This window comes from Dermacentor variabilis, chromosome 2 (assembly GCF_050947875.1).
Source record: "Dermacentor variabilis isolate Ectoservices chromosome 2, ASM5094787v1, whole genome shotgun sequence".
In the NCBI taxonomy this organism is placed as follows: domain Eukaryota; kingdom Metazoa; phylum Arthropoda; class Arachnida; order Ixodida; family Ixodidae; genus Dermacentor; species Dermacentor variabilis.
This window is the reverse complement of record NC_134569.1, coordinates 58,798,169-58,923,709: the sequence shown is the minus strand read 5'-3', so window position 1 is coordinate 58,923,709 and position 125,541 is coordinate 58,798,169. Positions and strand designations below refer to the sequence as shown.

The 125,541-nt window shown below is 45.4% G+C and overlaps 4 protein-coding genes across 8 annotated transcripts; 3 read left to right on the top strand and 1 right to left on the bottom strand.

Annotated features, from left to right (window-relative positions):
• The first annotated feature begins 15,568 nt into the window (after positions 1-15,568).
• On the top strand, positions 15,569-43,506 carry LOC142571932 (cytochrome P450 2B15-like). Its single transcript, XM_075680660.1, has 10 exons — positions 15,569-15,677; positions 28,755-28,974; positions 30,346-30,522; positions 32,044-32,137; positions 32,735-32,890; positions 36,723-36,931; positions 37,481-37,606; positions 41,068-41,172; positions 41,595-41,726; positions 43,110-43,506. The coding sequence occupies exons 2-10, from the start codon at positions 28,809-28,811 to the stop codon at positions 43,460-43,462; spliced, it is 1,518 nt and encodes a 505-aa protein (XP_075536775.1). The 5' UTR covers positions 15,569-15,677; positions 28,755-28,808; the 3' UTR covers positions 43,463-43,506.
• A 500-nt stretch (positions 43,507-44,006) lies between these two features.
• On the top strand, positions 44,007-72,867 carry LOC142571933 (cytochrome P450 1A1-like). 5 transcript variants are annotated; one of them, XM_075680663.1, is made up of 10 exons: positions 44,007-45,123; positions 49,108-49,320; positions 56,275-56,451; positions 57,988-58,081; positions 62,485-62,640; positions 65,916-66,124; positions 67,899-68,024; positions 69,600-69,704; positions 70,130-70,261; positions 72,492-72,867. In XM_075680663.1, the coding sequence occupies exons 2-10, from the start codon at positions 49,155-49,157 to the stop codon at positions 72,842-72,844; spliced, it is 1,518 nt and encodes a 505-aa protein (XP_075536778.1). In that variant the 5' UTR covers positions 44,007-45,123; positions 49,108-49,154; the 3' UTR covers positions 72,845-72,867. The 5 variants fall into 5 exon arrangements, with proteins under 5 accessions (XP_075536778.1, XP_075536779.1, XP_075536776.1 ...); XM_075680664.1 differs by lacking the exon at positions 44,007-45,123 and adding an exon at positions 45,130-45,331; XM_075680661.1 differs by lacking the exon at positions 44,007-45,123 and adding an exon at positions 45,130-46,366.
• A 22,604-nt stretch (positions 72,868-95,471) lies between these two features.
• Positions 95,472-98,353, top strand: LOC142570324 (steroid 17-alpha-hydroxylase/17,20 lyase-like). The gene is made up of 2 exons (XM_075678715.1): positions 95,472-95,616; positions 97,071-98,353. Exons 1-2 carry the CDS (start codon positions 95,472-95,474, stop codon positions 97,529-97,531), a joined length of 606 nt encoding a protein of 201 aa, XP_075534830.1. The 3' UTR covers positions 97,532-98,353.
• Positions 98,354-103,556: 5,203 nt separating this feature from the next.
• On the bottom strand, positions 103,557-120,197 carry LOC142570858 (vasopressin V1a receptor-like). The gene is made up of 2 exons (XM_075679168.1): positions 119,223-120,197; positions 103,557-103,988 (listed from the first exon to the last, which is right to left on the bottom strand). Exons 1-2 carry the CDS (start codon positions 120,015-120,017, stop codon positions 103,608-103,610), a joined length of 1,176 nt encoding a protein of 391 aa, XP_075535283.1. The 5' UTR covers positions 120,018-120,197; the 3' UTR covers positions 103,557-103,607.
• Between the last annotated feature and the right edge of the window lie 5,344 nt (positions 120,198-125,541).

Genomic DNA, 125,541 nt, shown 5'->3' with positions numbered 1-125,541 from the left:
ATGTGCCCTAGCTTGTTATGTGATTTTATGTGACTTAGACATGGCAGACGAACGAAACGGGAGAAAAGCAAATGTCGTACGTTGTTCGCTCATCACGATTAATATTTGTCGGTTTTCGAAAAATGCCGCCAGAATAACAGGTGCCGACGCTGCCTGTCGCCTCACGGAAGAAATGGGAGCTCCAAGGAGTCCTATTTTCTCTTCCGAGAGTGCGCTATACGCAGTATTTCAATGTATTCTGCCGGCCGAAGCAAAGTCAAATTATTACGCCTCTCTCCACAGTGGTGCCAAATATAGGTACAGCTTGTGGCCTTTGGGACATTTTAAACACTACTTTTTTGAAGCATTATTGACTGTAATAAACGTTTCCGGTCGTGTATAACATTATTCTTTAGAGAAGTCATAGAAAAAGATGCATAACATTGCAAAATGTATCCATTTCGCATCCAACGGCATCCAACCCTGTCTCTGGCCCGCTGGTGCAACGTGCCGCTGAAGCAACCGGGGAGATGTGGGGAGGGTTGGAGTGGCAGGGCACTTTAGGAACGTCCACCTAGCTGACATGTCGACATCGTCAGCTGCTGAAGCGCTATTTGGCTGGGGGCGGATGTCGCCTCCTGAGTGTTACGCAGCCCAGCCAATCAGAACTTCAGCAGCAGACGAAATGACCATGTCCACTATGTGAACACTTCATTTATGTGAACTACTTTAGTTATTAGGGTCGCGCAAGACAGCTTCAGAGCGGTACTACGAGAATAAATGAGTCTGGAAGAGTTCATAAAGCTTCGGTACCACCGTTTAAGCTCCTGTGCGTATGCTGGCAAAAAATAAAAGCACTTAATTTTAAAGTGCTGCTGGAAATCATTGAAACCACCAGGCAAACATGCTCTCGATGTTAATTAAGAATGGACAACTATGGACATGATATTAACTTTTGAAGGGACGTAGAAGAAATGCACTGGTTTTTATGACTTCTATTAACTAGTCATATAAAACACTATGAGCCCCCTTAAGCGGTGCTTGTAAATTATTTCGGAGCTTTTGTTACGGGTCGCATCATAGAAATTTGACCTGTAAAATCATAGAAAGATTACAAAACGACTGTCAGACAATCGCTTCTTTTCAAAACGGGTAATCCAGACGGTGGGTGCAACAGCTAAATGCCAAATGTCAAAGCAACCAGTTGCCTTATGATACGCCCCTGCTCATCGTGAATTTAAGAGGACGATTTACCATTGGCGCTGCTATCAAGATGCATAGCAACAACAAAATCGGGTTTGCCGGTGCACCCGCTCTACCTAGCTTTATTAAAAGGGACTAACAACCAATTTTCATGGTAGCCACTTTTTTTTAGCACAGTAGGAAGCTTACCTGTCAGAATGTCTAATCAAGAAATGGTAACGGGCAAAGCACCATGGAACATTTTTTTATTTGAAGCTTTTGATTTGCAGTGATGATGATGATGAATCAACATTTATTGGGCCCGAAGTAAATCGGTGGTGCACGCATGCACCAGACGGGGTGGTTCCCTAGTTACGGGACCCATATGTTTCCAGCAGCTCCTGGCCCCTGTCCGTCAGTGCGAGCTGAATAGGTAGGGCGGGGCTCGATAATAAGGTCTCCCATCGCTCAAGAGGTTGGGGATTGGGGGTGTTGGTGGGAAGGGGAGGAGAGGGGGCCTTGAGTTGTGTGCACTCTGCCAAGACGTGCGGCAGGGTGCCCTTTTCTCTTTTGCAAAAAGCCTGGGTAGGGGAGCCTGGGGTGGGGAGCGGAAGAGGGGGCCATGCTTGCATGACATGACTGACATAGCATGACATGACATTCACGACATGACATAAGTGTCATGATCATACGCCGGTCGTGATGTCATCAGGGTCGTTTCTTTAACTAGATATACATCAGGATAGGTATGACATATGAATGACATGGCACGACCTGAATGGTATGATATGTATATCACATGACGTGCATGGCATGACATATCATTACATTCCTATAATTAAATGTCGTGAAGAGACATGAATGATATGACATGATTGACATGGCATGATGTCGTTGTCTTTCTTCTGCCGCAGCAAGGAGGCTCGTGCAACATACACAATTGCTTACAGTGTAGAAACATGTTCGCCCATCCCACGACTTCTTGAAGAGCCGTAAACGATGCCACACAGCCAGTCGCCTGCAGAATGCTTCGCATAACATTGATTCCCACACTATATGGAATTTACTTATGTTTCTTTTCTTGTAGTTATTTACTGCCTGTACACCTTCAATTTTGACAACGATCGTGATGCGCCCATTAATACATGTTCATTTAACCACAAACAAATATGAATAACCTACTTGAAAAAACAACAACAAAAAAACACGGATGGTAAAACTTCCTCAAACATACAAGTTAATCTAATATGGTAAGCCAGTGTGGCGGCTCAGGTTGCATTTTGTAGGCCTCACGGATGTATGCAACGCTTCCGATATAGGTTTCTCTGGAAGAACGTGCATTGGAGACATGCAAGTGCATCATGCCACTAATCTACTGCGGCAAGTGAAACCGAAAAGGTGGACCAAGTTGCAGGTAGTGAGAAATCGTAGCATTTACATAACGCTACTCTAAGGCTTTTAATGCTGTTTTATATCATTATTCGGCTAGTGTACGAGAGGTAACGAAAAGGGTAGTTCCGAGAAAACAGTGTACCACTACACCATGTCCTTTATGTGAGAACACCTGAACCTTCTGCCTCTATATGAAAATAGAATCTGCTCTTCCGCCGCTGAATAGTTCAGGTGTCCGCAATGAGTGAGTCAGTTATGGCCTCCGGAGCAGAAGATTAGGAAATGCCATCCCTGTTACTGTCACTACACAGAACATTTGCTTTTCCAAATTGAAATGAGTTCAGCGTGAAAAGTTGGTGGCGCATATACGGCAGCTGGTCATAGTCTATTCAGTTACATAAGTACAAAAGACATGGATGACGGGTAAGCTTGGAAGACTAAATCCGAATCACCCAAGAATCCTTAAGCTGCTATACCGACCGTACTTAAAGAAGGTCCTCATACTTCATAGTAACCGAGAGTAGAGAAATGCAGTATCCGAATCTCACATACTGTGAGAATAATATACACGGAGGTTCTGTGAGGTAAGTGCTTGTGCGAATGGTAAATGTTTTGACGCTATGTGATAATACAACAATTTATATACTAGCGTACGTTAAGTACATGACATTTTTACGTTATTTAGATGATCTGCGGTTGTCACGCATATGATAATATTGGTTGTTCTGAAGCCATATTACAAAGTGCCAAGAAAAGTGCTCATGACCGCGTTCGAAAAACTGGACAATCGCCCTTTTACAGAGCAAAAATCTCTAGGACACTGGTCCAGACGGGCTTCGGCACTCAAGGCCTTAAGGGCTTTGCTGAAGTTTTTAAAGCCATGCGAATTGTGCAACCGTCTCTGTTGCAGCGCGTAGTATCACGTTACTGTCTGAATTTTCCGGTTTCCTTTTTTTCCGCTTCTTCTTCTTTCTCCTTTTAGTCCCGTCACCCCTTTCCTAAGCACAGGGTAGCCAGCAGGTACTTACACTGGTTAACTTCCCTGTCTTTCCTCCACTTTGCTTCCCCCCCCCCCCTTGAAACCATACATGAAACTCGGGGCGCTATAACGTAAAACTATTCCAAACTTTTCTATTCCAATTCTGCTATCAGCCCTCCACGATTGGTCAAAAACTTTTTTCGACCACCCCCACTTCACCTGTCTGTCACGCGACGTCACGAAAACCGCGATACCTCCCCATCTGATATGATGTGTACACACTGATTATGCATGATTTGACAGAAAAAAAGTTAAACAGTTATTTCTGATTCGACCCCTTTTCGCCATTAGCCCTCGGCTATTGGTAAAAAGTTTTCGGGCTGCATCCACTTCACCTGCCTGTTACGCGACGTCACAAAACCGCGAGAACTCTTCGCGTCAAAGTGACGTGTACGCGATAAAGATGCATTAATATGCCGAACAAAACTGAATTTTCTTCGGAATAGCCGCAGGCTGCCCCGTTCCGAAAGGAATAGAAGATGGCTGCCGCCGATCGCTCAGACGCTGGCTACTCGCATCTGCCGGACAGCATGGGTGTATTTGAGTATAATAAAGCTTCTTGCGTGGCCGTGCAGCGTTTTCGAGCACTTTCGGCATGTTTACCCCCTCATTCTGCCAACCCTTCTTTGCTGAGGGTCCGTTTTAGCGTCATTCTTGAGCTTCCGTTGCATGCCGGCGCGATTTTCTACCAGCCACCGCAAGCTAAGTAAGGGAAAGCCGACCAATCGTAGACGCCGGCACCACCCTCTTCATCCGGTTATCGACTTTCACTGCAGTGGCTCGGTCCCATCGAATCCCTCTCCACTTGAGCGTTCTCCTCGCCTCTTGTCAGCCAATTAGATACGACAAGCCGCTCAGTGTAGGCAATGTTATTCGTTTTTCAAGCAAACAAAAGTGACCTCCTATGAACGAGGAGAGCGCTTGATTTGTCTGTTCAGACAACCCTGTGGGTGACCGCCTGGTGCTTGCGTTGGTGGTTACGCAAATTTGACGTCAGGAGATTGGAATAGAAACATATTGGAATAGTTTTACGTTATAGGGCCCTCGATTACGTATCCTTCTTTATTCCTTGATTCCTTGATCTACTTATTTTAACAAAGGCGAATTTCGTTTTGCATACTAATGTCCTTCTGAGCTTTCAGAATTTAAATGTTTGCTGCTTTGTTGAAGTTCAACTGTGTTATTTCTAGGCTGTCTGTATCTCTATTCCTAACTTGATTTTCTTATGCCGTCATATTTATTGAAAATCAGTTGATCATGTATTGCGTGTATTTGATTGTTATTTGGTTTTTTGTCTGTTTCTAATTTACCACTCCGTTTCTGGCCACCTTGTATCTTGGTGTTCTTAGTGTACTTTCTAACAGTAAGTCCCTCAGACGGTGTGATTCTGTGACCTGGTTTTGTAATAATATATGCGACACCTGCAATTCAAGATAAATAAATAAATAAATAAATAAATAAATAAATAAATAAATAAATAAATAAATAAATAACGAAAGAAAGAAAGAAAGACAGAAAGAAAACTTTCATAAACCTGAACAACGTAAATGATCGTTGTTTCCCATTCGATGGTTAATCGATACGTTCATAAGCGAGACGTTCCTAAATCTCCGCTTAGCGCGGCACTAAATTATACAAATGCTATTTCTGACATATAAGCTTAGCTCCAGTCAGTGGCGTAGCCAGAAATTTCGTTCGGGGGGGGGGGGGGGGGGGGGACTCACATTCCAGCTCGGTCTGCTCCTTAAGAGGCAGCTTTAGCTCGGGTGCCCGTATCTAAATACATGTAGACGAAGAATTCGTTTTTCTCGGCAACCAATGCACCAAGTTTGCCGAGGTTTGTTGCATTTAAAAGAAAAACTTAAATTCTAGTGACTGTTGGTTTAGAAATGTTCATTTACGTTGTCAATCCTTTATTAAAAATTGACCAAAATTGCAAATTTTCAGAAAACGAGACAAACTATCAAGTTCAAACCTATGTAACTCAGCAATAAAACATGATATCAAAATTCTGTGAATTGCACCTAATAGTACATCTATGGCGGACAAAATTGCTATGTTACACATGAATCTCAAGAAATTTTGCATTATGGAAATACGGCTTTCGCAGAATCCTTGTACGCATCGTAACCAATTCACGTAAGATACGAATTGACACACCACCAAATTTGTCCGCTTTGACTGTTATATAGATGCCGCTTACTGAACAGCGACATATGTGCTTGATGCAGAGCTATTAGTTTGTAAACGTCGTGCTTCTATATTTTCTTCTAAATTTCGAATTTTTCAAGATATTTTAAACAATGTTCAGGTCCTAAATCGAAATTCCGCTTCCAAAAGACAGCAGAATTTAGCTTTCGCTCTCAAAGTCAACACATTTCATTAAAAGCGATCCGGGGGTAATCCCAGAAAGGCGTTTCTGCGTTTTACATGTATTTGAATAGGCCGCGTTGGAGTTGGGTGCGAGCTAAAGCTTCCTCTTAAACAATTTGTATGGGGATCAAATACATGAATAATAACTGCATTGCCATTGCTAAAGATGCTGCAAACGAATCCTTGAACACTACGCACTGTCAAAACAAGTAAAATATGTATTTTTCATAGAAGAATATACTTGTATGTGCCAAAAATTGTGCCTAAAATAACTGGTATCTATGCTTCTATGTTTTTTTCGCTATTTAGTAAGTAAAGAAAATATCACACGAACTTTAGAACTATCTCAGTTCGAAACCAGCAAAGCAGTGCATGCCGCTGATGTGAAAAATGTAAAGGCCATGAAATTAACAAGCTAAGGACAAATATTGTAATGAAACTTTGCCGTTCAAGAACCTTAATTGTTTAGATTCTTGTACATATGCAACGGCCAGTGAAAAATCTCAATGATGCTGTCATTTCTTCCAATATATTACGCAGGAGCAGCTGTGACCGGTCGTGTATCGTGAACAATTGCACCGCAATTAGTGCCGCAACAGAGAGCACGTGCAAAAAGCAGGAGTTCTGCAGAGTATACGAGGGCGAGTAAAATGAAAGTCAGCTAATGCAAATATATGACGAACGCGGTACTTTATTTAAAAGTAGTCTCCATGATAATTTAGACATTTGTCCCGTTGTCTAACGAGTCGCGTGATTCCCGTCTCATTAAACTCCTTGGGTTGCTGTTTCAAAAAGTCTGCAACTGACTCTTTCACGTCATCGTCCGACACGAATCTGGTTCCCTGGAGCTGTCTTTTTCGGTTGCCCCAAAATGTGGATGTCACAAGGCGACAGATTGGGGCTGTGTGGCGGATGTTGCAGCGTTTTCCACTTGTACGTTGCCAGTTTTGTATTAAATACATCAGCGACGTGGGGACGGCATTGTCGTGGAACAACATGACCCCATTCGTCAATTTACCACGTAGTTTGTTCTTGATTGTGACACGCAAACGATCTGGCGTTTCACAATAACGAAAAAAATTTATAGCCTCTCAAGGTTTAGCAAATTCTATGAGGAATGGTCCCTGACAATCGAAAACAAAAGTCAACAACACCTTTCCGGCGGAAATGACGGACTTTCCTTTCTTGGGGGTGGTGAATTCGAATGTTTCCACTGTAAGCTTTGCCGTCGTGTTTTAGGCTCGTAGAAGTGGCACCATGATTCGGCTCCGATCACAATTGGAGACAGGAAGTCGTCACCTTTGTTATGATACCGGATCAGATGAGTCAAGACAGCGCTGAACTTCTCCGTCTTCTGGCAGTAGTTCAAAATCTTGGGCAACCATTGGGCACACAAGAGCCAATAACTGAGATGTTCATGAATTATGGTGTGAACCAAACTGCGACTGATGTTCACACGCTCTGCCAGTTCATCGATACTTATCCTCCGTTCTTGTCTCATCAGCTCATCAAGCTTTGCGCTTTTGTTAGGGGTGATTGCACGATCGCTTTGGCCCGGCCTTGCCGGACAGGCCGCCATTGGAATCTGAACCTGGCAACGTTTAACGTTAGAACGCTATCTAGCGAGGCGAGTCTAGCAGTGTTATTGGAGGAATTAGAGGGTAGTAAATGGGATATAATAGGGCTCAGTGAGGTTAGGAGGATAAAAGAAGCATATACAGTGCTAAAAAGCGGACATGTACTGTGTTACCGGGGCTTAGCTGAGAGACGAGAACTAGGAGTCGGATTCCTGATTAATAAGGAAATAGCTGGTAACATACAGGAATTCTATAGCATTAACGAGAGGGTGGCAGGTCTTGTTGTGAAGCTTAATAAGAGGTGCAAATTGAAGGTGGTACAAGTCTATGCCCCTACATGCAGTCATGATGACCAGGAAGTCGAAAGCTTTTATGAAGACGTGGAATCGGCGATGGGTAAAGTCAAAACAAAATACACTATACTGATGGGCGACTTCAATGCCAGGGTAGGCAAGAAGCAGGCTGGAGACAAGTCAGTGGGGGAATATGGCATAGGCTCTAGGAATAGCAGAGGAGAATTATTAGTAGAGTTTGCAGAACAGAATAATATGCGGATAATGAACACCTTTTTCCGCAAGCGGGTTAGTCGAAAGTGGACGTGGAGGAGCCCGAATGGTGAGACTAGAAATGAAATCGACTTCATACTCTGCCCGAACCCTGGCATCATACAAGATGTAGACGTGCTCGGCAAGGTACGCTGCAGTGACCATAGAATGGTAAGAACTTGAATTAGCCTAGACTTGAGGAGGGAACGGAAGAAATTGGTACACAAGAAGCCAATCAATGAGTTAGCGGTACGAGGGAAACTAGAGGAATTCCGGATCAAGCTACAGAACAGGTACTCGGCTTTAACTCAGGAAGAGGACCTTAGTGTTGCAGCAATGAACGACAATCTCATGGGCATCATTAAGGAGTGCGCAATAGAAGTCGGTGGTAACGCCGTTACACAGGAAACCAGTAAGCTATCGCAGGAGACGAAAGATCTGATCAAGAAACGCCAATGTATGAAAGCCTCTAACCCTACAGCTAGAATAGAACTGGCAGAACTTTCTAAGTTAATCAACAAGCGTAAGACAGCGGACATCAGAAACTATAATATGGATAGAATTGAACAGGCTCTCAGGAACGGAGGAAGCCTAAAAACAGTGAAGAAGAAACTAGGAATAGGCAAGAATCAGACGTGTGCGTTAAGAGACAAAGCCGGCAATATCGTTACTAATATGGATGAGATAGTTCAAGTGGCTGAGGAGTTCTATAGAGATTTATACAGTACCAGTGGTACCCACGACGACAGTGGAAGAGAGAATAGCCTAGAGGAATTCGAAATCCCACAGGTAACGCCAGAAGAAGTAAAGAAAGCCTTAGGAGCTATGCAAAGGGGGAAGGCAGCTGGGGAGGATCAGGTAACAGCAGATTTGTTGAAGGATGGTGGTCAGATTGTTCTAGAGAAACTGGCCACCCTGTATACGCAATGCCTCATAACCTCGAGCGTACCGGAATCTTGGAAGAACGCTAACATAATCCTAATCCATAAGAAAGGGGACGCCAAAGACTTGAAAAATTATAGACCGATCAGCTTACTGTCCGTTGCCTACAAAGTATTTACTAAGGTAATCGCAAATAGAATCAGGAACACCTTAGACTTCTGTCAACCAAAGGACCAGGCAGGATTCCGTAAAGGCTACTCAACAATAGACCATATTCACACTGTCAATCAAGTGATAGAGAAATGTGCAGAATATAACCAACCCTTATATATAGCTTTCATTGATTACGAGAAAGCGTTTGATTCAGTCGAAACCTCAGCAGTCATGGAGGCATTACGGAATCAGGGTGTAGATGAGCCATATGTAAAAATACTGGAAGATATCTATAGCGGCTCCACAGCCACCGTAGTCCTCCACAAAGAAAGTAACAAAATCCCTATAAAGAAAGGCGTCAGACAGGGAGATACGATATCTCCAATGCTATTCACAGCATGTTTACAGGAGGTATTCAGAGGCCTGGAGTGGGAAGAATTGGGGATAAAAGTTGATGGAGAATACCTTAGCAGCTTGCGATTCGCTGATGATATTGCCTTGCTTAGTAACTCAGGAGACCAATTGCAATGCATGCTCACTCTCCTGGAGAGGCAAAGCAGAAGGGTGGGTCTGAAAATTAATTTGCAGAAAACTAAAGTATTGTTTAACAGTCTCGGAAGAGAACAGCAGTTTACGATAGGTAGCGAAGCACTGGAAGTGGTAAGGGAATACATCTACTTAGGGCAGGTAGTGACCACGGATCCGGATCATGAGACTGAAATAACCAGAAGAATAAGAATGGGCTGGGGTGCGTTTGGCAGGCATTCTCAAATCATGAACAGCAGGTTGCCACTATCCCTCAAAAGGAAAGTGTATAACAGCTGTGTGTTACCAGTACTCACATATGGGGCAGAAACCTGGAGGCTTACGAAAAGGGTTCTGCTGAAATTGAGGACGACGCAACGAGCTATGGAAAGAAGAATGATGGGTGTAACGTTAAGGAATAAGAAAAGAGCAGATTGAGTGAGGCAACAAACGCGGGTAAACGACATCTTAGTTGAAATCAAGAAAAAGAAATGGGCATGGGCAGGACATGTAATGAGGAGGGAAGATAACCGATGGTCATTAAGGGTTACGGACTGGATTCCAAGGGAAAGGAAGCGTAGCAGGGGGCGGCAGAAAGTTGGGTGGGCGGATGAAATTAAGACGTTTGCAGGGACAACATGGCCACAATTAGTACATGACCGGGGTAGTTGGAGAAGTATGGGAGAGGCCTTTGCCCTGCAGTGGGCGTAACTAGGCTGATGATGATGATGATGATGATGATGATGGATCGTCTTTGCAACTTTCACGTCCTTCTTTGAACCGTTTGCTCGAATGCTTCACAGTGGCCAATGAAATGCAATGTTCAACGTGCACGACAGCCATACGGCGACTAATTTCTTTTTGGGAAATACCTTCAGCTGTCAGAAACCTCAAGGCACCACGCTGCTCAACTTCTGGAGCGTCCATTACATCACGCAACCATGTTCAACCCAGTGTATGAGAGCATTAAAAAATTATCCTCACACCTTCGTGTCCCTTATGTAAATGAGAGGTTACACGAACGAACCATTATTGCGCGGGGCTGGTTGGATCACTTTCATCTGACTGCCCTCGTACGTTAGAAATGTGAAAATGCAATGGAATATACAAATGCGAAGATACAGCTTGATAAAAGGTAAAAAAGTGTCACTGGAAACAAAGTTCACTGCACGTATACACAAAACCTCGCCACAAGATATTTAAATATATGTATAAGTCTCCAATAAATATACGTATCTAAAAAAAGGCACTATATATATTACGCGTCGAACAAAGCAAATGAATATGTTGCGCAATCAGAGGTTCACAGAATCCTAGACCCCGCCCCCATTCCATCCACTCCCCCCGATGTATCGCGCGCGAGGGAAGGCGGTGCGCTTGCTCCCAGATTTTCAATTTTGCGTGCCCAAGACTGATCCACCATCGTTGGCTCACCCATTCCAGCCCCCCCCCCCCTTCCCTACGCTTTCACTCGCACATACAGTATTGGGCGCGCGGTTATTGTGTTTTCGCCCTTGGACTTTATACGAAACATGAGGGCGACGGCGACGGCAGGAATGGGCCTGGAGTGTCCATATAATTGCTATCGCAATACTATATAATAAGAGTATCCGGCAAATGAAGCGTCCCGTGGCCCATTATTGTCCGCAAAAGAAGAAGTAGGAAAATCGAACTTTCACCATGCGACAATTCGCTGCGCCACAACAATGTCTTTTCTTTTTTCTTTTGTGAGGCCGGGGCACCGAAATAAAAAATCGCAAAGTATGTTGGCCACAATCGAATGCCTACTTTGGGCACCTAATGTGGCTACCGAAGGAATGTCAAAGAAAACGTGAGACGCTTGGTCCACCGAGGACCATATGCATACTGCTCGGTATCCTACACTGGCGAGACCAGACTTTCCCGAGAGGTTGCGTTCAAGCGAACGCGATGCCATTCGTCGAGTCCCTACAGTGACGGCGGCGAGCGACGATAGTCTCTTTTTCTCGTCTGCTAGCCAGAAAGCGCCCAAAACTCTTCCTGGCGAAAATTCACTCGGCCAGAGAAAAGCGAACGCGAAGTGCGCCGTGCGGTGGTTGGAGCAACACGAGAAAAAAGCATGCGCTCTGGCTGCCTCTGGCAGCCCGCGGGTAGAGTAGCGAGGAAAAGAAGATAAATAAAAAAAATAATAAAAAAATGAAGAGGCTCAATGTGTCCTCACGAATAAAAGCCGAAGTAGAAAAATAAATAAGAACGTAGTTACCTTGGCTGGCTTTAGTGTCTTGACATGGATGCTTTGGCGTAGGTGAAAAAAAAATGTTGGTATTTTTTTGTGTCATGACGGCACAAATGAACCACCACAACGTTTCATCTCATCGGACCTCGCTCCTGGCTTTGTCAACTTGTCTGATAGTGTGTTGATTTGGCTTGTATCGTTGTATGGTCCGTTGTAAGACTTGGGGAAAAGTCAATGCACCTTTGGCGTCCAATATTTATAGGAAAATTAAACCCACAAAGTTCCGCAATTCAAAATCTAGAGAACAACCTTGGAAATGTCAATGCACCTTTTGGATCAAAAGTTTATGAAAACTTTAAACCCGTAAATTTCGGAATTGACATCCATGCGCTCAGTAGATTTCGCGGCCTCCGCGAAATGCCGCGGTGAGCCTGTTCGCCATCAAAACGCCCTTGAAACTTTGTGCTTGGATGGGGCTATAATGGGGCTGCTTGCGTTATGTGACTCCCGGTGCATGGGCGTTGCGAAATCCAGCCTGAGTTCGCATCGCAATGTTCGCGGTGAAATGTATTTTCGAGCGTGAAAAAGAAATTCTAGACAAAATTCAGAATGATTTGCGGCACCGGGACTTGCTTTGGTGGGCGGTGCATGGACAGCACGAAAGAATTTCCGGGGGGGGGGGGTCTGCAGCCCCATAAGCCCCCCCCCCCCCCCCCTGGCTACGCCCATTGCTACGCCCCTGGCTCCAATACGTAAGTAGTTGCTCTTAACGTTAACGCCCCAGCTAGTTTTTGCGCTTTTCTTTTCCGCACCTCAGCCCCACAGTGTGAGACCCCTCTTCTTCACCCATATGCCTACAGCGGTAAACACCGACGCCAAACCCGGAAAAAAAGGTACATGCTGGTAGATGCTGTACCAGAGTGACATTATAACGCGATGTTGTTATCGAGATCAGTCCGACGGATTTGATCGCATACCTTCGGGATTGGCCGGCGTTACAAACCAAAATAAAGGTCTTGCGATCGCACATATCGTGTACTGCATGTGTCAGGATCGGCCCACCAAGTCAGCCTTTTTGATTACGTAGTCTTCAGGATCCACAAAGTTTTGATTTCATCATCTCCGGGATCGACGCAGTCTTACTGTTCGGAGCACAGGAGACGCCAAACCTCGGGGAAATAGGCAAAGAAAGCTTCACTTTTCGAACAGAATGCCTTTTGTCTATTTAAGAACACTGCCACCATGAACAATCTCACTCTTTGACAGCTAACACCACCTCGTCAGAGCAAGAAATATTCGGACAGGGGTCACAACAAACATGTGCGCTAAAGGCAGCGACAGCGCTAGTTCGCTTCCTGAGCTTTACGGGCTTGTGAGATAGCAACTGTTATAGTGACGTGTGCCGCTTTAGTTTTGCGCACACATCCCAGTTTATATACTCGTCTGTCTCCCTTCCTGTCTATCCGAAAGGCCACGCACCAAGCCCCATAAGAAATTGTAGTACTACAAGATAATTTCTAAAACACTGTCTACGGAACGTTCTACCGAAATAATATTTCAAATCGGCTTACTATTAGAGGAGATAAAAGAAATTGAACGCACTGTAACCGTGCCGTCAGGAGGCGAGCACGAGAACCAACAAAGTTCCTGGATCTTATGAAAACTAGCGATGACTACCGGCTTCTCCTCGTGGTTTACGCCGAGAGAAACAGATTCAAATTGTGTGTGCCTGATGCACAGCGTTACATTAGGTGGGCGGTTTACATGATGAGAAAAATCCGCTAGCTCGTCGTCTCTTTGAAAGTTGTTCACTCGTAACTTTTCTTTTTTTCCTAACGCTTTGGTGAACAAGTGGAGAAGATCCGGTAACTGAAAAAGGACGGGTCGCCACACACCGATCTGTGTATCTTTGCGTTTGTGGCAGCTGTGTAAGGACGTTTGCTGATTGGTCGCGAATGGAGAACAATTGCGTACATGGCCCGCAAGGTGCTCCTTGCTCCCACCAGGGAGCGCGCTGACGTTAGCGTCGCATCGCGTAGCCAGGCGGCTTGATGAAAGCCTTTCCCTACTTTTCGACGATCCAGAGGCTTTACCTAATTCTTTACCAACAGACACGCTCTCTTTCTCTGCCTCGAGTAGCATCCGCAAGCGACGTTCCTTCTCGACCTTCTCCAATACCGAAGCCGAGGGAACTCGTCAATTCACGGGACGAGCCCCACCTCCTTTTCAAATGCGTAAGCATTTCTATACGTACCCAACGGAGAAACCCGTCCGTCCGTCCGTCCCGTAAGATGATAGCTTTCAAGGCAGGGCCCGCAGCAGCGAGCGAATTCACCTTCGTGCCGCCTTTCGCTTCAACGCGAACTAAGCGGCGAGAACACAGCGCACACGAAGCTATCAGCAATCGGTACGCTCTGTCCCCATCGCAAATCGCTTTCAAGATAGGGCTCACGCAGGAGCGTCATACGCAACCGCCGCCGGAGTATGATTCATCACGGTCGGTAACGGTTCGACATGGACGAATAAGGCTCTAAAGAGCGATAACGGCTTATAATGATCGGAACATCATCAGCGCACCTGGCGCTCCTACCTGCATTAGTTTGCTGGCGTCATGAATTTACCTAGCGTAGCCGTTCGCAGCAGCTCGTGTCGCCGCAGCGTTGGAGTTTAACTGGTCGGATCAAGTTTCATAACATTGATAATGACACCGGGCTGCGTAGAGACGAGAAAGTGGCATAATGTTTACGCATTTATAGACAACTCCTAGAGGAGTTTCTGCGTGAATTCTTTCTTCTTTCTGTTTTCTGCGCGGCGCATTCACCAGAGGCGGCGATGGGCGTTCTGCATTGGATAACTTACCGAAGCCATGTGTCATGGTGAGTGACGTTGCTATGTACTGCCTTTTACGTCACAGCTTTTGTGCGTGTTACTCTGATTCTGGCTGGGAGCCGTCTCCCTCGAGAGGGAAGGCGCACGGCGTTTGGTTTAAAATTTCAGCTGTTTTCGCGGGGGCGCGCGCAGTGCTTTAATACATTGCAGACACTATGGTCAGCCCGTAAAGTATACGCAGCGCTTGCCTGTTTGAAATGCCGAAACGGGGGAGGGCCCCTTCAGACCTCTTTTTTCTTTCTCATGAGCAGGCTAGCAAACCGGGTGTTTTCTCGTTAACGTCCCTGCCTTTAATTTGATTCCCCATCTCTCTCTCTCTATCTCTGTAACCTTGCCCTACAAAAAGCACTGGTCTTGCTGTGGAAGCGAGTACGTCCAAAGGTTTCACAACAATGCCTACCAAGCTGCTTTGAGACGATACGATAACGATTATTTGCTCGTAATTGTTTTGCACCTTTCGCACTAACGCTATCTCGTCGCGACAGTTACTTATCTCATATGTGGTCGCTGTCCGCTTCGGTAACAAGCCCACAATTGAGGCAGCGTTGGTGGCTCTTAGCACTCAAGGGCTCTTTGATATCAACTGGGGAAGCACACGTGCCGTGTCTCTCGCCTGTTCAGCCTGCACCGTAAATGGCGACGAGAATGGGGCCGTGAGCAGGGAGAGAAACAGTACGGCACTAAACGAGAAGGTTGCGGAGAGGGTGAGACGGAGTGAAGGAAAAGCAAGCGTCGCTGCTGTCAGCGCGTGGCCCCAAGGACGCGCGCAGACGCAACTGCCGCGTTTGTGGCAGCGTGGTTTCGGGTTTTGACTTAAGATGCGCCAGTGACACTTGAGGCTTGCTGTCACAGCGTCCCTCTACACTATACGTCGGATCCTACCGGGGGCTCTTTCTTTTTTTTTTCATTGGAGCAACGTTACTGCGGTAAGTACAACATAAGCTTGTCACATCGGCTGAGCAGAAGGGACAATGAGCATGGCTTTTTTTTATCTAGTTTTGTTTTCTTTCTTTTTTGTTTGCCAGAGTTTTCTTTAAGCCTGTGAATTCACGCGTCACTCTTCTCGCCTTGCAGCAATTTGGGTTTATGAGTTGCGAAGTGAGATTTAAATTTCAAGTAGTATTGGTGCAATGCCTACTGTCCGCTTATTGGGTCGCTTAACGGTGTGGAATGAAGAAATGAATATCTCGCCTCAGAACGACAAAATAACCATTTTGAAAGCGACCGAACGATGGGCTGCATACCTGCGATGACATTTTGCTCATTGAAACACAATGTCGGCTTGCAAGGTACGCAGAGTACACTCTTGGTCGCTTCTGTGTCTGCATTGCTTTTCGGCTTTGCTAACGCACAACGTCATCATCTCAGTAGAGAGTGCATGGGGTGTTGTAGTGCTTCCTTGCTTTTGACGAACTATACGACGAACATAGCCTTCCTAAAAACGATCCACAAAAGAATCAGATGAAAGGAATCGAAATAAATTTTGAAATGAAACAGACCTATAATATATGGTCGCTCCGTGAAAAAAATAGTGTCGGCTTTCATTTGTTTTGTTGTTTTTTATCGCTTACCATGAAATGGTTACATGCATACTGCCCCTTCTGCCCCTGAAATATGTAGCTATAGGATAAATTCTTTGGATGCCTATTAAAACTAGAACAACTTGAAATCGTGATTTTACGGCAACTGTGCATCGTTATCCAAGAAACGCCGCTGAGCGTATTGGACTTATATTACAAGACGTACACTTAAAAATACCACGTAAATATTTGGGGCACGTTACTTAATCCCTGGATTCGCAGAAGCAAACGCCACCTGCAAGGTTTATGTTCACTGATGCACACAATGGAGAGAGAGAGAGAGAAATAACTTTATTTATATAGCCGGCAAATTGGGGGGGGGGGGGGGGGGGCGGAGGAGCAACCCCGCCTAGATGGCGGCCAGAAGCCCTTGAGCTCTAGCGGCATCCTCGGCCTGCTGGACAGGCAAAAGTTGGTCTTCGGGGGCCGAGCTGAGCAACACAGTCTCCCACTGCTTCCGATCCTGAATTTTTTGGCCTTGTCGGGGCGCCTGAGGGCAGGCCCACATAATGTGATCCAGGTCCGCTCTTTCATGACAAAATTTACAATTGGCACAATTGGAACTAAATTTTTTGGCTTTTCAGGCCAAAATATCGATCGCACGCCGTAGTGCGGGACTCCGGAATAATTTTAACCACTTGGGATTTTTTAACGTGTACCCAATGCCGGCACACGAGCGTTTTTTGCATTCTGCCCCCATTGGAACGTGGCCGCCGCGTCCGGTATCGAACCCGCCACCTCGAGCTCAGCCACCCAACGCCCTAGCAACCGAACGGCGGATGAACGCACAAATTCGCAGTGACCCCAATTGTAGACCGCAAGATATACGCGGTAGTTATAAATATAAGTACCACGTATATATTGGCTGGAGTTTTCTAGCAGCTAAAACAGTGCGCAACTGTGCCTGACACAACAAGTATTTAGGTGAATGTATAAGCATAGTTTCAGTATATATAGATGTTATCACCCGCAATTGCAGTTGCTGCGTGAATTGCATTCAAGGTTACACAGGAGGGGTGAATAAGGCATCTTGCCTCAACGATACTTAAATTACCTCAGAGCTTTCAAAAATCAGTTACGTAGGTTGATGGAAGCAATGTCTTGTTACTTTTGTAGTTGTTGTTTGGAGGATGGGAGGGGAGATTTCCGGAGGTTCTCGAAAGATCTTTCAGCGCGTTCTCGCGGTTTTCTAACCTGCAAAGCATATCTAAAACTTTAATACAAGAATAAGTTTGTCTATTAGCGTCAATTAGGCTTCATTATTGCTATTTGAGGCCAGCTAAGCATGCTCGCTATGAAACTTTGTGGCTGTCTTACGCGGCCTCTGAAGCGCTGTTGGAACACTGTTAAACAACCAGGGGTGCTATAACGTAAAATTATTCCAAACTTTTCTATTCCAACTCTGCTATCAGCCCTACACGATTGGTCAAAAACTTTTTTCGACCACGCCCACTTCCCCTGTCTGTCACGCGACGTCACGAAAACCGCGATACTTCCCCATCTGATATGATGCGTACACACTGATTATGCATGATTTGACAGAAAAAAAGAAAACAGTTATTTCTAATTCGACCCCTTTTCGCCATTAGCCCTCGGCTATTGGTAAAAAGTTTTCGGGCTGCACCCACTTCACCTGCCTTTCACGCGACGTCACAAAAGCGCACAAGCTCACCGCGTCAAAGTGACGTGTACGCGATAAAGATGCATTAATATGCCGAACAAAACTGAATTTTCTTCGGAATAGCCGCAGGCTGCCCCGTTCCGAAAGGAATAAAAGATGGCTGCCGCCGATCGCTGAGACACGGGCTACTCGCACCTGCCCGCAGAGCATGGGCGTATTTGAGTCTAATAAATCTTCTTGCGTGGACATGTAACGTTTTCGAGCCCTTTCGGCACGTTTACCACCTCAATCTGCCAACTCTTATTTGCTGAGGGTCAGCTTTAGCGTCATTCTTAAGCTTCCGTTGCATGCCGCCGTGATTTTCGACCAGCCACCACAAGCTAAGTAAGGGAAAGCCGACCAATCGCAGACGCCGGCACCACCCTTTTCATCCGGTTATCGATTTTCAGTGCACTGGCTCTGCCCCAGAGAATCCCTCTCCACTTGAGCGTTCTCCTCGCCTCTTATCAGCCAATTAGATACGACAAGCCGCTCAGTGTAGGCAATGTTATTCGTTTTTCAAGCAAACCAAAGTGACCTCCTATGAACGAGGAGAACGTATTATTGGTCTGTTCAGACAACCCTGCGGGTGACCGCCCGGTGCTTGCGTCGGTGGTTACGCAAATTTGACGTCAGGAGATTGGAATAGAAACATATTGGAATAGTTTTACGTTATAGGGCCCCAGTTCAATATGCAAATGTTAGCACAGGCAATCGAATGTTTGTTATGAGTTTTAAAATGACGTGCAAATTCACTCAAAGGCATTGCAAATAAACCAGCCCCAAGCGCTTCAGGGGTGCTTCGAGCATTCATTACAGCTTGCATCTGAAAAATTCGCGATCAGGGGCGCTATAACGTAAAACTATTCCAATATGTTTTTTTTCCAATCTCCTGACGTCAAATTTGCGTAACCACCGACGCAAGCACCGGGCGGTCACCCGCAGGGTTGTCTGAACAGACCAATCAAACGATCTCCTCGTTCATAGGAGGTCACTTTTGTTTGCTTGAAAAACGAATAACATTGCCTACACTGAGCGGCTTGTCTTATGTAATTGGCTGACAAGAGGCGAGGAGAACTCTCAAGTGGAGAGGGATTCTCTGGGGCAGAGCCAGTGCACTGAAGATCGATAACCGGATGAAGAGGGTGGTGCCGGCGTCTGCGATAGGTCGGCTTTCCCTTACTTAGATTGTGGTGGCTGGTCGAAAATTACGGCAGCATGCAACGGAAGCTTAAGAATGACGCTAAAAGAGACACTCAGCAAAAAAGAGTTGGCAGAATGAGGCGGTAAACGTGCCGAAAGTGCTCGAAATGTTATACGGCCACGCAAGAAGTTTTATTATACGCAAATACACTTGTGCTCTCCGGCAGGTGCGAGTAGCCAGTGTCTCAGCGATCGGCGGCAGCCATCTTTTATTCCTTTCGGAACGGGGCAGCCTGCGGCTATTCCGAAGAAAATTCAGTTTTGTTCGGCATATTAATGCATCTTTATCGCGTACACATCATTTTGACGCGGTGAGTTCGTGCGGTTTTTTGACGTCGCGTGACAGGCAGGTGAAGTGGGTGCGGCCCGAAAACTTTTTACCAATAGCCGAGGGCTAATGGCGAAAAGGGGTAGAATCAGAAATAACTGTTTTTCTTTTTTCTGTCAAATCATGCATAATCAGTGCTTACAAATCATGTCAGATGGGGAGGTATCACGGTTTTCCTGACGTAGCGTGACAGACAGATGAAGTGGGCGTGGTCGACAAATGTTTTTGACCAATCGTGGAGGGCTGATAGCAGAATTGGAATAGAAAAGCTTGGAATAGTTTTACGTTATAGCGCCCCAGTATTACTATTAAATCGTTATTCAATAGTTTGTATCTTGACCCTACTCTCCTTTCGGCAATTTAAATCCATGTTAACGAAGTACCCTATACATTTCTACAGTATGTATTATTAACGTATAACTGGATGGCTGAACATTTGCAGTTATGCGTACTGTTGGCCTATCAGAGCAGAAGCAGCTTTTAGTCGAAGTGACCCGTCGTCATGATGCAGCCTTCACTTTCGCAGCTACGGGCTCACGGCGTCGACTACCGTTTGCAGTGGGTATACATTCTTATAATGGCACAGAGACGTTTAAAATCCAGGTGGTCGCAATTATCTTGAATCTTTCGTTACAGACACTGTTATTCTACCTGGAAACTGCAGTGGTGACGTAGTAGCTATGGCGTTAAGCCGCTAAGCCCGAGGGCGCGGGATCAAATCCCGGCCGCGACGACCGTGTTTCGACGGGGGCAAAATGCAAGAACGCTCTTGTGCGGAGCACTGGATGCAGCCTAAGAGACCCCCATGTGGTCGAAATGAATCCGGAGTCCCTTATTATGGCACGCCTCATAATTATAGGGTGGTTTTTGCATTTAAAACCCGAAAACATTTTTTTTCTACCTGGGATGTTTTTTCTTAGACGTGAGCAATCAAGAGGTGAAAGACCACTTGTTCGTATACGTTGTCAGTTTCACTGCGCAGTAGTAACTTCCAATTTCCCATAGGCATCGTTATTTCTCCCGTTCCTGCGCTGCATATTAGGCGCAGATGTCACTGTTTTAAGAACAAAGTTGAAGTGCAACAACTTGTGAGCGGGCGCGCGCATCATGCGTACTCTATACTAGACCGCGCACTGCGACACAACGACACAACGTCATATGTCCTCATCGTTTAAGCCTGCCTCGCGAATAGACGCGCCCAACGGACTCGCGAAGGCCACGCCAAATGGTGGCGGATGCTGGCGGCGACCTCGAAGCAAGAAGTAATGAAAACAAAACGAGAAACAAGGGCACGTGCATGCGTATTTGGCAACCACCGATTGCTCGATTCCGACAGACGCGTGGATGGGCTGTGAGGTTGGGTGAGGGGATCAGGTGAGGGGCGCCCGAAAGAGCATGCGCACTGGGAGCCTATACATACGCGTGCAAAGAGGCGGTATCGTCTCTTCGAGCGCGTATGCCCGCACAGCCACCCCTGGCGCTTCCTCGCGCAAAAGCAAACGGTCCGATACACGCTGCCGAGAAGCTACCGCTCTAGGGATCGGAAACATGTGCTACAACATCCACCCATCGTTCAGTTGAGGAAATCACGATCCGTCGTATCCACTTTTTCAAACTCCTTAAAAGCGAAACCTACTTTGCTCGCCAAGCCGTACTATAGTCGATTTGCCGTAGTCAAGGAGGAAGGAAAACTGAGGAGGGGGCCCTGATGTCCACTCTCTGTGAAGCTAAGTGAAGCCGGAAGTTGGCGTTGCTCCGTTATTATATCGGACCAGTTCTCCTCTCTTGTTTACATTTCTCGCGAAACCACACCGCGCAGCCCGCAGCCGGGCTGCTCGGGCGCGCGCGCTCCGCAGCAATAGTAAAGAAAACGATATAATTGCGATGTCTTATATCATTACCGTTGCCGAAATCACGTTGCAAATAGCTCATAATGAACTTTGCAAATTGGGCTGTGTGGTCGAATCCACTGCTTTTAACGGGTTTTATGAAAATAAAGATGCTTTATATGGCCAGCCAATTGAACTATTCTTATCAATCGTAGGTAGCAGCCGCTGTGCAGTTCTTGCGTGTTCTCTTTTAAAAAAAGGTCGCTTTTTATAGCTGCCTTCTACTTGCTTTTCTCTGCTTGGCCTTTCTGGGGCTTTAAGATGGACTTGCGAGCTAGACGTCTGGCGATACAAAAAGAATTTACGCATTCTCACTGCACTGTAAGAATGCACTGAAAACACGTACGACACACCGACACATTTGCGATGCATCTGGAGTTTATGAGCACAAACACGCATTCTCGCTGTGGCTTGAGAAATCGGCGTGCTTTATTGATCAGTTTTCGGGTGGCCGCGCATCACTGCGACAGTACGTCGGCGAGGAGGCAGAACGTCATTTCTGACTACGCGTTTACATTTGTTGAATGCGGCCTGAGGTGCCTCCTTCCCACAGTAAGTGAAGGTTCACGGAACCAAACTTTTGCGATCGCCGCCGCACGGTGCAGAACACTATATATATACGCGCGTAGAACCGGCCTACGTGCAACCACGGAACAGCCGTTTGGTGCGTTCGTAGGCGTACTGCATTGTGTGGAGCCTTGCTCACCCTTGCAGCGCATCCGCTAAGCATCCCTTCCCTGCGCTTCTCGCGCGCACAGATAAGATACGCCTGCGGTAGGGAGGATTCGTTCCTTAAGTCAAAGCAGCCGCGTCTTTCCCCTCTTACCGGATGAAGCGTCGACTGGCCGGCGCACGGTTCTGAGGGCAGCAAAATGCGCATATTCTGCGTAACGCTCTATCAGCACGTGTACCGTGGTACACCTGTGCAGGTGTGCATGAACTTCAAACGTGCTCTGCTTAAAAGACTACGTGCAGTCGCGAGTACTGCGAGAAACAAGCAACAGTTAAGCAACATGTGTTTTAATATGCACAAACACAAGTTGTTACTGAACACAAATGTTCTAAAACAAAGAATATGCATTCTTGCATAACGTACGTTCTACGTGCCGCAAATGCACCATGCGCTGTCAGTAGCAGGAATCACTGACCTCTGTTTGGATCTGACTGCTTGTACGATCTGTTGGGAACTCGGCGCTGACGCCCGTGGTTGTACCTGGGTCGCAAGCCCCAAGGGTAGCGTTGGCCTGGCGGCCTGGGGTACAACTGGAAGCATCCGAAGGTCCCGGCAAAGCATGAGTCGACTGGTAACAACAAAACAACTTGTTTATTTTAACATCGCAAAGAGTTGGCGGTCAGGTTTGACCGTAGTAGAGAGACGGGAGAGCACTTCACTCAACAGAAGAAATCGGAGCCCTCTTTTTGGCGTCCGGGGGCAGCTGTTTTTATACTCTCGCAGTTGAGGGCAAGAAGGAACCCCTCAAAAGACGAGCACGTGAATGTACAATGGGCTAATGGTGACGCACACTGTCGTAGCGCTGCCGTAGCACCATGTTGAGCACGATCTCGTAGCACCCTGTCGTGGCGCTGCCGGTCGGACACAATAACTGTAATGAGAGGCTGGTCCCTGCTTTGGCATCGCCTGTTTCGGGCATAATGACTGGAACGAGATCCCTGCTTTGGCATCGCCTGTTTCGGGCCCAATAACTGGAATGAGATCCCTGCTTTGGCATCGCCTGTTTCGGGCACAATGACTGGAACGAGATCCCTGCTTTGGCATCGCCTGTTTCGGGCCCAATAACTGGAATGAGATCCCTGCTTTGGCATCGCCTGTTTCGGGCACAATGACTGGAATGCGAGGATGATCCCTAGGCGGTCGCACCGCCGCAGTCGCGCCTGGAAACACCTGGCGATGAGTGTTGCGGCGACGACGATCGGGCCAAAATGTCTGCCGCCCCGCCGCAGTCGCGCCGGCAAAACCACGTGTCGCAGGCGAAACGCAACAGACCGCCCCGCCGGGGGAAGGAGATCCCGATGGACAGGGGACTGCATCCGCTGTCCGGAGGGATGTCGCTCGATGATGCTCATAACCGAAGTCGGGCGTCCCTCGACGTTTCTTGAGCGCAGCGCACAGAGAAGGCCTTGTTCTCTTGTTCAGGTTCGCACGGGACACTGCAAAGTGACTTCGGGAGAGTTCACATTTTTGTTCTCGTTCCCGGCAAGCGTTAGAACTACGCTGAAACTCAACCGCTCAGTCAGCAAGCACGGCACAACCCTCACTAAGCCCTGCCAGGCTCTTTCCCCTTTTTATACCACTGCCTAGTTCCTTACAGTAGTCTAGCATCACTCAGAACGCGTCCACAAATTGAAAAATTGCACTAGAAAGCATATCATCACTTTGAAACACTAAACAAAAGCAATATGTTAAAAAAAATCCTGCCTCAGGAAGAAAACATCAGTAACAAACAATTTTGAGGCTGATTCCTACGTTAGGGGCTTCGACTTAAGCCATCGGCGTTACCGTTGAGACTCCCCTTTTTGTAACGCACCTCAAAGGAATATTGTTGTAAAGCGAGGCTCCAGCGCAGGAGGCGGCCATTTTTGGGAGAGATGGTCTGCAGCTATTGGAGAGGGCAGTGATCCGTCTCAATGATAAACCTCGAGCCGGCTAGATAGCATGACAATTTCTGAACAATTCGTGCTGGGCCCTCCCACTGCACGTCTAGTTTGTTGTTTAGCGATGTGCGTAATATCATGACCTCATCGCCAACCTCAAAACGACGGGCCCTGGCTGTCCGATCATAATAAACCTTGGCCCTCTGCTGGGCCTTTGTCATTGCTTCACCTGACAACTCCTGTGCCCTTCTTAAGCGTTCGAGGAGCTTAAGTACGTACTCCACCACGACTGGGTCGTCGCCCCTACCTTCCCATGATTCTCGAAGCATGCGAAGCGGAGATCGAAGCGAGCGACCGTACACCAGTTCAGCTGGCGAAAACCCCGTAGCCGCATGCGGCGCGGTCCTTAAAGCAAACATCACCCCAGGCAGACACAGCTCCCAGTCAGTTCGATGTTCAAAACACAACGCTCTCAACACGCGCTTCATGACGGAGTGGAGCTTCTCAACGGAATTCGACTGTGGGTGGTACACTGAGCTGTGTAACAGCTTTACCCCACCTTTCGAGAAAAGTTGTCGTCAAAGCGCTAGTAAACACTGTGCCCTGATCTGATTGGATTTCCGCAGGGAAACCAACTCGCGCAAATATGGACAGTAGTGCATTAACTATCTCAACTGAGCTGAGTTCTTTAAGCGGCACTGCTTCAGGGAACTTTGTCGCTGGGCAGATCACAGTCAAAATGTGTCTGTACCCCGTGGCTGTTACCGGCAGAGGTCCCACAGTATCAATAACGAGCCGTCTAAAAGGCTCCGTAATGATAGGTACCAATTTCAACGGCGCCCTCGATTTGTCCCCTGGTTTGCCCACCCGCTGACAAGTGTCACATGTCCTCACGAAATGGTCTGCGTCCCGAAAACACCCTGGCCAATAGTACTCTTGCAAGAGACGGTCCTTAGTTTTCTTAACTCCTAGGTGTCCGGACCACGAACCCCCGTGTGACAAGCGCAACAGATCCTGACGATAGCATTGAGGCACGACCAGCTGATCGAACTCCACTCCTCTGCGGTCTAGATACTTCCGGTACAGGACTCCACCCCTTTCCACAAAACGCGCAGTTTTCCTGGCGATACCTTCTTTGACATTGCAGCGCACGTTTTCCAGGCTACCATCCTTCTTTTGCTCGGCTATCAAAGCCGACCGGCTGACTTTTAGCAACCTATCAAGTCCGTCTGACGTAGGCGCGATGAGCAAATCAGTAGATAGCTCTTCTAACTTTCCCGAATCGGGATTTTCCTCTCCAGTATCTGGCGCCTTCAACGCTACAGACTCAATTTTATTCAGTTCGGGCGTGCTCTGAATATCAGCTTGCTGCGCCTCTGACCCTTTTTCGTTGTTTGATAACGTCGGCCCCGCAACTACCGCCTTTGCAGCGAGCTCCCGAACCTTCGATCTGGTTAAGGCCTGAACACTAGCTTCACCAAACAAAAGCCCCTTCTCGCGCAGGAGGTGATCGGACCTGTTTGAAAATAGGTACGGGTACTGGGGTGGCAGCATAGATGACACTGCCGCCTCCGTCTCAAGCGCTCCGAAAGGTCCTTCAATAAGCACCTTTGCTACCGGCAGACACACGCTATGAGCTTCCACGGCTTGCTTGATCCATGCGCACTCGCCCGTGAACATATGGGGTTCTACATAAGACGGGTGAACTACATCCATCGTAGCTGCGGAATCGCGAAGCACTCGGCACTCTTTCCCGTTCACGAGGAGGTCTCGCATGTAAGGCTCGAGAAGCTTCATGTTCTCGTCAGTGCTGCCTAATGAAAAAAACACAACTTTTGGTGTTGTTTCCGGACACTGCGCCGAAAAGTGACCCGGCTTCTGGCACGTATAACAAACGCGCGCTCGCCTCATCTCGAACCGCTTTCTGCGTTTGGCTGCCGCCGTCTCTTTACGTCTGGTCGGACTGCTTTCACTCGCATCCGCACTACGCGTGTCCCCCTTTAATCTCATGGGCGTGAACTTCGGCCTCTCAAACTTCGAGCCAAATTCACCCTTTTGACCGTCCTTAGCTCCGCGAGCTCGACGCGTCACAAACTCCTCGGCTAGCTCAGCGGCTCTAGCCACCGTACTCACGTCTGGCCTATCCAAGACCCAGTATCGCACGTTCTCCGGTAACCGACTATAAAACTGTTCTAGCCCGAAGCACTGCAGAACTTTATCGTGGTCACCAAACGCTTTCTCTTCTTTGAGCCACTCCTGCATGTTCGACATAAGCCTATACGCAAACTCTGTATATGACTCACTTCTGCCTTTCTCATTTTCCCGAAACTTCCGACGGAACGCCTCCGCAGACAGCCGGTACTTTTTTAGCAGACTCGATTTTACTTTGTCGAAATCCTCTGCTTCCTCTCTATCCAAGCGAGCGACTACGTCGGCCGCCTCGCCGGGTAACAAAGTGAGCAAGCGCTGTGGCCACGTTTCCCGAGAGAACCCCTGCTTCTCGCACGTTCGCTCAAAGTTAACCAGGAACAAACCAATGTCCTCTCCAAGCTTAAACGGCCGCATTAGGTCAGTCATTTTGAACAATACGCGTTCTCCTGCACCGTGTGCCTGACTTCCATTACGAGCGCGTTCCATCTCTATCTCGAGACGCTTCATTTCCAAAGCGTGTTGATGGTCACGCTCTTCTTTTTCTTTCTCTTTTTGTTCTTTAAGTTCGCGCTCCTGTCTTTTTGCAGTCTCCCTCTCTTCAATAGTCTCAAGGCATTCCGACAGCTCGTCATCCTCAGCCTCTAACTCAAGAATAGCCTTTATCAGTTCCGGTTTTCTTAGTTTGTCTGAGACATCCAGACCCAACTCTCTTGCAAGCTCCAACAATTTCGGTTTGCGCAACGACTTCAAATCCATGGCTGCTCTGAATGCTGCTTTCTCTACTGCCTATTATTGTCTTGCCGCAACTAACCCGGCAGCAACGACAACCACAATTACCAGCTCTGTTTCTAACACTAACAAAAAGCCTGGCAAAGCTCAGAAGAAGAAAGTCCCGCACTCACCAAACCTCGCAGGCAGGAATTCCGCGCAGTCGTTCCGCTGCAGGCAACCAGTCGTCACACAGGGCTCGTTGCACTGCTCCCGGATCGTCGTTGAGCTGCTCAGCATACAGTCAACTGCATCTCTTCGCTGCTGGCCTCCGTTGTCGCGATCTCACCGCTGGCAGACAGTTGTTTGAAGTCGTAGGCGATCTCACCGCTGCCAACCAGATGTTTGGACCTGACTGCTTGTACGATCTGTTGGGAACTCGGCGCTGACGCCCGTGGTTGTACCTGGGTCGCAAGCCCCAAGGGTAGCGTTGGCCTGGCGGCCTGGGGTACAACTGGAAGCATCCGAAGGTCCCGGCAAAGCATGAGTCGACTGGTAACAACAAAACAACTTGTTTATTTTAACATCGCAAAGAGTTGGCGGTCAGGTTTGACCGTAGTAGAGAGACGGGAGAGCACTTCACTCAACAGAAGAAATCGGAGCCCTCTTTTTGGCGTCCGGGGGCAGCTGTTTTTATACTCTCGCAGTTGAGGGCAAGAAGGAACCCCTCAAAAGACGAGCACGTGAATGTACAATGGGCTAATGGTGACGCACACTGTCGTAGCGCTGCCGTAGCACCATGTTGAGCACGATCTCGTAGCACCCTGTCGTGGCGCTGCCGGTCGGACACAATAACTGTAATGAGAGGCTGGTCCCTGCTTTGGCATCGCCTGTTTCGGGCATAATGACTGGAACGAGATCCCTGCTTTGGCATCGCCTGTTTCGGGCCCAATAACTGGAATGAGATCCCTGCTTTGGCATCGCCTGTTTCGGGCACAATGACTGGAACGAGATCCCTGCTTTGGCATCGCCTGTTTCGGGCCCAATAACTGGAATGAGATCCCTGCTTTGGCATCGCCTGTTTCGGGCACAATGACTGGAATGCGAGGATGATCCCTAGGCGGTCGCACCGCCGCAGTCGCGCCTGGAAACACCTGGCGATGAGTGTTGCGGCGACGACGATCGGGCCAAAATGTCTGCCGCCCCGCCGCAGTCGCGCCGGCAAAACCACGTGTCGCAGGCGAAACGCAACACCTCAAAGGCGTTCATTGCACAGATTCCGAAACGCATCGGTTTCAGCATGCGATGGCACGTTAGCATGTTTCCGCCGAAGAGCGGAAAATTTTCCGCGGATATTCTTTCTTTCACTGCCATTGCCGTGCCGCGGTACATTGCGTACAGCGTTGCATGCGCATTCATTCCACGAGCTTTAGTTCCTCCTGTCCCACCTCAACATCCGGGATAGCACGGTCCAGATAACACAGCGCAACAAAAGACGGAGACTAACGCAAACCTGCCCACACGGTGCCTTTGCCACGGTATGAAACCTACGGAGCAACACGTGTGAGTGCACATACCCATAACAAACCCGACATTGTGGCCCGAAAGCCTGGCCGCCACAGCAAAGGAAATAAAAACAAATGCAGCAAAAAAAAGGATCCCACTTCGTCATTTCCTCCACCTTTTTCTCCTAGTGCGCGGAGGTTGTATGGCCTCTACTCAGTTTTCCTTACTCTTGGCCGCAGTAGTCAGGCGCGACAATGGGGGTCGAAGTCGCGCCTCTGGTCCCCATTAAGCGCGTTGTAGCAGTGCCCGCAATGACGTAATGTCTGCTCGAATGCTGCAGCGTACACACTCTCTCTCTTTCTTAGTGCTGACCTGCGAACTGCCCACAGCTTGACACGGGACAGCGGAGCTAGCCAGTCATGAGCGCTCTTCTAGCGGGGCTCGCCCTTCCATCCCTCTGGGACTGGCGGTGGATCACCACTGCGCTCGTCTTCGCAGTATCCTACTTCGTCGGCCGCTTCTACTACCGGGTGTCCAAGTATCCGAGGGGGCCGTTTCCTTTACCGCTGGTCGGAAACCTTCTCAGTAAGTGACGCAAAACACCGCTTTTATAGAAGTGGTGGGAGTTAGGATCAGGGAAGGTAGAGCCAGTTTGTGTATCTGCCACTATACGATGCCTTCTTCGATCACACCGCTCGTGCATTACCAACGCCCCACCACCAACTTGTCGCATCTTTCAGTCATTCTGAACGTTTCTTTCGTAATGCGTTTGGAGTTTTCCAAGTCATTTACTGTTTATGACATTTTTCTGTTTTATTATGAAAGGAAAACATAGTTGCGTGTATTCACGCCTTAGATCCATTAGCTTAACTTCAAATTTTTCTCTGTGGCATTAATTTAGTGTACTTTGTAAGGTTCAGGTACATTGCTTTAGTCTAACGTAGGAAGGTAAGTTCCTGCATTTCTAAGTGTGTCAATTGAATGTAGTAGATTTCACTCTTCCATCATTCACGGAAAAATTGATTGCGAACGCGTCAGTTTTCACATTCTATCGTTAACTCCTTGTTAAGGTGCCTCTCCGGTCTTCACAGTCACGCTTTCAAGTGGTAGAGGGTTCGGTGTCACTCTGCTATTTTTAAAGTGCAGTCTCAATATTTTCTGACCTTAAGCGAAAATCTGGATTCTGTTCTCGCTCAGTAGAAAAGTGGGGGAGTCTGTAGAATGACAGAACCATTGAGTCTGTCCATTGCCCCTTATACATTCGCGAGCTCATTAAATTATTTTCTTCTGTTTTAGCGTTCGCGAGGGATAACTGCGTATTCTAATTTTAGCTCAACGATAGTCACGTATGCTATAAGTTTAGTTGCTGTCAACGTGTTCATTAATTTATGTCGCTGTCCTGTGATACAGTGACCCCTTTGCCTCTGCACACCACCATTAGGGTATCAGCCACTCGAGCAGGGCAGTTATGGTGCAGCTGGCAGTAATTTTCTTTTTTTTTTTTGCCATTACATGCACATGTTAAAAAGAAACCTACTAAATACAGCTATTAGATACATGCAAATTCCAGCTAAGAGCCTTAGTTATTGCGGCTTGACTTAGCGGCCGACGAAGAAATTTCTACGGGAACGACAGAAAGTTTCCGTTCCTGATTATTTTCATATAAACAACTTTATCATCAGTAACACTTCGCAGTTTGTCTAACATCTTCCATGTATTCGTCTAAAGCAGTTCTGGCATCATTAAATACGTAATTTGACTTTATCAGGTTACAGGCCTGAGTGATTATTTCATTTTCTTGGTCACGTTTTTCCAGTCACAGACGAAACAAACAAGGTCGTCACTCACCTCGTGCGTTCTCACAGCACTGTGGAACACCAGCCAGCGTTTACATACGTGTCGTATGGACTAACATGATCAGAAGAGAGGTGTACATTGTTTCCATGGCCTTCGCAGGCCTTCGCAACGTCAACTTGCCCAACAAGGCGATCGAATGGTCCAAGGTGTACGGAGACGTCTTCACCCTGTGGATGTCTCACAGGCCCATGGTTTTTCTCAACAGCTACGACACCATCCGTGAGGCGTCCCTTGATCGCCGGCACGAGTTTGCCGGACGCTTTTCAACCAAGATGGGTGAGCCTTCATGCAAATGAGTTCGCTTGCAACGTTTTATTTTACGTCTAGTCGCTACACGCTTCCCCGGTCATTTACTTCAATTTCACCAGCTTCATGCTTATCTTTATTTATTTTTTCATGCTCATATTTTAATCGTACAAGCGGTACGCGGTTACGTTTAAAATTCGATCTTCTGCTCGCTGTATTCACTGCTCGCCTAATAACATTCGTCGGCGATACACGAACAACCCCACCGTCAGGAGCGCCGGTTGTAATGTTTAAGGACAGCTCCGCTGATATTGTGATCCCCCAACTATAAGCAACCACAAATTTCATGTTCACCCACTATAGCGTGTTGCACTGGAAGTGAATATCTTTGTTTTTGTTTAGATATCAGAAAGAAGCCCGCAAACACACTCGAAAGGGGCCGCGCGACAAGTCTCTCGGTACTTTTTTAGTATCGCGGACGTTATTTAAAAAAAAGAAGAGAAACAGCTATAAAGCACGTATTGAGCAACAGAAACATGTATCGGGAGTGTTCTTTATGACGCTCTACAATTTCCTTTTTGACACTCTTGTTCTTTAAGAAGTTAATTAAATAATAATAATTAATTATTTAATTTGCCCAAATGCAAAAAAAAAGATACGTTGACTTGCTCCAAACGACGGCAAGAACAATTACCTTGGTTCTTTCCAGCTACGGAACACCCGCATATTTTTAAATTTTGACAGAAGCTGCTTAGGGAATCTTGTATGTAGTATAACACACATACGCGTGCAACCACACACGCACACTTGTATACACACAGGCGCAAAACACATACACATATAGACAAACAAACGTGCGCGTGCGCACGCACACACAAAAGTGCTCACAACAGCGCGCACGCAGAAAAAAAAAAGAAACCACGCAAGTGTGTCTTATGCTACTACCAAGTTTGCCGCAAATTAATGCAACCTGCCGTGGTTGCTCAGCGGATATGGTGTTCGGCTGCTGAGCACGAGATCGCGGGATCGAATCCGGGCCACGGCGGCCGCATTTCAATGGAGGCGCAATGCGAAAACACCCGTGTACTTAGACTTAGCTGCACGTTAAAGAAGCCCAGGTAGTCAAAATTTTCGGAGTCCTCCCTTACGGCGTGTCTCATAATCAGAAAGTGGTTTTGACATGTAAAACCCCCATACTGAAAAAATATATATATAAATGCAGTGCTTCAGGGTTGGTCCATCATCAGCGTTGATGCCGCTAACCAGGAGCTGATGTAACTTTGCTATTGCAATCATAGAAGCCAGTGTCGTAAAAACAGAGACCAATGTTTTCCTCCAATGCCTGGCGCAGAACGACTTCCAAATTTCGCTGACAAGCGGGATATAGGGGTCACCATTATACGAGAAAGGTGAATGTTGTACTATGTGCTTTCGCGACATCACGTCTTGAGTAATAGGCGAGCTGCCAATACGGGCCTCACACCCTGCTCAGTCTCGACATGTACAAGCTTAGATTTCTTTCTTTTTTTTATTTTTTGTTTTGAATTCCAGGTACCCTACAAACCCAGGGAAATCACGATATTATGTTCGAGGATTACAACCCGCGTTGGAAAGCACTTCGAAAGGTGGCCCTCCTTGCTGTTAGGTTTGTAGTCCTTATTCACAGCGGACGCTTCTGTGACAGCTACTCGGCATGTACGGAATTCATATTATTACAGAAGGGAAGCTGATCGACGCTTTGAAATTGTCGAAGTCTTCACTTGTTTTATACATTGAACTTTATCAACATGCGATCAACCCTCGAATACAATAAATTTACGTAAAGATACCTGGAGATAGAAACTCTAATGTGCTAAACAATTGCACATTTTTCGTTCAGGATTTAGACACGCTGTCCGAAGGCGTTGAATCATGAGTAAGACATACGTTATTAAATTCGATGTGCTGTGCATACAAGCAACGGGGAAGTAGGCACTTCGGATGAGCGCTCTTTTCTTTTTTTAACCGGACACATTCGTAGCAAGTTAACCGACTATGACGGAGCCGGCACAAGTATCCAGCTCTTGAATCCTTTTCTTCTTCCTGTGAAAGCAGCACGCTCTTCCTCTGCGAGCGGCGTTAATCTGTGACACTAAAAAATGTCACACGCTTCACGCTTCTCCGTCACGATCGCAAAGTTCGAACTGTGCTTACAACCGAGCACAACGATTTTCCGTTTTACCTGTTATTTGTTCAATCGCAGGAAGTACGCCGTCAGCGAGTCCCTCGAGAAGCTCTGCACGGATGTTGTCGACTCTTACGTGGACTCCCTGAAAGAGGGCCCGCAGGTTGTCGAATCGAGAGAGCCGTTTCTGCACATCCTGTTCACCCTCGTTGGAGTTTCGGTCTACGGTACAACGTACGGACCATTCTTTGTCATCGCGTTTTGCCTAAAGCTTGAAGCGCCCTGGCTTTTGTTCGGGGTGTCGGCGCAGTACTGCGCCAGCCGCGAGCACCAAACAACGAAGGAACATTTGGCGAATTAACTTCGAAATCAGATGAACTTGGAATAACGTCAGGATAAGAGCTCCAACGGAAGCGACTCGCCTTCACCATGGCATGGCACACGGTTCGCGCTTGCTGCGCTGCAGGCTCGCCAGTCTTCTCGCTTATTGCTGTCGTCGCTGCAATATGAATGCATCGCTGCGCATGCGCGATGGTGCGCGAACTCTTGGATGTGAGAACGACCGTGCTCGAAACTGTGTCACAATCACGCGGTCGAAGCCGTCGGCACGTGCAGTCCGTTACATGCTGACGTGCTATCGGGGATCCCAACAAACCATTCAGCCAGCTGCAATTTGGCAACATGACGAATGTACCCTCCTAAATTGAAATTTCATGCCCAGGTGAGAAAAGGCTGTATTTTGATATCATTGGATTTGCTAGCCCAGCTGATAGCTAGAAGGCAGTGAATTTAAGTGGCTGCTCGTGATTCTGATTTAGTTCTTACAAAGACAATTTAGACACAGAGGCAAGTGTTGCTGCCGCGTCTGTCCTTGCGTGTGGAATTCAGACATATTTCCCCATTGTCTTGCCACCGAATGGGTAGATTCCTCCGTGTGACTATTGCCACTGACGATACTACAGTGTGCCGGCAGCCACTGATAAAGCATATCGCATTCAAAAGGCACAGTGCGATAAGGGGACGCTACAAAGGCGATAGCAGCATGCGGACACTCGAGGCGCGTTTGGGCCGTCGGGGGCGTCGTTGTTGCTGCCGCCGCCGAGCGATCACGTTGTCGATGGCGAATCCCACACGTGTAAAGGCTTAGAAGGTCGCCGAGAAGCGCAGTGGCCTTGGTCGCAAATGCGACGAAGCCAAGTGGACTCCCGGTCACGTTCCACTTTATCGGCTCGCCTCCCGCTGCTGGTATGAGCACTGCGCGCGCATGCGTAGCTATTGCCGCTGAGTAGCCATGTTCGTACCACACAACTGTACATGCGTTGGTCTTAGCGGAACGGACAGTTAATGTGAAGCTATAGCTATTTAATCCTTTCGTTGGGCACTGATAAACGTCGAAGGGTTTCCATCAGTCTCATCTCGTGATCCAAGGCGATGTGCGTAACGCCGACGCTCCTAATTACGCCAGCTGTTTCGAGATACCTAGTCCCCGTTAAGGGGCTGTTTCTGATACCGAGCAACCGTTACTCGCATTACTCGCATGCTGCATCACGCTAACGTGAAGCCTCCACCTATTGTTATATGTGTTATATAGAGCACCATGCGAGGATCTCAAGCGCAACACTACACCTTGCTATCGGTTTCAATATTTCCCTTGGCGGAACGAACAACTTTCGTTTCGCATTGCAAGTGTTGTCCGCCTTTCATAAGTCGGCAGAGAAATTCATCCTAGAGCATCGAATTGTCTGACGAAAGGGACAATATGCTACATTGCTTTACCGTTATAAGGTGTAATGTATGCTTTAGTTGAAGCTTTCCTAACAGGAGTCGCAATATTTCTTTGTAGCTCGAGTGGCATAGGCCAATCAAGTACGATATTTTATTTATTGAGTTCGTTTTCATGCATACATATTGAGCCAGCGGGAAAAAAAAAAGAGCCGATGAATAGATTGACGAGTCCTTACCCCACAGAAATCAAGAAAAAAGCGAGTGACAAAACTGGAAGTCGATTACACATGAAAATTTAAATAAGTTTTTGCTAATGATATACTAAACCTTCAAATTCACTTTTAAGCTTCTCTTTTGGTAATTTTTAAGTGGGCCGTCCCCTGGTGAAGAATCGAGCCGTGTGTTGCGAATAAATTGCTTGCACACAAGCGTTTGAGCTATCTCACACGACGTCATCAACAACAGCAGAGCTTCTTGCAAAATTGTCTTTGCCACGCTACATAAATTGAATGCCAAAAGGGGAACAATGGGTCATCCTTTGTGTCTCGGAGGCAGCTTTGTCTTCCCTCCATAGTGACATTAGGAATTCGCAAAACATGCCATTAGTTAACTAGATACTAAAGGAACTCACAAAAGTAAGTGAAGAAAATCGCACGGTAATGTTCCAATAGATACCTGCCCACTGCAACATATCTGGGAATGTTGCAGCAGGTAAGGCACATGGACAAGCGCATGTTATTAACGCCACACGTGGTCTGCCTCTAACACAAGGCTAATTGCGCCGCATACTAAGGCAGATCCCAGCCCGTGGCTTCAACGCGACATGGTTTCATCGCAACTCGATATCTTCATATTTATTTCACATGGACCCATTGTTGAATTTAAAATCCCGTCCACATTATATGCAACCAGCGTCCTTGAAACGCTCATTCACCATCCGCGGTTGGGTACCGCGTGCACAAAACACTTTCTACAAAAAATTTCAACAGCTGATAGTGCGGAATGCACTTGTGACCACGATTATGATGTACAGCTTCTTCTGCTGGAATTTCCGCGATACGACACACACAGTCAACGCTTAGCACTTGATTTAGTGGCATTATATCGCAGGCCCTTCAGCCTCGGGGGAAAAGATCCTGGGCCAACATACTCATTGCAAAGATGAGCGTTAGTGGCCCTTCAAAGATTTCTAGAAGCGAGCAATCTTCTCTGAAAGTATTGAATATAGTGTTTAAATGTGATAGCATATTCTATGTTTTTATATTACCCGACTTTGGCCAATCCAACGCCTGGTCCTTATTTTGGTAACTTCACAAGAATTTAATCCATGATTTCTTATGTGTCCTTACTTTAGTCTAGCTATGTGACCGGACTTTGTGTTTACTTTAGTGCACATATGTGACTGGACTTATTGTTGCTGTGTTTATGAGTTTACTTTCAGTTTTAGTGGGACATTAGTGTACTTACGTGACTGGACTTTGTGTTTTATGATGCTTATGTTACCGGGATTGGTGTTTTTACAATTTCAATATTTTTGTTGTGACTTATTACATTTTTTCGAAAATCTCCATGTGAAAAGGAGTAGCCGGCGCCAATTGAAGGCGACAACATCTCCTAAACACCATAGATTTAAAAAAAAAACGCACTTGAATCTAGGGAGCCGTGTGTTTAGGCACTGTTACTGTGCGAGACACTGATTTATAATTGAAAAAGAAGAAGAAAAAGAAAGCAAGGAAACCTCAAACAGAACGTGTTAAAAGATCGTGCCTAAACAGTACCAGTGCAGCTCACATGGTGGATCTGTGCTTGGATCTGGTTTTCTCGTAGTCCAGCGGGATGAGTGCTGCAGTAAATATATTTTAATAGCCGCCAAGCTAGAATGACCCATTACGTGGAATTCGATGCAAAGCGAAGCAAAACTTACCTATTATTTTTGCAAGCGGTCAGATATTATTGATCGCATTTCTCTGGCATTCACCGCTAAATCGCCATTGAATGTTTTTAAAGAATGTCTCCTTTTCGCTTTTAGAATTCAGTCTTATCGATGAAGTCGGTGACTGCCACACTGCCTATAAGCCTAAACAGTGCTCTGAACAATTATTGGGCTTGATGCAATGTAACACTGAACTGAACTAAATGTCTCTGCATGCTTTTGTAGGTTAGATAAAGGAGAAAGTAAGTTAGGCGCTTTGGCATTCTAGCGGTCATCTAATCTGAACAGAGCAAACCTTGGCTTTTGCGTACCATCTTCAACTAGGAGGCTACATTCAACGCGCAGGTCACGGCAGTCACCAAGCGTTGCGCAAGAGTAACACATGACGGAGCTGGCTTCTCTGCGCAGGGTGGACGAGGCCCAAAAGGATATCAATCTAATGAAAGAGCTCGACCGCAAGTTCTATGAGATTGCCCCTAACGGGCTGCCAAGCGACATCGCGCCCTGGCTGGGAATATTGTACCGGCACAGAGAAAAGGAGATAGAAGATCTCTTTCGAGATTTCACTGCAACTTTTGACAGGCTGTTCAGCGCGGCTGAAGCCACTTACGCACCAGGTACGTATAGAAGCATACGCGTTACGTTAACTTTCGAGCCACTTTTATGCTGTCTTTAGCGAAGAACCTACGCGAATAATAACGTAATCTGGCTTTATACCTGCGCCGACGACAGTGCTTGCTTCGGTTTGTCAGGATGATGCTGGTATCCCCACGTTGGTCGATAAGACTGCGCGTCTCGAAATAACAAACAAATCAAACACACTATTTTTGCCCCTTTAAAGTGAAACTTTAAAGGGGCATTAGGTCTCAAAAATCAATAATATTTATTTCACCTGTGTTATGCTTAGCGTATTCAGTATATAACTGCCTCATTTTATGAATTTTTATATTATTCTTTTGATTCATTGATGAAAAGAATGTTTACTTGGGAAGTTCCGTTTCCTCAGGCTTTTCTTTTATAAATGCAGTTTATTACTACTTTTGCGGCAAACGTGTTCTTTATAACAAAAAAATGCAGAGGTACGATCCCTACGTGTTGGTTATATTATTTTTTATGTCGAAATTCCCTATCATCACAGCGTGATCTGAGGTTCTGTTTTCTTTCAGGCAAGAAGGAGAACTTCACTCATGCCATGCTGTCCGCTCGTGAAGAAGCTATACGTGAAGAAAAGGGTGACGCCGAATATCTGACCAAGGGCAACATGGTTCAGGTTGTTTTAAACATATTTGGAGGTTGGTACGTCGCGGGGTGTTCGTCCGCTTGTTTCCCCTCTTAGATCACGTCCCACAATAAGAGTCAGCGTGGCCGTGGTGTGTATTACAAAAGCAATGCCCGAGTTATCTTAACATCTTCACAAGGGCTAGTAAATGGGCTTCTTGTTCAAGTGAATGACTTTCTTATTTCGTGGCTTCATGCCGCTTACTACAGTAAAGAAGTCTTATCGAATGTAGCACAACAAGAAATGACAATGGTATCTTTTTTTCGAAACGTCAGCCAGAAACACCTGAGAGGTTTCTGACGCAACATTGTTCTCAAGTGCTGCATTTCTTTTTCATTTGGAAATTGCGCAGTATATACGCCCGAATTTCGTGTTATTATCCAGTTTAAAGAATCAAATAAGGACGTGCCTTCTTGGTATTTTGCACAATTAGCGATGCTAACGGTAGAGGGACAGCTGTATTACCGACATACTGAAACGTGTTCTTTATCCGGTGGCCACTTTTAACCGGCTAACAAATGTTAAACGGTATCGCTCGGCGTAGGACGCGCCTGCATCTATCAAACGTTTCTCGCGTGTTATCGATAGTTATATCCGTTGGCTGTTGTGACAAAGCCTTTTGTAATCTGAATGTATACGCGACGCGAATTGTCCAGTACTTTCTGCAAGACATGCGGGCACCAGCGATTGCGCTAGAACCTTCGACGACTCATATATAAAAGCCGACGTGTTTGACCAACTGATAAGATTGTCAACTTCCACCGACCCTGCATGCATGCAGCTACCGTTGTGCTTGAGTATAACTTGTTTTGCTTGGCACAAGTACGCCCAGTAAAGAGTTAAATTCCTTACTCACAGTTTTGACAATGTGTCGATCTTCACCATCACTACCTAGAGTCACTGGAAAAAAATTCAGAGTACCGCAAAGGTCGAGATTTGACTGGGAACACTGAGCGGCCACCGCCATTTACCTTCCAAGCCCACTGCGTCGCGGGAAGGCTGCCATGTTGGAAGAGCTTGATATTCGGTGACACATTGGGTTGCGTGTTTACTGAAGTACAAATACTTTGTGCTCGAAGATAATGGTTGCTAAGAATGAAAAGAAAATCTTATTTTGTTCGAAGTAATACAGCCGCTGGTTGTTTTGCACGCCGATGATGTTTACTGCTGGAACTGTGCTACGATTGTGGGCAGCAGCTTAGCGCTGCTATCGGGAACTTATGTACGCGTTTTTTTCCCTTCCGCGGAGCGAGCTACGAATGAAACATTTCGTCATTTCGAGCCGCAATGAGGCAAGCTTGTGCTTTTGGGCATGAACATCGTGGACCACCGCCGTGTTCTATTGAATGTTTCCAAGCAGGACGAAAGTAACACCTGACAGTGTCACATGTACGTACGTTCACTGTATAATTTCACAAGCTAAATCGGATACATTGAATTTAGTTCGTAATCGGATACCGCGCGTTCTCTGCCGGGCGACTTCGTCCGCCGTATACGCACGACACACTGCGACTGCCGTGTGCGCACCGTTGTTTGGCCCTGATCGTAAGACGATCTGTGCACAGCAGGTATAAAAACTAACTTCGATGACCATTTTGCGCACTAAATATTGTGGAAGGCCAATATGAGCCATTTGCGTGATTACAGCAACGTATATGTACTTCTGTACACTGATCATGAGCGAGAGTTTGCTACATTGCTATTTATGAACGGGGATGTATAGTGCATTCATGAGCGGCTACTCTTCTCACCTTCTTTATGAGTGTTTTCTTAGACTGCCAAGATTTGCCGCCTGTGTAAAAAAAGAAAGGCAGGAACGCCCGCTGGTGACGCAGCACTTTTTTCTTCTAAGTTACATGGGCGATGTATAAAATTCTTGTGCTTTTAGAGCGGTTTATGTAACATGCATAGTGACAGAGTGAAACTAAAGCTAATGGGTGTTCTGTTGTTTTGTATTACTTATTATGCATCAAGCACAACATTATTTGGGTATGCACCGTAGCATTTCAACATAAAACATATGTATGTTGACTTCAGTTCATTGCATGTGTACGGCTTACAAGCTCAAAATTTGAAGCATGCGTTGTGAATATCACCTGTCCGTTGGTTTCAACCTCAAAATGCGTATGTAAAAATGAGCGAAGGATAAATGGAATGCCCATCCACTCTAGGCTTCTCAAAGTCTTCAGCACAAATATGGTCCAGCAAATGTTTGTTGTATGGATAGAAGTGTGATGCTGGTCACCCTAACGCTGGGCTGCCCAAGGAGGCTCCCAGGGCTTTTTTGAATGAAATTCCGTTTCAGAAATGTGAAACAAGAAAAACATGAAAGACAGCTGTAATAATAAGTTGAAAGACCCAACTAAAGAGACGAAGAATACGTTATAAAGGTTTAGAAGTTTACGCAGTGGGACAACGAAAATGGCTCCATTGAGGTGTAAACACGCATGTGGCCGCAAACACGCAGCTTCAAGGATAGCTGACATTTAACCCATTTCTATTTTTCTACCAGTGCCAACACAACTGCACAGAAAGTGGCCGTTATGTGGACGCACGACATGCACTGACCATGTTTTTATTGACTGCGATCATCACGGTCTGCGAAAAACAAGTGCCATATGGACCAAGTGACTCGAGGCGACAGCGCGCTCACGTGTGCGGAGAAATAATGCGAGTACTTGGTGCATGTAAGGACGCGGAATTCTCGCGCGACAAGTGTGCCTTCGCGTGCCACGACCCCGGAATAATCGCGTGTGTTTAGCAACAAATGCGTACACGTGTACCCGCGTCAAGCGTGCAAGACGCGAACGATCCCTGCTAGGAACTCCCATTTTCGTAGCATCGCTAACACGGCGTGCACTTCGCTTAAATATATTCTAAAACAGTGCCGAAAAGCACAAGCAAGGTGTACTTATACCTCGCACACGCGGGTGTTTTTTGTAGGGTTGAAGATCTCCCGGCCGATTCTGTGTAACCACGCAGAACGACGCTCTCGGTCATTTTTCCCGGTCGAAATCGAATAAAAAGTCTTTCCAGACTCGATTCAGTTGCTACATCCAAAGGCGCAGCAGCCAGGCATGATTTCCTTGCAGTCAAACGCGAGCGCGACAATAGGAACACACTCACAAAAAAAAAAAGAAACGTAGGAAACCCGCGCTGCCTGCGCTCTAACTCAGCCGGCCCACGCGGCGCTTGGAAGGTATATGGCACCCCAAAGTCACGTGGTACGGTTGGGCCAATGAACGCGTCGGTGGCGCGGGAAAGACGAATGCGGTACTCTGAATTTTTTCCCAGTGACTCTATCACTACCCTGTGGCAATATTCTTGAAGCTCAATCGCGGTTTTGATGTGCTATTTATTACCCCTTAGAAACCCTCAGTGTCCTGCGTGTACTGCTCTACGTTCTAGGCAAATTCTGCTGACCATACTGTAATTATATTATTTGTACTAAAAGATAACCTGATGTTGCTGCAGCCGCTACGGACACTTCAGCCGGAGAACTACAATGCCTTTTTCTGATGATGGCGAAAGAGCCGTGGATTCAAACAAAGATTCAAAAAGAAATTGAGGCCACAATCGGTGAGGACCTATACTAATCACGAAGTTTCTGGTTTTTTTTGTTCTGTGCAGCAATGTTAGTTATAATGCCTTTCACACATATTCAACGCTTTAGCAGTGTTGTTAACACTCCAGGAGATCGCTTACACTGCAAGATGATTTCAAAAAATCGACATTGTATTTCTAGTTTCTGTTTAATAGATCGTCATTGGTTAATTATCAGAGGGCAGGCAGTTTACTGCACATTGTTTATTTTTATTATTATTTGTTTCTTTAAGAGTAAGCATTTTGTTCGCCACTAACAGCTGAGTTTTGCAAGCTTATTAAGCAATAGTCTTTGTATATTTGCGGCTAATAAATTATTTCCAGTCGTGCTGCATAACGAATATCAAGAAGAAATGTCGTACGCTTACATGGGTGTGCCACTTTAACAACTTTCCCAGGAAACACGCCGCCTCTCTACAAGGACAGGGAAAAGATGCCTTTCACTGTTGCCTGCTTGATGGAGACCCTTCGGCGCTTCCCTGTAGCTCCCGTCGGATTACCGCACAACACCACTACGGACACTAAAGTCGGTGAGGGCATGCATTAGGTTGGTCACGGTCACGGTAGTGCTCCGGCCTAAATAATGAGCTTAACTGTCTCAATGACAGAACTTTTTCTCGTATATTGGGACACATAGCTGTCGTCATCACATTAATGTTATCTCGTTGGTATGCCGTCCTGTCGGCGTTGCGGATGCAGTTCCATCTTAGCGACGCCAGTTGCAGTTGCGACGCCAGTTGTTAAAACATTTTTTGAAAGCCACTGTCGGTACTCAACAATAAAGTTATGGTTACGTGGAGAAACAGAATAGCTTATGAGATAAATTGCATTGTGGCACATTCCCTATATCTTTCTTTAACTGGGATGTTCAAGAGGGATCGGCGACGGGAAAGTGTGCCCATCGCAATGCGTGGATCAATCGGCAAGCACTGCTTGTATATTTTGCAAACTGACCCCGTATATCCATACAAGACCCCAACTTAGAGTTATATCTGATAACATTCGTGAGCCAATAAAGACAGTGAACATGATAATGAAGTCGAACAGCAACGACAAACGCCGTTATAAATAAAACATTTGATAATCAGGTCCATGGGCCTAAGAAACAACTGTCGGACATTGTGTATTCTTAAGAATCACCGCAGAAAAATCACCATAGTGTTTTACCTTAATGGCTGTGGCATTGTGCTGCTAAACTTGAGTGAGTACGTTTGGTTCTCGGCCGCGGCGGCAGCATTCGAATGGTGTGGAATGCAAATCTGCTTGTGCACCTGGGTTTGGGTGCACATTCAAAAACCCCCATGTGGTCAAAAGTAATCCGGTGCACTGCACAACGGTGTTCCTAACAGACAAATCTGCAGCTTCGGGACGTTAAACCTAACAATTTAATTTACCACGAGGATATCTAGGATATCTCTATAGCGAAATATAGCATTCTGAAGGCGCCGACCAGTGATCCACAACGCAATAAAACGATGAAGAAGAAAAAGACATCTTGAGTGTGACGCTGGAAGTACAATAGCACCAGGGTATCATAACGCTTGGGCGATTGATCACCACGATGATGATCAACAATGAGAAGCAGCAGCAGCAGCACGTTGCCACTGCCGCCGCCGCCACCTCTAAATTTTTGTGTCATCAGCCAGACACAAAGTAAGAAATAATACAGGCATTGTGAAAGCAGTACGTGCCTCATGAACTACTAAAACTTGCACTTATTCACGCATACTACATGGAAAACTACAGTTGTGGTTAGGGTTTCGAAGACCTCTTCGCGTTTTTCCATGTCTCGGATTGTCTTTACGTGCGGCACGCTCGTTAGATGGCTCTGCAGGCATAAAAAACACCTCTGAAACCAGCACGAAACGCGTCCAGGCTGGAACCTGATTGCAAAACGTGTTCGTTTTATGCAGGAGGTCTGGAGATACCGAAGGACACGGGCATATTCAACAACTTGTATGCTGTCAACCACGATCCTAAGATCTGGGACGAGCCTGAAAAGTTCCGTCCGGAGCGATTCCTGGATCCCGTCACCGGCAAACTTCGCCGAGACCCCTTACCGCTGCTTACGTTCGGCATGGGACCGCGTACGTGTCCCGGAGAGAAGCTGGCTCACGTGGACATGTTCTACATCCTTGTGCGGCTCCTGCAGCGGCTAAGCGTCAGTGCAGGCGAAAAGCCACCAAACGTGGACACTGATGGCCTCGGCACGAACATCTTTCTGCTTCCTGCCGAGCAGAATATCGTGTTCACCAGAAGGAACTGAACACGTCATCGGATTTGTTCCAAAGATGCAGCTATTGTTCTATACGTGTGGACATTTTTGCTGACAATTCGTCGTTGCAATTGCTCCAAATTGTTTCGGGGGTGGCGCTTTGCTCAAAGTGCACACGTCTGTACACATGTTCACACTAGTATGTAATAAATGGAGCCGGAAGATACGGAGAGCCGCCACAGTTAAAGGGACACTAAAGCGAAACAATAAATCAGGTTAGACTAACGAAGCATTGTTTGAGAACCCTGCAGGCAGTCATTTAAAAAATAGTTTGATTATTAGATGAGAAAATGAAGGTCCAAGTATTGGTATTTGAATTTCGTGCCGAAACCCCAGCACCGGTACGTCAGCATGACGTCAGGAATTCCAAAGTATGTTTTCACATTTGGGCCGCGTTGGCTGAATAAAGGTTCCCGAAACTTGCGTTGTTTAATATTTGGTTCCTTTATAACACAATGTAATCAATCTGTACTGCTATATATAATTAGTAGGCCCTAGAAGATGCCATCAAAATCCAAGACGTCGCAGCCCCCAGGTGCGGGAACTTATGTAGGCGTCGCCACCCGTATTTCGTTCTTGCGCTTTATCTGGCTTACCAAACGTCTTATCGTTGTAAGAGTGGTGTCTTTGGTGTTGTAGAACGGTAATTTACTGATGCAGAAGAAATAATTTTTCACTTTAGTGTCCCTTTAAGGCGAGGAACACAACAGTATCGCCTACGCATAAGAATAAAAATCTGGAATGGTACACTATTGCGCAATCGTGGCCGAGGTCTATTTTTATTCTGATTCTCGCCTTAACTGTGGCGGCTCTCCGCATCTATTGGCGCTATTTATTACATACCAGTGTAACCGTGTGTACAGAAAGTCTCGCATGGTACCGAAAGGTCTCGAGTTGGCAGCCTGTACAAAAAATTGATATTATCAAGCTCTGTGCCCACGACTCCTTGAAGAAATGATCGTATCCGTTACCACTGGCTAAATTATGTGGAGTCACTTAAGGACTCCACAAAAGGCTAAGGTACCAGCTTTTTAAATATGCAGTGTTCACAGTTCGGCACCATGACATGTGCATTAGCGTTCCACTCCGAACTTCCACATCAAATTCTTGGCTGCAGTGTTATGTGCCCTAGCTTGTTATGTGATGTTATGTGACCCAGACATGGCCAGACGAACGAAACACAGCAGTTCCGCCATAAGCGGGATAATATCAAAAGTCGTACGTTGTTCGCTCATCACGATCAATATTTCTCGGTTTCCGACAAATGGTGCCGGAATAACAGGCGCCGACGCTGCCTATCGCCTCACGGAAGAAACGAGGGCTCAACGGAGTCCCATTTTCTCTCCCGAGAGGGCGCTATGAGCAGCATTTCAAGGTATTCTGCAGGCCGAGGCAAAGTCAAATTACTGCGCTTCTCTCCACAGTGGTACCAAATTTACGTATACCATGTGGGAAAGTTTAAACACTACTTTATTGAGACATGATTAACTGTAATAAACGTTTGCGGTCGTGTATAACTTTGTTCTTTAGTGAAGTCATAGGAAGATGCATAGATAGAATTGCAAAATGGTATCCATTTCGCATCCAACGGCATCCAACGCTGTCTCTGGCTCGCTGGTGCAACGTGCTGCTGAAGCAACCGGGGAGATGTGGTGAGGGTTGGAGTGGGAGGGTACTTTAGAAACGTCCACCTAGTGGACATGTCTATTTCGTCAGCTGATGAAGTGCTGATTTGGTGGGGGCGCCTGTCGCCTCCTGACCTGTAACCCAGCCCAACCAATCAGAACTTCAGCAGAAGGTGAAATGGACACTTACAGATTACCCCCTCCCCTCCCCATATTGTACTGTTCAGCCTGCTCCGTAAGTTCAAGGGCTCGCCTTATGTGAGGCGGTTACGGCATCCACATATCAGGGGATTATGTAATATATTCTGTTCCGTGTCGCCAAACAAAACGGTGCTTGTTTGAGTGAAAAATGTAATTAATTCTATATGAAGAGAAAGTGAACAGTCTGTAGCGGTTATACAGAAGTTAGCAAAAGGATAGCTTATTTGATACTTATAATTACGAGTAGAGGACGGCTAAGTAGTAAATGCTAAAATAACTCCTCCCAAAATTGCCAGAGGAGCAATGATGGCCGAAGTTGAGGAAGTCGCTGTCCTTGAAGTTCCGAGAGTCCAAGCAGGCCTTCAGGACGCTTTTGTCGGAAAGTTGCCTCCATAATCAAGATCACTATTTTCTAGTTTAGCGGCACCTTAGTAAACAAAGAGTTTCGTGTTAGCGTGGGATAGAGTCCAAAGGTTTTACAACGATGCCTGCCGAGCTGTTTTGAGAAGATACGATAAAGATTGTTTGCTCATCGTTGCTTTTTGACCCTTCGCACTGGTGCTATCTCGTCGCCATAGCTGCGTTGCTTAGCGCATACGTCGCCGTTGTGTGCTCCAGTGCCAAGCTCACTATAGTGTGGCAGCGTTGGTCTTCAGCACTGAGGATCTCTTCAACGTCAGCCAGTGCGACAACAAACACACCGTTTCTTTCGCCTTTCCGGCCAGCATCGTAAACGGCGGCGAGAATGGGGTCGTGCGTCGAGAGTGAAATAGTACGTCACGAAACTAGACGGTTGTGGAGAGAGAGAGAAGAAGAAGTGGAGAAAGAGGGAGCGCTGCAACTGTCAGCACGGTGGCTCAAGGACGCGCGAACACGACGCAACTGCCGAGTGTGTGGCAGCGTGGCTTCTTGTTTTGACTTACGACGGCGTGCGTTTCGGGCTTGTCGTAGCCTGATGCGCCAGTGACGCTTGAGACTCGCCGTCACAGCGTCCCTCTACACAATACGTCGGATCCTATCAGTGACTCCATTTTCATTGGAGAAGCCCAATCCATTTTATTGGATTCAGGTGAGTACAAGCTGGGCTAAGAGGGAGCGTTGCAACTGTCAGCACGGTGGCTCAAGGACGCGCGAACACGACGCAACTGCCGAGTGTGTGGCAGCGTGGCTTCTTGTTTTGACTTACGACGGCGTGCGTTTCGGGCTTGTCGTAGCCTGATGCGCCAGTGACGCTTGAGACTCGCCGTCACAGCGTCCCTCTACACAATACGTCAGATCCTATCAGTGACTCCATTTTCATTGGAGAAGCCCAATCCATTTTACTGGATTCAGGTGAGTACAAGCTGGGCTCACCAGATTGGCTAAGCGCAGGCAGAACTCGACGGGTTTCTCGCCCCGAGTTCCTTTCGAGTTTGTGAAGTCGCACATCGGAGTCGGTTTCGCCTTACAGCCGTTGTAAATTTTGAATAGAAAAATGAATTGCAAAGTCCATGTGCTATTGAGGCAGTGACTTCTTTACGGATTCAGCATGTGCTTATCTTGCGCCTGAAGAAAAAAGACAGGAGAATGAAAGGATCGACTCTGAGACGAAGTGTTATCAAAACGCGAAACTGCCTCTGAACATGCTAGTAGTGGCCGTGAACTATTTCCTCTCAAATTATCGTTAAAACAATCCATGCTTGTATTTGTTTTTGTTTTTTTAACATTGGCGAGCGTTGCTTCGTAAACCGCGCTCATAATATGCCGTTTCATTTTGACGTACCATGTATATTGCAAGTATTTATGGCATGCGAGTTAAACACCACTACATTGGCAATGGAAACACCATTCGTAGTTTTTATTATTTATTAATATTATTATTTTGCTGTCATGGAATCTGTGGATATTCATGGTGGCTACGATTTCATGTGGTCTTTGTGTGTGCGTTTTTTATAATATATTTATTATTTATAATATATTTATTTATATTTATATATTTACATATATTATGGGGGCTAAAATACTGTCGCAGCTGTGCTTGACACAAGAAGCAGGCGAATATTGTAGTACAGTCAATATGTCCAGGATATGCCAGTTTGTCGTTCCAGTTTGTGGGTCGAGTTCATTTTAACTTACGCCTTGTAATAGTGGGATGACTACAATTAGGTTCCAAAGATTTTGCGCTTCTTTAATGAAACTTACTCCTTTGCTAGTTTTAAACAAATTAGAGCTGATTTTTAAAAAAAATATATGCATTTTTAAAAGAATATATCAATGGTTAATTCCGCTAGTCAAATTCGACCACTACGTGAGTTACTAAGGTCGTGCAAGACAGCTTCATAGCGGTACTACGAGAATAAATAGGTATGGAAGAGTTCATAGGGCTTCGGTATCGCCGTTTGAGCTGCTGCGCATATGCTGACCAAATAATGAAGAACTTCATTTTAAAGTGTTACGGTAAATCTTTGAAACCACCAGGCAAACATGCTATCGATGTTAATTAAGAATGGACAACTAAGCACATTATATAAACTTTTGAAAGGAGATAGAAGAAATGCACTGGTTTTGATTACTTCCATTAACTAGCCCAATAAAACAATACGAGCCCCCTTAAGCGGTGCATGTAAATCATTTCGGAGCTTTAGTTGCGGGTCGCATCATATAAATTCGACCCGCAACACCACAGCAAAACTACAAAACGACTGTCAGACATTCGCTGCTTTTCAAATACGGGTAGTCAGGACGGCGGGTGCAACAGCTAAATGCTCAATGTCAAAGCAACCAGTTGCCTTATAACACGCCCCTGCTCATCGTGAATTTAAGAGGACAATTTACCCCTTGCGTTGTTATCAAAATGTACGACAACAGAAAAACCGCGTTGGCCGGCATACCCGCTCTACCTAGCTTCATTAAAAAGGACTGACAACGAATTTTCACTTTTATTTAGCGCAATAAAAGCTTACCTGTCAGGGTGTCTAATCACGAAACGGTAACGCGCAAAACGCCATGAAACATTTTTTTATTTGAATCTTTCGATTTGCAGTGAGGATGTAGCCTTTCGCTGCAGAAGCATGCTGAAAACAGTGAGGTGAACGCGATAGCCACTATACGCGTGCTTTCGGAGGCAGGCGACAAGTGTGGCCGTAGCTGCGAGAAAGTATTATTTCGTTTATGAAGCCAATGTTCCTGCGATTCATGTTTTGTGATGAGTTAAATTATTTCTACGGTAATAGTGTTACGAGCCCCGTCACAATAGCTACTTTCTGTGCCTGCGTGCGCGCGCGTTTGTGTGTGTGTGTGTGTGTGTGTGTGTGTGTGTGTGTGTGCGTGCGTGTGCGTGTGCGTGCGTGTGCGTGCGTGTGCGTGTGCGTGCGTGTGCGTGCGTGTGTGTGCGTGTGCGTGCGTGTGCGTGCGTGTGCGTGCGTGTGTGCGTGCGTGTGCGTGTATGTGTGCGTGCGTGTGCGTGTGCGTGCGTGTGCGTGTGTGTGTGTGTGTGTGTGTGTGTGTGTGTGTGTGTGTGTGTGTGTTTCAGTAACCATCATGTTTTAACATGATTACCTGCCTTCACCAACTAGAACAATTACTCTGCTGCCGATAACATCACAAAACTCGTATCTTACTATTTTATCCCTCTCTCGCTCTCTTTCTGCCCACATTCAACCGCTTTTCTTCCCCTCTGGCGAATAAGCGCTGGCTAATCACTTTTCTTTTTAAATAAACAGCTTTTTTTTTCTCTATCTCTCTTTCTTAAGCGCGCAGCAGGACGCATAATGACCTCATGAATTTCGGAAAACGTGACAACACACTCTGCCCACTATTGCTATTCATCAGACTCGCCGACCGCTGGAGGACTCGGAACGTAGAAGCAAGAGCCAGCCATGAGCGCTCTTCTGGAGAGGCTCGCCCTGTCATCCCTCTGGAACTGGCGGTGGATCACCACTGCACTGGTCTTCGCAGTATCCTACTTTGTCGGCCGTTTCTACCAACGGGTTTCCAAGTACCCCAGGGGGCCATTCCCTTTGCCACTGGTCGGAAACCTTCTTAGTAAGTGATTCACAACGCCTTTTCTATGGGGGGTAGGAGTTACGATAAAGAAAAGCATTAGCAGTAATTGAATAAGAATTCGTACAACTTTTCCGTTTTTGTGTACGTTATCGTCATAATGCACCTGAAGTTTTTTTGGGGGGGATTTATCGTTTCCTTATTTGTGTGTGACTCTAGCGCAATAAAGCGAAATCGTTTTCTCGTGTTTGTTGCCTCAAGCATGTCTTTGCTGTTAGATTAATTTCGCGTGTTTCCTTGCCATACTTTCCTGAGCTGAATGTTTAACTTGGGGTAACCGTCCGTCATAGCTGACATATTAGCATCGCTTGACATGGCAAACAATTGGTAGGCCTAACTTAAACCTTACAGTTATACCATCGTGCGCAAAGAAACGATTGTTGTATCCTCAGCCTTCAGGATTATTATGTGAACTCTGTTCCGCACACTCCAGAATTCTATGTATTTAGGGAGTGCCGCAGGAAGTTGCCCGACGGTGCTAATTAATTAATTATTTAATTGCTCAATGGTATAGCTCAATTTGGGATCCTGGCCAGATAAAACTATCTAACCTTTCAGATTTCGTCCAGAATCTCAGCACTCTGATTATTTCGATCAGATACTTTATGAATAGTTTCTCCATCAGCCACCATACATATCGCCTCACACTGATCATTCACAAAAAGTTTGCGTACCCTTTCGTTGGCACAAAAGTATACTCAGACTCATTTTTACCAAGAAGCTCGGAAGACTGGAACCACCTCCGTGCCTATATCACATAGCAGTCCTGGTTAACCTCCCTACCTTTCATTTATCATTTGCTCTCTTTCTCTTTCTCTCTCTCTCTTAACTACAGGAAATTCAAGACAGCTGATAAAACTCGTGTCTTTTCTTGTACCTCCTCTCTATAAAGCCACGGGCTGACTGAAAGCATGGTAATCGATAATTTACCATACGAATAATTAACTAATAATTAGGTGCCTTGTAAGTACTAATTATGGAATTTAATTGTTAGTTAGTGTTTAAAATGATTTGTTATTGATTATTAATTAGGCAGAACAGTTTACGGAATAGAGACTGTCGCGAACACGTTCGGCGCACAGCGAGTTCTTGTAAGTGAAGTATTCGTTTCATAGAGGAAGCACTAGAATAACAAATATATAGTTAGAACGAATAAACCGAGTGCTGTGATTCAGGACGAATCCTGGAAGGTTAGATAGCTTTACCTGGCCAGGGTCCCAAATTGAGCAGGCATATTCAAGTTGGTGCCTAACCAATATTTTGCAAAAGTGAAGCTACTGGGTGGCGGTGCCGATGAAATGTTTCGACATAGAAAGCCGAGAACTCGACTTGCGCGGTTTATAACACAAATTACATGAAGAATCAACGATAGCTGCTGTGTTATAATGAGCTAGAAATATCGTTAAGAAGCCATGGCTGTTAAGGGTGTGTTATTTAGACTGTAATGGGCAGGATTAGCAGAGTAATGGAACAGCTTTAGTAAAGTGTTCGGCAATAGCTTTCTTAAAGCTCACTGTAGCTTATGCACTCCTTTAGTGTGTGCAGGTACAGTGCTGCCACTAGTTTCTTTATCATAGCCAGAAGCTAATCTTCCCGACTTTGTATATCATTCACAGTTTATGCTTTTGTTTTTGCTTTTAGCAGAATGTACGTTATATTATAAGTTACCACAGAGATGTACTTTACTTAAATTATTTCCCCCCAGAGAAGCAACAGTAGCTGACTCGATAGCACTGTAGCTAGAGAAATGGATTTTAATCGTGGTGGTGGTGGTGGTGGTGGTGAATTGTAGCAACAGGCGGGTTTAGCCTGGCGAACAAGGCCGGCAATTGCTCCGCCCGAGCGTCTCGCACAATACCGCTGAAGGATTTCACCATATGTCCATCAAACCGGTCTCTCTTAAGAAATCGATGAGGAGACGTGGAGTTTCTTTGCGGGCTATAACTGATCCCTCGGGAAATATAAGGTCTTGCAGGCGCGCATGCGGAAGGTCCTTGTTTTGCAGAATTTTCAGGAGAGTGTCTCTTTCATCTTGGAATTGCTGGCAGGACCACAAAAAGTGCTCAATGTCTCCTGTCTCGTTGCATGCCGTACAGTTCGGAGAATTGATTCGCCCCGTTTTAAATAACCAGGCCGGTGTATTAGCAGATCCTGTCCTTATTCGATATAGAAGTGTGGCTTCCTCTCGGTGCAATCTCTTGGTTACGCAGGGCATATGCGGTGGAACCCAAAGCGACGCAAAGTGATTTCGAATGTCAGATTTTTGCACTTGATTACTCTTTGGAGCCTTGATTTTGGGAGGTTGATAGAGTGCTGCGTATGCAAGCGCATCAGCTTTTTCGTTTCCTGAGATGCCAATGTGGGAAGGAATCCACTGAAACTTTACTGTGAAGCCTTTGTTATTGAGTTCTTTCACGATGGCTAGTGATTTGCGTGGGAACTTGAGGGATGGCAAACCACGGTGTATTTGTTGCAATGCGGCCTTCGAGTCCGTAAGGACAACCACATTCTGCGGAGGCAAAGTCTTTAGTTTGCGCAGCGCAGAAGCTATTGCTACGCCTTCCACAACTGTCGACGAGGCTATACAGTCCAGACGGCCAGACCACGTATATCTTAGAGAGGGAATATAGACTGCAGCTGCACAGCGGTCTTCGTCTGCCTTGACAGAGCCATCTGTGTATACTTGTAGGTGATTCGGGTAAATCGTGTTCAGGTGTTCCAGGACTAATGACTTCGCTTCTGCAGATGGAATGCAGCTCTTTGATTGCAATCGTGGTACACTTAAGTTGCATGTGATGTCCTCGAATGTCCAGGGTGGTTCTATCCTTTCCCTCTGTCTCGAGCAGCGCAATCCTAATACGCGAAGCGTGTTCAATGCTGCATAAAAATGTGAGCGCGGCCTGTTACCTATACGTCGTAAGAGGGCTCTACCGGGCGTAGACTCACTCAATCGTAGGAGCTGGATCATCAGAGCCTGGGAAGCCTGGAGTCGTAGAGGGCGTGACTCAGCTTCGTAGAGCACTTTCTTGTTTGACGCTGGCTGAGGGACTCCAAGGCAAAGTCGGATACCTTTTCTGTGGATGGCTTCTAAGCGCTCGTATTGGCTGTCTGAGGGTGACATCAGAGGTAGCTGATACAGGATTCGACTGGTAACCAACGCTGTATGTAGTCCTAGCATCGACGTCGGGTGGTTGCCCCAGCGTATGCCAGCGACTCGCTTGAGCACATGTAGCCTGGGTGACGATGACGCCACAACGTGGTCAACGCCGCGGCGCCAGGGTAGCGTGTGGTCTAAGGTAACGCCCAGAAATCGGACGTTGGTGACTTGTCGAATCTGGTATCCGTCCAAATTCAGCGTCAAGCGTGTAGATTTTCTTTTCACTCCAGGAAATAGTACGAATGATGATTTCTCTGCTGATAGCGATAATCCAATCGTTGCCAAGTGGCCCTGAATGGCTTTTACTGCTCCCTGGGCTATTCGTGCGAGGCGGCGATGCTGGTAGCCGGAGACCCATATGCAGATATCATCGGCATATATAGATATCTTCACTGGTGTTCGATGATTTAGTACTCTTGGGAGGGTACTCATGGCAATGTTAAATAATAAGGGAGATAAAACACTTCCCTGTGGCACACCGCGAAATATACGTATTTCATCGCTCAATGTGTCGCCAAGACGAACTCTGATGCGACGATCATTGAGGAACGTATGTATGAAGTGCAAGAGATGACCCGTGACGCCTATAACTTGCAACTGGCTGATGATGGCTCTTTGAGACACGTAGTCGTAAGCCTTAGAAACATCCATGAAAACAGCAAGTGTAGACAGGCCATCCGCACTGTAATGTTCTATGTGGCTTAGCAGGTCCAGCACATTGTCTTGAGCGCTTAGACGCTGCCGAAACGCAGTCATGCACGATGGTAGTTTTCGACCCTGCTCGACATACCAAGTGAGTCTTGTGCACGCCATCTTCTCCATTAGCTTCGCTGCACATGAGGTCAGTGATACCGGTCTGTATGAGTCCAGAGCTGCAGGGTTCTTTCCAGGCTTCAGAACCGGTACCACCCATGCTACCTTCCATAAATGTGGGATAGCCCCACTGGCCCAGATTTGGTTAAAAAATGCCAGCAAATCACGCCGTCTCTCAACCGGTAGGTTAGTCAGCATCTGATCACTGATAAGGTCAGGTCCCACCGCACAGCGACGTCGGAGGCTGCTCATAGCTAGTTCCAGCTCTCTGATTGTGAAAGGAGCATCCATTAGAGACGACGATAGCGGCGGGGGCTGGTTGGTTGTGCCAGCTGACCTTCCGGAAGAGTATATTTCAGCGAAGGCATTCGCAAGACAAGTGAGTGTCTTGCCTAACTTCAATGCTAGGGCTTCAAATGGCTTGTTTGGTCGAAAGTTTCCAGCAAGGTTATTAACGACCCACCATATCCGTGGAACTGGTGTGAAGACCGATAGGCTTGCACAAAATGATGTCCATTGATCTCTTCTTAGTTTCCTTGTATAACTTCGAATTACTGCGTTAATCCTGTTGAATATAGTCTTCATTGGTGGGTCGCCCTTCGTCCTCATCAGCCTCCGTTCCGCTCTTCTACGGGCAGCGCATAGATTTTTTAGCTTTAGATCCGGAGCGGGGAAGTGGTCGGGTAGCTTCAGCTCAGCGGTAGCCAATCTCTTGCTACGTAGCATGTCCGCGAACAGGTCTCCAGATGATTCGCTTAGGCCGTCCCTGTACGTATCCCAATGCGTCACCGGACAGGATCTTCGGCCGTTGGTTCTATATCCAACAATGTTAACGAAGACAGGAAAATGATCACTGCCCATTCTATCTTTACTAGTCGTTGACGATGCGAGGATGTCCGTTGAGTGTAACGTCAAGTCAATGACACTGTAAGAGGCCGGTGGTCGAAAAAACGTTGGCTGTTTGTCATTTGCCACGCATAGTCCCTCGGTGTTTAAAGCACTAACAATTTGCTTTCCACGTGCATCAGTCGCCTTGTCGCCCCAGAGAGTATGGTGCGCGTTGAAGTCGCCGTATATAATCCTAGGAGCTGGGCAGCGGCTGCAGAGGTCTCTTATAATTTCTCGCATCGTGACCTTCAGGCGAGAGCTCACATACACGGAGGCCACGCTGAGGCTTCGGTTTCCCAGCCGTACTTGTACAGCAGTGACTTCCAAAGCACTGCTGCAAAGGTCTTGCACTGGGAGAACGTAATGTGGGATTTCACGTCTCACATATAGCTTGGCGCTTCCGTTCGGAAATGTCGGAATACTTTGGTTTCCATGTGCGACATAACCAGCACTTGATCTGGAACTTGGAAGACCAGCCTCGGACAGGGCCAATATCGGCACAGGCATGTTACGCAATAAAAGCGACAGTTCAGGTAAATGGCACGCAAGACCCGCACAGTTCCATTGCATAATAAGTGGCACCTGTGGACGAGATGGTGAACATTGTGTCCTGACCGCATCCATATTGACAGGTGCTTTAAAAAGAGGCGGAGCTGAGAATCACTGACTCGAGAGCCAGGACTACTTCGAGCATCTCCTTCATCGAGCTCGCCGGCATCTTCTCTATGTGTGATCGCAAGGCCTTGAAGAGAGCACGTAGCACCTGCTGACAGTCCTCCTGTGGTGTGTTTTCATCGCAACGCGATTGGGGTCGCTGCAGTACAGACACATAACTTCGCTGTTCCGGTTGTTCAGCAGTCTTCTCGTCTACGGGGCCTCTGTTCATTGATTGCACTGTTTTAGCCGGTCCACTGCGCGATGGCACCACTGTGTCCTGGATTCCCGGAGAAGGCTTCAGGCTTGGAAAATCAGTTTCACTCTTTGAGCTCCATCTCATTTCGTGTGAGTCTCTTTGACTCTCTGTCTTTTTCTTCGATCGTCTTTCGGAGCAAAATGTGCCAAGTAGAGGGCAAAGTGCGCGATGTTTTCGCTGTCGCGTCGGCACAGTTGGTCTTCTTGTTCTTTGTCGTGTTCGCTCGCTTCTATCTTGCAAAGAGCTTACCTTCATGGCGTAACCGTCATTCTGCTGGGTCGCAATGTAATGGATGAAACTGCAAGTGTAACAGATTACGAAACTGAATATGTTGGGGGCGGAAAAAGAAACATCCCAAACTTGTTCGGCGTCCGACACATTCAATTCTGACGATTACCAACTCACCCAACGCTACATCATCTCGTCATTACATTCAATCCAGGAAAGTTGATATATCTACGTAGTGGAACGGCGTCACGAAGTATTAAGTGCTGTCATATTCTGCACGTGCTAGTCGATAAGTGATAACTCCGCATGTTGACCCTCGCTTTTAATTGCTCTTTGCGCTTTCTGTAGAAGAATCTTCCACGTAAGCCTAACGTGTACCTTATTCAATTGTGTTATATATTTAAAATATTGATGTTCCTGGATAGACGTTACGAGGAGAGGTGTGAATAACTCGCCGCAGAAAAATTAGTCGAAGCAGGTGCATCTGTACCTAGTACACAATACCAGAGTTACACGGCACATATATATAAAAACAGCAAAAACAACAAAAGAAATCCAGATCGCGGGATCGAATCCCGGCCACGGAGGCCGCATTTCTATGGGGGCGAAATGCGAAAACACCCGTGTACTTAGACTTAGGTGCACGTTAAAGAACCCCAGGTGGTGGAAATTTCTGGAGTCCTCCACTATGGCGTGCCTCATAATCATAAAGTGGTTTTGGCACGTAAAACCCCATAATGAACTAATTAAAACAAATCCAGGAGAAAATAAAAATATAACCGCTGAGTAACCTAGTACAGCTGAGTGCACACTATGATTAAATGCAGGAGTAGCATCATGGCATAAGAACGAAACGCAAATAATAGGTGAGAAATAAATAAAAGGCATAGCTCAGTAGTCACTAAATAGGGCGAACATAACAACCCCCCTTTTCCAGGTCTTCGCAAAGTGAGCTTGCCGACCAAGGCTAGCGAATGGTCCAAGGTGTACGGAGACGTCTTCACCCTGTGGATGTCCCACAGGCCCATGGTTTTTCTAAACAGCTACGATGTCATTCGCGAGGCCTTTCTCGACCACCGGCATGAGTTCGCAGGGCGCTTTCCAACTAAGATGGGTGAGCCTTCAGTAGACTGAGTTGGCATGCAATCTTTCCTCAAGTACCTCATCGCTGTACTCCAGACTTCTTTCAGTGCCGTTTCGTTATACGCTTCTTTATTTTATCTTATTGATTTATGGTTCTACCTTAATCCTACAAGCGCTACGCGACCTTGTAGATGCTGTGTTATGCTGACTGATCTTATACGTGTTCCTACTTTTGTCAGTGATGCACCACAAGTATCAGGAGTGCCGGCTCCAGCATTTCGTTTGAATGTCAACTGCGAGGATACACGGTCCTAATTCCAGATGCAACCAGTAATTAAATGACTCATTGAAAAAGTTAATTGCAGCAGCATGTCACGCTGAAACTTAGTGTCTTCTGGGGATAATCAAACACAAAGTTGTTTTGGTCGTTTTAAATACGAAGCATTCTTTTCCCCGTATGAGGGCCATTGCGGTAGGTTTCCATTTTGACTAGTTTCATGCCTCTTGAGAAAAAAAAAAGCAACAGGTTGGATTGCGGAATTCAAACCAGGGTCCCCCAATGCAAAAGATCGATGTCATCCAATAGGTCACCGATAGGTCACCAAACACAAGTATACTTCCTTCTTTCAACTAGCGCGCTAAAGGACAACTGGCACATGCATCACATCACATCTCAAAAAGTTGCAGAGCCACTTCAGTCTCCTTACGCGTATGGAATGCGGAAGCAGTAACACTCTTCCGCGCGATACCTTTCACTTGGTCATGTGCTTGAATTGGGCAAAGTCAATTTGGGAGTGGGCCACGTCGGTACGTTTCTAACGTGGCTCAATTGTCAAATTTGGCAGTGTCATTTCTTTTGTGTGGGCCACGGCGCCCGTTCAATGCCGTGACTGTACACCGTGGGATTTCGCTGTGCGAACCGCAGCAGGTCCAGCGCCGGGTACGTGACGTCATCACTTGGTCATGTGAATGTCGGTACCATCGGATGTGAACACTGGACGCTCAGCGGATTTCCCGCCTTATGGGGCATATAATGCTTTCGCATTAAACATTTGCTTATAAAATCGCCAGAACTAGCGCCTTCTTTTAACCATCAGTAGTATTGTGCAAATATACACTGTATGTTTAGCGCCACCTGATTATCGATAGAAAAACACAAAACTGGCAATAATATATCTGACGCCTACCTCTTGCAGCACGACAGGACATATTTTGCAAAATAAAAGAACGTGCCTGTACTCTTAGCTTTTTCAGCGACTGGCATTGATAAAGTTGTCGAGAAACTCACACAACATTATTGCATTGATACAAGCCCTTTAATTAAGGGAATGAAACATTATATTCATTTCGATTTCGTTTCGATGCCTGGTTCATGAACACGATAAAATTTGCTGAGAAACATTTATGAAGCAGTATTACACTTATGTAGCAAAACGAATGACACAATGCGTTATGGCGACATCCGAATAATCTGATTAAGAGGTCTGCTTCCAATGCATGATTTAGAGCTTGCTATGTATGGGCATATAAAAGGTTCGCTTTTTTAACATTTTATTTTCAAATTCAGGTGCCCTGCAGAACCAAGGAAATCACGATATCATGTTCGAGGATTACAACCCACGTTGGAAAGCACTTCGAAAGGTGGCCCTTCTAGCTGTAAGGTTTGTAATCATCGACCACAACTGACGCTTCCGTGACATTTATGGACCACCATAGTCACAGGACATTCTTGCCACATGTGCTGGGCATAATTTAACTACCTGCGGGACACGACATATCAGAATCTGTTCAATGTAATCCACTGGTGCGCCCGTTACTTTAATGATCTTATTTTACTTCACGATTGAACCCTCGGGAAGAATAAATTCCCTTTACGCGTGTGTTCTCTTCTAAACTATATTGTGCTGAACGAATCTATGTTAAGGAGAAAGCCTGAAGCAGCTCGTTGCGATGGCTCTTACCCGAAGAAAGCTGCGCCTAGCCCAGTGAAACAAAAATATCTACGTCCGTAAGCAAACAAAGATGGCTGAATATGAATGAACAAACGAAATAAAGAATGAACAAAGGAAAAAAAGAAAGAAGGAACGAAATAACATTTAGGTAGTGTCATTGAGGAGGTCGACCTTCAGCGCCACACGTTTAAGGCACCACACTGTGGCTCCTTATGTCTTGCAAGAGGGCTGACCCCTCCGATCGTAAAACTTAAACGGACTGACAACTGTTGTTTCGCGCGCTGTAGCCTTCCACTATGTTTAACCAACAAGCCCAACTTGTTGCTCCGCTCAACCAATTTTCATGGTACCTATTTCTTTTAATGCAATCGAAAGCTTACCGGTCAGAGTGTCTACTCATGAATTGGTGACGCGGAAAACGCCGCAGAACATTTTTTATAAAAATTTTTCGATCTGCAGTGAAGATGTAGTCGTTCACAGGAAGCATGCTGAAAACGGCGATATAGCGATTATACGCCAGCATTAGTGCGACCGTAATTGTAAAACGGTATTATTTTGCTTATGAAGTCGATCTTCCTGCGATTCATGTGTTCCGTAGTGTTAAAGTATTTATGTAATGGCAGCTGCGTGTTTTCGTGGTTTCCTGTCCAACTGCTTTGGTATTTAACCAGACAAAATGAAACCAAACCAATCGAAAACGAAACAGCGCTTTTACACGGGATTTGCGATTCAGCGTGTTACCGTAGCCACGCGTTTGCTTTTGATTTTCGAAGCATAGAGTTAATTTCCTTTCCCTTTATCATATGGTAGCTTCAACATTAGTTGTCTGTCGAATTCAAAAAAACGCTCATATACGGATGCGGGAACCTTATAAACCATGCAGGTAAACTTTTGTGGAGGACCTTTGACTTAGGAGCGACGTAATCGTCGGGTAAAATTGCGCTGTCGCTCCGCCCCCCGTCGAGCGGCGCGCGCTGCTGCTGGCGCTGACGATGCGAGTGGAGACCGGAAACCGTGGTGTAGTTACGTCAGCACTGGTGCTCCGTTCCTTCGCAGTCTCTGCGACCGTGCCTGGCCGTGCGTGTTTCTGCGTGCGTGCCGTCATAATCTGCTTCGCTCGACGCTGCATTCCTTTGTTTGTGCGTATGTAGAGTGGTAGTTGATGTGCGCAGCATCAATTGAAGTGGGGGGCCGATCATGCCGGCATTCTGTGCAGCCTACGGTTGCACGAACACCAGCGGCCGTGGCGACGTTCCGATGTTCCATTACTTCCCGCAAGACAAGAAGCTTTCAGCTAAGTAGGAGGCTGATGTGAATCGCAAGAATTTCAAGTGCTCAAGAACAACAGTGCACTGCTCTAACCACTTCCGCGACGACGATTACTACCGGAGTTTATCAATAATGCGTAAATGAGTGAGAATACGACTTGCTGCTAGTAGGTTTTCTAAACGCAGCGCGAGAAGGTCAGGGCGACGAACACACAAACACGGGACGGGTGCGGGCGGACGGATGGTAACTGGTCTTGGAAGACCTTATGAATACGCGAACTCGACCAAACCTGGATTTTGATTTAATGCTAGCTCCATCGTGTTAGCACGCTGAACGGAATGAAGGTGCATGTTTATCTGCCACCCTTGACGCAGGTTGCGTCGCAAACGCCATTCATTTTCTATTCGCACGTGTGTTGTGAAACAGCCTACATGCACCTACCATAACGCAGTGCAAGTGTAAAGTTTGCATGTGTTTCAAAGCCGGCGCACGCCAGGACGCTGCGCTCCCCCTTCTCTCCCGCACAGAGAGAAGCCGGCCGTCTCACGTCGCCGACGCAATTCGCCGGAGGACGCGCTGATGAAGGGGCTGCAAGAGATGAAGGTGCTGCAAGAGACGGAAAACTATTCCCGCATGTAAACCGTCTGTGTAGATTGCCGACAGCTTTGGAGCCGCGCACAAATGCCCGCAATCGCATCCCCGCTTACGTTCCACGACGAGGCATGCAGGAACATAATAGTACAGTTGTTTGACCCGAAACGAACTCATTGGATCTATGAATGCAGCTTTGCAAAAACGCACACTCTCCAAAGAACATTTCTACCACGAGGATATGCTGAGACTTCGCTTTCGTTCGCATCCAAAGCACTGCTTGCTACCAGCATCTTTTGCTTCTTCGAGAGGCCGGCTCCTCGCAATCGGCTCGTACATGTAGGGGGCAACGCCGAGAGAAACGCAAGCTTTCGAAATTTACCATCACCGTTACCGTTACTAATTTACCATTACCGTCTCAACAAAAGAACAGCGCCAAACCACCTTGCACCTTGCTTCATGTGTAGCCGCAGCAGTCGGTCTGGACGAACACCATTGCTGAAGTCACAAGACGCCCGACCAATCACAGGTGGAAACGGGGCGCGCGAGCGGCCCCAAGTCTGCTGCTGCAATTTTCGTCGAAATAAAATCTGTTAGTGCTTTCTTTCGCTCAATATTGATGCGATATACGAATTCGGAGGCTTTAAAACCATTACGTACAGCTCTTCACCAATTTTTTTCTAGAAAACCCTCCAGCTTCACTTTAAGGAGGGAAGGTGCTTAAGGTCTGAAGTCGGCACCCGTCGATGACCCGAGTGCACGGTGGCAGCGCGAAGGAAGAGCCGTTCGGCAAAGAAACGCTTTATTCAAACGCCGAGGCGTCTGTTCGAGTTCAAGCCTCAAACTCCGCTCTTACGCGCACAACCAAAAACGATTTTTTAACCCTCAGTTGCACAAAGAGTTACAAATCAGCCAATCACGCATGTGAGTTCACCCCATAGCAACCAATAGCACAACAACCTTCGTGCCGCACACGGCATTGGTGGAAACAGTAGCACACTTTACAACACGCCATGGGATAGGTTTGCTCAAAAGACACGTGTCATCTCTCTCTTCCCTACGTTAGGCTCCGAGTATCCGCCTTGATGTCCTCTCCTTCTCTCCTGCAAGGGGCCGTCATGCAAGCGGCGAGAGTGTTTCCACGAAACCACGGCTCATTGACGCTATGTCTGTGGGACAGTGGGCTGCCCTGCCAGTACTAAGAAAACTCGGTCCCTCATGCAGCTGTGGGCCGGTTCGCTTGAAATCCAAACACCACAATTGGGACCCAATACGGGCCGCACCGAAATGCATCCATCGGTCGTGGCCGGCTAACTGGTCGTAAAGGTGCCGCCGATATCACAAGGCATGGGCATTAGCGGTGGCGGCGACCTCAAGCACTCCCTACCTTTTACCTTCACACTCGTTTCCCCGAACTCTCACCTCATGCTCGGACCGTCTTCCCTTTTGTTCTGAACGCGTGTGCAGATCTGATGCCTCTACGGCGCAACCACTAATACGATTTCTTTCCACGCGTAAGTGTCTCCGGCGTCCCTTCTTCGCGGAACCCACCTGCGTCCTTCGTTTCCAGTTATTGGCCGATACAGCAGCGTGTGAAATCGTCCTGCGCTTTGCTGTAGTCGCATAACACAACACAACACAACACAACACACACACCACACAACAGCAGCAAGACCAGCTTCCTAACAACTCGTAGGATAAAGGGCAAGTGTCTAATAATATAGCAACTGTAATTTTGAGCAATACTTAGGTTGTATATAATCACAACCGACTTACGTACAGTAATCTCATAGACTACATCCGAAGTACCATGATATCGCCGCCAGGCCTCGCCACTTACTGGTTTTTGAGACTTTCTCGGCCTATTTAAACTTATATTTACTACTTAAATCGCGAGCAGCGCGCTAGACTCTATATCACTTTAAATTAAGGTCACTTCATTTCCATAAACGTCTCACAACAAATTTTGGCCAATTGTCAGTCCCTGTAATGTAGTACCGCGTGTGCAGCAGGCTTTCGCCTTCACGTGTTACAGGAGTGTATCATGCTGCCGAACTTTTCTTTGCACTCCAGATCTCGACACAGTGAGCGTAAGCGAAAAAAAATACATTCCTCGTCTGTGTGCATTGTTTGAAATCATCAAAGCAATTCATGAAACACATTTCGCCATGACCGTCGCAGAGTGCGAATTGTGCCTTCCCACGCGCATAAGTATTTTGCACTTTACTTCTTTTTTGTTTGATTATTCACAGGAAGTACGCCGTGAGCGAGCCCCTCGAGAAGCTCTGCATGGACGTGGTCGACTCCTACGTGGACTCCCTGAAAGAGGGCCCGCAACTTGTCGAATCGAGGGAGCCGTTTCTACACATCCTCTTCACCCTCATAACAGTGTCGGTCTACGGAACAACGTACGGAGGCTTCTTGGTCATTGCGTTTTCTTTAACACTTTCTAGAGCCGCCCGGGTAACCCAGTGTCTATGGCGTTCGGCCTCAGAGCTCAAGGTGCCTGCAATCAGTGCCAGCTTCAATCCTGGCTGCGGCGGCTGCATTCTGATGGGGGCAGAATGCACAAACGCTTGTGCATCACACATTAAGTGCACGTTAAAGGATCCCGAGAGGTCAAGATTAATCTGGCGCCGGCCCCCACTATATGGCGTACTCCCCCCCCCCCCCCAATCCCCTTGACTATCATAGCGTAAGAGCTAGAATGTACACCGCTATTCGCCTCGCGCACGCTGTCTGATCACGCAAGGCTCGGCGAAAACATAGCCATACCATAAAACACAAATAGAACCAGTGACAACATCTGAGAAATTTCCGATAAAGAAAGGCGCGTCTTGTGCTAAGCGATAACTTTCAACATTTGTTAGCCGGTGGAAGGTGGTCACCCTATGAAGATAAACAAGTATGCGAGTCGATATTATGCTTACTTTATTGACTTAAGCATGCATTGCAATTGGTCTCCTGAGTTACTAAGCAAGGCAATATCATCAGCGGATCGCAAGTTGCTAAGGTATTTACGAAGTATTTACTAAGGTAATCGCAAATAGAACCAGGAACACCTTAGACTTCTGTCAACCAAAGGACCAGGCAGGAATCCGCAAAGGCTACTCAACAATACACCATATTCACACTATCAATCAGGTGATAGAGAAATGTGCGGAATATAACCAACTCTTATATATAGCTTTCATCTATTACGAAAAAGCGTTTGACTCAGTCCAAACCTCAGCAGTCATGGAGGCATTACGGAATCAGGGTGTAGATGAGCCATATATAAATATACTGAAAGATGTCTATAGCGCCTCCACAGCCACCGTAGTCCTCTATAAAGAAAGCAACAAAATCCCAATAAAGAAAGGCGTTAGACATGGAGATACGATCTCTCCAGCGCTATTCACAGCGTGTTTACAGGAGGTATTCGAGACCTGGAGTGCGAAGAATTGGGGATAAAAGTTGATAGAGAATACCTTACCAACTTGCGATTCGCTGATGATATTGCCTTGCTTAGTAACTCAGGAGACCAATTGCAATGCATGCTCACTGACCTGGAGAGGCAAAGCAGAAGGGTGGGTCTGAAAATTATTCTGCAGAAAACTAAAGTAATGTTTAACAGTCTCGGAAGAGAACAGCAGTTTACGATAGGTAGCGATGCACTGGAAGTGGTAAGGGAATACATCTACTTAGGGCAGGTAGTGACCGCGGATATGGATCATGAGACTGAAATAACCAGAAGAATAAGATTGGGCTGGGGTGCATTTGGCAGGCATTCTCAAATCATGAACAGCAGGTTGCCACTACCCCTCAAGGGAAAAGTGTATAACAGCTGTGTCTTACCAGTACTCACGTATGGGGCGGAAACCTGGAGGCTTACGAAAAGGGTTCTGCTTAAATTGAGGACGACGCAACGAGCTATGGAAAGAAGAATGACGGGTGTAACGTTAAGGGATAAGAAAAGAGCAGATTGGGTGAGGGAACAAATGCGGGTTAATGACATCTTAGCTCAAATCAAGAAAAATAAATGGGCGTGATGGGCAGGACATGTAATGAGGAGGGAAGGTAACCGATGGTCATTAAGGGTTACGGACTGGATTCCAAGGGAAGGGAAGCGTAGCAGAGGGCGGCTGAAAGTTAGGTGGGCGGATGACATTAAGAAGTTTGCAGGGACAACATGGCCATAATTAGTACATGACCGGGGTAGTTGGAGAAGTATGGGAGAGGCCTTTGCCCTGCAGTGGGCGTAACCAGGCTGATGATGATGATGATGATTGAATTAAGCATGCATGATGAGGTAGGGAAGAAAAGACGCGGAAAAGCTTCATGGGGGCCTCTATGCCGCCAAAATTAAGATACAAACATAAATTTAGATTACATAATCAAGTGAACATTAAAGATTCCTAAGTATATCTTAGAGTTTGGTGTTACTCTCAAGTAGGGATGATGCGGAGATCTTTTCTTTTTGCAGTACCGGGATATGTGCTACTAATAACTGGCGTTTGCTCAGCTTCCGAAAGCTGTTGCTTTCAGAAACAATGTTCGATAACTACTAAACGAAAAGCACATCATGCCGACATAAACTTGCGTAAAATTCCTTTTCTATATAACGTCGGCGTCACTGCAACGCAGGCCTGTGCTTGGATCTGGTTTTAGTCCTACGGCGAGAGAGAAGCAGTAAACAACCTTTGATAGCCTCTGCGCTACAAAACTTACTCAACCCGCCGTGGTTGCTCAGTGGCTATGGTGTTGGGCTGCAGAGCACGAGGTCGCGGGATCGAATCCCGGCCACGGCGGCCGCATTTCGATGGTGGCGAAAACACCCGTGTACTTAGATTTAGGTGCACGTTAATGAACCCCAGGTGGTCTAAATCTCCGGAGTCCTCCACTACGGCGTGCCTCATAATCAGGAAGTGGTTTTGGCACGTAAAACTCCACAATTTAGTTTTTTTTACAACTTATTCAGTGGGATTCTGCACAATTCGACTCAAAACTCACTTGACAGCTTGCATTTTGCAAGCGGTCAAGAAATCTTTCTGTTACTTCAGCTGACCGGCTGTCGCGTCATTCAGTAAGTATTATTTATTATTATTTCGGGCGACAACATATACACAGTAGAAAGGGAAGAGAGGAAAGGCAAGGAGCAGGCTGGCAACTGCCATCGGAAGGGGCACAACGCCTTTCTGCTCTTCAGAAAACGGAAGACAGAAACATAATAGTGGAAGAAAGGAAGAAGGAATGGCCATGACGAATCAATCGATAATAATGATTGCGTCATCAGCGCTCCTATTGAATTGAATACTGCCCCATGCATCGCCCTTGCCATCTGCGGTAGCGTGCTAAGCGTATCTCCAGGCAAATGTCCCCAAAATCCATTAAATAATTTTTCCCTTTCTCGTTTAGAATAACATCTTATTGATGGAATTGGTAATAGCCGCGTCGCCTACAGGCCCAAACATTTCCCCAAATAGTTGTGCGGCGCTTTATTGAAATGAATGTACGGTAAAGTTGAGTGTTTATTGAGTTAAGCATTGTGTTAGTCTAGCAATCTGCCAATCTAGAAATTTAGAACCTTGACATCTACGCGCGTTCACCAACTAGTATAGAGTACATTCTATATGTAAATTATAGCAGCGGCGCCTTACGCAGCCAACTGGTGACGCATGACGAAGCTGGATTCTCTGCGCAGGGTGGAGGAAGCAAAAAAGGATGTAAAGCGTATGGAAGAAATCAACCGCAAGTACTTTGAGATCGCTCCTGATGGATTGCCAAGCGATGTCGCGCCCTGGCTAGGACTACTGTACCGGCGCAGAGAAAAAGCCATCGAACGCATCTTTCACGAGTCCTTCGAGTTCTTAAGCAAGTTATTCAGCGCCGCCGAAGCCACTTATGCACCAGGTACGTAAAAGCGCGCGCACTAAATTCCCAGCCGCTTTTCCGCCACCTCTAGACAAGAAGGCACGCAGTAATCAAGGGTCTCTCACTTCACAGGTACACTTACGACAAAGCCTGCTCGCGTTGTCGATATTGTGCCGTACGACGTACTTTTCATGTGCATATACAGAGTAGATTTATTGTGACGCTATTATAGACTTCTCGTGGATTATAAATCCGTGGAGTACAATATTGCTAGAAGGTTTACACTTGACGCACTTAGGAAGGATGGCTTGCCTCAAGGCTACTTGCGAGATAGTAAGTGCTTTGACAGGGTTCCCATTCTACAAATGGGAATGACAGGAAAGGAGGTGGCACAGCAAGGCTTATGTCTAGAAAGTCAAGCGGCGCCAATAAGAATACTTGTTAGTATCCCCCCTATAGTACCTGTGAAACTAGCATGACCGCTCGAACAGTGCTGCTTGCCCTACAAGCACCAGCACAGACACTACAAATGCAGGTATATTACTAACGTACGCACCTGCCGTGACACGAAGCTAAAGTTTGCTCAGAAATGCACTCGAGATATTCGCATGCACTTAAAATAAATCAAGAAGTTCACCAAATCTAATAGCGTGACTCTGGAATACTTTTTTTTTTGACATTACACTCCTTTCTGGCTTTTCTCGTAAACATTTACGCCTGGATAAGCACAGTAATGTGGAAAGTTGGGCGAGCTGTTGGTTAACTATCGAACCATGGAGAAGCAGCGCACTGACCAGGACAAAGCGGAGAGACACAGATGCAGCGAGTGTCGTGTATTCTTGCGTCTCTCCGCCTTCTCCAGGTCAGTGTGCTCCTTCCCCAACACGGTGTGAAAGAGAAGCGCATTTCTGACGCCGAACACTACAGCGGTGACAATCGTATCTTACTTTCAGGGCGAAGAAAAGAAAAGAGAAAGACACATTCACACGTAAAAAAAAACGCGTACACCAATACGTAGCGTGGAGCTGCAAAGCCAATCCATATTTGTCTCACAGAGGGGAAGCTTATCCGTTGAACTGAACACAATCCCGGTCTGAGAATGAAACACGGGAGCATGGCGTGCACTGGCTCAGGAGACAGCGAGGCCCGGAGCGGCTACTCCTCAGTGACGTAGAACCTCGAGCGTTTCGCTTGCTGCATCCGACTGTATTCAATGCGTTTAACATGATAAAAAAAATGAATAAAAAATTGCTCTGCCGACGAGGGGTGTCGGGGTACCTTTAACCGCGTTTGAGAGGTGCGATCAATATGACAATATTTAAGAAAAAAACATCGAGATGAAGCAAACAGCACAAACAGGTTGTCAGGTGGGACGAAACGACAACTAATTCATGCGAGAACGAAAGAAGCTCGGCTACGGATGCAAAACAATGTAACCAGCGACTGCACATCCTATTGTTTAGGTACATGTACAGTGTAATATTTGAAGCAGGCATTCCGCGGCTGCAAAACATGTCTGCTCCGCTTAGCGCATTTAGTGTGAAAGTCCTTATCATGAATCTCTGTCTGATGATGTCGCCTAATGGAAACAGAAATTTTATGCGGGAAGTGCTGCTTCTTCCTGCTTCTTACGACGAGCACGTCTTGCTTAACAGAGAAGTTCCTGGGATACGTTTGCAGGTGCTGGGTATGTAATTATTATTATTATTATTATTATTATTATTATTATTATTATTATTATTATTATTATTATTATTTTGCATCACGATATCTACTCATCACTGTGTAATCAAAGGTACAATATTTTTTGCAGGCAAAACAGAGAACTTCACTCACGCCATGTTGTCCGCTCGTGAAGATGCTATACGGGAAGAAAAGGGTGACGCCGAATATCTTACCAAAGGCAACATGGTCCAGGTACTTGTAGATATATTTGGAGGTTCGTATACTTGTTGTTTTCTCCATCCGCTTGCGTTCTCCCTTAAAGGCCAAATAAAAGAAAATGTGCCTGCGTAAAAAGCGTGGTTTAAGATAATGTAAATATAGGAAGCTTTGCAAAATGCTCGCGAGAATAGCCGTTCGCGGCATGGGAACTGAAAGGAATACCGCCATTACCACTCGCAGAACGTGTCACATGGCCAAAAATGCGCGGCTCCACGGAATTTCCTACAGTTACTAGAGGCAACTCTGGCGCTGCGATCGTTCAGGCACCAGGGAATGATGGGTAGTACATGGATATATCTGATCTTCGTGCTTGAAGCTTAAGACGTTCTTTTGACTTCATTTATTACGCTTTATCTGGGCCTAAACTGGAGTAAATTTCAGATAAATTTATAGCGTTCTTAATGCAGAACGTAATAAGACTCTGCAAGCACGCACAATCGCTTCTGATTGCAGTGGTTCCACTTGTGCATGTGTTCTTGGCGTAGTGGTTTCAACATCGGGCTTCGATGCTGTGTTCGAATTCTGCCATTCGATAATTTTAATAATGTTTGTTTAATTTTCTATAACGCAGCACTTTCTTAAAAATGATCACTTTACGAAGCCACAAGCCATTTAAAGCCAGAAGGATGACGTTTAGGCAAATCCATGTATTTACCCATCACTCCCATGCTGGCTGAACTGCCCGGCTTGCAGTTCCCGTAGACACTAGCGCCCCAGTTCCCTCTGCCCTCTGGCTATTGCATGAAACTCTATGTGCGGCTCCGCGGCATGACCTCGGAGATCAGGTGTTGCCTACAGCTTCCCGTGGCGCGGTGAAAGATCTCGGAGGCGACGTGCTGGGACATACGTCACGGCCTCTCACCACCAAGTGCACGCGTCATCTGCTTAGCTGCTGCTTAGAGGCTGGCAATAAGAATATTTTACAATCGCCAGCCCTGCGCACTTGCCAAGATTGTTTCAATGGTGTGTACAACTCATTTACACATTATAACCAGTATCGCGAAAGTGCTTGTCGCAGTAGGCCGTACATAGCCAGGTTAGCTTAACGCTTGCATAAGGACAAGATTAAATGGGCGAGCTTTCGTTCTAGCGTTAAGCTGGCTTTCTTATTTCGCTGCGTCTTGCAGTTTACTCTTGTGTAGTTGACTTTTAAAATGCAGCGAGACAAGAATGTTGGCTGTCTTTTTTTTGCTAACGTTGGCCAGGCACATTTGGAATGTCTTCGTGATAACTTTGATAACCATTTTTTTTTTCCGGAAATTATTCAAAAGTCGGAGATTGTGCAGTGTAAACAGGTAACATTTGAGTTCTTAGCCAGGTTAAAGAGTTACAGGAGAACCTTGTCTCTACGTAGTTTGACAAAATTTCCTATGCCAAGGTTCAAGAGACAGATATTCGACTGAAATGTTCTTCGGGCACTTTTTTTTTTGCGTTTGCGTTCCGCTGTGAAAGACTCTCTACAAAGGCAAGAGCCTCTTCAGGACTCTCGTGATATACTGTTATAGATTTGAGCAAAATTGTGTTGACCATTTTGTAATGATTCTTTACGAAAAAACATTATCTGCTGCAGCTGCAACCGATACTTCGGCCGGAGAACTTCAGTGGCTATTTCTTATGATGGCTAAAGAGCCGTGGATTCAAGAAAAGATTAAACAAGAAATCGAGGACAACATCGGTAAGAACATTCGCTATACTCACGACGTCTTCTCTTTTTTATTTGTGCAGAGCAATATTAGTTATGTACATCCATGCTTCACTGATTTCAATGCTTTAATAATCTTTTCATGACACCACGAGTATTGTAGAATGATTTGAAAAATTTCAAACAATAGTAGCGCTTTGTTGTCTCTGTTGCTTTGTTCGAGGGAATGTTATCGGTTAATGTACAAAGAGAGAGAAAGATTGCTGCCCATTGCGTGTTTTTAACTGAGAGTTTATTTTTTTTCACTGTCATCGAATTTATAATGGTTACCATGCAACATTCTTCGTAGTCTGAATATTTGTTGCTGAATGAATTATATGCAGTAGCACTGCTTCCAGGAATGTCAGGAAGGAATGCTGCGCGCTAACGTGGGTGTGTCACTTTGGCCACTTTTCCAGGAAACACACCACCTGTCTACAAAGATAGGGAGAAGATGCCTTTCACCGTAGCTTGCTTGATGGAGACGCTTCGATGCTTCCCTGTAGCTCCCTTCGGCATACCGCACAACACCATGACGGACACTAAGATCGGTGAGGGCATGCAGTATAATTTCTTCACAGCAACGTAAACGCCATAGTCGAAATACGGAACAATGAAAATTCATAATGGCAGCATTTTTAAAGTATTATATTTTGCTTACTGTAGTGAGGTCTACCTTGCCGTCGTCGGTTCCTTTGTAGCGGCAGCGATGTCTGACGTCTTGTTTTTTTTTCTTTAGCGATAGCCGTTGGACTCGCTGCTGTAGTGGTTTTGACGTCTTCCCCTTGTCGGTGCAGCATTTCCAACGTACTTTGTGAGAATCGACAAAGCACCAAGGGAGTTCGAACTATATGGACCAACAAATTAGCAGTGGAATGTTTACCTCGCTGCCACTTCGCTTCTTTTTTTTTCTTTTTTTGCATTTCGCCTAACTATTCAGTAGCATACGTGACTATGTGTTTACAATAACCACGACACACACAAACACACACACACACACACACACACACACACACACACACACACACACACACACACACACACACACACACACACACACACACACATGCGCACGCACGCACGCACGCACGCACGCACAGAATAAAGAATGTAGAAGTTTAAAACTTTCTCCCTCGCTTTAGTGTGACGGTTCCGGTTTTTCTTTGTAGGCCTCACGGAGAGAGAGAGAGAGAGAGAGAACTACACTTTTATTTTCTGAAACACGTAATCCGAGTCAGGACCCGGTTCACCCTAGGTGGGAGGATTCCTTACTCCATGAACCCTCACGTAGAGCTGGAGTGTTTGTTTTTTTCTTCCTTTATTTTCTGTCATGATGCATTTCGCACTGACACATAAACAGAACAAATACCGCGATAAAGACAAACTCTAGAAAATTTTGAGCTCTCAGAAGTGTTCAAATAATTTTTCAATCTGTGGAAATTAAGTTCTCCTGAATGGCTGCAATGATTCAAAATTTTCTCAGGCACTTCTTTTCTTTTTTGATACTTAGTACATTGAAGATTGAAATGTAAAAAGGCACAAGCAAAATATAGAAAAAAACACCTACTGAGGAACACAGAATGCCCAACATACCTATCGCATGTATTCAACACCGCCATTAAATGTGGTGGCTGCTCTCAAGTAGCAAAGGCACTTCGTGCATAGGCTGGCAACTCCAGGACAACTGACGTTATAAATGTCGGGCTTTCAGCCCCTATATTACACATCTTACTACGTCAGAGACTATGCAAACTGCGACGTATAATCGACGTATGAAATTGCGACATATTAAATTAGATTAACTTAGATTAACGTATTAACTACTTTTTTTCTTCTCGAAAAGAGATTCTTGTGCGCATCGGCCAATATTTGCTCTAGTCAATACCACACGAAAACGTGAAAGAGATAAGGCATAATATTGTGCCAGCTATCGCGTCGTGGCTTAGCAATATCGGCGAAACTAATATTTCTTTACAGCTGTTGTTATAGCGACTGTAGTTGCTCAACAGTCCAGTTGCTGTTACAAGGACAAGATAAATGTTCTACGGCTGAAATTGCCGCATTTTGGGACACTCTCCGGGATCTTCTTCAGCTCGGATATCATTAATTATTCAGCGCTAGAAGGGCGCATTAAGTACGCGAGGAGCAAGGAACAAGCGCTACATCAATATTTCTGAAAGTGACCCCATTTACCCGCAGCAGATATTTAGCTTTAGACATTCCTAGGGACAGACATTGGTTAACAGGGACAGTGAAGACGTTCGGATAAGGGCTTTGCCTAGGGTAAAGTAGTCTTACGAAGAAAAATATTTTTGAATTTGACTTGTAGGTGCACAAGACTTTCAGCGTACGTACATGATCCCTCTTTAAATAAAGCCACAGAAAACCACCTATGGTTCATGACCCCTGTGTCATATTAACCATTATGTTAGGCTTTAGAAGGCTGCTTCATATTAGCACATTATGATTAGTTTTAAATTTACCGTTCTCGGCCCATCTGTCTATTGCCTGCTCAGATCCTAAAGTAGACCTTCATGTTATTCCTGTCCCCTTTTCTGTCTAGCCTCGTCATCATCTGTCTTGTTCCTCTTTCTTTTCCCCTTCCCCTCTCACCGGCGCAGAGTAGCTACTCAAAGTAATCTATGCCTCAGGCTGACCTCAGTGGCCTACTTATCAAACTTTTATGTTGTTCTTCTTAGTAGGCGGAAGAAACCCTTCAGAAAACAGCAACAAGCGTGTTCGGCTTGAAACCTTATTTTGTCATACATTGGTTACATGCAGGAGAGCTGGAGATACCAAAGGACACGGGCATAATGTTCAATGCGTACGGCGTGAACCACGATCCTAAGCTTTGGAACGAGCCAGAAAAGTTCCTGCCGGAGCGCTTTCTGGACCCCGTCACAGGAAACCTCCGCCGAGACCCCTTGCCTCTCGTTACATTCGGCATGGGACCACGAACGTGTCCTGGGGAGAAGCTGGCGCACGTGGACATGTTCTACATCCTCGTGCGGCTCTTGCAGCGGCTAAGCGTCAGTGCAGGCGAAAAACCACCCAACGTGGACGCTCGTGGCCTCGGCTCTAACATATTTCTGCTGCCTGCCAAACAGACTATCACGCTCACCAGAAGTCATTAAAGGCGCTGTGCATAATATTCCAACGATGCAGCCGTTTTCTTTAATATATATTAGCATATTTTGCTGACCACTTATTGTTGCAAGTGCATTAAACCACGTTGGAGCTGTCACGTTGCCCCGTTGGCCGCAACGGTGGCTCAATAGCTATGGCGTTCTGCTGCTTAGCAGGATGTCGCGGGATGTCGACCACGTTTCGATGAGAATTAACTGTTAAAACACACCTGTTGTTAGATTTAAGTCGCGGTAATGAGCCTCGGATGGTCAAGATTAACCTGGACTTCTCCACGACTGTGGGTTTCTGAGCCCCACTGTTGCTTTGAAACGTGGAATCCGACAATAAAAAAATAATTTGATTCATTGCACAGTATGTAACGGCTGCGTTAGTCGGTCACATGTGCACAACCGTGGCTAAGATCTACTTTAATTTTGATGCGCTTGTGATCTCGTGGCGATCTTCAGCCAGTGAAAGCTGCCTATGGCGACTTTAATCTACTGGCCCAATTTGTTGGGCATCCTTGACAAACTTGTGGAGATGCGAGGTTCCGAATGGCTGGGACGCAGGAAAGGGCAAAGTACGCTATTGCATCACATTAAAAAAGATTTCGTGCGAGTTTTTTGTCCACTAGCAGCCATTGAATTTACAAAATAGCGCTTGTTTTCTTTTGTATGACGATGTGCTATGTGCCAGACTGTAGAGCCAGGCTGACAGAGCCCACCTGCTTTTTCAGAAATGTGCTTTCGGTAAGTGACTCACTTGGCTGCTCCATGCATGTGCCAGATGCTCACATGACCTAGACACGTGCTTTCCTTTTTGAAATTACACTGTTCCAAGCCAGAAATATCCTTGTGGCTGGAAAAGCGCCTAGTTTCATATTGTTCACGTAGTGGGATCTATATCACCTGCGTTCTCAAACCTCCAGTCACATCTGGCTAGAGCTTGTTGATGCCGACAGCGTATTTTGCGCCGGCCTCAACAACGAAAAAAAAATTCACATTAAGAAACATGAAGCGTGAATAGCTGTAGCTAGGCAGACCTAAATGTCGTCCATGTGGATCACTGAGGTGTGTGCACTACCTTTTGGGAATATTAGCGGTGAGCCGGTTTGTCAACATGTCACTCATTTTTACTCCCTGCGTGGAGCAAGATTCGAAAATCTTTACGCGGGCTATGAAAGACTAAACAATGTCTGAGTGTAATTTCATCGACATTTCACTCGATGCGTTCCGTGAAGTTTTCCAGCTTTGGTCTGTGAAACAATCGTTACTCGTGCATGCGCCTAACACTATTTCACTGTGTTTTGATAGAATGGAAATTTTTCAACCATTAGTGAAGCTTGTAGATCACGTTTCACTCAATAATAACTTACAGTGCTAGATCAGTATTGCAGTGCATGTGTCATTTCAAGAACTTTCTTCTACAAAAAATTACTTCTATGCTTACAAGTTCTAGCTAGGTAGTGTTGCTTGTAAACAAAAAAAAAGCAAGGTTGTACAAGCCGTCGAGGCGCTCCTACAGCTCGGAATACAATGCAGACAAGTGCTATGTTAGCGATGTCATACTATGTTTTCGTGTGGCCGGATATAGAATACGGCACCGTTAAATCCTAAAAATTACGAAAGGATGTGTCCATGCCCACGGTGTGCCACCTCTAAATTCTTTCTGATTCTCGTTGCGTTATAAGTGAGCAATTCCTGCTATGATATGAACACATTACAAGAGCACCGGTACTGCCATGAGTTGCCCAAAAAAGGCTGGCTCCGGCAAATCAAGGCTGTTAAAAATTAAATTATGGTGTTTTACGTGCCAAAACCACGATATGATTATGAGGCACACGTAGTGATGGGAGAGAGAGAGAGAGAGAGAGAGAGAGAGAGAGAGAGAGAGAGAGAGAGAATAAAGCCTTTATTTGAAGCAGTAACTTGTCAGTCGAGGTGGGAGGGTCCCTTATTCCAGGATCTAAGCCCGGAGGGCTTAGATCGCCCTCCGGGCCCGGGCGGCGAGTTCGCGCTGGTCGACCAGGTCCGGCTTAGAGATCGCAGCCTCCCAAGTTTCAGCGAGGAGGTTTGGGTCTGCGTCTGCTGCTGCTAGTTGAGTCGCTGTGATGCTTGCTGGAGTGTTCTTGCATTGCAGTGGGAGGTGCGCCAGGGTGTCTGGCCCGTTGCAGTGTGAACAGATGTAGCTGTATAGCGTCGGGTGGAAATGATGCGGTAAGCTATATGGGTAAAGGTATTGCTCTGGAGTCGCATGTAGTCGGTGCGTTCGTTTCTCGTTAGTTTTGGATGTGGTGGAGGGTATACCCTGCGTCCAAGCCGATAGTGCTGCAGTAGTGCTTGATAAGTTAGCGGTATTGTTTCTGTTTCCTCCGCTGATTTGTGTGGGTGGACATGCCTAGAATCTCGCGCGGGGAGGCCCGGTTGACGCTTCCGCGGGACGCGGTGTGTGCCGCTTCATTGCCCTCGAGTCCCTCGTGTTCCGGAACCCACATGATGCAGGTGTAAGGGGGAGGAGTGTCGCCCGGTTTCAGTATGTTGATCGCTTTGATGGAGATCCTGCCCTTCATGTAGTTACGTGCCGCTGTTTGAGAGTCGGTGAAGACCACTGTGGCATCCTCGCTTGTAAGGGTGACGAGTGCTATAACGGCCTCCTCAGCTGTGTCGGCGCATTTGGCGAGAATTGTCGCCAACGCCAGTGTCGTACCCTGTAGTCTGTGACGCCGATGGTGAAGGAATTTCGGCCCGGATACTTGGCTGCGTCCACGTAGCGCGCCGGCAGGTCATTACAGTGCTTGTGTCTGATGGCGTTTACCCTGGCGAGCCGCCTGCCTCGATGATGTTCTGGATGCATGTTCCGAGGTACCTGAAGAACTTGTAGACATTCTCGCAGCTTCGACGTGATCTTTTCCTTACGTTCGCCATCGTGTTCTAGGTTGGTTACGTATCCTGTGCGTCGGAGGACTGCTCTACCTGTGGTTGTGAGATTGAGCCTCTCGATCTGGTTGATGATGTGCGCTTCCACGAGTTCTTCCCAGGAGTTGTGAACTCCCATGCGAAACAATCGGTCAGCGGAGGCGGTTGTCGCCAGTCCTAGGGCGAACTTTGTGGCCTTTCGTATTAGGAGGTTTCGAATCCGGAAATTTGGACCACCTGGGATCATTTAACGTGCACCTAAATCTAAGTAGATCAAGGCTGTGACAACAGCGTAAGAAGAACGTCAATCAAAGAAAGATGCCGAAAAGTACTGGGAAATAAAAATTTCGCGACATAGAAAGCTCAACCCAGTCAGCGCAACAGCACTGATTATTCCTACGTTCGCGCACCTTAGCAACTATACTATCCCAAAGCTTTCCCAGCGTTTACCGCACCATGAATAAACCTACATCGTCAAAAAAGACGTTATATAATTGCGACCAACTACAGTACAACTGTGGTTAGTGGTACATGTACCATCAGCTCATCGATGTACGCATTAGGATTACCTTCGTTTGGAAAGCTGAGCTTGGTTCATGCGGACGAAATTGTTTGCGGACTCGTGACCACAGCGCGGCTTCGCAACATTTGGCGGCAAAAACAGCGCCACAAGTGGCAGAGCTACTCATTCAAGTAGGATAGTCGCTACGAAAGAATAAAGCATCGTCGCAAACTATGGCATACCACTTTCTCTTCAGTCTTCATTGTTCTTCAGTAGCTTCATTGTTTGTACCTGCTCACAAACACTGGAATTCGGCCACACGATAAGTCTGGCTACACGCCTTGTGTGAATCTTTGCGTTTGAATAGTGACTTGGCATGGATTGCTGCAATGGTTAAACTTATGGCTCTCTTACAGCGTGTTCGTAAAATAGCCGGTCATTGTGATGACTCACTGTGCTGCTCGTTGATGTTTTGAGGACGCTAATGCCCTATCCGCAATTTAGCAGCGTCTTCTATGTCTACAGGTATAGGCGGTCATCAATACTATTCTTGGCACATGCACTGTGGTACGCGCTTCGTTTTGAAAGCAAGTGAAGGAAAGGGATCAGATAGGAAAAGGGAAATGTAAGAGAGAAAGAGAACAATAAATATGAAAGATAGAAAATGGTAAGTCAGGTTTTGTCCGCGTGCGAAGTTTTACTCGCACAAAAACAAACGGCCGCTGGAAGGCTTTGTGTTTGAGTTTCAGCTTAACAGAATTATGTTTTCTGGTATATACGAATTACAATCCGATGCTATCATGCCTGCAGGTTGTGTGTAAGTAGTACTTTAAAAATTATATGACGCATTTCACTTTGAGAAGTTTTCATATCTGAGAATTTGAGAAAGAGACGCCGCCAACCTGCGCAGCGACCACCGCGGCATCAAAGCGCTAAGGCGGTCGCGGACGCTATAGTTCGTCTACAGCTTCGCTGTACATCCACTTTTACAGGGTGGAATGGAGGCGGATTTTTTTTTTTTCATGGAAAACGCTTGGCAAACGTGAGCAACATCAGCTATTTAGTTCTCAAAACACCTGTTAACAAGTGTTGCTACGCAGCAACTTCAGTTCATTGATAACTGTTGGCTGTCTTCATCGTGTTTTTGTACTTCCCAAACGAGCGTGACACTAAAATAAACTTTGAAAGATACTGTGCGCTTCTTCTGGCAGTAGTTTTACGGAAACTGAAATGTCTGCTACTTGCGCTTCGAAAAGTGACTCAGCAAATTGGTGGAACTACAGCGTTTACGGGGTCTAACTTACGTGGCTTTCTGCTGGTATCTGCTTCGGGACATATAGACCTCGTGTAGAGCCTGTTAAATTATTAGCGGCTATACCTGACCTGCATTGTAATTTAAGGGAAGTTACAGTTCGATCCTTCTAAGCCTAGAAGCCTGATTCTAATTTAGAAGCATTGTACATTTTCCTATAGAACGAGGTGCGGTGGAAAATGTGCTAAACAATTAAATTTTTGGTTGTAGCAATTATAGCAATTCTATTACAGCGAAGCTGTATATGGCTAGCTGATTGTCCGTCCGTCTGTCGAATGTACGCCGAAAACTCCTCCGAGGCAACCCCTACCCCCTCCCCCCTCCAAAAAAAGAAAATGGGAAAAGAAGCGCGCGATTGCTTGCGCCGGTCGGGACGTCGTTGCTCTCCGTCGCAGCTGAGCGCGCACGCAGCAGCATGCAGCAGTTTCTCTCCGGCTCTAAAATGGGTAGGCCACGCGTCATACGTACTCCTGAGGAGCAGGCAGCTTTAGATCAAAAACGCCGCGAGCAGAACCGGGAACAACCTTCTCCTACGCCGTGCCGATGCAGCAGCCTGGGCACAAGAACAGGCTCGTCAGCCGAGCGCAAGCAGCAATTGCGTACCGAGGATCCGGGAGCCTATCAAGCCGTCGTTTAATGAACCATCGGGGTTAATCCAGCGATAAACGCCGGGGCCGCACGTTTCAGCGTCGCTGGTTAACCCTGTGTACGTAGTGTTCGGGCGGTGATCTTTTGATAGGGAGGATCAGGAAGTATACAAATGCAGTGTACTGTGTGTATGGCTGACAATGTGGACACTGCAGTCACCTTTGGGCCGTCGATCTTTATCGGCGGTACAAGCACGGCTCACACGTTTACGGTTAGGTCTCCAGAGACGCGGGAGACGCGCTGCGCGTTTGCCTGCAAAAAGAAGGACTTGGACACACCCTGGCGCTTCGCTGAATGGGCTCTTCAGCGCATCCAGTTCAGCCTTCGGCTGCTCTTACTAGCATTGTGCGCACAAACTGTATGCGTTCCTGCTGTGTAGCTGTGGTGTTTGTTTGTTTGCTTGTTTATTTGTCCAAAGTGGATTCCGCTCTAAGCAATACTCAGACTTGTCTCCACTGGATGTGCAACTGTGTGCATACCACGCCGTGGTGCCCCCACTGTAGAGCGTGCTGAACGAACGAATCACAGTTCAGCTACAAACGATGACGGTTTTCCTTGTGTCTCTCTCCTACACCATTCTGGTGCGACGCCTGCAACGCCGGTGGCGCCACTATACCCTTCACGCCAGCGTAGGGTGCCTTAATATGCCTAGGGTACCTAGAGCCCGTGGAAAAAGAATTATAGTAACGCCCTTCGTGTCAATGTGCAAAAACCCACTCTCTCGTGCGTTTTGTAGATTGCAAATGAAGTTAGTCGAGGTGCGACGCCCGTCGAGCAGGGCCCTCAGCCAGAAAGTTGGGCTCGTGCAATTACTCCGCTAGGGAACACCAGGGCGGTACGGTTCGTAGCGGTGTAGTGGGAGAGGTTCGAGAGAAGGAAAAAATGCGAAAAGGTAACGCTGAACTCGACAATGGAATGTAAGTAGACGCAAGTGGGTTCCAGAAAGTCAGCGGGTGAATCTGTGGGTTTGTATCTCTTAAATAGCGAAAAATTGATGTGTTTGTGTTTCAGTGTATATTCCTTGAACTTCTTATCTTCCCTTATGCATGTACCAGTGCAAATATTCGCTGCGTCACTTCAATTCGTACGGATTTGCGCATTATTACCTACATTTAATTTCTCCCCACGTTGCCGCATTCTCGTCGCTGGTCTCGATAACGCGCTGGAGGTGGCGGTCAACGCATTGGAGAGGTTTAGATTAGCGGACGCAAGCGGTTTGCGTATGCAGGAATTAGAGGCGATGGTACTGCGCATGCGCTGACACCTACGTCTAGGTCTGCGCATGCGCAGTACCATCGTTCCTAGCTCTTGCGCACGCAAGCCGCTTGCGTCCCCTTATCTAAAACTGTCTAATGTGGTTCTTCGGTTCTCGAAGATACGGTAATAGCGTGAGAGGCAGCTGCTGCTCTTGGCGCAGAATTCACGCATGCGTTTAGTTAATCAATCGAATAACTTCCTTTGCCTATTTCACGCGTTTTCGTGGGTGGCGGTCGTTTGTTGTTGTTGTTGGTTGGCGGTTAATTGTGGGGATCGGACTTTCACCTCGGATAGAAAGACGCCGATGCAAACGGCGCGTGCTCCCGCGCAACCGAGCTGCGGAGGGCGTTCGGTGACGAATGCCATCTGTAGTAGCTTTTAAAGCGAAGCTGTTAGCCTCTCATTGGTCGGGATTTCTCGCGACCGCGTGCGCGGGGCTCACAAAAACACAAAAAAACAGCAACTGGAGGCTTTGTGTTTGTGTTTCCGCGTAACAGAATTATGTTTTCTCGTATATTCGCATTACAGTTCGATGCTATCATGTCTGCAGGTTGTGTGTAAATCATACTTTAGAAATTTTCTGGCGTATTTTACTTTGACAAATTCAATTAGTTCAATAATGCACTTGCGCTAAGCGGAGGGTCTAGAAGAATGAGTGTGTATGCTCCGGTAACGGTAACGCCACGTAGCGGGCGCGCGGCCACTCATACCGACCTCAAACGGTAGCCGTGTGAGTGTTCGTGTCGTCTCTTGCTGAAATAAACTTTTCTAAACAAACACAGCCGTTTCCGCGAAGCCTATTTATGTTTTCTCGTATATTCAAATAACAATCCGAAGCTATTGTGTCTGTAGCATGTAAGCCGTACTTCACGAATATTTGTGACGCTACTTACTTTCAAGCATTCATTTAGTTCAATAATGTCCTTGTACTTGGTGGAGGGCTTAAAAGAATGATAATGCATGCTGCACATGCGCACACGCGTGTGCGCGCGTGACGTACGTTTCTTGTGGTGGTGGTGGTGCTTGCCTAAAACCGGTAACAGCGTCGCTGTACTTCCACTATCACAAGGTGGAATGGAGGCGGATTTTTGATTTTTTTTTTGCGAACGTGGATTCACGTGAGAGAGAGAGATAAACGAAGAAAAGCTTATTCTTCTAAGTGAGAGGAGCCCTTAGTCTTCAGGGCCACTGCGAGCCACGCAATGTCCTGGGCCCGCCATATTATACGGCACTTGGCCCCAAGTCCAAGTTGCGTTGGGGCGTCAGAAGGTTTACAGATCGCCTTCCACGGCAGCTCTCGCGCTGCTGTGGAGGCAGCATACATATGATGAATCGGATTCTATATGCAGCCATCTATATTGCTCCTACATATGTGCTGGTTAACTGTTTACGGAATTACACAATAGAACAACAAACGCTGCGTAAACATCCTCACTCTAACAAATGGGCCCCTTCCGGCGCATAATTCCTTTATTAAAGCGAGTAGTTTTCCTGAAGAATTCGGCTATTTGCTTACATTGACATCATCGTCGATTGATTAGGCACATTTTTTATGCCCCAATTTCTTCTCTTTGGTCAGAGTATAAAAAACCGGAATCACCCACGGTATGCGTATTTATTCTGCCATCAATATATTCTGAGTGTTTTGTTGCCAATCAGGTAAGTTTCCTCACACAAATTTATAAGGGGTTCCTGCGTATGCTGCACCTGCACCTAGTACGGGTTCGATCAAGCTGAGTATGCGCACTAAGCTCTAGAAACTATGTAGTGAATTTGTAGGCAATGAACACGGCAATGTCCGGAATAACATGTTCTACCAGTATATGTAAGCCGTTGCCTTCAAACACATCAATGCTGTGGTGTTCCCAATGAAGCCTATACTAAACGGCCTTTTCGTCAAGTACAGAACTCTTCTTTGGCACAGGGTTCCCTGAACAGCGTCACCAATAATATTTTACTCGACATGCTCGCCTACTCACTGTGGGACTGGCGGTGGACCGCAACGGTGTTGGTCATTGCAGCATCTTACTTTCTGGGGTGCTTCTACTACAACGTTTATAAATACCCGAGAGGACCATTACCATGGTCAGTGGTTGGAAACCTGCTAAGTAAGTAGCGTGACACATCACTTTTATTGAGCTATCTCTAAGGGCCATTTGATTTAGCTTAGCTTTCATAACGTCACTACGAACAATGCACTTGCGGCGAACAGCCGCAGTTCCGCTGTTACTCGTGTGACGCAGGCGAAAACGTTGATTTGGCTGTTCCCTATTGTAGCTCTTCGAAAAGTGAACAATTTGGCTATCAAGGCTGACGAGTGGTCGAAGGTCTATGGCGAAGTCTTCACCCTGTGGATGGCCCACAAGCCTACGGTTGTTCTAAATACGTACAAAGCGATTCGCGAGACACTTCTACACCGCAGGCACGAGTTCTCCGGGCGCATTCCAACCAACCTGGGTAAGTTTGGGATCTCCTCCGCGCAAACTTATGGAAGAAAGGATTTTAACAGAAAACTTTAAGAACTGTTAACTTTCAAGACGAAGTTTAGTTGAATTGTTAGGTGATACTTACAAAATGTGCAAGAAAAATCTGCTATTGTGACTAGGAGCACTAAATGACTCGAATGCTCCTGTGTCAGCGTTTACTTGAGTACGTGCAATAGCGACACCTAAGTGCAAATGCGCAAACGTGCAGAACCGAACGTTGCACCGCGCTGAGAACTGAACACAGATGGAGGAAGGGAGGGGGGGGGGGGGGGTAATTAGGGTGATGTATTGAAAAACTAACAAGGCTGGCCGTGAATTAAGTGAATTTGGGTAAATGATGTCGATTTCGGTGATCCTTTTTCCTGGCCTAGTTATGGGATGTATAGAATTGCCGCGAAATATCTGCTGGGTGTAGTGGGAAGAAACCTTGCATCAACAAAACATATAACTCGAGAACGCGGTGGCCCAATTCGGAAGTTGTTAGACATACCACAGGTATATACTACGAGAACTGTACTAACAGAGGAGCGCCTAGGGCCTTTCTGAGTATATATAAATGCTCGGCTTACGGAAATTGCTGAGTGTATCGGTTTAAAATATATTTTTTTTTTGTACGGATGAAGTGTGCTTGCAAAAACGTGCTTGCTACATATGAAAATCACGCAGTAATTAGTGGAGTGACGAGAAATCGTTAAATTGCGGTAAAAATTGTGAAACTGCCATTTAGAGCAGAGAAATGATTGTGAAATCACCGATGCAAAAGAACGCGTACAGATTTCGAGGTGCAACTTCGCACATGCCTTGATAGGAACAACTGCCTTTTGAAGCGTACGTTGTAAAAACGTTTCTTTTGGAGTTTAGAAATGCATAATCACGCTTATGAAGTCCTTAATTTCTCTTAACTCGAGAGGACATCATCCAAAAGCGCACATAAGTCGCTTGGTTATACCGCGTCGCTGCCCTGCAGCCGGAATGGTACGATTGGCAGGCGGATGGAAGTGTTTGCGACTTGATGGCTCAATAATCGATTAAGAAATCTAACACTAGCTCTGGCATTCGTGGCATCCCCGAGTGCTTGAGGTTACCGCTTCTTTTTTTTTATCTTAAGAGGAAGCTTTAGCTCGGGCCCGACTCCGACGTCGCCGATTCAAATACATGTAAAACGCAAAAAACGCTTTTTTTGAAATAACCCCTGGATCAATTTTAATGAAATTTGTTGCGTTTGAGAGAGAAAGATAACTGCTAGGGAATGGTCGAAGCGGAATTTCGATTTAGCGCCTGAATTTTGTTACAAAAACTTTCAAAAGTGCTAAAGTTTAAAAAAAATAGAAGCACAAAGTTTACAAATTAATAGCTCTGCATCAAGAAAAGATATCGTGTTTCTGTAAACGGCATCCATCATATCGTTGAAAGCAGACAAATTCGATGTGTTTACCACTGAAGTGAATTTGTTACATTGTTTACAAGGGTTCTGCAAAAGCTACATTTCCATATTACTAATTTTCTTTTTTACATTCATGAGTAACATATCAATTTTGTCCGCTTTAGATGCGCTATTAGATGCAATTTACAGAATTGTATTATCAGTTTTTGTTGCTGAGTTACAGAGTTGTAAACTCGATAGTTTTGTTTTCTGAACATTTTCGATTTTTGTCATTTCTTAATAAAAAAAATGAGCACCTAAATCGAAAATTCAAAATCCACAGTCACTAGATTTTAAGTCTGTTTTTTTAAATGCAACAAACCTCGTCAAATTCGGTGCAGTACTTGCGGAGAACAGCGAATTCTCTTTTTACATGTATTTAGATAGGAGCACCCAAGCTAAAGCTTCCCCTCAAATTAACCCCTTTAGTCACGGCGTCCACATTTGTGGACGCAACCTATGTTAAGACATTTCTGTGCAGTGATAGCAAGGAATAGAGCCCAAACATTAAGCTCAGGGTAATTTGAACGTTCTGCTAACCTAGAGTACTTTCATTTTACCACTGAGTGATGCACATCGTTACAGAGTACAGCTTTGCTGTATGCACTATATACCGTGTTTCACGTAACGTTTGACGCGGGGCACCTCTTTCTACTATTTTTTTCTTTCTTGAACTCCTTCACTCCAATAAACAACTTGAGCATGTAATTCATGTAATTCGAGAGGGTGTTCCAATTTCTTTTTTAAGAAACGTAGCATGACTGACTACAATATTCAAATATTTCGTTAGCCTGTAACTATAGGAACTCATCGTAAAATGCACTAAGAGTCATTCTACCACCTTGACTTGCTTTCTGCGGAGTCTTAAGCACCCTGGCATAATATTACACATGTTTCACACATGCATCGACAGTCGATCATAATTCTCACGAATTGAACGCACCATGAAGAGTTAACATTCAGCGCGAGCTGGCCTGATTATTCCTTATCATTGTTAAATTTCTTGAAACGTCAATTTCTTGATTTTCACGTTATTACGCATTTCAGGTAAACTACAAACACATGGTCATCATGATATATTCTTCGAGGATTATAACCCCCGATGGAAAGCGCTTCGCAAGGTGGCGGTGCTGGCTTTAAGGTGTGTAACATTCAATTACGACTGAACGCACCCCTTTACAACCTATCCTATGTGTGCAAGTTTCTGTTTCCTACCATAACCGCTTGGCGGCAGAAACTCCATATAGGTATAGGAGTGTGCTTTTTTCTGGTATACACGCATTAAAATGCGCCACCATGGCGGGGATGTGAACCCTTGAACTTGTGTTCAGCAGCCTAAGATCATTAAAAAACGCAATGACTTTTGCATGTTATGTCACTTCATTATGCCGTCCATCCTAACTCGCCTGATTGTACCACCTAAACAGCGTGCTACTCTGCATAACAATTTACACTGATCATGGTGTGTTCATCTAACCGCAGGAAGTACGCTCTCAGCAAGCCTCTTGAGAAATTGTGCACAGATATCGTCGACGCGTACGTGGAATCTTTGCAAATGGCGTCTCAAATCGTCGACGCGAGAAATTCGTTGATCCACATCCTCTACACCATCGTCGGTGTCTCCGTCTGCGGGGCAAGGTTGTATGAAATCATATGCTATTGTGTCTTCTCATTCATTTGTTGCCCATAACTTACGTGCTCATAAACCAGCTAACCTACCAGCACAGTTTTGTGGTTACGCCCCAAATCTTGGATGAAAAGTATGAGAAAGTAGTTATTCCTATAAGGCATAGATCAGAATCAGAATCATGTTTTACTGAGTTGCTATAATGCATAATACATAACTGAAGATACGGAAGGACGTACCAGAGCACAAGGATGCAAGGGAACTTCTTGTTAGGCAGTAGGTAAAATAACTAACATTATTGCGGAGAATGATGGGAATATTATTAAAAAGAAACAATACATGAAATAGGGAACAACACAAAGTAACATCTTTAATACAGAAATAATAATGCAAAATAATACCACTGTCGCAAACATGATAATACAGAATAGTTCAGAAATGAAGTGGTAATTTAGCGGTAAATGCGAGAGAAGCGTGTAGCATCCCGACGCACTTTTCTGAGATCACGGATTTATGATTTAAACCACGCTCCCCACATTGCGGAGTGTTGTTCAGGAACTCAGCTTACTTGACACACGACCTTCATGGAGCGACGTGCAACTGACGGTGGTCCGAAGCAGCATATATATATATATATATATATATATATATATATATTTATATATATATATATATATATATATATATATATATATGCTCTTCTAAGCTCTGCCGCCTTCTGTCTACCTCTAACACGTGACTCGCTACCCGCAGTTCACACACACACACACACACTTCTTTTTTTCACTTTGACACTCCTAATGCTAAAGCATTGAAGGTGAATAATGAATTTGAGACTACAGAATGGGAGTAAGTCCTAACAGGATGTAATATAGCACAGACAACAATCTTGCAGACACATTTTCTGAGGTGGGATACTGTTGTTTCTGGATATGTGAGAAATAAAAATTAACTATTAAAGAAGAGGATGCTTCCCTTTTACAGATGGCTAGCAAAGATGATTAGTTAATTTAAGTCGGCATATTATTCTGAAACGTAATGCTCTAAAGTTGCACTGTTTGCCGGCATTTGTATTGAGGTTAAAAGCAAAATTAGGGTTTTTAGAGCAAGCATAATCACGTCATTTTTTTAACAAGTGCAGCAACGCGTAGTATATATTACATAGTATAAGGTTATTAAGCGACTTATACAGGATAATTCTGCCATTTAGTTTATACACTTGCCGAATATCCTAATACGTGGTAATCGTGATGTAGCTGAGAGAGAGAGAGAAAGGAAGCACAGAAAGACAGGGAGGTTAAGCAGAGATAGTACCAGTCGGCTACCCGGCATGGGGGGAAGGATTCCCCCCGTGTAGGGGGATAAAAAGAGAAAGATAGTGGAAGGGGAGAGGGATAGAAAAAGAACTCAGCAGAAGCATACAGTGTACACTACAGAGCGGCGTTCTTAAAGTACGTGCGGGTGGCAGATACATGGTCTTCTTATGATCGATACACAATGGCGAAGTCGCGATGTACAGTCAAAATTGCGGAGCTAGGAGAGGAATAATTTGAAGTACACAAAAAGAATGTAAGCTTTGAGTCTTATTTCTGAGTCGGGAAAATTAATCTGTAAGGACATGCTACTGTAGTATAAACACTCGTTATATATAAATATAGCTGTATGACTTCGAATACATTCAAGGGTCGCAGACTGGACAGGAATATGTTTCTTTATTTTCGATCGTACTTTTGTCGAACATGCTAGTGGTTTTACAGAACGTGGTGCGAGTATCAAGAAGCGACGCAAGTAATAAAGAACCCAGTTAGCTTCCTTGCTTACTTCAGTACGAAAATACAACCAGCCTACAAACCTGGATTTCGCCTCTGTCTGCATGAAGCTTCCTTATACAGCACTGCGCGAAATGTGTGACCGGCGGCGGAATCGAACCCCGGCCGTCCTAAACAGCAGGCCGGTGGTCTAACCATTAGGCCACGATTCCAAGCACACCACTTTTGTTCTGAAGCCACCCAGCTCATTGAAACGCTCGGCATGTGCACCCTATGCCATTTCCTCTTTTTATCTTTGTGCAGCTTACGCGTAAAGTCGTGAAGCTTAAGCTTGCTCCCTATAAAATGTGCATGCGTGCCTTGCCGCTTAGTCACGCCTCCCTTACGCCTAGCCTTGCACGAAACGTCGCCCGCAGGCGTATGTGTGAAAAAATAAGTCAATATAAACTATAAAAACAGACGAACGAGGTATCTGATCCCTGCCGGCTGGCGCACAGCTACGAGTGGCGTTTTTGTCAAAGTAGCGCAGTCTTACCAGAGCATCGTTTGCCGCCAGCGTTGGAAACAATCCGCTATGTCCCAGCAGAAGATAATCGTGCTGTGATAACGGCAGGTGACTTGCGAATTCCTTTCCAGCGTTAGTCGAACGCGTCCTGAGCAGCGGCGCGTAATCTAACGCCTGCGCGCCAGTGTAAGGCGCGGGTGGCATCTCTGGCCGCGCTTTGATGCGTTATTATTAACAGTTGTGAGGTATGCCAGGAGACATGAGCACGTCGTCAAAGCCGATACAAACTCGTGCAACGACAGCCTATGCAAACCACCACCGCACGGGCCCATCAACTACGTATATCGGCTTAGTGAGTGGCTAGATGAAGTGACAAGCAAGCACCGGCCGCGATTAGGCGACAAACTTTAAATTCCCAGGGGCCATAGAACAAGCTACACCATTCACTTGCATGACTAGGAAGAATGGTGACAGCTGAACGTCACAGAAGCGCTCGCAGAAGGTCTCGAATATTAACCTGTAGCAAGGAAGCGTGCCATATAGAAAAGCAGGCGCACGGCCGGGTGATGGATCAGTGATTCACAGATGAACACCTTTCTGACACAACAAAGACTGAAAGTTCATTCAAACTTACCGTGGAATCTTTTGTAAGGAGCCGGAAAATCCACAACGCTGCACGGTTGGGCCTTGCAGCAGCGAAAAACGTGGGAATTGATGAAACCCGCGACGAAGCCGCCGATGCTGCAGCACATTCGAAACCGCCACAGAAACGAGGCCTGCGTGCGCCTTTTTCGTGTTCTTCCGCGCGGTGGCGTCGTAGAGCAAGTTCCGAGCAAAAAGTTAGTTCGATTGAAGTTTTATTGCTGCATTAGCGAAGCGGATGTAGGATGGGCTTCCTGGCAATCGCAGACAATAGCGGTACTCCCCTCGTCAGTCGCACTAAACATAACTGTTTGCATGCCATGCTGGTATGTGGGATTTCGCTAAAGGGCACCCGGCGAATGTGCTGTTGATGACGAGCGGCAAGCTTTCTCGTTTTCCTGCGAGGTCTGTACAAGATTTTGCGATCCGGAAACTCGTTAGCTTGTCGTCACTAAGCTTTGAGCTTCGATACAGCCGCAATATCAAATGACGACGGGCCTAGATGCGCTGCCACACCTCTGGCCGAGGTCGAAATAGGAGGCGAGTCTGATCTGAACATTTTAAATACACAATGTACGTGCACCGTGTTATTATTGTATGTCTAGCCTTGAACATATTAGTGTAGCCTTGAACTTTATTAAGGTATCGCTCAGGTGAAAACAATAAGAGGTGTCGTGTGCCATGCGGTGTGCCGCTTCAGCGTACATCCCGATCGAGGTAACTAGCGAAGCTCCGAGAAAAGACGTACTGCTAGCTTTCATGCTCCTAAAATTTTCTCGGTATTATTTTATAAGCATTGTTTACCTAGCCCCCGGGCATCAAGCTTTGCAAAATAAAAAGAACTGCAAGACAACTTGAATGGAAGGGTGTTTAACATGGATAAAACGACCTGATGACAGTGGCCGCGAATATGCCACGATCAACCAGACGCACGCGACACGTTGAAAGAGCACGCGCACTCATGGGTCTCGAGTTGTGCTTGTGCAAGGGCCCCTCGTCGACTCGAGAGAGCTGAAAAACGAACAACTACTTTCTGCAACAGCAACTTCATTTTTTGAATTAATGACAGCTCGCGATGTGCGGCGTCGACCAGACTGCTTGCCGGTAAAATTCAGAAGCGTGGAAGGGACCATGGTGAACTACGGGCGGCCGGCACACGGCAGGCATAGCTTTGGTTACAAAATAAAAAAAGAACACATCTTCGTCTTCGTTGGCACATACTGTTTTCATGATACGTCCCTGGTCAACTTCCACCAAAACTTTGGTTGCCAAGCATAATAATCTTAGAACGCATTCGAACGGAATAACCTTAGTGTTCGTGCATGAAGGAACAGTGGACTTCGCCCATTGGCACTATATAGTTGATCGAATCGAATACGCACCTCTTATTCACATCACAGTTTGGTCACGGTGGCCGAGTTCGTTGACGTGCGCTCGCTGGAAAGAAAATCTGATTACCATACACGCTGCGTAGCTAGGGTCGGGTTTAGCTTGATCCGCATTTTTAAAAACATGCGTGTAATATTTACGACGTGTAACTTCACTTATGGAGGCTTGAGTAAGTATAGGCGTGCGGCCATGCGGCTGCACTGCTGCATGGCTGTAGACAAGCGTTATTTCTCTCTCTCTCTCTATCTCTTTCTCTCTTTTTTTGCAGCTGCATACAGCACAATGGTAGCCCATTGACCTCGAGTCATCTGAAATCACAGCAATCACAGACGGAACGCGTTAGAATCACACTAATTCGCAATAAAATTGCAATCGTTCCAAGCTGCCGCTGGGACAACCGGCCATCCTCACATACCAGGGCGAGGAGAAGAGTGACGCGGTGCGCTGGCTCGGGATTATGTTCCTCCTTGCCGATGAAACGGCCTACGCATAAAGATTCTACAGCTGGGTGATTCCACGAGAGATCGACACGGGTAAAAAATTCATATTTTAGATTGCATTGAATATTTTGTATTTTATGCGCATATCCCTCGGTAGCACTTCCCTCGGTAGCATATCCTTCGGTAGGAAAATAATACCGAAATTCTTCAGTGTGGAGGCGCCTAGTCCATGCACAAGGCATTCTCTCTAATTCACAACAATGTCGAATACAATATATTAGAGCTACTAATATTTTACACTGTTGCTGTTATGTCATATTTTGAATTAACTCTGACTTTTTATTTCATTTAACGATAGTGCAGCAGTATGTTTGGCGTCGTTAGAAATCATAGCGGTAACTTTGAAACATAATTCACATCTCGAAGAAAGAAAGCCTTTCAGACAGTGATGAGTCTTTTTTTTTTAGTCTTATACTTATAGCTACTTATGGTGAATGGTGCTATAGTATCAAATAGCATTGCTTGACAGCCGCATTCGCAAGTGGAATTGAAGGCAAAGTTCTAAATGGGTACAAAAGAATAAATATAGAGTTAGGTTTAAGGGATCAATTAATGGTCCAGGACATCCACACTGTAACTTTTAATGACAACAGTGCAGCCGAATGTTTGAAAATAACATAAATGTAGTAAGCATTGTCGCTGCCAATTTGAAAACACGATATAGGCTCCCGTGGTACCTAATGATCCGTTCTAAATGGTAGATCTTGATCAGCTACTGAAAATGAAAAGGTTATTCATGTTGCATTTCGATGAGACAGAAAATGCAGGTTCCAGAATCTCTCTCTATTTTTATTCTAGTAGTAGTTGTTGTTATGAAGTAATCAATAATGCTACACCTCCCCACACTATTTTGTCAATGCTATTCGTGGGTCTGCGGTGACTTCTCTGAGCGTTCTTCTGAGAGAGCAAGCGCTAGCACCCCATAGACCACGACTTCTAATGTAGACGTGGCAACATGTGACACCTACATTAATTCCCCCTGGTTTGTCACTGGAAGTTTCAGTTGCAGGAGACCAGCGCTCCCCCTTCTGTCGTCATTTTCTCCACAACTACTAAGAGTACATGTTGAGAGTACCTCCGCCCTGCGCCTTATTACTCGGATCGTCCTGATCACGTACATAAAGTTAACGTACGCCGTCATAACACCGTCGCGTGCTCAATTGACTGGAATGAACTTCAATCGACTGGAATAATCTACCTACATATTATGTAGGTAGATTATTATGTAGGTAGTAAGCATCAGTGACCCGACTCTTTTTAAGAAAGCACTAACCAACATAAAATAATGTATGGTGGCAAATGGCATAATCACGTACTTATTCGTGAACATTGTCTGCTTGGTAAAGTGTACTCTTTATATATTTTCATATTACGTAAGTCCCTTTTTTGGTTGTTATGAATACATTACTAGTTTTTTCATATCTCTGTTGTTTCCTGCACTGTGAAATCATAAGAACTAATCCTCTATTTTTTACTCTTGGAATGTATTCTCGTCCCTCCCCTTTGCAATGTACAGCAATGTATAGAGTATCACAAAGAAAATAAAATAAAAAATATCTATTGGCATGAAACTCTTTCTATAATGGTAGTCTAGGCTGCTCAACGTTTGCCCTTTGTTTGCCAAATGTTTGCCCACGACTCAGCGCTTGGCAGCGGCCCTGCAATACACAAATCTAAGCCGTGTAGGCGTGGTCTTGCGTAAGTGTAGCAACTTGAGGGGCCAATGGTCACTGGCACAAAGAAAATCGCGAAGAACTGATACATAAATTTGCTTAAAATCAGCCACACATGCTGTGCGAAACTTTTAATTGTGTCAGCAATTGTCGCGTTCAGTGCTGGACAATGCAAGAACCTTGCGTTGCTCCCAATTCTTCGCAGCATTTTTGGTAGTGCGAAAGGCAAGGTATTACATTTTTCTGCAGGTTGGGCAACAAGAGCCAGGATATTCAGCGCCTGGAATAGTAGGAGACCCCTAATTAACTTTTGACACGTGGAGTTCTGTAAAGCTTTCAAGCACTTTTGCATTCGAATTCATCAGAAGGCGACCACGCCCTGAAAGCGAAACCGAGGCCTATTGCTTAACAGCAGGTCTCGACATTTCCTTGCGCCTTCGTCTACGTCTCTCTCGTGGCGAAACAATTTCACATTGTTGCTTGTAGCTGAGCGTCGCTTCTACAGGTGCCTACTGTTTGCGCATCGGCATGATGACCAGTCCCTCGCGCAACTCTTTTGATTCCGACCAAACTATAGTACATCTTGTTGTCGACCTTTCTTCTTGTAATGAAAAAAAATTGCGTGCTGCTTTGAGCCGACAGAAGGAAACATAGTTAACAGAAGGAAACACGTTGAGACTACGGACCTTGACCGTCACACACAAGGAAAGCCACCCGGGCTTTGGTGCATATTTCAAAGTCGACAAGGCTGTGCGACCGCCTTTGAATGCATGGTGGACTATGTTGCATTTGCGCGCGCCTCATTCTTTATTAAAATGAAGCTTTCTTTGGTAACCCCACACATTCGCCTGACCTCTTGCCCAACATATTTGTTGATATATATACATAAATGTGATATAAAAATACTCACGAAGTGCCTCATATGAACCTTATATGACGGCCATCTATTTACAGCTCCTTTCTCCGTAACAAAACAATACAAAAAATAATTTCCTACATAAATCCTGCGCAATGTTTCCTCACACACATTCATAAAGCATACCGATCTGTTAATGGAATGGCCAATGATGTTTAACGAATTCATTGATTAGCTTAATTTTCTTTTGTTTACTCATTCGGTATGTTCCACTAGCGGAGTGTCCGTTCTTGGCGAATCCTCCGGAATATGACACAAGAGGTACGGAGTCCCTAGATGCTGCTTGATGCGTGCCGTACTTTTTCGTCCATATACGTATCATCCCCAAGTTGTACGCATTGCCGTTAGCTGTTAAAACACTTGAGTAGCCGCGTCGCTTAAGTTTCGATCGCTTCTCATAGATTGAAACGTGTGCGTTGGACCTGCGTGAGTATTATATTTCATTCCGTTTCCCTTTGCTTCTCCTTTCTTTTCGCGATTACCGCTCCCACAGAGTAGGAAAGCGAACCAGATGCAACATGGTTAGCGTATCCTTCCTTTCCCTTTAAGGAGAAGCTTTCATTGCCCCTTCCCCGGGGTTTGATGTGCGTCATCGTTTCCTCGCCGGACATATTTGGGCATATATACAGACAACTTCGGCCCCTAGATTTTAGCTGGCGGCTGTCTGGTCTAGTAGACAACGCGGGTGACTGGGCTCATATCATTTCTTGGCCAATCCCGTTAGATGAACGTGCAACTGTTACACAGGCAGTATGAAGCCTAAAATGAATTTAGATACACTTGGTGCTTCTCTGTGCTCGCAACGCTCATCAACGTCATTCCCTAGCCAAGCATCATGACATGACAGCTAAGAGATACAGGCCACAAGGCTGTGCTAAGGTCGTCCGGTACTCCTGCTACCTTGTTAACTCAACCAAGCATCGCATCGTTTAGATTGCGACACCGCGTTGGGTCTGCGTGGATTTTTCTTGCTCTCTCTTTCTCCATCATCGTTGCTATTAAGCGATCGTGGTAGTTACTTAGTAAGAACTAAGTTGTGCTTTTCTTTTCGGGAAATACAGAAAACTTCGCTCACGCTTTGTTGACTGCTCGAGAAGAAGCTATCCGTGAGGAAAGAGGCGATGCTGAATACTTGACCAAAGACAACTTAGTTCAAGTTGTGCTAAACACGTTTTTAGGTGAGTACTATCAACACGCTTCTAATTGCCAAAACAATGCCATCCTCACGAAAGAAAATTAAATTAAATTATGAGGTTGAACGTGCCAAAACTATGTGGTTTTACGTGCCAAAGAAGGTAGAATCTACAAAATAGCGCGGAATAAATTACACAAAAAGGAAGTCTTGCAAATAATTTTCCCTTGTTGTTTCCGTTTGTAACTTTTCACTTTCATGAAACTTATTCCACTTTGCGGATTTTCACATAACTGATGTTTTCTGATGTGCTTGTTTTTCTATCTGTTATTGAAGAGCTCAAAAATTTTTTTAGGTAACTATTATTGAACAGAAAGTTCTAATATGTTGATTTCTCTGTCACGGCTTCGCCCTGCGGAAACAACACTTACACTTCTTTTTATGATGCTCCAGGTGCCACCGACACTTCGGCCGAAGAACTGAACTGGCTGCTCCTGTGTATGGTTAGAGATCCGGGGATTCAAGGGAAGATTCAGAAAGAAATTCAAGGCACTCTCGGTATATAGCTTGGCGTCATGGTTTCTTCATTGCAGTATGACACAAGTTTCACATCTTGTGCATATGGAGTTCCGCCAGCATCGTGGTGATCTGCACACGGGCACGAGCTTTCTTACTCTCTTAGTATTAGTATAAAGTAGCATTAGTTAATTAGCGTAAAGCTTGACGCGTTCCGGTCCTACCTCGTTCAGGATATCTGAAATTTGCTGCTTGCAATGAACCTAGCAAAATCTTATTTTGCTCCATACGTTCTTTTTTTTTTTTACCGGTGGCCTCGTCTTTGTACGTTCACTGACTTTTTGGCTTTAAACAAACAACCTTATCTTGATCACAGTTGTTCCAACGTCGCTGCCATTATCAAAAAGCACGTTCCTAAACTATACTTGATTTGACGTTTATGAAAAAATGACGCTCGACCTGCATGATGGGAAAAAATTTACACGCCTTAGAATTTGCCATGTAAAGCTTCCGAGGCTAAACATAACTCTCCTTTTTGATCAGTTTCATTACCACAGCAACGATTGGCAAATTCGCAGCGCTTGCTTGCCGTCACCCTTGGCGTCGGCGTTGTCGTGCGTCATCTGTCGATGGTGCACGTCTGGCACGCGCTCGGATTGGTAGAAGGTTTTTAGAGACACGGAGTTCTTCGCAACGATGAAGCGAAGACGTGTACACACTGTGAACGCTAAGCTCAACCATCTTGGTGGCGGAGTGAGGACAGCGTTCTGCCTTCCGCTGCTGGCACGAAAGTTATGAGCATAATAGCATTCTTGGTGAGATACTGCGGTTATTCACTGGTATAAGTGGAACGGGCAGTAAACGGCAAGCTAACCTTAATTAAGACTCCATTGGGCGCTGACTAAGGCCGGCGATGTCTCGCTGTCGCTCTCATCTCGCGCACCATCAAAGTAATTAAGTGATAAATCGCTAGGCAGTATACTAATACCTCGTGCATATTGTGCCCTATTTATTGTACAAGTGGAGAAAATCGCATTCGTTGATGATAACTCTAGCGCAAATAAAACTGACACAAAGAACACAACACCCGAAGCCAGGGGTGCAATATACGCCCATAACTGATTTATTACAGCCCCCTAGAAAACTGGAAGAAAGCTGAAAAAAAGAAAGAGCATACACAAAGATTCATTACGTTTGTTCTTGTGTTCTTTGTGTCTCTTTCATTTGAGCTACAGTGGCTGGCTTCACACAGTATGAACCAACTAAGCGAAGAATAAGTTATTTTTAAAACAGTACTCATAACGCTCTACATGCTGCGCTTGTTAAAAATGGATACGCTTAAAGCGTTGGGATATGTCACACTGCTGTCAAAGAGATGAAAAGAAATCGCGCTTGCGCTTTAATAATCCAGAGCGACGATTGTATGTCTTTCTCAGGGAGCAGACCACCCGTCTACAGCGACAGGGAGAAACTTCCTTTCACCGTAGCCTGCCTGACAGAGACGCGTCAGTATTACCACATTTCTCCCCTAGGGGTGCCGCAGAAGACGTCGACAGACATTAAAGTCGGTCAGTGCATTCATGGAGTTTGTTACTTGCCAAGTTAGAACTAATCAAGTGCGGGGAATAGCAACGTGAAAAATCCTAGAATTCATGCTGAAGTGGTACATGTGTGTATGTTTAAATAATATGCGGCTTTTCCCATATATGTTTGTATTGAAAATGAAGTTCTGCGCGAGTTTTAACAAATTCATAATTTGCATCGCAAAAAAAGAAAACTGAGACAGAAAGACGTTTCTATAGATTTCATTATAAAGTATACAGATAGTGAAATGAAAGTGAAATACGTTCAACATTTGTATCGCTATTAGGGAAGACAAATAATTACCGGAAAATATACGGAAACATGTTAATATTGTCAGGAGTAGAAATGGTTAAGCAGTGCTTGATTATTTAAACAGCAGCGCTTCTTCATGACTGAACTTCTGAATGGTCATGTGGTTGTGGTCAGTCATTTGCGCGGCCGACTATTTATTTAAGTTATAGTGCATTCGAAGTGATATATCATCTCTAAATTTTGCTAAATGGTTAGGTAAATATTATTGGTGGTATATGCGAACGGTTGCTCCTGCAACTGCAGACTGTCGTGGATTCGCAGATTACTTGGAGAAACTGTAAGATTATATTTAGTGTGGTGGTACTGCAAATCAACATTCTAAGCGGCAGTTATGATTTAGATAGAGGCGTTTGCCAAAGTCATCATTATAGAAGCAACTAAAGGCGCGTGTGGCCACGTACGACTTTCTCTTACCGTGAGAAGGGGAATAGGCACAAATAAGTTATATAAACACCGGTAACCTTGTTCTAGAAGGTAATGGTCAATTTCACATGCATGCTGATAAAACTTCAACAACAGTTCATCTTTAGCAGCGTAGCGACAGAGACGAGAACTCATGGCCTCATGTTTATGGGCGAGCTTGGCAAGCAGATGCCATATAGCAAAGCAGGACGATATCAAGGCATGTGGCATACAGCCGAAAGAACGAAAGTCCCAGAATTAACACTGCGTGTGTTAAAGAAACGAGACTTCAGGAGTGTGGTCTGTCTCAACATTGCTCGATTGCTATTCGCATTAACGTCGACAGTGATCGTGACATGAGTACAGCTGTAATTTTTATAGAAATAAGTCGTAAATATACTTACCTTACTCGTCCTGCTTGTAACATTAAACGATTGCTTGAAACCCACGTCAATTTGTGGTTGCATATTGGCATTAATATTATTTGCAGGGTTTTAAATCGTATCAAATTTTTATCGCTAAAACGGCATCGCTCCTGACATCTTTTAAAGTATTGCTTTACGTACGTCGTTGCCGCCGACAGCATGAGCGGAAACCGCAAGAAACTTCAAAAAGCGAAAGCTCTCCGATTAGCTCAATGAATAATTGACCCACGTCTGTAAATCAATTCCCGGGATACGAGAGGTGCCGTAGCTACACATCCCTTTGCTTCCATCGTGTGCAGGGCATCTGACTATACCGAAGGACACGGGCATTCTGTACAACATCTACAGCGTGCACCACGACCCAGAGCTGTGGGAGGAGCCGGAGAAATTCCGGCCAGAGCGCTTCCTCGACCCCGCCACCGGCAAGCTTCGTCTATCCTCTTTCCCCGTAATTACCTCCGGCGTGGGACCACGAAAATGTCCCGGAGAAAAGCTGGCGCACCTGGACATGTTCTACATGATCGTGCGTCTCATGCAGCGGCTGAGTTGCAGTGCAGCCGATGGGCCGCCCCTCGTGGACGTCAACGGACTCGAGTCGGGCCTTTTTCTTACAGCTCCTGAACAGAATATCGTGCTTACGAGGAGAAGTGAAGAGCCATCGCCTAGTACTTGCTGCTTAATAACTGACGAGGACACGGCGAAATGGGCTACCAAGGGCCTGCTGTCTCAACGTGGAGAAATAGACGAAACGCAGAGATGAGAGGAAAGGTAGGGTGTTAACCAAGTTACGCCCGGTTTGCTACCCTACATTGGGGGAGTGAGAAGGGGGAAGAAAAAGGAAATGAGAAAGCAAAGGGATTAGTGATGCGCGTGCACTCGCAACAGCGTTCACCGAACATTCGAACGCGGTTGCTGTCTGGCATTAAAAAAAAAAAAACTGTGAACCCTAAAGAAATGAAAAAGAAAAAAAAGAAAATGGCGAGGCAGTTAGCCAAATTATATCTAAGTTCACTTTCGTTCTGCGCACGTAGATTGAAAGGACAGTAAAAAAGAAAAGAGACAAACGCAAAGCTCACAGCCTCGAAAGTAAAATCTGAGTAGCTGCCCTATACTGGTGTGCAGAAAAGGGATATGGGGAAAATCAGGAAATAGAGAGGAGAGACAGACAGCGCATGCGCACAAACTCAGACGTTCACAGCACATTCTCAATAATAAACGCAAGCGGCGTTAAAAAATACACACTACAAAAAAGGGAAGTGAAAGAAAGCTCTGAAACAAAAGGTAAAATCATTTTTAAAATGACGTGGAGTAGTTCTTGCAGTTTCTGTGGGCGCGTGCGAGAATGGTGTTGTCTGTTTAGAGTTTTGTACAACATTGAAATTTTTTCGCATAATTGTTCTCCACAGTCAATACTCCTATACTTAAAGGAAAATACAAAGCTTTCCTGAAATCTTAGGCCTGTTTCAGGACATTTCGTCACGGCACTGTTCATGGACGCGCGTTCCTCGTCATGTTAGTCAGCCCACCATGGTGTCACTCATTGCTCCTGCCCGTGAGCACCCTTCGGATTGGATTGACGATAAAATCTAGCCACAAGAGATTATGTCATTTAGTTACTCCGAGCAACAAGACCTGCATGTTTATTTCTCAGTACGTGGACGTCTACGCTCTGAAAAAAAAGAAAAGAAAAGCTGCCAAGGAAAGAAAAACAGTGTCATGGTGCGTGGTTTACGCAATGATGTCGTACTTGATAATTTATTTGACTTGAACTTAAAATACGAGGTGACTTAAAGGCGTATAATGACGAGAGCGTCTACACTCTTCTAAACTGGCATGAGATTTTCACTGCACGTATTCTCCTTTTTTCTTTCCTTTTGATTTCTTTTTTTTAATATTGCATTTAATGTCGAAATATTCAATTAAAAAATTTGACATTCAACTTTCTCGCCGAGTATTAAATTATGGCAGAGCGTACGCATAAGTTCATTATAGCTTGGCTATAGCTATGGGAAAAGACCCGTGTATATGGTCCTTGCACCGGATTCTTCAAACGCCCGCTGTAAGCCAAACAATAAATGCGATCGATTCTTACTTTTTGCTCACCTGCAAGGTTCTCAGTGAAATCGGCCTCTACGCTGTGCGACGTGCACTTAAGGAAGCAGTAACATTCTTTGCACCGCCTTTTCTGTTCACATTTCTTGTTACTACCTCCATTTAAGGAGACGTCGGTGTCAGTGGGTGGCAGCACGTACTTCTTCTTCTTGACATGGTAATTGCGTTCGTAGCGAGTTCATGCGTCAAGTTCATCCAGAAAGCAATTGTTATTGAGACTTCGTGAACTATAAGTGTCCCTGAGCACGTTCACGTAAGGTCCCTCTTGAGCGCCAGATTCCAAGCACAACACTCGCGAATACAGACACAAGAACCGCGGACACACGAAAAAGAAATTTTTTTTACAATGTAAAAGATGTTATGGGGGGTGTCTTCAACGATCCCCTAACGGCAGAATGCAGCACTGCCAGTTTTGGCTATGTTATACAAGAAACCTTTCTTCTTCTGTTTTCAGGTTTCGGAACAAAAAAGTGTTGTCGTTGCCAGGCGTTGCAGGGAATTCGCAGAATCGTTTAAAATTTATCTCCTACATGCGTCACTCAATTTTGGGGGCTAAAAATTTAGTTTCACCCAATTTCTTGCACCTCTTGAATTATGAAAAGCACACAACTGTAGAACGGACTAAGAATCTTCAGTTGATCAGTGTATTGTGAACTTTTCACGATGAGAACCCCATGCGAGAACTTTCTGGAGTAATGTATGATATGAAAACATTAGCCATTTAATATTTATAGCATACTTGGAAAGGACCTATCCACAAGGCTGAAAGTTATGCCTCATATAAGACATATGAAAAACAATAAACAAATGAAACCACTACATCGCGATCTACTGACACCGAGAGCAAACACCCAGACGTCTCCATTCCAACCCATTCACGTACAAAAAAAAGATGCTTTAGTTACATTATTGAAAGTTGCAGCACAGCTGCAATCTGAAGTGTTTCGAGTAGGCGTGCTCGAATATTCGTGGTTTAAAATCCGAATCTAAGAATCTTTGTTATTCGATTCGTATACGATATGAGAAATCCCGATTCAAAATGGTCGAATATTCGTTTCTGTTCTAAGCATTCGCGAGTGCGAGCCTACAGGGAGAAATTGAACCAAATGACTGATTCGAATTATTTTGCTGCATGAAAGCCGCATTTGTTGCGCCTAGAAATCATCTATTTAGGTGTGAGCTTACGGGGCGGATATCTACTGCTGAATAGCTTGCAGTTATTCGATAAGAATGTATGTCTTACCTATAGCGGGCCCATGTACGAATTTGACGTCTCAATTTTTGTCAAGTGGCTTATTATTTCGCCGGTTTCATCACAATTGCTCACCCCAAAAGAATGCGAGTCAATGTAGTCTCACGCTTGTGAACTTAAGGGAAAGTGACAGCCTACATGCGTCTGGTTATCTAATGATCCCTTGTTTCATTACTGTTGATCTCATGCGCTCTAGATAACTGGAAGGAGTTTCTGATTTACAAGGTGGTGGTGGTGGTGGTGGTGGTGGTGGTGGTGGTGATGTTGAAGCAGGCGGGGTTAGCCTGGCATACATAGCCGGCAATTGTTCCGCCTGATCCTCCTTCAAGTTGCGATCAGGGATGTGTCACCACGTGTCGATGAGCCCCGTGTCTCGCAGGAAGGCTATCAGCAGGCGCTGCGCTCTCGTCCTGAATGCCGCGGGCCCTCCGGGGAAAACAACCACCACGCACCACGCCATAGTAGCTTGTTGTCGATGGTGACGCCCAGGAATCGAACATGAGTTGCACGAAGAATTGAATGCCCTCTGATATTCAGCGTCAGACGTGTTGACTTGCCGGTATTCTACAGCGTCTTTCTGAACTCAGCCTTTTCCTTCGAGACATACCTATAGCTTTCTGATTTACAAGCTATTTGTACTGAGTTGTCTAAGCATCTGTTTGTGAACGGCATTACATATCTGCATGAAATAACTAAATAACTCTTCTTTTTTTACCCGAGACAGACTCCACGCTGACTTTATCTTTCACTTTGTTTAGAAATGACAAAATATTCGGCATCTGACTCGATATTTGGAGGTCGTATTTATCAAACATTCAATTGGGAAATGTAATTATTCGAACACTTCTACTTTTGAGATTATGCGACAGGGTTCAAATACAACTATTTTCCTTTGTGCGTTTACTACACTAGCTGAGCGTGCACAATGTCCTGTATTTTCTGTATTAATTCTTGTTACATATTACACGCTTGTAAACTTTTTGCATTGTTATTCTCATAGCCTATTACTCCTTAACGTGTGCACCTGTGCTAAATGGCATACTTGCCATTTTTCGACTTCTTGCTTATCTTTCTTTCGCATCGTATGTTTGCTTTTTGATTGAGTCTTTCATTGAATTTCCTTGTGTTCATGATAAAACCCCTATAGTGTTCGTGTCATTAGCACTTGCCGTTGTTAAATATACACTCCACGCTGTAACAGATAACTTCATTTCGTAATCATGTTTCGTCATTGCAATTTGTTCTTTCTACTGTCTTTATCATTATAACAGGTCTCCACGCACAGTCGTTGACTATGAGACCTCCTCCTGTATATAACACGAATCCAAATATGTGTAGATATATTGCGTCAATAAAATCTGAATATGAATCCGAAAAAAAAGTTTAAGCACCTGTAGAGGCCATGGCAAAGGGCCTAATGCGCCTTAATCAACCAATCTGGAGCGAAACATGTTGCAAGAGCAAATAATTTAACATATTTCGTGCCCGCTTTGAGCAAATGGTTAGCATGTCAGTGCCTTGCGGGTGAAAATTGCGCAATGTAGCCCCTTAGGGCACCTTATGCCCTATTGCACCATGTCAAAATAACCGCTGTTAATAAAAAAGAAAGCAAAGTGGGCACACAGCAATAGAAAAGACGGTAAAATAAAGTTTGGGCATTTTGCGTGCGCAAAGCCGCTTGTAAGCGCCATTTCTAAAACTTCATAATATTGTGTAATATCTTTCGCATTCATATTGAGGCGGCTCTAAGTGGCACTGCGCTCCGGTATTTATTTATATTCAGAAAAGTATGTTAGAGAAGAGATTTTCGTGATATACGTATGTGTGTTTGCAGCGACAACCGTATCTCGACATGTTGTGGGTACTCCTCTTTTGTTGTTTTTCACTGCAACAGTTTTAGCTTTTTCGTGTTCTGACGTGGCTCACAGTTTACCAAGCAGAATTGCGCCTTAAATACTCGATATTGTTCTCGCAGCCCAAGTTATTTTTTTAAATTTCAGGCGTGTAGTTCATATCTGTAAAAGCGACAACAGTGACAGAAACGACTTAGGATTCCTAATTTGTTTTGCTGATGTGAGTTTTACTAATGCTGGAGATGCAAGAAGTTTGAGAATAATATAATTTTCCAGAGACAAAATTAATTACTGGCTGAACGTGTAGGATTTCGAGTGACGTCTAGCAGATTTTTGAATAGAGAATAACTTGGTATTTAACCTGCATTTACTTTATACAACAAGGGTACGTTTTATGTTTATGAAAGTGCTAAATCTAACGACACGTACATTTACGCCAACAAAATTTGGAGCATAAGTTATTGAACACCATACATCCCCATATACACAACGGCTAGTCCCTTACGGGTATTGTTCGGAGCACATAACAAGACGCCTTTCTTGTTATTGATAAGTGAATATATTATATTAGGCGATGACGCACTGGCCCTTTGCACTGTTACTAAAAGGTGAAAGTACGCCAGCAAAGTGTCTGGAACCACTTCAATAAAGCAGCGATCCCAGCCAACCCACTTTGGGCGTGGCAGTGGAAATAATCGGAATATATGAGCTGTGTTGTCTAATTTTATAGCAAATGGCGTACAGCTAGCGTAACACGTCCACCACAACTATCCCAGTCAGCCATCATGTTTTTCCTAGTGACAACATGTTATGAAGCAGCAACTGGCTGAATATTTGCTGACAGAATCGAAGGACCATTCCCTCAGCTTGTTACTTGACACAACAGTCATTACTGGCTTCCGTACATCATATTTATACATACATACATACATACATACATATATCTATATATATATATATATATATATATATTAAGTACGGAAGCCAGTAATGACTTTTGTGTCAAGTGACAAGCTGAGGGAATGGTCCTTCGATTCTGTCAGCAAGTATTCAGCCAGTTGCTGCTTCAGCTTTACGGATCGAAACTTTCTCTTCAACTCTGTTTCTACGTCCCGCACAAAAAAGAAGCACTGGGCTAAACGACGTAAAAATATGCATTGCGATCGCTGGCCTCTGTTCACCACATGCAACCTCTGTTGTGAATGTTGAAATGGTAGTTTGTTTCAACACTTCAGAAGCTTATTCCTGTGGTCGAACAGGAGCGAGTATTGGAGTAGTTTGCTATAAGCAGGACGATCCTCCACGACTCAACTCAGAACGTAAGCAACCATGCTCGATCTTTACAACGAACCAAGAGATGATGCTTCGGGCGTGTCTGAATATGAGCAGGTACTGTCATTGTTGCGAATAGTACTACTGAACATCCTCTATTCACACGCAACGCACCATATGCACTGGATAGTCATCGATGACTTCTGCGAAGAGCCAGTGTGAGAAAGGCCAAAGATGACCGTCTCCCTTTTTTTTGCCGAAAGCAATGAAAGAACATTTCACTTTTAAACGCTGGTTCGCAAGCACGTTTTCTTTCACACAGTATTAGACATGAGGAAGAATGACAGCTAGGTCTTCTCGGATACCAGTTCGCAATTGGCTGTGGTCATCGTCCGCGAGTGGCGACAGGAGTAGGTCACTGTCAGTGTCGCCATCTTGCTGCTGCTCTTTCTCCTGGAACGAGAAAACCAGCGACGGAAGCAGGGTAGACCTTTCAGCAGTGATGCGATTGTGCTGCGACTTCTTCTGCCGCGGGTCTTTTGGAAGTACAGAAATATGTACGGATTTATGGCGCTGTTCGAGGCCGATATAACACCGGACAGAGCCACCACGTTGGCGTTGAGGACACCTGGGTTGCCGAATGCCAAGATCACCTCTTGGACCATGTAGGGCACGTTGGTCACAAGAAAAGCACCGAACACCACGACCGTCATCTTCAGCGTTTTGATCTGCATGGAAAGAAGAATAAGGCAGGAATATTAACTCTAAGCACGGGATCTTCGTTACTCAGACGAAGTGAATTGTAAATTCCTCGAGAAGATTTAGATTAAAGCTATTCAGTAGTAAATGTGAAATAAATGAGACGTTAACTGATTTCTGCAGCGGTACGATGCGTGAAAGACTCATTCTAATATGACCCACAGTAGCATTCCGAGTTGCCATGATGAGATTTTAATATATAATAGTTAGCAGCAGCGGCACCTTTAAGTGGGGCTGGTTACTCTACTCCTTTTTACACAAAAAAGAAAATAACGAAAGTCACCTGTCGCAATCACAAATCACAAAAATACTCTCAAGCCTTGCGTAAACTCACAAACCCAAGTCAAGCATACATAATCTAAAAGTCAAGCGACATAAACAAGTAAAACACGTTCAGTCTTATTTTCTAGCCATTAGCTGCATTAAAATCAGGCCACAGAATATAACACTGAATAAGTTCACAGGAACCCACATGAAATCAGGGACACAATATAAAAATCGGGTCGAATGCAAGACTAAGAACCAGCTTATAATAGATGACAAATATTCTACTCAGAATTTTCCGAGAATATTGCTCGTTTCCAGAAATCCCCGGGGCGTCATTAACGCCTCGCCTTTGCAATGAGTGGGATGGTTATGCACATAAGGATGTTCTTGAGGATGTAATTGAGGCTGTTAAATGCCATTAAATTGCGTATTAAACGCTGTTGTTGTGCGCCGTGTCACAAACGCTCTCCATTTATTTATCATTTCTTTACCCCTAAATTGAAAACTACAAATAATGTTCCCTATCCTGTCCTTTCTGTATGTCGTTGTTTGTTGGCTTCTTATGATTTGGACTAATAAAAATTATAAATATTTCGCGCCTCAGTTTTCTTTCTTCTCGTTCATATAGAATTTATAGAACTACGGAGTTTCACGAGCCAGAACCACGATCTGATTACCAGGCACGCCGTAGGGGCGGAGGGGGTTCTAGGTTAATTTTGTCCTGGGATTCTTCAACGTACTCCCTGTGCACCCTACACGGCACGTTTTTGCTTTCGCTTCAAGACGCGGCAGCCCTGACCGGGATTTGATCACGCCTCCCTCGTGCATAGGCCTCCGCTCTGCCTACTGCGTTCGCCCTCTGTCGTTCTGGCGCGCCCTGGTCAGGACCTCATCCGGGTTTGCTGACAAGTAGCCGGCGGTTACCTTTTCTTAACATTATTGTTTCTTTCTTATTTATTTTATTGCAAGTGGTGGCTACTGACAAAGGTGATGTCTGTTTCATCTCCGGGCCAGAGGGTTACCCTCTGGTATGCTTCGATTCCCCTGCGGAATCTACCAGTGGAATTGTTCAATCGCAGTGGAACCAGTAGCGTTCCTGTGGCTTTTCTACCTACGAATGGAGGAGCTATTCGTATGAAGAACGCCGAGGCCATTCAATCAGGGCTTCGCGCGATCTCGTCGCACTTCCAGCACATGACCGAGGTCCGACAGTTTGGGCGGGGGGGATCCTCTGTTGTTCACCAGACCAGGCCTGTGTGCAGTATCTGCTGAAATGCACTAACTTTGCCGTGCAGCCGGTGAACTCCTGCATCCCTCCACACCTAGCTTACTGCAAAGGCCTAGTCAGCAATGTGGACATAAGCTTAACTCCATCAGAAATCCTAGAGATATTTGCTACAGCAGGTGTAGTTTCCGTGTACGGCGGTACCAGGCTTGTAGATAATAAGAGGTTCCCTAAAGAAACAATTATAGCAATATTTTCAGGGGTGGTTCGTCCATCAGAGATAAAGGCATGGTCATTAATCTACAGAGCAGAACCTTTAGCACCACGACGACTACAGTGCCTCAAGTGCTGGCGGTACGGACACAGCGCTAATGGCTGTCGATCAAGTACCCGTTACCGTTTATGCGGGGAAGGCCATCTTGTCAACGACTGCAAATCTCAGACTCAGTCTTGCTGTTGGTTCAATCTAAATCATGCCGCCGACTACCCGAGTTGTCCTACAAGGTTAAAAGAGATCCAAGTAATCGAGATAGTTGAGAGGAGGCGGTGCTCTCGTCGAGAAGCCTTTGAAGAAGTTCAGAGCTGGACCCAGTGTTAAGCCGGTATAACAGCCCGTCAGTCACTTGGCATGGACTCATTAATTTCCCAGATAATTGCAACAATGATCGAAAAAGCGATGCAAAAAGCATTAGAAAAGATTCTACTAAACCTATCTGACTCTTTGGCTACAGTAATATCCACGCAATTGTCTGGTGTGTCTCAGACAATAAAAAACAGTGTACAAAATTCGGCAGCCTTATTTACTAAGTCACCTGTGCGTCAGACTGATCTTCCCTCTAACAGTGTCGATTTAGCAAGACCTTCGACTTTAAACAGGTTGATCATGACTGCCATTCTGATTCACACTCTTTGGCAATCGAGATGTGGATATGGGGACTCGAGTTCTCAAACGCACAAGATCGCCTAACAAGAAACCGCCTAATTCTGCTAACTCTAAAACAAAAAGTGTGCAAAAGAACTACTTGCGGGAACTGACTTTCTAAAGGACAGTATTCTGGACCAAGCAGTTGGGGCTGCTTGTCTACCGTCAATATAGGGGGCCTAAGCATAGTCCAGTAGAACTGCCGATAAATAGTTTCTGCAGCTGCAAATTTATTATGTTTAATCTCCTAACAATCTCCAGACGTTACACTATTGCAAGAATCTCGTTTGTCCGCTGACCAAGACTTCCATTTAAACAACTACAAGTATTTCCGTTTGAATAGACCTTCTCAAGGTGGTGGATTAGCTTTTTTCATTTCGTATAACTCCTGTCATAAAGCAAAAATTTCACATCACACTCTATCATTCGATTGTGAAATCTTAATATTAGAAATAACTATTCCGGGTTGTGCCCAGTTCTGTAAAATTAACTGCTACTTTCCTGCTGGGGTGCTAGACGTACGCTCACTATATGTCAAAGTGGCCTATTGCAAAAAGAACATATTGTTTGTGCGAGACTTCAACTCACATTATGTGCCATGGGGATTGCCCATTGACCCATCTGGAAAACGCTTATAGGGTTGGAGTAATGTCAACAATTTCACATGTTTCGATGCTAAAGCTGCCACTTATGCGTTCACAGTCACGATCTGTCCTAGATTTGACATTTGCTACTTCAGGCGGTTAGATCTCTTCTTGGGCTGTGGTCGATGCCGCCACTAGCAGTGACCACCGCCCAATTATTACTGATATAATAACCCCCCGGTTTCTTTAAATAACCATACGCAGACATTTGTGGACCATCCAAAATTTTAAAATAACTTACAGTCAGCTTTGTCTTCTATGACAAGTACAAAAAGAGATATTAAAACGATGAGACTTTGTGCAATATTGAAAGGTACCATGTAAAATATCTGAATTTGTAGTCTCATCAACAAAAGGGAGTACTGATTATCCATGGTGGAATAGTGATTGCGAATGAGATTATAGAAGGCGAAAAGCTGCATGGAAGAAACTTATTTTCAAGCAGTGCCCTACTAATTGGAGTAACTATAAGTATGCTGCTCCTTTTTTTAAGAGAACAATTTCATTAGCGAATGATAACGGTAATTTTTTATCGAAAAACGATAACAAAACGCACTGTTTAGGTTTCTCCGCTCTCGAAAGGCCGTTCCTAGTGCCCATAAATATTGACTCAGTTGTTCTGTCACCAAAGTAATTGTTAGAATGATTTGCTGAAATTGCTAAAGGGTTAGAACAGCGCTTTACAACTCAGCTGCAGGTAAACTTAGTAGGGGCTCTGGCAGGGGATGATTTCTTAGAGGTAACAATGGAAGAGCTTGAGCACGTTGTTCGGCTGCTCCCTGGCACAGCTCCGGGTCTAGATGGAATTACATCAGGCATGTTGAAAATATTGTCTGACTTCTTGCCGCAATACCTCTCAAATATAGTTAATTACTCCCTCATGAGCACATAGATACCCTGACTGGAAAGTCGCAAAAATAATCTTGCTTAAAAAGCAAGGAGCGGGATGAATATAGATAATACAAGGTCAATCGCGCTAACTTCGAATGTTATTAAGTTAATAGAAAGGATATTGCACATTCGTATCATGAAGTTTTTAAATGATAATACACTAGTAAGCTCATGTCAAATTGTATTTAGACCTGGGTGGTCGATATGGTGCGCACATGTCGATTTAGAGGGATGCATTAAACTTGCTCGACACAAGCGGCAATATGCAGCTTTAGTGATCCTTGATTTAGCTATAGCATACGACAGCATAGAGCATGTCATACTCCTTAACGCTTTAAATAGTATGAGATTTCGTCGGTATATTATAAATGGGATATATGAATTTTTAAAGGATAGGAAATTTTATTGTTCCGAATGTGGCTTGTTGACGAAAAAATATATTCAATGAACAGGAGTTCTCCAGGGACCTGTCCTTTCTCCTATATTGTGTAACCTTTTATTAAGCTCAAGTCCATTGTGCGATACCGTACAAGTATATGTCTATGCAGACGACATAGCATTCTTTGCATAGGCGGGTGATATTCACTCATTACAAAGAGCACTGCAGTCATACTTAGGAACGCTTGAAGCTTGGTTTGCAGATATTCGAATGTCGCTTAATGTCAACAAAAGTCCCTTGATTGCGTTTCCATTGAATGCACCAGTTAATAGCTCTCTCCAATACCGTCAGGAAATAATTTCGCGAGTTGACTTCCTCAAATACCTAGGTGTAATATACGACGCAAAACTGAGCTGACGAAATCACATTGATCATGTTAAATCTAGGGCAGCACGCGCTGTTGGCATGATAAGCGTACTTTGCCGACATCACGCTGGGCTACGCTGGGATACCCTAATAATGATTCATCGCCTGTACGTTCGGCCGATACTTAAATTTGGGTGAGTGCTATTCTCTGATGGGCCAGCATACAAAATTAACCCCCAGATTCTTCTGGAGCGGGAGGCTCTCCCGAATTGTGTTGGTCTACCAAAATTTGTAGGTAACAATGTTTTATATCAAGAAGCACGACTGCCTACTCTTCCCTGCCGATTCCGCATTCTAACAGTAAAGACGCATTTAAAAATCTATGGATCTTCTTTCAGACGATCACAGTTTGTATTTATTTGTGAAATGAGGGCATTTTTCGATGAGCACTGGTCTCGCTTATATCGACCTCAGGTTTTGTTTGTACAAGCTGAGCTAGATCCACTAAACGTTAATGTACGCGAGATCATTTGCCCAAATAAGCCCTTGTCTAATATTAAGATTGAATTTGAGGATATATTTCCACCGAATGTCACATATTTAAATGGCATGCTGCAATATCATTTAACACAATTGGAAATAGATAATGTGATCGCGACTGATGCGTCACTGAGTGAGGAGAAAACGGGTGTGGGTATTTTCTCCGAGTCACTATCCTGGTCACATGCATTTGGCCTTCGGGATTTCACACCCATATTTATGGCTAAACTATCAGCCGTTATCTTAGCTCTTCGAAAGCGTCCTTCAAATTATTGAACAGCCGTTACAGTGACTGATTAACCGTCTATATACATATCACACACTTCTATATGTACATATAGACACGACTGCAGCCAATACATTTAAATCATTAGTCCCCTCCTCAAACTTAAGCCAAGTGCGGTTGGCGTGGGTTCCTGGCCCATCGTGGTATATTCTTAAATGAAATGGCAGACCCACTTGCCGGATGTCTCTTGATGGACCAGCTATGTCCATTATGTCTATTTCAGCTTGTCACTGCGGCTAGGCTTAGAAAACTTGCCCTTATCTAAGATTCTACAAAATTGAAAATCCAGATATCAGAATGTAATCACTTGTCCTATGTTATGGTACAATAAATGATGACGCACACGTAAATTAGAAATCTCCATAACAACATTACGATGCCGCATCCAACCATTAAATTTTTACCTATACAGGTCTGGTCTGGCCCCGTACCCTCTGTGTCCAACCTGCCAGAAACACGAAAACATTGATCACTTTCTAATAGCATGCCGTCAATTTAGAAATCAGAGGAATAAATTGGAATTTTCGTTCCGAAAATTGGGTATTTCTTTAACTACTCAAAATATCCTCTCCTTCGGGGCTTCTTCATTGGGCTTTAGCCACAGGAACGTCTTCGCGGCCATTTGCGACTGCCTTTGTGACAGAAGAAGGCTACCATGTTAATTCTCGAAATTATTATTTGGATAGATCATTAAATCATTTTGTCTTCGAAAGTGTTTTAATACCGCCCAAAACAGAATACAAAATATGCTGTTTATGCATACATACATCTTTATATATATATATATATATATGTATATATATATATATCTGCCATGTAAATATATTTTTAATTAACATGAACGTTATACTTCCTCCCTATTTAATTTTCCGTTTTTTTTTCCTCTTTCGCCTTCTCTTCAACTTTTATCCTTTAACCGCCGGCTTCTTGGCCAACCAAGCAAGCAAGCCATAGAAAGCTGCCGCAGTGGAGTTCCTCAAATGTCTTGTGCGTGCCGCTGATGGTGTATGGGCACTAGAGTAGAGAAGTGACGCAACCAAATACACAAGTCGCATTTATTCCCGCATTACAGAGCTTACACGCGTAACTTTCGGTCTAATCTTGCAGTTTCGCCTAGTCCCTGTTCGTAGTGGAGCCGCTGAAATCAAAGGTGGTGGGCGAGAATCGGTATCCCTCTGCATTGTTGCCCGAGTCATTTCACGCTATTTCTGAACCCATACGTATCGAACGCGGGGGCGCCTTACCGAACAACGTTCAAAATTGTGAAAGGAATGACGCACTTCTAAACTCATCATGGACACCGATTCGAGCTCGCTCGATCGTGCCCATTCTGGCAGAGTGAGATCTCTCGAATGCGACCACTCCAGCTCTGATTGACACATGTACTATGTATAGCTGCGCCTCCGTGAACGGCGCGGGCGAGTCTAAATTTAGCCCCGATCGCGTTATGCGTGTCGTGATAACGAGGTCATCTGCAGGCGCACGTGGCACGCGAATGATCGAGTAATAGCTTCTTTACGATACCAGAGTAAGGCGCATCAAATATACTAACGCAATAGGATGGCTACATGCTTATGATAGAGCAAGTTGAGGTCCTACGATCTAAACTTGCAATCGTGCTCGCTTCCGTGTTCGTACTGGGCCCGCCGTGGTGAAAGGTGTCGGGCTTGAATTGGTATCCCTCTGTCTTGGTGCCCGATTTTTTTCACGCCATTTCTAGACCCTACGTGTCAAACGCGGGGTATCATTGCCGTACAAGCGCGCAATATCTGCATAAGCTTGCGCACTTGCGGGCCTTATAACTACCGATGGGTTTAATTTTGGTAGGTTATACCTCCAATTGCAGAGTCAGCTCTCTCAAACGCGACCGCTCCTGCTCTAGTCAACAAATGTACTGCCGACCTATGTCTTTCTGAACTCCGAGCGAGAGGCTATATTCGGTTGCAATTACGTCATGCGTGGTGTGACAATGGCATCATCTGTGCACGTGACACATGCATGCTCGACTAATGGCTTTCTTTTTCTCCACACAAAAATACCGAACTAACACGTGTGCAGTACGGTTGTAAAGACATAAGCGATAATATCGTAACATGTTTTCGCTACATGCGGCTTTAGCAAGCGACCCTCTATGCAGACCGAACTGAAAGACGTTTCGCGCCTAAAACAATCAGTCAACCTGATTCAAACGATCAGTCAAGTGTAATACCTTTGCAGCTGTATTTACTAGCTCGTGAGCGACAAAATGGTTGCCGGAACACCGAAGCGCCGGCACCGGTATCACGCCGCTGGGCCACAGCAACCACAGCTCGCCGGGCATGCTGGTTGTATGACGTGCCTGACGTATGGCGTCCTCACACGTTTCTGTATGTCTCGCTTCTTCCAACGATTGGGTATTAGCATCAAAGGTGCCACATTTCATTCCACCTCAATCAGCCGTCTGAGCAGAGTCGCCTCCTTATCACCTCGCTATCGGCATAAACGGTAAGTCTCTTGCTTTCTTGAATTTATCAAATATGGCAGACGGCGACCTAACAATACCAGCAAAACAACATACAACTAAACAATTCAGCATCCAATACAGGGAGCAAAATTTGCTCAGCATAGTACGCTATACACTATGTCATAAGCTTAAATAGTACATCTGCATTTACTTTTTGCAGCCGCCTTTTTTTTTTCGTTATGGTCATTTGTCGCCGTTGTTGTCGTTGTTTATCCCCGAAGCTGTATATTGACCCTTCTCGCGGAGCAGTTTGTTCTAGAGAAACGAGATGGCGCGTTCGGTGGCGAGCCGCACGTAGCCTCAGCCACAGCGCACGAATACGAAATCACTATGCGCTTCCACCTTGCTTCTGTGCAAAGAGCTGTCGGAAATACAACTGAGTTTTCGCTAACGCACTGTGCTTCAATCATGCTGGATTGAATCATGTGGATTGAAGATGTGCGCAGTAGTCAATTGCAAACATAGTGACCGGCAAATTAAGGAATGGAATGAATCTGTGTAGTCAAGTTTGCGGACCGCTGCTGCAACAGCCCGCGTGTGTTACTGTCACTTCGAGATGTGCGGCTTTCCTCGAGGATACAGAAATTTGCTCATCCGCCAGCGCTGTATCGCTAACCATGGAAGAAAGTGCTTCAGCCCCGGAATAACGTCGGCAAGAGTAAGTACCACTCGTTAAAGAATGACAAAGGGAGTTGTGCCACATCTTCTCATAGTAAGTTTCGAGCACAGTATCAACACACAACTACCCAACTGGCACAGAATCTTATGCCAACTCTATCACCAACTTCTGAATAAGTGAATGGGCGTACACCTGAATATATGCGCACCATATGCGCATATACTGATACTGATATTGATACTGATATGATATACTGATACTATACTGATATACGGACTACACTGATAGCGCATGAATAGCTGATTGTTTTGTGATGGTCCACAAGAGTAAGCGAGTTACTAGCGATAACACATCTTTGTTACAAGCAAAGAATAAAAAAAAACTGCTACGTTTCAAGCCTTGCGCTCAACAAGAACAAAGCTATTGGAACTGAGCATAACCGCGAGCGATTAGGCAGAAAATAATCAGACAGCGACCGCACCGAGTAAATTTACTCAGTCAGAAGTGGGACAAGCAGTGGCTTCAAAACATTTGACAACTAAAGAACGAAGAGCCAAACACACTATCCCTGATTCAATTCACGAGCGGAACTGTGGATAGCTTGGTATACATATTTAGCCTCGCTTTTAGAACAAGCACCATACGCGCTGCTCGCGCCTACTGGACATATGTTAATCAGCTTCTAAAGCGCTTTTGGATGTTCTCTGAAGCTGTGGCCAAAGCTTCGTGTTGTCCACCCAGTCACCATCTAAGGACATCTCCCGAAACAGAGGTTTGTTAAGCTGTGACGGTGTCATACGCATCTATTCTATATACGGAGGCCACGGAGGCAGTTAAGGCAAGCAACAAACGCGTAACCACGTGGTCAAACATGCCAGCGCCCACGGTCACCGCGAAAAGGGTAATTAGTACCACCGGCGGTGATAGATGCCGTCCATGTATGCATCGTGTCGACACGAAAACATTTCCGTCTCCAGTTTCTCGCGAATGCTCTGTAGCTCTAAATCTAATGCAGGTATCTTGAAATTAATTATAATGAAGTTGGCCGCTAGGACGACTCTATCATTACGCTGAGTTTCATTTACTTGTCACAACTAGTTAATTCACAGGGGAGTTGTAAGCGTTACAGAATTCCCGTCTGCTGTCAATACATGGCCGTCTACGGAGGGAGTATGGTTGCAGAAAACGGCTATATCTCTGGTTTTATCGAAAATATCCCGATGCAAATTATATGAGAATGAGCCGCTAAGGCGACTCTAACATTACGTCGAGTTTCATCTACTTTTCTTGATTACGTAGTTCACAGTGAAGTTGTAAATATTGTGGAATTCCCCTCTGCCTTGCGGCGGTACTTGCACACGTCACTACTTCATAAAAGAATAATAAATCCCTCCACAGTCAAAATATGTATTCGTTGTCTGTGTCCTATAATAATAATAATAATAATAATAATAATAATAATAATAATAATAATAATAATAATAATAATAATAATAATAATAATAATAATAATAATAATAATAATAATAATAATAATAATAATAATAATAATAATAATATACACATATATAGAAGCGTCGATTGAGGTAAAACACACCCCACCTTCACGGCTAGTCCTTCTTGCAGAGTGGAAGGACTGTTGAATTTTTTTTTGTGTGTAGTTGTTGTTGTTGTTGTTGTTGCCATGGAGACGGAAACTTCTGTGTGGCCTCAAAGGAGACTATTCAACGAGGACGTCTCGGTAACTATGATAGATTGCAACGGTGAGCACTTCATACCCGAGTACATGGGTCGTGAAAGGCGCGAACCGTCATCATCAGAGCGACGATGAAAACTATTCGGCGAACATAAATTTCTTGTTACGACTCGGTTTCTACACGAAATAGTAGGCCCACTGACGAACAGGCGTTGTTATTACGACGGTGAGAGTCGAAACGCCATGCTTACTCTACAAACATGGTAAGTAGCAGTGTTAAACCTCGATTTTATGTGACCAAGCGGCACTCTCAGATAGAAGTTGCAAATTACTGTGCTAGAATTTAATAACTGGATGATTGGGTAACTCGTCATATTCATGTTTCAAGCTTCCCACATGCCAAAACTGATTTCAGTTTTCTTTTGTAACACCGACAGACTTGAGCATGGGAAATACCACAGTACAACAAATAAAGAGCTGGCGGATAGAGAAATCTCAAAGAATACCAGAAAGAGCGTTGGATTGGTCGACGTATTGCTTAGTGGCTGCTCTTGGCAAAGCTGGCGGAGTGTTCTGCGAGTTGGCAAGTCATGGATTGAAGCGAGCTTTAAGAGGGTCTTTAATTTTGCAGTTGTGTAGCATGGGAGTGCGAGAATGTGGCCAAGTTTTGTGAAATCGAGTTCAACGCGCTCCAATCGTACACTGTGAATATATTGGTGCAAGATAGAGCCATAAAATTTTTACCGATTATTGTCGTCAATTTGCCCGCTGGACAAGCATTAATGCTTTATACAGAAATGTGGCTAAAATTATAACAATATATTTTGTCCAATGGGCACGGTATCGAAGATTAAGATTACAAAATCAACGAAGAGATGGCAATGGTATATGCTAATCCATTCTACAATATATTAATGATGGTGGTCTATGTATTTGCTCGTGCGCCAAATAAGACCTAATTAGATGTCTTTGTTAACTATACTATACATTATTCACGCATACTAAATACTTTGTTTTATTATTGCACGTATGTTTAATCAGAGTTATTGCTTCTCTGTGTGTCACAAGGAGCACACATGTCATTGTTATTTATTAAGCAACATTGGAACACATTCACAACGTGCACAGATTCCGGCAACATGTCTACACAGATGGTTCGGTAAAACTCAACACCTCAGCTGTTGCAGACATCATCCCGGGAAAATCTGACGAAATCAAATTAAAATATTCATGTGTGACCACGTCAACGGGTGCTGAACTTGGGGCACTCCGTACTGCACTTGATTTCATTAATCAGGAATTACCGCCGCAACAATGGACAGTCTTTTGTGACTCCAAGGCAGCCCTTCAGTGCATACAAAGCCCAATGCGCCACGGACCCAATGAACAACTGGCCTCAGAAATTCGACACATGTATCATCGCAGCCATGACAAGGGACACAACATAATTTTTCAATGGCTTCCTGGAGATTGCAGCATTAGCGGGAATGACCACGCCGACGAAGCCGCCCGATCTGCACATGAAAATGATCAACGAGTCTTCATTCCGCTTTCGCCAACAGACCCTGCGGCTGGGCTGCGACTGATGTCCCGTGAATGTATACTTTGCCTCTGTGGGACTCGAACGCTTTCACCGTGTGTCGTTTGCGTTCGTTGTCTCCGGACATACGGCTGCACCTACCGCCTGGGTTACCGCGACGTGAACAGACCATGCTGTACAGTCTGTGGCTAGGCGTTGCGTTTAGGAACTCGTATACTTTCTTTATTGGAATGGCCAACAACCCCACGTGCGCCACATGCAATATCGATGAGACGCTCGCACATATTATCTGTGTCGGTTCGCGATATAGTGCACAGAGAAAAGTGCTGTGCAGAGTACTGGACCAGTTGGACAATTGTCCACTATCAGAACTGAGAGCTTTAGGTGAGTACTCCCACAGAACATCCACGCTAAAAGCCTTACTCGCGTTATTAAGGTTCCTGCGGTCTGCTGGGCTTCACGATAGACTGTAATAACGCCGCCCCCTACCGCTCTGCAGTGTACGCGGTTTGGTCGGGCTCGTCTCTATTTCTTTTTATCTCCCCCTCCGGCCCTCTTTCTCTTTTTATCCCCCTTCACTCTACCCCCCGTGCAGGGTAGCCAACCTGAATTGCCTCTGGTTAACCTCCCTGTCCTTCTATGCAGCCTTTTCTCTCTCTGCCGCCTTAATACTGTGCAGTATACAGGGCTTGAGAGTCAGTTAAGTTCTATTCTGTATGGAACGTTTTTCTCAAATGGACTCATCTGAACGCAGGTAATGTTCTAGCTGAAAGTAATGAGGTTACGCTCTTCTGCGACATAGAAGTTCTCCAAAATTGCTAGTAGAAGAGGTCATTCACAAAAATGAGTTAAAAAAATTCACCGTTCTCATTTTTCTGACGCGATGCGTATATCTCCGTATGTAACCTAGCTACAGAGACTAAGCTGCACTGTCTTTTACTGAAGATTGTAAAATTTTATTTCGCCTAAGGAGCCACACCTAAAGAAGTACTGTGCTTATGACATCAAAGGCTAATTGGCTTTAACATTCAGTCAATATATACTGCAAGTTCGTACTTCTTAGCGCTTGCGGGCATCGAACATAACCGTACCCAGTTTATTTCCAAATAAAACAGGCTATAAAATCCACTCTTTTATCAAAATAGCAGAACAGCAGGAGATGCAATCCTAGCGGAGCACAGTTTATGCCGTATCAAGAGACATCAAAAAAGAAATAAAATGACCAGTAAGCCTTCAGTTATGGTAGATTACTTCTTCCGGCGCTATACCTTATCCGGAAATTACGGTATTTTTTTCATTCTGCCGGGTTCCGTGAGCATTAATTTGCTTCGCGGGGCATCTGTCACTCGTGCACTCTGCCTCGCAATCTCCGGTCTGCCTGAAAGGGCGCCCATAGACTTCCACTAAATCACTAGTGGAAATCATGATACCTTTATACTCGGCTCTTAATTTCCTTCGCACGATTACTTCCTACCCTTTATGTGACAGCCCAGGCTCGCAAAGAGAGTAATTATACAGGCTTTCGCTCTTGACCGTATAGCCTTTCTTTCTTTATTTTTTTGATGTGCAAGTTCGCCTTTTTTGTTTGTAACGTGGAATGTAACTTGAAGGGTAAGATAAAGGAAATGAAATTAGCTTATATGTCATAACGCCCACTAGGAGGAGGGGGAGGAGGAAATAAAGAGACAAGGCAGGGACTTTAAACAGAAATGCGTGTTGTTGGCTACCCTACTCTGGGGGACGGGAAAGAGAGAATAGAAAGACAAGACAGAGAAAGAGGGAGCCCGAGGTGAGTTCGCGCACGCGCACGGAGGGCCTCAGCGAGTCAAATGCGTTCACATAGGCCATAATGCACAGTAAATGCAGATGAGAAGACTGCAGAAAAAAGATGCACCCATGCAGCCTGACGAGCCCGCAGTCCCACCAAAAACACTTCGTAGCAGCAAAATTGAACAAATCAAGGATAAACTATTAAGAGCCTTCAAGTTTTTGCCGGACGCTTGTCTCTAAAACATCTCCATAGCAGGTACCAACGCGTTTTCTGTGTGTAAGCACTGGTCTGAGAGGAACGGACCTTAAACGTCAAGCCGATGTTGTCTAATGTTTCACGAGTTGCTAACTGCTTTCAGTCTCGCGCAGCATCGAGGTGTGGCGACGCCAGCAACACCCCTGGTGGCGCTCTCCATCGCGCCGCCGTGTGTGAGACACCTAGCAGCGGCTAGGGCGCCGTTCAGAAGGAGTTGCCTCGCGTGCTGCGTCATCGTTACTATGTCGCACCCACGTACAATTCGAACATCTTAAGCGCAACGCTAAGCATCGCTATCACAGGCAGTGTTTCGTCCTTCAGTAAGAACTGCCACGTTTCTTTTTTGCTGCTTTCTTCGAAATTTCCACGGTCACCTCTCATTTTACCAAATAGGACGATACGGATCTTTTGTTCATAAGTTCGTTCTTTTGCTTGTAATATTTTGGTTCAGGCAAGGCACGACGTAACGTCAAAGAGATACCTGAGCAGAGTTGCCTGAAAAAAAAAAAACAAATCTCACCCGTTCTCAAGATGACCGTTCTGACCCTTCAGTCTTGGGCAGTTTGCAAAAGTCAATAGGCGAAAGGGTAAACTTAGAAAGTTAAAAAAATCATGGTGTTTTACGTGCCAAAACCACTTTCTGATTATGAGGCACGCCGTAGTGGAGGACTCCGAAAATTTCGACCACCTGGGGTTCCTTAATGTGCACCTAAATCTAAGCACACGGGTGTTTTCGCCCCCATGGAAATGCTGCCGCCGTGGCTGGGATTCGATCCCGCGACCTTGTGCTAACATCACAGCCACTGAGCAACCACGGCGGGTTAAACTTAGAAAGTTATGCACCACCAGTTTACCTTTATAATATAAGAGTTCACAGGCTGTCTTGTAATTCAGACCATTTCTTTTTGTATATTACAAAAATGATATTCTCCATTGCGCGAACTTGGAAGGAAAAGAAAACGTGGAAAGAAAAAAAAATGATTTCAGTGTTTCAGAAGTATCCCAGTTCAATTCAATTTTTGTTCCTCCAGTTCGATATACCACGGGTATCAGTGGGCATTAGTAACTCTGATTTTCTATAACAGTAATCTAGAACTAAAGGAAATGGTGCTCGTGTTTCAGCATGGAGCAGTGATGCACATACGAATTTAAAGTGACTCCGTTTGACTGAGTGACTTGCGGTTTGTCTGACGCATTAATACTACGATAAGCCTTTGTGAAGACACCTCCACATGAGGCCTGTTTATATGAACAGGCCTCTTTAAGAACAATAAGTTGTTCTTTAGTGGCTACACGTACCTTGGCAAGTGGAAGCGATGAGGCCGTTTGCTGGCCAACATTGCCACTCTTGGAGCTGTGCTTCCAAATGGTCCACAAGATGCCCGTGTAGAATGTCACCAGGAGCGCGAGCGGAACCACAAACACCATGAAGAACACGAATCCCATATACACCTGACGATGGTAGATCGGCGTGCCGCGGTCGTAGAAGATGGACGCGCAGAAGCATTTTCCAGGAGCCACCTGGACGGCGTGGAACACGTACACATTCGGCAGGGACGGCAAACACGACGCGAGCCAGGTGAAGGCTGCCAGCCTCCAGGGGTCCGGGTTCGGGGCCAGCGGTGTGACTACAGCGATGTGTCTGTCCAGCGCGATGACCACCAACATGTACGTGGATGATACGAGCGCGAAAGTCTGCAGGAACTTGAAGAGGCGACAAAAAGCGTCGCCGGCAATCCACACTCTGCCCATCACTTCCCACACCACTTGTGACGTCATAGTGATGCAAGCCACCAGGATGTCCGCAATGGCCAGGTTCAGGAAGAGCACGCGGGCTTTGGACATTCGTCGGCGGTGCCCCTTGACAACGAGTTTCCAGCAGACGAAGCTATTACCGACGACGGAGGCGATGATCATGACTATGAGGATGGCGATGCGGGCTCGCTTGTGATATCGAGGGCCCAGGATGTCTTCGGCACTTGTGGAGATGACATCAGCAGTGGCGTTTGCGCTTATGTGAAGGGTGGCGGTGCCGTTTTGGAAATCATCTTCCATTCGATTTGTTAGACCGGGAGAGGCCGTCATTTTATGCATAGCTGCTGGAATTTAATGATGCACATCGAACTTCTTGTCCTCCAGGTATTACATTTGATGCTGACGAACATATAAAACTGGAGCTTCTTTAGTACGAAAAGTGTTTTCTATGCCTCGCTGTTCGTTTTCAGACCCTTGTGGTGGAGGGGATATCGCTGTTGCCATTGTTTCCAGCTGCCGCCTCAATCAGCTCTGAAATATAAAAGCGGAAAACCAGGAAATAAGCATCTACTTGCGCATTTGAATTGTACAAGAAATTTGGTAATTTTCTCTCATTGCTTCATATCGTGTTTTTAGTCTATATCGTGTTATGAGAGCGGCGGCTGAAAAATCATGCCACTTTTCTTTATTTTTATTTTTTTTGCGCTGTGGCGTGAAGAAAAATGGCGGTCAATTCAAGGAATAAACATTTCTGCAGTATTTCAGTCTAGCAGCGATTAAGTGCTTCACTTAATTAAAGAAGCATTGCTGAAGCTGCTATTCAATTTATTAAATAACGTGATAATCGAGAAGCAGTCCTTAGAAGGGGCTTTCTTTGATTTATTTATTCGCTGACTTTCTTTGGCATTAGCGCCTAGAGTGCATTATATGGATGGACTATTGCATAGAGAAACCAAATGCAAGAAGAAAGAAAATCTGATTTTCAGCGATTGCTTGAAGAAGGGTGTAGGCACCCAGTCCAAGCTGAAAATTCTATATTATGGGTAATTACGTTTAAAGTTGAGTTGAGTTTACGTTTAAGCTGAGGAGAATTAGTGCTAAAAAATAAGCACACATAAAAAATGTAGACGAACATAAATGCTACTGTAAGCTGTTTATTTGCTGAAAGAACACACACACACGCACACACACACACACACACACACACACACACACACACACACACACACACACACACACACACATACATACATATATATATATATATATATATATATATATATATATATATATATATATATATATGTGTGTGTGTGTGTGTGTGTGTGTGTGTGTGTGTGTGTGTGTGTGTGTGTGTGTGTGTGTGTGTGTGTGTGTGTGTGTGTGTGTGTGTGTGTGTGTGTGTGTGTGTGCGCGCGTGTGTGTGTGTGTGTGTGTGTGTGTGTGTGTGTGTGTGTGTGTGTGTGTGTGTGTGTGTGTGTGTGTGTGTGTGTGTGTGTGTGTGTGTGTGTGTGTGTGTGTGTGTGTGGCGATTGTTCAAAATGTATGTTTTTCTTAAAGTTAGGCAATGAGAGGAACGCGATTACAACCTGTGCAAATAAGTTATGTGGCCAGGTGGACACAAACCGAGATGATAATTATCGCTGTCAGCAGCCCAATTAACTCAAACTGAATAATCAACGTTTTGTTGACTGCAGGTAGGTTTGCATTGAAAACTTGGAGGCAATCGTGTTTTTACACAGTATCCGTTAGAAGAATGATTCTAGCGTATCTGTGCTGCGAGATATCCAACTGCAATTTCTAATTGTCGTTCGCACGATTACTCATGCAAGAGAGTGGGGGGTCGGCGCAAAGCTCCTCCCTGATGTGGCGCGGCTGTTGCGTGCAGCGTTTAATATTGACAATAGAGCGGATGCATAGGCAAATATAACTGTTCCCCTTCTCCTCAAGGCTGGCGAAATCTAGATATGACAGCGCGGTGTGCCGTGCAGTTGTTGCTCTTGATTTCAATAAAACTTACAATACTATGAAATCAGCAGTCACTTTACTTGCGTCGCCCAGGCAAGGACCATGCCCGCTCGTCTAGTCGCCATTCATCATCATCATGATCATCATCATGAATGGCCATTACACACGCCATTACACACGCGCATTGCCCGCCGACTTATTCGCTGGCGTCAAATTACCTCGGCATTGCAGCTGCCGACATCGCTACAGGCTGCGCAGTCTCGTGTTACTGGAAACAGTTCCAGTTACTAAAAGTAACTGAAACGCCAGTGCATTTCTCATTTCTCCGCAAAGTTCGGGAATTAATATCTCGAAGCTGGTGTCATCCTGAGACTTCTTGCCAAGTGGATCCGTCTTGCGAATTCCCCGGCTATAATTAGTAAATTGGGACATGTGCCATGAGGTCATTATTTAAAAACATAACAATCAGTGCACTTTTGTCAATTAGTTGATTATGCACACTGATTTTTTTTTTTTGCAAGTACTGTCCGCCTTTTCGAGTAGACGAGCTCGTGGACTAGAATTCACCTATCTGCCACCGGCAATCTTTAAAACACCTTGAAAGTGCTCGCTGAAACACCCAGTATACTTGAACCCAGAGTTTAAACATATGCGAATGCCACGTAGCTGGACAGAACCAAGCTAATGCTGCTCGCCGTCACTTGTAGATACTCAAACTATTGTTTCATTCCACCTAATTACATAATTAGTCGTAATTAATTAATCAGCATCTCAAATATTATAATTAAATGACAAGTGTCATGACATGAGAAAACTGCAAAGCGATATGAAAAACTCTCGATACAGCTTTCTGCTCCGCAGTACGTGCCGCACAAAAGTGTTTCTCCCAGTGTGAAAGAAGCCCGCTGCTCTACAATTTTATCACTGACACTTTTGATCTAATTATAAAATTTCAAAAGTTGAATAATAAATAAGGCTAGTTATCTAATTAGGCGAAAGAAATTATTTGTGTTTCCCTAAGCGACTGCAAACAACATTCCCTTGGTGGTGTCCCGCTACGTGGCATTCGCATATGGTTAAGCTCTGGCTAAAGTCAGCTTGAACACCTTGTATATGTATACACATATATTCCAAAGTGTGGGCGGAAAGAACAAAGAGAACACACAATGACGCGTGCTCATCAAACGCAGATGCTCAGAAATTCATATCTGGCCACGCGCGGCCCATTAGAGAGCTCACACCCCGTGCTACTGCAGTCTCGGTTGAGTCTAACAAAATAGGCTTCCGAAGCAAGGCACTTGCTGAGGGGTGTTACCACTCCTGCCTAGAATGGTTGATCCCGAGAAGCGAACCTCACAGCAGCACGCAGTATCGTGGACTATCGAACGTGGACTCTGGTCAGCTTTCCCTCTCACTTTTTGTCGCGCTCCCGTAAGACACAGCGTGCCCTGTACTTCTCTGTGTAAGTGATTGCAATAGCATGTGAATCCCGTATAGGTGACAGAGAGTTCTTTTTCGCTTATTATTCACTTCACGAATTTTCGTATAGCATTGCGCTTAAATGCAGCACATGGAAACAGTCAGCCACTCTCTCATGCCCATCAACTTGCACAATGACACAATGTCAGTCACCCGTTCACTACGCATAGTTCGCTTCGGTCTTTTTCTCTCTTACTCATTTATCAATTCCCTCAATCACTTAGTTGCTCCTTGCTCGCTTAATCACTGTCGGTACATCGATCACTCACTCACTCACTCACTCACTCACTCACTCACTCACTCACTCACTCACTCACTCACTCACTCACTCACTCACTCACTCACTCACTCACTCACTCACTCACTCACTCACTCACTCACTCACTCACTCACTCACTCACTCGCTCGCTCGCTCGTTCACACGACCATCCTCGAGAAACTGTGTGACAGCGCGACTTCGCTCGGACTAGTGTGGACCGAGTACTTTTGCCACGAAAGCAGTTGTCGCTATCGCGAGGAAAGCGGCAGTTTCTGATCCGGACTCTGGAAGTGTCGGTCCTTGCTAAGCTATACATTTGCGCATTTCTTTTCAATGCACTCAATGTAGTCACCGCAGGCCAGGTCGCGTGAGGGTGTCGGTCACGTTTCCTTCTCGGTCACAGGTATTTCAGTATCTTCCCATTCACTGCCCCATTTTCCCTCACACACTTAGCGTGCCACTTAGATAACCCTAAGGAAAAGAAAAGCGTTCATTTGCTTTCCGTTTTGCCCCTGCTTTATGGCGTGCTCGTCCATCATCAGCAGCTAAAACCATCTAGCAACAGCTTTCCCGTCGTCGCAGGCAATGACGTCCTTCATCGATCTTTGGGCGCACACGTTTGACAAAAAAAGTCTTCTAAACCCCTCAAAGGCAGCCTTTTCCCGCCTACAATAATTGCGTGATTGTACGAGACCTTAGAAATACGAGACCTGCCATGCGTGCGAAAGAAAAAAAAAGAAATGATTGAGAGATTATAACAAGGCACACGGCGAACACAGCAGGCACGGCAAGCACAGTCTGTGAACTGTGCCTACGCGTGACGGAAAGTTATTCAATTTGTGTTCAACTTCTTTTTTCGTTATACGGGAAAGCTCCTCGATGGAAAAACGCACCTCCACACGGTGCGCCAAACATGGGGAAGCTACTAGGGAATTTTTTTTTCTACACTGTAAAACTTGTGTAAATCGCGCTGCACTCTCCGTAGAACGAAAAGACGAGGAATCGTTGGTTGCTTGAGGTAGTGCTTTATTCAACTGGAGTGATTTCAAACACCTAGTCGCAGAGGCCTTACGCTGATTTCGGTACAAAAGTCCGGCATCCTATTTGCATGCAGTGTCATCCGCATATTGAAACTACGCCACACTAGAAGTAATATACCACACAGGTAACAAACTAGAGTTTCTTTATCTGTGTCAGAATGCGCACGAAGCAAGTAGTCAAAGTTCGGTAAGTGACAAATTTCAGTCAAATGACCGGCTTCCACAAGCACAGAAATCTAGATTGCACAACAATCCAGAATTGCAGAATACAAGGTGCGGAAATCCGAGGCGACGGTAGAAGGGGCGATCGCCCTTTTCGGGCTCGAGGGCAGCGAAGCGGCTCACGCCGTGTGCCTCTGTTACGTCAATCGGGCCTCCCTCTCCGCCTCGCGAGACCCCCGGCCACCCCGCGCCGCAGCGGAAGCGGAGACCATACTGCCCACGTATAACGCCCTTCTCCAACGCTGCCGACTGGGACGCAGGATGTACCCGCCACCTCACCCCAAGCTGACCGAAGAGGGAAGCACCAAATTCCGAAGACTCCAGAGCGACACCTACACCCAATGGCATAATCATGAATCGGGTCCCCCGGACGTGTCACACACACAAGTGCCCGATCTGTCGCATTAAACACCCGTGCGCATCTACTACTCGAGACGCCGATACCAAGCTTGCAACGACTGAAGACATCAAACGCCAAGACGTAGGATGCCAAGATATCCACCCCGGAGCAGGACGACCAACTACGACTTCTCGCCAGAGGCCGGGAGGCCACCGCGGCCAGAGGATTTCTGGAATCAGGGCCCTCCCATTTACGGTGGCCCCGAGCTTAAACGCACCGGAATACTGCCTCGGAAATGAAAAAAAGTCGCACTTTCGCCCGAAAGGTGAAGCATCTATTGCGATAGCAAATTAGTATACAGCTATGCGAAGTAAGGATAGTAGTTTTATCGGTCGTATAAACTTGTAAACAATCGCTCACTAACTAAATTAACAAGCGTGGTGTCACGCGTTCACAAGCAAACATGAGCACATCTCACTCGATGACAGCGCACACTCGCTGTGAGAACACTCAAGTGAGGAAGTGTGGCAGCAGCAGCGAGCGAATTGACCTTCG

Coding starts and splice junctions, on each gene's coding strand:
- LOC142571933 (XM_075680663.1), top strand. CDS start 49,155: ATGAGCGCTCTTCTGGAGAGGCTCGCCCTGTCATCCCTCTGGAACTGG. Junction 66,125..67,898: donor CGAAGCCACTTATGCACCAG/GTACGTAAAAGC, acceptor TATTTTTTGCAG/GCAAAACAGAGAACTTCACT. Junction 70,262..72,491: donor CATGACGGACACTAAGATCG/GTGAGGGCATGC, acceptor GGTTACATGCAG/GAGAGCTGGAGATACCAAAG.
- LOC142570858 (XM_075679168.1), bottom strand. CDS start 120,017: ATGCATAAAATGACGGCCTCTCCCGGTCTAACAAATCGAATGGAAGAT. Junction 103,989..119,222: donor CATCGCTTCCACTTGCCAAG/GTACGTGTAGCC, acceptor CTTTCCATGCAG/ATCAAAACGCTGAAGATGAC.
- LOC142570324 (XM_075678715.1), top strand. CDS start 95,472: ATGTCTTTCTCAGGGAGCAGACCACCCGTCTACAGCGACAGGGAGAAA. Junction 95,617..97,070: donor GTCGACAGACATTAAAGTCG/GTCAGTGCATTC, acceptor CATCGTGTGCAG/GGCATCTGACTATACCGAAG.
- LOC142571932 (XM_075680660.1), top strand. CDS start 28,809: ATGAGCGCTCTTCTAGCGGGGCTCGCCCTTCCATCCCTCTGGGACTGG. Junction 28,975..30,345: donor GCTGGTCGGAAACCTTCTCA/GTAAGTGACGCA, acceptor TGGCCTTCGCAG/GCCTTCGCAACGTCAACTTG. Junction 37,607..41,067: donor TGTTTTAAACATATTTGGAG/GTTGGTACGTCG, acceptor ATGTTGCTGCAG/CCGCTACGGACACTTCAGCC.